This window comes from Anabas testudineus, chromosome 17 (assembly GCF_900324465.2).
Source record: "Anabas testudineus chromosome 17, fAnaTes1.2, whole genome shotgun sequence".
Lineage (NCBI taxonomy): Eukaryota > Metazoa > Chordata > Actinopteri > Anabantiformes > Anabantidae > Anabas > Anabas testudineus.
This window is the reverse complement of record NC_046626.1, coordinates 13,927,609-14,071,787: the sequence shown is the minus strand read 5'-3', so window position 1 is coordinate 14,071,787 and position 144,179 is coordinate 13,927,609. Positions and strand designations below refer to the sequence as shown.

Sequence of the window (144,179 nt, the reverse complement as noted above, 5' to 3'; positions counted from 1 at the left end):
TAAACATAATAATGTCAAATTAATGAAGGCTTGATGTTCACTGAAATACAGTGGTTTTCTGCATTAATTTGTCATAAAATGTGATCTGATCTTCATCTAAGTCAAGAGTATTAACAAATATAATGTGCCTAAAATAATAACACACACACAAATAAAATCTGATCTTTCATGTCTTTATTGAGAACAACCATGAGAACCGCGGTAGCCACAGTCTCCATATGTAGATTGTTTGCCTAACTTTAGACTGGTTGAATTCTAAAGTCTTAAAAATCACTTTGTAACCCCTTTCCAGCTTTATGTAAATCATCAAGGGTTCACATACTTTTTTACACTATGGGTTTTTATGGTTGTTCACAATAAAGACATAAAAGATCAGAATTCTTTTGTGTTATTATTTTAGGCACTTTATATTTGTTAATACTCTTAGATAAAGATCAGATCACATTTTATGACAAACTAATGCAGAAAACCATGAAATTCCAAAAGGTCCACAGACTTTTTCTTGCCACTGTAGATTGCGCAATTCAAGTAAGTTTCCAAAGTCTGTTCAGCAAATTTTAGACCTGCAGAACTGAATGCAGATCATTTCAGCATGTACTTTAAAACTGCAGTTACAACAACAAATTAGCTACCAATGTGCTCTAATTAAATTTCTATTATGACAAAACCTATACTTTTTAATTTAAATTACCTAATTGATTAATTGTTGAGACTAAAATAAAATGTAAATGAGTGATGATAACTGTTCCTATTTGTTCCTTTTAATTAGATATTTTAAAAAATTCTCAGGGATTCAGGATCTAAACAAATGTCATTTTCATTTGATAAATGACTCAGGCACCTACAAGAAAGGGCAATGTGTTGAGGTAATTGTGATATCTCTGTCTATCCCTTCCCAGCTGGTTGGCAGAAGTAAGCTTGTAATTGTTTGATAAAAGGCATCCAATTAGGAAGAAACATGTAGGTCCTGACGTTAACGTTCATGTTCTTCAATGCTTGTGGTCATGGAAGCCTGCTGTATAGCAGATTCTCATGGTATAGGAAGGAGACGAAACCCGTTGAGACATGGCTGTTAATTTCTCTGGTCGTTAATGGCCTGCGCACAAAGTCTTTCGTATATTGTTTTAATAGGGGAACGGAGCTGACGTAAGGAGGGAGCAGTGTTCTGATCGCTCAAAAGGGAGGGGAGACCAAAAGGTTTCCATTGTCTCAAATAAAGTTGGCAGCAGGAGTGGTTTACTTGGATTCTCCCTGCATGCTGTAATTTGTGAGTATTATATTGATAACCTGAATTCAGCTTCACTTGTGTTTGTCTGTGCTTTGCTGTAAGCAGAAATGATGCCATATGTGGCCAAGGCCAAAGGGAATAAGATTTCAGCCAGACGCTTGAGTGAATCACCAACTGCGTTGCATGTGAACTATACATTTTGTGACTTATTGTTTATTGCCAACATTCAGCTTCGTGACTCTTCTTCCAGATCTGTGCCAAGTCTGAGGCCACATTCCTAAATTTCTCCTCTTTGATGAGCGAAGAGAAAGCAGCAAGTTTTCCAAACCTGGATCCTTCTGGGCCGCTGTATGTCCTGGGATGTATGTTAGAGAATAGGAATACAGCACTTACCCTGTACATGACTTAAAGTATAAGAAACACAGAAGATTTGATTTTTTATATTGTTCTCCCTTCAGTAACAATGTAATTTTTTCTTCATTCACGTTAGCATCTTTATAAAAACGACTTAATTAGTCTATTTGTGTGTATGTGTTTGTGAGGCTTACATCTTTGCATCAGATACACAGGAAACATGTTAGAATCACATATATGTTTCATCATAATAGCCTAATGGTAATGGTAATAAACTAATATATATGACTTATGTGTAACAACTGGGTGCAAGGAAATAATAAGGCATCATTGGAAAAACTACTACTAGAATGATAAATAGGCTGACAAAGTGCTTCTGTAACTTCTACAATTTGCTGTCATGGTTTATTAAAACATCCAGGCACCTTTACTGACAGAGAAATGGTTCTACTTGACATATGGTTTCTGAACACATTTCTCAGAAAGAAAATGAATACGATCTTTGCTCTTTCTTTTAAATAAACTGTAAAATAAATGATAAAATAATTGGAAAATTGGAAAAAGAAATAGTTTGGTGTGTTGGCAAATATTTTTCATATTTATCTGTCTGCATCTTGCTAAGAAATGTGCGTAGTGAGTGACTCTGAGCCTATTGCGACACATCAGGTTTGTCAGCCTGGCAGTGCCGTACCGAAGCAGTGTTCTGATTTCTTTTTTTTCAGACAACTGTTAACATCAGAGTTCTTCAGATGACAGTGTCCCTAAGACTGGGAGGAGGTGTTCAGACAGCAACAATTAGAGTCCCATCTGAAGAGTGATCATCATTTGAGTGCCACTTTTATATACTTTCCCACAGCCTGTCCCCTGCCCACTGGGACTGCTGATGCTATCTACTACCAAGTGTTTACCTAAAAGGTTTAAAGAAAATCTTTAGGAAAAGAATAAAGTAATATATACCACATTAAATAAAACGTAGTCCTAAGACTGCTGGATGCTGAAGTTGCCATAAGTCATCCGTAAAGTATCGGGTGACAATTTGGGTAACTCAGAGTCTTCAGATAGAAAAGTTAGATGCCACAGAAGTCCTTATTATCTACAAACTGATACAAGTGGAGCTAATCTAAACACTGACCCACCCTATGATTGAATATAATTACAGATGGCCTTCCCAACATCTCATTCACTAAAGCAGAGTTTGCGTCAGATTTTAGCCAAGTAATATTTAAAAAGTTCAAATGTTCTTTATCGTGGATCCTTTTGATTGCAGCTACTCGACGTGAATGTGTGTGAATTACAGTTCGTCAACTCCAACTGACCAAGATTTTGAGGTAAGGTTGGGTTTAGCTCAGATCAAGAGGTCACATCCTTCAGTATTTGTCAAGTTGATATACTGCTGGCAGCATAATTGAAAGGCAAGAGGTTGTCGGGCCGGCGGTGCAGGCACTTTACAGAGTGTTGTTTTCTTTGGGCGCATGGTGAATCTCGAACTGCATATTTTTCTTTTTCCTGTATGGATTTCACATTTGCATGAAAAAAAATCTTTCTTGTGTGTTTGGATTTCCATTGTGTGGACAACATAAAGGGCTCTGGGATGGGATGTGGGAAAAGGGAGTGTGCAGTTTGCCTAAGTGCATATTTTGATGTCTATTTGACAGCCTTGGTCAGTGGCTGATGTCAGTACATACACAAGTTAACGGCCATCCTCTTTCCTACTCTTAAATTCACTGAGGGAAACCAGTGAAAGGCTACTACTGCAATATAAAAATGTGGAAAATTTCCAGTACACACAAGGTTCAATCATTATACTAAGCCTAGAGCACTTTAAACAACCGAAAAATTAAACATTTGTGGTTGCAATGATATAAAATAACTTGAAAGCTTAACATTGATCAAGAATCTCTGTAATGTGGACTGTACATGTGCTCGCCCTTTAATTTGAAAATAAAGGCTGATTTTCGTATTTCAGCGGTTCCTTAAACACCATTTTGAAAGGAAGTATCTCAGTCATATGATTTGTCCTGACAAATTGTGGTCACAGACCAATTGAGCAAACAATCACTGTGTTACTTTCACAGAAGTATTTTTTAAGAGCTGGAAATGGATGTCTGCTCAACATGTAGCCCATTTTTTCCTCACTGCTAATTATTTGTGTAAAGCTCAGATTTTCCCATGACTGCAGGAGACACTAAACTGAATGTGGGTATTGGCAATTACCTCAAATGAAATCAATAGATATTCCCTTTTTTTTAATACATTTAATCTTCCTTAGTTATTGTCTCGGCTCAGTAGCTATGTCCAGTTAAACAATTTCTGCTGTACGGCTGGTTCTCACTGCTCTAGCTGAGAACGAGTGCCCAAGCGCTTTGTCACCTCATCAAGTCTGCTTCATGACCTTAGGTAGAGCCTTTGACAAACTCTGGGTGTTGTCTCCAGATTAAACTTCCTATTGAACTGGCACACTTACTTTCCCCATTCTTCTCCAGGTTCCCCTCGTTATTGCTTTTTCCGGCTTCTTGTAGTTGTTGTACAACTGTCCTGAGTATGAGGTGTTTAATAAGTGTCCACATTTCCTCTGTTAAAGGAAATAATAAATCCCAAGTCCCAGTTCAATAAACAAAATGTACTACTATCCCTCAACATCTAATGACAGAGAAGTGTGTTTGGCACATGCACATAACAATGATATGCTGTTGCTATTCTGTTACTGACTATTTCTTGGCATAAACCAAGGCAGTCATAATTTTACTTGACACATAGCAAGTGAGCGTGAGAGTTTTTTTTCTGGGTTATAATAGGAACTGACCTTGGGTCATCAGTCTGGAATTATTGACTGAATATTAAGTAAGTAGAGAAATGTCTAGCATGAAGCAAACATCCTCAGTCCAGCTGTTCCTTCTCGTCTCTGTGTACACTATATATCACACATGCCAAGCAACCTCCAGGTCTGGATTGAGGTAAAAGTCAATCCTGATTGTTTGCATGAGGGATGGAAATACCTTTCACATCTCTGTGACTGATGTCAACTCCACAGGCTAAATAAAGCCATCCTGGGTCTTATTACACATGCAAGTTATCTGAGTGATTAAATGTTCTACAGCGCTCAAAAGCGAGACAGACTATAGACCATGTTCAATAAGAATAATGCAACGGAATGGCATTACTTGTCATTACTTTGCAGTGTGATACATAGTAAATGTGCAAAGGTGGAAGACATTTTAAATTATAAAAACTAACAATACCACAGTGTTACAATACTCTATACTTAACTACAGAGGTATTATCAGCAACATGTATTGAATTTATCACAAGTAAAAATACTTTAGATTGTGTATGACTTTAATTTTGATACCTTTATTTTCTTAAGCACAGTACTTGAGTTACCAAGCTCCAAGTAAGTTTAAGTAACACAAACTTGACAATTTAAAACCCACTCTCTTCTGTTTTCTTAGTTTGTACCCCCATTCACATAGAGGTCAATGTGCAGAGTCAGCAACTGAGGATTAAGTGTCATCCTCAAGGACTCTGCAGCAGAGTGGATGTTTGCCAAAACCAGGACTTGAACCTGGCTTCTCCAGTTAAAGGACAGCTGTCTCCCAGCTCACTCTGCAAGCCTCCTAACCGCAGTAACTCTGGCAGCAGAAGTATCACACTCAACATGGGATGGAAAGAGAATCCCTGACCCAAGTGCAAAAGACAATAGAAAATATGACATGGGAACGTCTCAACTGTCTGGTTCTCCAACACTGAACACCACAAGTCAGACCAGTAAGGGGATCCCCAGTTCAAACCTGGGAGTCTTCTCTTGGTTGAAGGAACTGCCTCTCTTCCTGTTTTTCCTTCTGCCCCTCTGGACAGCCACAACCTCTCACACCTCTTAGAAGTGGAAAATGATGGTCTTTTGTCATTTGTCTGGACAATGACTGAACGCTTGTCTGAGAACTCCAAAGCTGTGAAGGAAAAGAAGAAATTTCCATGAGGGTAGGCCGACATGGAAAGCTCTGTTTCAAGTCGGAACTGATGGGGAGAGATGGTCACTTTACTATTTTACAGAAGTTTACTTCTGAGGTACAGACTCCGACAAGGAAGATCTGAATAAATGGTGTCATGAAGCAATCACTCAATCTCTACTGTAAACGTAATGTAAGTGAAGTTAGCATGAACAATCCTACACTAGAGAATTGGTGTATTAATGTAAGGGAAAACACATCATGATAGGGGAACAGACTCAACACCAATTCATTAAGACATTCAACTTGTAAGAAAATGTACATCTCCTGTATTCCTGAGGTGGGCGCAAAGCTTGGCTAGTATGTACGAGAATTATGTAAAAGGGAGGTACACTTTGTTTTAACCATTTGGCGTCGCCTCCTTAGTACATCTGGCAAATAGAAATCCAATGACTTTCTCTGTTCTGACTTACTTGTGTGTTCCCAGGGTTTACTTGTCACCTATGTTACTAATCTCCACCTGAACACTGAGTACAGAATTTAACTTTATTTGGAAAGTCTTCTTTTCCTCAATCTCTTCACTATCTATTTGCATTGGGCTTCACTGCTGTCTGTAGATATTGGGCAAATAAAAACATAGCTTTCATCACACCAGGGGTCAGTTCAATGGTCAGGTCATAGGGGTGGATACACACATCCCACCCCTCAAATCTAATTCTCCTGCCACTTTGTCTGTCAAGACTCATATAAATCCCACAGGCAACAGCCTCCCACAGTCCTAAAACGTGTGCAGCAGAAACACAAATAAGGATAAAGAGGTGCCTGACCAGTGGAGCTCTTTCTTTTGTCTAATCGAGGTTGGCATTCTTTATCCCAACCTGGTCCAGCTCTGTACTGCACGGGTGGAGCTCCAATAGCTTAGGCCACTGGTGGCACCTGTCTCCTCTTCAGCGCCAGGACGGGGGAGACTGCCTTGCCCTGATTCCTGCACTAATTATTTTCAAAGCAGCCGGGATTTATATCACACTCATGCAGGCGCCAGTGGCACTGCAGCTCCCCCAGGACGCAGCTTTTGTGGCTTTTCCCTCTTACTTTTTGGGCAGAGACTGCACTCAGGCACCACAGAATCATCTGGCCAGCTGGTTGGATTTGGGTGGTTTCCAGATTGGAATTGCTTCCAGAAATTTAACAAGAAAATTTGGTAACAAATAATTTCTAAATTTCTCCATTTCAACAATATGGATATGTGCATTCGCCAGACACAATTTCACAACAACTATATCATTAGGCTGTTGTGCAGTAAACCATTTTGAAGAAATGAACACTGAGTGTCACAGTTTGTTTGAATGAAAGACACATCTTCTAATGTAATTATTGTTTCTATCCACAGTAAGTGTTAGAAGACAAATTCTGTATAATTCTGGTAAATAGGTTTGCAAGATGTCATTTAATTATTACCTTAGTAAGCCAATATGAAACCAAAGCTTTTTAAATTTCCTTGGCAGGCACCCAGATTCTCCCCAAGCTGACGCCACATGCAGGATGTAAAGCCTGCCCACTTATAAATAGGTGAAATATTATGGTTGAGCAGAACATTAAATGCACAGTAACCTGAACTGTAACCTTTTTGAAACAGTAGCCTATTCTCTTCTTTCTTTGTTTTGTGCAGAGGTCAATCTGGATCATTAATTTTACAGGCTCCCCGAGGGCTCTGTGCATTCTTTGATGTTGTCTGATACATTGCACTTAACATTCCTCATGTACTTCTCGGCTCTCTCAGACCTGACGTGACCGACAAATAAGTTCTAGCCCATGCAACATGCACTTATCAACACACGTGTGGCGCGCGCTGCTGAGGTAGAGTCTCCATTTGATGATTTAGCTTGAACTATGAAAACATATTGGTTGGTTGAGTGTTCTCTTCAGCCACACCTAAACTAAATAATGGACCATCTGACACAGGATATGCACTGTGGCAAATACTGAAGATACATTTGTTCATTTTGCCTTAGTCATTCCCTTTATAAAAAACCAAAAGAATGAAGAAAAAAAAAACATAATATGCTTAAAAAATTAAATTAAATAAAATTCATGCTGGACACATAGTTTAGCAAACTGCCTCTTAACCTTAAGGCTGTGAGTCAGCAGTTCCCATGGCACATGATGGCTTCTGTAATGGATTAACCATTATTTGGAGCATGACATTGACTCTTTATTACATTCAATACTTGGGAGAGACATTTCACACTGTTGGACATTTCTCTGGTTTTTCTTGCAAATAAGATGTTGATCGCAATGTGTTTTTATAATTAACACTTAACTAACTCTTCCACTCAAAGAAGGAAACTACTGTAGCAACCACACTGACTAACTAGCATTGAAAGTGGAAGCTTGTCAGCCTAGTTTGCCAACATTAGTGATAATCCTGTTTTTCTAGTCAACAAAACTTGTGTCCTGAGTCAAGATGAGGTGATGGTAAAACTCACAGCAACGTGCAACCACCGTGTTTTAGTTTTAACCAAATTGCTACAATGTGCCATTGCTCTTTAATGTCTTTTTAGGCATTGTAATGCATTGTTTATATTTCCCAGTTTTGCAGATCTATAAAAACGTTCATCCCTAATTGACCAGCAGGCAGGGGTGCTGTTGCTCTTTATTGCTTACAGGTAAAACGCCTTAAAGTTATTCACTCTGTATCCCACAGGAATCCTAGAAAAAACAAACCAGCATGTTTGACCTTTGCAGAGAGTCTGGCAATGGGCTCCTCTTACAACTCCTATCAGCTTCCATTGAAGTACAAACAAAGGCTCAGTAATAGCAACCAAATAGACAATCTAAGCAGAGATCTCGCACAGGCGAGAGAACATTATGAAGAAGGAATACAGATCCCCACTGCATTTACACACTTAATATTAAAAATAAATAAAGTGGGTTTCTGGGACCAGTGTTTGTGAACAAGTGGTCTATCAGCACAATGATTTTTATTAATAAAACTCTTTAGATTATATCTGATCAATAAAGGCTCACATTGGGCATCAAAAGTCACAATTTCCCAGCTTATATCCAGTGATACTGGACAGAATGGTACTGCCAGGGGAGTAGCCCGTTACAACTGATTTTATAAATATTTAGGCTTAGCCACATTAAGCTGATTTGGGTACTCTACTCTGCTGGTCTGCCGTGAACACTTGAGTCTAAATCTTCTTAATTTGTGCTGTGCCACTCAGCGCGAGTTTTGCATTCTGGTGCGATAATATAAATGCCTGATTTTGCAGTTACATCATCATGAATTTCTTTATATTTAATGAGCAATGGATGCAATGAGGCAATGGAAGCCATGAGTTTAGTAACTGGCATTTGTGGTGATAACATTTGATCTGGTGTTTTTGGAGACTGTGGAGTACAAAGAAAGCTCCCATCAACAGCTGGGAAAGTCTGAGCAGGTCTGTGATAATTGATTTGGGAAACCCTAGATATCCTGGCACTTGGTGAGTTATGAGTGATTAAGTATTCAATACCAGGTTATTGTGGCGAGACAGCGGAGATGTTGTGGTCATGGGCTGGGCTAAAATCTCTGAGTGAAGGGTAGTGATCCCTGTGTTTGACTGAAGAAACAATTACTGGAAGATTCAAAAGGGCTTCATGACAAACCATGATGAGCATTATAAAAAGCTGAAACAGAGATGTTTGCTTTTCCACTAAATGCTTCACTCCATTTCATATTTTTGCAAAGCTCAATCAAAAAAAAGGGGAAGCAGACGAAGAGACTGCGGTTCATCTTTGATCAGCTTGTCTCAAGGTGCTCCCTTTGACCACACTGCAAATAAGAGAAACAGATATAAAATCTGTCATAAAATTAACCTCATGGGGTGTTAGCGGGCTAGTTTTCATTAAACGTAAAATACAGTTTAGAGAATAAACCTCACTGTAACACTGGAAAGAAAATATTGGATCAGTAAAATAACTATGTTACATCCTCTGATGAATGTCTCAGTGCATCTAGTTAATTTAGAACATTCACTTCAGGTCAGGAGAGATTTGAAGTCATCACATGACTGACGTGTGATACAAATATTACTTTCAAATTAAATCCTGTCCTTTTATGAAAAAGGCACGCAAAATATTCACTGTGATACCCGCTGAAACCCCTCCTTTACTGAGCATGAGCACTGTGATTCAATCTGTAGAAAACCTGTTACCCTCGCTAGCCTCTGCCTCGCTGAATCTACTATCATGGGCAAAATTCTTAACACAGCCACTGAAGAGCCAATGACAAGCTGGTCACACAAGTATTATGTTTTATGTTTTCCCCATTGCTGTCTAATGTTTCACATTGAGGTTGAGACCATCCAGCAAACTACAGCTCACAAAAGAATGGGCCCATTGATTCCCAGAGGAATAATTTTTTTGGAGGGAGTATTTAGCTCAGCCCCAGCTAGAGAGAGCTATTAGCTGCTTCTCCAGCTCTGTGATCCATGACTGGAGAGGCTCAGTGTGAGGAGAGAAAGAGGACCTTTGCCTGGCACCGCATCCACACTCATTACCCTGCAAGCAGCGCTGAAGTAAGGTTTCATGGTCTCATCTCAGCCATAAAAACATGGCCAATATGGTTTCCTCACCATATTTTTACTCTATTGCTTAACACACTGATATCTATTAATGTAATTTTACACCTTTTTTATGTTTATATGAAAAAAAAAAAAACACTGGCAATGGTTTGTTGCATGAATAGCAAAGTGACAAAGAGACATTATATGTTGAATGTTAGTACACAAGAAACCAATGCATTTGCTTCTGTGTATAAACCAGACTCTCTGAGGTTAGGCCTAAATTCCTCATTCTCAGGAGAAACCAAAGTGGTCCATCATTACCTCCTCCAAACTCCCCCTTTCCCATTTCAGCACCACACTGAGCTAAGATATCAGCTAACACATTATCCTCTTAGTCCTGGAGACTGATAGCCAGTGAGGGCCTCGAGCCAGTGGCAGCCATACAGGTCAGGGAATAAAAGAGGCGTCACGGTTAGAGCGACAGCAAACAGTAAATTTAACACAGATCAGATATTGCTCCTTTATTGATCCCTTTCAAGCTGTTATGCATGGAATTGGTACTATACATCTTTTGTTTTATGTTTATAAAAAGACGGGCATAGGTGAATCAAGTGGCAGCAATCAAAATAGATATACGTTGCAATGGAGAATACCGTAACCCTTAGTCAATTACACTACACTAGCAATACAGTACAACCACTGGTATTAGCATCAATGCATTGTTATCTCAGTATAACTTTGTGACATTATCCTGTCTGTGTTGTCCACCATGGCTGCCTTCTTCAAGCACATTTGCCTGTATACCTTGGCTCAGTCCATCTGTCAACAGAGGAAGTCAAACCCACCAGATTTTTATGATTAAGCGGACAATGTCAAGAAGGTTTATTCCAAAAGTCTTGCCAAGTCATTTTATATCACTTCTGTAAGCCAAAACCCAAACTTATGCAATTACATTAATAGATGTCAAAGTAAAAGAAACAAAAATCCACGGCTGAGAGATGTTTTACAAGCAAATCTGGCATTCCTTTGGCACAATGTTTTTCATCAGAGCTCAAAGGCATTTTACGCAATAACTCGAGCCCTAAAAGTGAGATGTCATGCAGCTAAAAACATTACGGCAGCCACACAAGCTGGCAGTAGCCCAAGATGCACCTGCACTTTCAATTACTCAATGGGTGTTTAACTCTCCGCTAGTCTAGACACCCAACACCTGCTGCACATTAATCTGTAATGGTCTACTATTGCTGTAAATGTGACGCTGCCGGATATTCCCAGTTAACAAGACAACATCTGATCGCCACACCTTTCCCTCGTGTGCAGCGGGGCCACGCTCCTCGGTCAGCCCTGCGGATGCTGGCATGCTCAGCTTCACTTATAACTGATACGTGCCACCGAGTGTGTGGTTTGGGGCTCGGGGGGGAAAGTCAGGAAGGTGGCAGATCCGCTCCACATGAATTTGCCTTTTTGGCAGGCTCGCCGTCAGCTAGGGTGAAATTGAACACCTCCATACTGCTTCACTGCAAGGTTACAGTGTTTCTGGATGTGGTCCATGGTTTTGGTCCTCACCAGCCACCACTTCGGTGACGTCACTATTCCCTGTAGTTACAGCTCAGAGCTGGCTATTAAATAAAAGGAATCACAATTTAAACTACCTACTCACATTTTAATGACCTCCAATTTTGAAACACCACTGAACTCACCATGTATTCTGCTTTTGCACACACACAGCATATAAGCCACCCAAATGTTCTATTAAATTAATAGACTAGGACTAAATACTCAGTGTTTAAAAAGTGCTTTAAAGGTCTTTTAAAAACAATGACGTCACATGTTTTTTTAGTAAAAATGCTGTTAAGTTTAATTTTGTAGCCTTTATTTTAAAGGCAATAATGTTCTGCAATGTACGACATTTATTGTATTTAACAACAAACCTGTAACAACAAACTGCTCAAAAAAAGGAAGGTTCAGCAGATCTCAGTTGACAGCTGTGCACAGTCAACACTTTACTGCTAATAATACTTGTATATTACAGATGTAGTCTATAACAAATGTTACAGACCATTTTACAGAAAACACACCTGTTTTTTAGCAAATTAGATTTGTTGGCTGAACCAACAGGTCGTGCAGTCATGACTTGCAGCATCAGCATGTCTTAAAACGTAGTTGTTGTGTTTTACTGGCCAACATCGGACATTATTGTTAGCCGAATATTTAAATGAGGTTTTGATTAGTGTGGTCTGATGTATGACTGATCAGGTACAAAGAATGCATAGTAGAAACAAGAACAAATAAAAACAGACAAATCATCTAGACGTCTGGTGCAAAGAAACCAACACGTCAATCCAACGAGATACGTGTGAATTCGCTGTTGCCGGGGTAGGCTCTTGTGTCATTTGACAGATGTTTTCAGGAGCAGGATGAATGATAACAACTTGAGGTCACTGCGATTTGAGACTGCAAGGTGCACTCATCTACCCTGGCTGGCTGCAGCCAAGGAATGGAGCGCACACTGACAGCTGCAGCACCGTGTTGAGTAAAGTGAATGTAAGGAAACACAGGGAGAAGGAGACAGTTGCTCAACCTGTCGACAGCTTCTCCATAATTCAATAAGTCAAGGTGGAGGATCATTCCTGTGAGGCTACAGCAGCTCCGTAAATAGCTGTCTAGCATGATGAGTGTTTTTTTTCCATGGTAATCTTGCTTGTCTCTCTCAACAAGCCTTCTAACATAATTGAAAACATGACCGTAAAAAAACACAAGTTTCATTGACACAAGGAATGTTTCTTTGTCCTGGACGGTTGCGCTTTCACTGTCCTGTTTTAACATGTTCCAAGAATTTCTGAATCTGTCTACAGGTCAACATGTTTCACAATACACCTCCTGTTCCATTATCTTTAAAATAAAATTATTCATCACTGTTTTCATGCACAATGACAATGTTTCTCATATTTACATTGCCAAAGAAATACTGTCCTGTCAGTAAGCTACAAGGAAAAACATTTGTCTAAGATTTTTGGGCATGATTGTGGTGTTTGTGCAATTTGTCTTTTCAATAAGTCAGCTTAAAAATGTTCATATAGTGCCAAGTGGGGCTTGCTTTTTTTTTTTTGTATGTCAAAATTTCCCCTGTATTTCCTATGTTTTATGGTCTCAAAATTTTAGCAAAAACAAATCACAAAGTGTAATGTAGACAGTAGTTAAGGACTTTTCAGCAAACCTACCGCAGACTGTTGCTCCAATTTCCTCTTCAAATTCCCCTTTTTGTCAAAGAAAAGCAGCATTTCAACTTTCCCACCATCTCCTCTCAATATAGCTGCCCCACTCCAATTGTGACTTAAGTCTCTGTTGGACCCCGGCCAGTGTGTTAACACCAGCTAAATCAATGGATTAACAATTTAGCCCAACCCCACCACACACAGACACACACACTACCACCAACACTAATCTTAAGGAGCTGACCTCGGCCAACAAATGACCAAATTCACACAAAATGGAGACCCGCCCCCACCAACAATGTGGTCTTTCCTTTCTTCTGTCCTTATGAGAGGCTCCTATTGAAGCAGCCAGCCACACTTGTTGAGACTGTGGTGACAGATCCTCAAGTACCACTCTGTTAAACGAAACCCCACTATCCTTTGGGATTCAATTTAGTTGGCAAATGTTTGTCACAAAAACAGCAAGGGTGGGAATCCGGCTAAAGCATATCTTGCATTTATAGATGGGATTACTATCTCCTTAGCTCGTATTCCCACACCAAAATTGGTGTTGTAACTGTAGAACTGGGGAGTGAGTAAATGAGTTGCATTTCCTTATGCTATACAACTTTAGCCTATTTAACTATTTAGTCTTAATTTATGGGAAATAGCAATGCTCTCACTGCCTCCAGTTAGCAGACAGCACTGGTTGTGACCCATGAGGTCAGCGTTACTGTTGAGCCCGTGCCACAGTGTCTGGTACAGTCAACCGGGCAATGTGCAGCTGTGCAGGGTTCTGGGCTGGAGGGCCACTCACACACACCACGTTGTCACACTGTTTGTCATTCCACATGTCAGTCACTCTGCGTTGTCCCAAGCCAACATGAACACATTTAAGTAAGAGGATGCAGGAGGAAAAGGACTGCCTCTTCCTGTGTTAGCATCAATGTTTCCCATATTTTAAAGCCTTCCCATGTTGTTCAGTGGGCAGAGTGTATGCTCCGAGAGCTACTACTGTGTGACTGTGAGTACATGTGCGAGCCTTTATTAACCTTAACCAGCCTTCACCCATACTTTCTCATGGGCTCAACAAACGTGGGTGTCTATTGGGTGCTCCGTGTTTGCGGCCTCCACAGCATCACCCATCCATCCTGTTTCTCCCATCTCATCTCATTCTACATTCTGCGGGTCCCAGGCGCCTGGTCTCGCCGCGGTGCCATGTATCCTAATCACATAAGCGCACAGGCTAATCCTCAGGACAGCTGGGGAATCTTTACTGAACAATTGAAGCATGAGCTGGACAGCAGCTTCATCACCCGTCTCTGTAAACCCCCTTGCTTTCATCAGTGAGCCATTGTAACCCCCTCTTCTCACCAACATACACACAGTCACCACAACTACAACTAATTTCCTCACCATCACCCCACATGCAGACCCCAAATGAATAGTCGTAAGTCAGCACAGCTGCTGATAAAAACATCCAAATCCTCTTCAGTTCACAGTCGTACAACTTTTCCTTATGTGCTTATATAACATCAACATTTTGGTAGAAAACAAAACCCACAATTTGTCCCAGTAGTTAATATTTCATACACCCCTGATGCACAAAACAGGTGGTGACCTGGTTGAACAAATTTCTCCTCTACAACTGTAAATGGCTGGAGTGCTCTGACATTTAATGCTATGTAGTTATGGTATTGAATATCCATTCAGTGATCTCCGAAGTACTTACTGTCCAAGTAAATTGATGGACTGAGGCGTATGTGTCCATTGCATACATCCTACTGGTGATACATCAGAATACTCTCTTGTCTTGGATATCTACCATGATGGAACTGTTTTCCTGAAAAAGGGTCTCTGCTAGAGCAGTTAGAGCATCCATCTCCTCTGAGATTCTGATGAATAATGGAGTAATAGGAGGAATTTCCTCGAGAATAAAATGTTTCTAACCCTGCACCTCTCGTGGTGAGCTCTCTAATTCTCCTGGTACAATTGCAAGCGCAGCAGGCTTGCCAAAAAACCCAGGCGTCTACGCAGATCTATGTTTATCCCATCTGCCTAGAAACCACGCTATGGGGTCTCTGGGGCTTTCCCCCCGCTTTCCAAGTATGTTTGCCAATGAAAGAAACACATGCTACATTATTATTTATAGAATAATTTGTTTGTTTATTATTCTATTTTTCCAGACGGACAATGTCGACTCAGGTCCGCCCAGATTTTTGACAATTTATGGGCTGTAGTGAATTCTTCATTTGAACTTGGAGAGGAGTGCAGCTTTTGAAAAATGAGCTTTGTCATGTGAAGTTGACATTTTTATGATTGTGAGCAAGTGTTGAAAACCTCCCGAGCCAGTCATCATCATTATCCATCGCATTTTGTGTGGAGGCCTTCAGACATGGTCAATGAGCTTTCTTACTTGTCAAGAGGGGAAAAACAGCAGAGACCTCCAGTATGGAAAAATAGTACAAAAAAAGTACTGATAGCTCATGTAGCAGAAGACATATTAAAGATGTACAGTAATACATGCACTTCCTGGTGTTTGTCATCATCCTCAGTCATCTAATTATCAGGTTAACATTTCTGTTAACTCTAATTCACTCCATTCAGCTTTATACATGCGTTTGTGATGAATCAACTCAATTTTCTATATTTGCTCCCGTTTTGAGTGATACTGAGCTCACATGTTGTTCCAGGCGTGAGTGACAAGCAGCAGCTTTGACAGCTACTTAACAACAATCAAAAACAGTTCTAAACAGGGTAAGCCATTGGGCAGGGTGCAGGAAGGAGGCAAGGAAGGCACATACCCTTCCAACCCCTATCACACTTTCCAGAGAGGAACTCACTTTTCCCAACACGCTGAAAAAAATCATAAATCTGTAAGTTCCACAGACCCACTGCATGAGCTAAGCTGTTTTTATAGTGCTCAGCAGATACACTTCTCTCTTTGAGCAACAAGCGTTTAGATTGTCAAATTGTTAAAACCTTTGCCAGTTTTTGTTTGTGTAGTGAGGCTATTAAAAAACAGTTTTTAATGAAATTCTTTAAACTAATAGATTATGCTTCTGTTTTCCTTAGTATACAGTATGTTAGTGCAGTAAATCCTTTACTGGTGTGAGCAGGAGCAGCTTATGATGGCTCATATTTCCATTATTCATAGCTTATATTATACTTTACTCAATACAGCAGCTCTGCCATGAATTCTACTTTTATAGGGTTACTTCTCAGTTTTTGTTGAAACCATCACAAAGGTGATAATTCTACTTTATGTTTATTGTTGAGGTCATAATGAGTGTGCTCTTCTAGTTGGTTTGAGGGAAATGTGTGATGCCATGTATTACTGTGCAACATTTAGTTAGGCAGTGCCAAGATATGTCTTGGCCACACGCTCTCTTCCTGGAGTCTTTTCAACACTGTGTGTGAGAGGTGTCAATATTCCCATCTACTAAAACTCTTTCTTTGCTTTAACTGTGTTTTGTTTCTGCATCTTTGGCTTTTTATACAATCTAATCTGAGTCCAGGTACAGTAGCAGCACAAGATCACAATCAACACTCATCAGCAAATGTCCCACAAGGTGACGCACATCCTGTTCAGTGGGGTAATGCTGGACTAGTAAACACTATCAGCAGTTCAAGAAAGATCTCTATCCACTCTTTCTGCTTAATAGCAGTTGCATGTCCAAGCAGACCATAAGATGGAAATGGACATTAGCCAGGGGGAGGTTGGGGGGGATAGCTAGCTCGATTTTTTTTCTACCTTTTTTCAGCCTGTGCTTTAGTTGCACCCACTTCCTTTATGGTAACAGCTGTCAAAACTTTGTTGGATTACAACACACTCGTACTGCTCATATTAGAGCCTGGTACAGGGCAGGAAGTTAGGAGGAGTCCAACGAGCAGAGTACATTAAAGCCTCTCAGTTTTACAGAGCAAAGCAGCAAGGACCCACGGGAGGAAGAACTAACACCAAGAGGGTGTACTGCACCCTGCACTGCTAATTTAGGTACACGTGTCAGGGATATCATAGGCTTTTGCTCTGATGTTTTAGGTATTAGGACAGATACACTCTGTAATTGTGTTTTGTTTTCGCAACCAGACATGAAGCTCCTATTCACAACCTGGGATCACAAAGTCCCCTTTCTCTGGGATTAGTCAAGCGTCAAGGCTTGTATGATGAGACCACAAGATATTCGCAAGATTGTTGAGAGAGAAAATTCCCTGAAATCTCCACTCGTCTGCTGAGGGAACAGACCTCGTTGAAATAACAGCAGTTCAACGGGGTAATTCTTCAGCACCTACGTATGTCAGAACTCTGACAACCCAAAACAGAAATGTTTTTATTTTTGCATTAATGTGTTTTATAGTAACTTTGTTTGACATTAAAGTAAAAACATAACTGCCATAGTAGTTTGGACTGTAATACGATAGAGACCTCGGTAATCACTTTATACTAAATCAATATTAAATGTCATAGCAAGGTGAGGGTGATCCTGCATGGAACTGTGAAAATCCAACAATGATTGTATCAGATTGCTGTAAACACTCAACTCAGGAGTGACGCATGATTACATAGCAGGTAGGCCTTTTTACTCCTGTCATCATTCTTCTATCAAATGGACAAGGAATTTGAACTGGAGACCTTCTGGTCCCTTCCCATCCTGTCTGCTGCTGTAGCAAAAGGGAAAAGTCCTTCGGTGTCTGTTAATTCATTTGAATGGACTGTTGATCTAAAATGAGCAAATACATAGTCATTGAGGTTTAAAAGGAAATTAAGTCTGTTAATAGAAAGCTTTGGAATAATTCACACTCCCAAAACAATGTTGTCAGGTGCTGCCCTAATGATTAGGAATAATCTAGGTTTAGAGTCTGGTTCAAGGACACTGACATATGAACAGGAGGGGATCAAACTGACGGTGGCTTATCCATTTGGCCTCCTGTAGCTGTGATAATTCAAATATGTTGAATATAAATTGTAAGACTATGTTGACCATCTCTTTGGAAGCCAATATTATATAAAATGTTTTGCACAAATGTATGTGTTATAAGTCTAAAACTCGCAGATACTTGAGATGCAAAGACAAAACAGTAAATTAAACTGCACATATGCACAGTATAATAAATGAAGCATAAATGATTAATGTTTAAAAAAAAACTGTATGCAGCAAAATGTCCATAAATTTTGGTTTTGTAAATAACTAATTCAATTTAACCATTTTCAACATTGTTGAAAAAATGTATGCTATCCTCACATGTTCAACACATCAGATCAACAAATCAAATTTAATGCCATTTGAAAACCACTAAACCATTAAAAGACCACTGTTATAGTAATATCAGAGTTTATTCAGGGCATGATTAAATTAAACCACACATGAAATAATTTAAAAATTCATTTATTATTTCAGATTTTTTCGCCTTTGTTATACAAAGATGTTAAATAACTTAAATACATTCTTACCAGTCATTTGTGATCTGTTTATACCTACAAGCTATACACATGAGGTAGAGGAAAATAATTTAGCGTTCCCATAAGACATGAATAAGTGAACATGGACAAAGCTTTGTTGGTGTGGTATCATCACAACCGGCAATACATGTGTTGTTGTGTTTTATCTTTGTTTTACAAGCACACCACAAATCCTAACAAAATACGTATTTGTACATGTAAAGTGATCCAAAGATGAGAATAAAGCAGTTCACTTTTCACAGAAACCTTTGATTATACAGACAGATCAAATCCTATTGGAATTATATTGACGACTGTGATTTTGATCGAATAACTTTCAGAAGTGTGAATGAGCAGAAGACAGCTACGGGTGAGTCGATTCTAAATTTGTTAGGATTTGTTAGTGCTTAGATAATAGCAAATGTTGACATATGAAATGAGATAGGTTTAAAGAATACACTGCTTCTTGAAGCCTCCACCCCAAAAGGAAAAAAAAAAAAAACACCCAAAAGAAAAACATGGTAAAAAAAAAAAAAATCCAGGATATAAAATCAAATTTGACTTTAACGTTATTTACACTAAACACATGCTCATAATATATTTAAAAATAATTTAGCTTTTTTTCTCTACAAAATAGATTTTTGTACATGATCCACTGACAACTAAACAGTGCAGAGTTTTGGATTTCAGAATATGGACGACTGCGACGTCTAAAAACCCACAGGCTGCTGCATCATGCATCGCTTTCTGGGGAGAAATTTTAGACCTATATACAATCTATAAACAAACAACGTGTTTGTTTGGATCCTTTCAACATAGAGAACCTTGGTGTATTTGGGCCGACGAGCGTGTGTAGAGAGTGAACACACCAGAAGCTGTGGGAAGCAGGCATTTATGCTTCAAGTCTCAGCATAGCTATTATGGTTTCCATGTAGCGTGCAAAGTTCTATGTATATGTTTTGACCAGTCTTTATTTGGCATGCCTCCTCATATCACAATGCTTGGAATTTATCTCCTCAGGACAAGTAAGGCAAGAAAGGCTCTCTTCGGCAAACACGATTTTGCTTTTGAGAATATTGTGATGATCATCTTTAAAGACTACACTACCCATTTTTAATTTAAGTTTTAATGTTTGGCATGGTTCTGTAGTGCTGGTTGCAGCACGTAGCAATCGTTACAGCACCTGTGTGTCCTAGCATTTATTATTGCAGCCCCAAATTCCTGTTTAAGTTGCTTGTGAGAATTGGACATGTGCCTCACTTTTGTCTCAATACCACAGGAGAAGAAACCATTGCTATTTACAGTTTCCAAAAATAAAAAATAAAAAAAATTCTGCACCGCACTGTATCCATAAATACAGATCTTTAAATACTAAAAGGGCTTTTTTGGGCTTCAGTGCGTGAATGGCGCTATAATACAAAGCTGGGTCCCTCACTCAGTAGTTAATTCACACCCATTGAAAACAAGGCATATTAGGTCCTTTATCTTAAGTATGTAACTTTTAACATGTTCCCAGAAGCTATGTGCTGAGAATATACTAAAATATCATTGTCTGCATTATTTGAGGCATTTATCCTAAAAATAAACATTTTTTTGTGATGTTATAGAAGAAAATCGATATCACTCTCATTTCAGTCTGCTTAAAATGAAGCTCCAGCCAGTTGTCAGGTAGCTTAGTGCAGCATAAAGACTGGAAACCATGGGTGTATTACAACAACTGGATGGCAGATGAAGACATGGCATCCATAGCCCAAGTAAAAATTACATGGTTGTTTCTAATGTTTACACACTTTGTGACCGATAGTCTCATCTCTTGGCTCCCTGCACACAGGAGTGTGGATAAAATTGGTTAAAATAGTCCTACATCTCTTAGTCCTACATCTCTTCCAGGCTTTCCAATTGACATTTTTTCAAATTCAAATACAAATTCCAATGTAATTTTTAAAAAATAAGCGCGCTTCTCTATGAAGAAAAGAGAGAAATTCTTTTTGGCAATGCAGAAGTTGCAGTACAGAGGTTTGACCACTACACCAAAATTGCTACACAACCCTGTGCCAATCCTGGGGATACCTTTAAACAGGGGAAATAACTAGCTCTGGCTCTCTCTGAAGGGCTGACTGGCTGCTAGCTAAGATTTACCACAGACACGAGAGTGCTGTCAATCTTCTCACTCTTGGTAAGAGTCTGTATTTGCCAAAATGTCCAAGTATTGCTTTAAGCTGTCTCACTGTCACACTGTGTGTCACTGCATCTGGCATTTACACAGTCTTCTGCAAGACCGCAGCATATCGGCACAACTCCAATTTTTGCATGTAGACAATCAATTTGCCAAACATTACATAAATATTAGTCCTATAAAATATATTTATATTACCTGCCAGGCTTGCGCTTTTATCTTCACTTGAGCAGTTCTGCAGACACGTCAAGCTAGATTTCCGTCTTTTGCCCCATAATGTTTGGATAGACTGACGCAGCTTCTTCTGTGTATCCTGCATGTCTACATGTTGAATATGGCTCATTCAAATTGTTGCAGCTGAAGAGGAAAGAAGGATGTGAAATGGCAGGGGGCTACATTCCTGCAGTACTCCACAGTTTTCTTTACAACTTCAAAGTATTCAAAGTAAAAAAAAAAACAAAAACTAATAAGTACATATGAGCTCCACAGAGCTCCACATTGTTTTATCTGAGACATACATGGACCGTCTGCTGGTCAAGTGATCACCTGTTGCAAAGGTATTGGCTACAATAACATGGACCATGTACCACTGTACACTGGAAACTGAATATTGATTGTATTTGCACAAGTTATCTCTATTTTATCCAAATAGCTAGATAGTGGTTTAAGTTATTCCCTGAACACTGAATCGCTCAAGGCCGAGAATAGCCTAAACTGACTGGTTTAGTTATGTTCTGTTAATGGATTTACTAACAGCTTCAAATTATATTTATATTATATTACAAAAAAGACAAAAAAAAATTAGATTTGTTTTCTCCTTGTGAAGGAGTAGTCCCAAAGGATTTATAAATTATCCACAGCAAGACAACCGACACAAGTGTGCTGCTTTCCAAAGGGCCTTGTCAACATGAATCAAGAAGAAAAACGAGTTAGAGCACACAAACAACATAAATTTGTGTGGTTAGTGGTTTGTTTTAACATAGTTAGATTAAGTGGCTTTTATAAAATCATTACCATATAACTGAATTTATGTACATACATATGCAAACACACAATGTGTGTGAGTGTAAATATGTGCGTGTAGAGTAAATCTTACACCCTGTCTATTATAGCAGTCTCTGTATATGGTTCTCATCACCATAAAAGTTGTCATTTGAACCACCTTCACTATCTATCACATGCTCGCGTACAAACACACACGTGTAAAAACTGACAAACGCACACACACACACACACACACACACACAATTCTTCTTTGGGCAAAGACCCAGAAACCAGTCTGTTGGCGTTACTGTCCGTAAATGGGATCCTCCATAACTGAATGCCATCTGCTGTTTCTTTCGGTTTTCTCGTGTGAAGATGCTCAATGAATGAATTTTGAGGATAGGAAAATAAAAACTACTCTTTTCAACACCATGATGAAAAGCGTGAGATGTTGACCCAGTTGTCTGAGAAGGTCCTAACTCTGCAAAGCCCATACACAGGGGCCGCAGAACATCTGAACCCCAACCCACAGAAATCCCTCAAAGTGCTTATTGCTTTTCCATCGGCTCACTCCTTTTTGTTCGCTGACACTGCTCCGACAGTGGAAGCAAAACTTTGTTTGAGAACGAAACAACCACTCCTCCTCAGCACAAACCATCTCTTCACTTGCTCCACTGGTCGTAGGGACTCACGGGTGGCTGGTTTACCCTTTGCAGGTGTACACCTCTTCTCTCTGCGTGCACTGCTTGCATTCGACGTAGCAGCACCAGCGCACCTGGCACTGGCAGGGCCTGGTCACCTCTCTACTTTGAGTGTTATGGCCTCTGCCGCAGCAGATGGCATCACAGTTCTTATCCTTGTAGCACTTGCGGGCTGCCGTGCCCGACGAGTACTTGCTGGGTCTACAAAAACTGGGTGAGTCCTCAATGTGGAGCAAGTCCATAGTGCGAGGAATCTGATCATTAAGGCCAGGTAAGGGCAGCGGCTGCTGCTGCTGGCTCCGGCCTGTGGAAATCTCGCCCTCCCCTGTCGCCTCGTTGGTGGAACTGCCAACCTTGATGGAGGTCTCGTAACGCTGCTTCAGCTGTTTGCCGATCTCGTGGAAGGGCAGAAGCTGTCTCCAGCAGGTCTGGACGGTGCAGGAGCCAGAGACGCCGTGGCATTTACAAGTGGTCTCCACTCCAGCCTTGATTACCTGGTTCACAGACAGAGCAACGACTGTTAACTGTCATGAAACATTCAAGGAATATAATAAAAGCTATGTAATTTAATGAGCCATTGTTTAGGAAACAGCATTTCAAAGAGCTACATTACCCAAGTATGCTAACAATTAGATGATTAGGGTGGAGTGCAGTGGTTTGGGAGGAATATAGACATAAAGAAGAATTATTAATTTCACTGCTCTTTATGAAATCATCATAAAAGGGGAAAATCTGACATGTTGCTAATTGCTTGTGAACTGAGGGAGAACACAGTAACACTTTGTTTAAAGCTTCATATAAAAGAGCTGAAAAATAGTTGGTGGGAGAATTTGATTTTGTTATGATAACAATGGATGACATTTTGATTAAACTCAATAACCGTTATTATGATAAGTGCAAGGAGGTTATTACTTAGAAGCGCCCACAAATAGACAGTCCATTCAGACAGCCCTGGGAAAGAGGAGACTTTAATACTTAGATAGTGCACGTTATTCTTGTCCTTTGACTGTTCATCTGTTTTCAAAACCTAGAGTTGATCAGCCTGATCTTCTAGTGTAGTAATTATGTCATAACACACAGTTGGAAAGTGAAAAAAGAGTAAAGACAGTCTCCTCTTATACAGCGTCATGCACGATTGCAAGTGGAAAATAGAGATAATCAACTAAATAGACAACTACATGGTATTTTTTGCTACTAGTTTCTTAGCAGTCAGCCAAAGTTCAGGTCTGCATCAACCACAGTATCAAAAGCAGCATGTGCGCAACAACCAATGACAATAACACATTGTCTTACATGGGGTTTGGATAGCATCTACAGGTCTTTTCACAGACTGTGAAAAAGATTGGGGGACAGGAAGTGGATATTCATCACACCAGCAGGTCAAAAAAATTTCATAGGTCAGCTTTTAAATATTGGGAGGGTTGCAGAGGCTAGTACGTTCCAGTTTTGTCCTCGGTGTTGGAGTTCATCCTAAACGAACGCGGCACTCCTCACTAAATGTGCAAATCACAAAAAGGACCAAAAACAATGTTGTAAATCTTTTATCACAAATAAAATCTCCTGAGAGACTGGATTTTTGAGCGCCAAGTTGAAAAGGAAGATCCTGCATTGGTCCTTTGGGAGAGATTTGTGTCTGCTAACATTTGGGAAGCGTGCCTCTGCTATAATTCACTTGGAAAACCAAATTGAAAATGGCTACAATATGAGAAAAGCCGAGTAAAAGCAACAGAGTCCAGACATTTAGTTTGCTTTGGCTTGACAGATTAAAAGTGTTCCCTCATTTTTTATTTTACTATTAAAAACACACAAGATGTAAAAGCCATATTTGCTCCGAACAAACAACCGCTGAACTGCGCCAGAGCACAAATGAGAGTTGTTGCCTATCTAATCTGTGAGAGAAAACCAAATATTGACTAATGAGCAGTTTCAGATTACACCAAATTTACAGTGGCAATTACTTTAATCAGTTTAGGTTTTCTTTTTTTTCCAGCTATAATAGAGCTGATTAAAAACAGAATAGTGTTTCTTCAGTAATTTCACTCTACTGAGATGGTCCACGTAGAACTCTTTTGAAGTCCTCCTCCTGTGGTCATATTAAATTCCACTGTGGTCATTTTCACCATACAGTATGTTTGGATAAGTGTTTTGTCTTGGATAGTAGTTACCAACACTAATGTTTAAACTCCTGCATACAAGAAGCAAAAACAAAGATATGGTGGTAGAGTATATCCAGGATTGGCACTTCATGTCAATGTTTGTCCACATAATAGCACAGAACTCAGACACTATTGTATTATCACAGTTTTCCCACCATTTAACTGATTCATTGGAGCCAATTAGCAACATTTCTGTTTAAATATTGTGTGTGAGTCCAAATAATCTCTGACCCTGGTTAAACCGGTTCCTTTATCAGTGTGTCCTGTTTAAATTAATGGGTGCGTTGTGGCTCAAACTCTGTTGTTTTCACTTGTGGAAATTATTACTTTAATAAAAGGCAAATCAAGATGATAGTTGAAGTACTGCAATAAAATTATTGTAAGACTATAGTAAATTTTCCTTCCTCTAAATGTAACTCATTAAAATCTTTCTAACATCACTGATGTTGTCATGAATAATTGTCTGTCGCAACCTCAGCTAAGACATCGTTTAATGTTTTAGACAAATTATTAGCTAATAAAATACTGTTGCTGTCAAACTCTATGCTACGGTTATTAATTTTGCAGTGAATGGAAAATGATCTTAGACGCTTCAGTACTGCACTTGCATGAAGCCGGGGGACTCAGAGGAGACGGTTTAAAACAAGAATAATCAAAATGAATGCAGCAGAAATGAACATATTCATAACAAACCATACACCTTACCTTCGTGCCCACATTTGTGTTGTGCATGTCCACGCGTGCGCGCAGGTCTTTGTTGGAGCGTTTGCCAAGAAAGTCCTTGACAAACTTGTTGGCGTATTTCAGGTTGTCCCCACATCCTCCCCACTGCCACGCCTTACGGTTCTCCAGGTCTGGGGCCTCGTCACATGTGCATCGCTCCATTCGTCCTGCGCTGCAAGCTTTGGCCATCGCATGGGTAAGGCCCGCCGAGGAGATGGCATACAAGAAGGCTGTCTCCTTAAATCCTGTAGAAGGATAGGAGAGTGTGACAAATGGTATCTACTTTTGGAGTTCAAGAAATTCTCATTTATACGCATCCTCAAACCTTTAAAATGACATTCTCATCTTTACCTACCTCTCTTTAATATGTTGGCCCGGTGGCGCCCCTCTAAAGTGCAGTTCCACCTCTCAAAGCGGAATTGATACTGGCATTCTAAGGCGCTCATGGTGATGGCCTCTCTCAGGGTCTCTGCCACGCCCGGGTCTCGTCTGCACATCCTGCGCTGCTTCTTTTCCAGTTTAAGCCGGTCGCACAGCTTGTAGTGGGCCCTGCCTATGTTTTCCTCTGGTAGAGAGTTCAGTGGCAGGATAGACAATGGTTCATTACCTGTCAACCTAGAGAGGAAGATCATAGACACAGTCAGGTTAGTTTAAAGAACACAAAGAAGGAGTGAATAGTTGCTAAAGTATCCAATAAAGGGCAGGATGCTGACCGTTCTGCATAAAAAACAAGAGCTGCAAAGATGTACTACACACAAACAGCACAGGAAGTACAGCTGGGTCATATAATGCTGAAAAGTTTGGTTAATGTTCAAATGAATTCAGCTGTTCAGTGGTTAATGTTCAGGGGAATTCAACATTTGCTAGAGATTGAGATCAACCTCCAGCACAGGCGTGTTTGTGTATAAAGCAAATTCTCTGCAGAGGTGGGAAAGTTCTGTCTTTTCAAAAAGTTTTTTAGTGCGCAAAGTTCTGTTTTGTCCCATATTTAGACCTCTGTTACACGGACAAGTCACAGCATAGCAGCCCATCAGTTTAGATTGACATTTTAATTTGTATGTTATAACTGAATAAAGCATTCAACTGATAAGAGGACGCTTTTTAAAGAAAGGCATGCAGCGAATGGGGCAGTCATGCCACATGCAGTGAATGATTTGTTTAATATTTACATCATATCCTGAGGTGAGGGTGTCACACACTCAGGAGTGTATAGATTTAAACATCATCACACAGCACACTGACTCTGTAAAACTCGTTATAGAATGAGCAGGTTTGAAGCGACAGTGCTAACCACTGCACCATCATGCCACCCCGATTATAGTATTACCATAAAGGCAACAAATGACCAGTATGCAGCATCTTACAGCTGCAATCCATTTCAAATATAACAAACAGACATCTCAGTTCTAAACAAGGTATGAAGAACATGTGGTGGGCTTGAACTCCGTTCATCCGTTTATTTAAGGGAAGCGTATATAAAAACACACAAAGTGTAGACTGCAGCATAGCAGGCAAAACCGACGGGCAGCGTTTTGAGGCTGTGATGGAGGAAGCAGAGACTTACTTCTTATAAACACACACACACAGGGGACATGTGAGCCTGTGACCATTTTGGTCACACCGACTGACAGGATTGGCACCATAGTGGTTCATTATGTGTAATTTCTGGTCTCCTTTACACCCTTAAAGTGAAACTGAAGAATAAATGGATTTACAGAACTCCAAAAAGTCCACAGGTCAATGTGCCTTTGCAGCTATGCATGGATTGACACCTTACTTCATGTTGCACTCGGAAAATGTGGCGCTCTGACCTTTTGTTTCTCTTTGAGGTTGGCGAGTTCATTTTTTATGCTTGTAAAAAGAGAACTAGGATAAAAACATGCAGCTTTGCATCAAATGTTTCACAGATGGCGCACATGACAGTAAATGGAAGAAAATAACAGAGAAACTGTCAAAACTTGTTGTTAATTCCTTCAAGTGCAACAGCAGCAAATGGAAAACAGATTCCATTCTGCCAGCAGTGCATTAGAAATTATTTTACATGTTTTAAATGTCTATTTTGTATTTTTTAGAGTATAAGTAAAGAGCATTTACTGGATCTCCACACCAAGTGTTGATTGGTGATCTACATTTTTGACTTCATCACAGCTTTTCAGAAAACCTGTCACTGCTCATTTTCACTTGAGCCTCTAGCAGAAGGTCACAGGAGTTCTTCAACAAGAGATTTGTTTTATTAAGTCCTATAACTGATTGAAATGTTTCCCCTCAAGTCCTCAGTGTCATAGCAATGGACCTAATAGTTTACATATGCTAAACGATATTGTTGAGTCAAATTTTAAAGGAGGTATCAGGATTTGCTTTCGGATTGGGTCAAACGGTTTCCTTTTCACAAAGCGTGTTTGCCTTTCTTTAATTTGTCTGACAGCTATGAATTTTCAAGTGGAAACCTGGCAAGCTGAGTCTTGACAGAGATCGCTCTCCCAACACACTTAGAAAGTAAAAAAATGTGTGGTTTGAGGCGTACACAATGCACGGGAACTGTTTCTCTCCGAATAACTGACATTTTCTTCTTAATTGTTTCATGCTTTGTTAAAATGCACCGTGCTAACAATGCCAAGGAAACATATTCAAAGTGCCAAAACAAACAATTCCAGTTGACCTGGTATGTTAATATGACTGACAATTGTTCCACAACATTTGTATGGCAAGCAAGCAGTCAAGGATTGAATGATGGCGCCACGTGGAGTACCTGCCTACATCCATTTCAAACATCAGTCTGGAGGACAAATCAAGACATTTTACAAATACACACTACACCAGGAAGCAGTTTGCTATACTATGTATAGCTTTGGAAAATGGCAAATGTCGGTCTTAATTTACTCAATATCACCAACATGACACATGCATTCTTTAGTGGGACATGCACAGTAACACGTATCAGCGTCATACCACAGGCCAGACCCACATGCCTGCCAAAACAAGAGGCCACCAGAGTGACAGGCCTCAACTGTCTGCATGACGTCTGGCTGTCTGAGACAAAAATGATGATCTGAATGGAGCTGGAGGGCTGCCAAAGATGACATGACACTGATCTAAGCGCTACTGTCTCTGCAGCTTTTTCACACAGAGGTATAATTTTAGATAGTTACAAAGATAGCCTGAGGGCAAAGTGTGAAGAGACGACTTCGGCGCATCTCCAGAGAATAGAACTGCTCTGGTGCACGTTTCCATTTTGTGGCTGATCAGAAAATTGCCAAATAGTATTACAGATGTACACTCACTACATTTCCTCTGTCTTTATAAACAGTGCAAATTTTCTATCTAGTAGTTAACACACTTTACTGATATTACATCACTACTAGTTGATGTCAATAATTCCTTATTAATTTAATTTAGCAGAAAATTAAAGGTAATATTTTCACTGGATGCAGGACAGTGATCCATGCTGTCACACAAAGGGTCATACATTCCAATATGGTGATCTGCAAAAAAATATCACTCTGCTGTTTGCTGAAGAATGAACTCATTCAACTCACTCAGAGGGAAAAAGAATTGGAAAACAGGACAGTGGTTGAATCACAAAAATCATGACAAATCTGAACTTGAAATCTTTGGTCAAACAGAAATCAATATCATGTTTTCCCATAACGATGACAGTTTTTACGAGGGAAAATGGAAAAACACAGCCACATGTTCACTCTGACAACTCAATGAACCTCCGTGTTTCTATAAAATATAGACCCAACTCTCTGATAATTAACCCCTTGCAAACGGTGGATGAGCTGCAAATAAAAGAAAACCGGCTGTGGCTTATTTTTAAAGTAAATAAACGAAACAAATAAATATAATATAAATAAAGTTGACTATGTTTGAAAGGTCATAGTGTTGGCTTGTACAGCTGTATAAGATTTAAAATTATTTAAGAAAATAATACACTCAATTCGAACCATATTTGCTCGAAAGTTAGTTTTAAACTGTTAATTATCTAAACAGCTGCAGATTAATTTTCTGTTTGTCTGAATAAACAACTAATAGTTGGACTGCAAATGAAAGACAACAATTTCTTACTAAACACAATAAATAAATATGAATAGAAAGAGCAGACACTTGCACAGTATTTCTGTCATATTGAAGAGCATGTAACTGTGTGTTTGCACATCATGGGCCATTTTCTATAGGTGTTTTTGTTTGAGGTGTTGGCACAGCAACACCAATTACACTTGGAATATAACACCAGCATATAAAACTCATTATTATCCTATGTGAGGTGGGATTCTTGCTAATGTTTGCTCAGCTTTGCTTTTTCCATTCACACACTTGCCTCTACACACTCTTCGCAGACATCACTGACCTGCTCTCACACTGCGCCTCCTCTACTGTTATTCACTTAGTAACACTGGAGTTTGTTTAGTCCTTTCTCTTTACCTGTCAGCACCTCCCATGGCTCTGACATTTACTTTATATACATTTTCCAATGCAGCAGGCTCAGTGAAAATGGCTCATTTCACACAGTGGAGGCTCAGAGTCGATCCCTTGAGGAAATCATTGACTAGTGCTACACCTCACCATCATCACTCCCTCTCTCGCTTTACATTGCAGTGCTGGAAGTGACCTTCAGTTGTTAATTCTGCTCATTCTTCACTAGTGTGGCATGTAAATAGTTAAACGAGTAATAATGGATAAACTCTTAGATAGTGGAAAACATATGATCCTATGACTTTAACTTTCTTGGCAAGGTTTTTTTAGCTATAGCTTTGTAATTGTAATTGCTGGTGTTATTCATATGCTCACGTGGGCATATATAAACAAAGGAAGCACATTCCATGTGGTATTGTGGTATAGATTAATGTTGGGAGGCTAAAGCAGTCCAACTTTACAAATATTACACATCCAGCTGTGAAGTCATTCAGAAATGTTTGAACATTTCAGAAGTTCTTTTACTTGATTTTGAATTATTTTAGTATCTTAAAGATAAAATGTAAAAGTAAAACATTTGCTGTTTCACATGAGGATTTGTTGCTTTTGTTGCTTAGTGTCTTTGGTTTTGACGCAACATTTTGCTGTCACATTGGGACAACAAACTGCATATATATTGATAGACAAAGGTGACGATGAGTCAGTCAGTTTTAGCATATTGAAGTTCACATTTACATTTAGTAATTTGGCAGACGCTTTTATTCAAAGCAACTTACAAGTGAGAAACATGGTACAAGGCAAAAGCAGGGTAAACATAAGGAGGTCTTGCATAAGGACCCCTACTGGAGTAGGCCAGTAAATTTGTCAAGGAACGTAACTGCAACCAGATTATGTTTACAGTGACCGTGATGAGGAGATGTTAAAATTAACACAAAAGACATGTGATTGATACTGAACATAACTGTTCCCAGATATTGTTCTTTTCTGCCAAACTATACAATCAGTAAAATGTCAAGTTTGTGTGACTACATTGTTAAGGTTTTATATTTATGTTTAGGCATGAACATGACCTGGTTGAGATTGGAGAAAGATTGTGTTTTGGTTAAATATATGAGTGGCTTCACATCTTCACGTCACTTTCCGTGACAAAACAATGTAATTTGTAATTGCATTTTCAGCTTATTTGCATAGGAACATCATTTTTAAAAAGGAAAGATTGGTGCTGTAATATAAACTGAACTGCAGTGACGAAATGTCAAACATATGTCAGCGATCATTTGGAAGTAGTGTCATTATTATGTATGTATTTTATCCAACAGAGAGTTTATCAACTTCATACATATCTTGATCATAAACAGCATAAATACGTCATGTCAGTACAAGTGATACTCATGTTTTAACAGCAATATTAGTCTAACAATACCCGCAAGATCAATACTTCTGTTAAGAAAAATCCTTGTACAAGTTTTGAAAGTACTAGAAGCTGCCAAAGCCAATATAATTCTAACACAGTCCTATTTTTTCTAATATGGAGATAAGAAAAAAAGTGTTTTTGAGCCATCTTGAGTCTGTTTATCAGCTCCGCTCAACTAGACTAACAGGTGCTGGCTATGTTTGTGTATGCACTTTCCATACATACGTGTGTGTGTGTGTGTGTGTGTGTGTGCATACATGTGCACATGCATATGGGCACTTACTGCCTAAAGTCAACACCTACGAGAGTCAGTCATGGCTGAACGCGCCCAGGCAGAAAAAGCAACAAAAGCCGCAGCTTCTCCATCAGCCTGAACTTGCAGGTTGTGTGGTCTGGTGTCTCCTAGATCACAACCAACCCCCCCCCACTACCCTCCTCTACCCGTTCCTTCCCCCGCTTTTTCTTCCCCTATTCCCACTGGTCAATTACTCTAAACGAATGCCAATCATTCCGCCCAGCTGTTGGCTCAAAACAAAGTCTCCTCTAGACAAAACCACCGCTGTCTACAAACGTAACCTACACAAGACAATGACAGACGTGAACATGTGAACAGTTCAGCTGTCCAGAAGACAAACTATCGCTTCACCTGAGATTAATCAGTGTCTTTTAAAATATGTAACACTCAAAACATTGAGCTCTTGTAGCAAATTTAAGTTGCTCGCGCTGATCTGCTTTTCGCTCTCTCACTTTTCCCTCCTCCTTTCAAAGTGTTTAAAATGCTGCCTTAGGGGGGAAAAAAGTGTGTGCTTTTCTCAGAAATGTTGGATGAACTTCAGACCACCCTGCCCAAGTCCCATCTGGTGTATCACAACCCAGGCCATGCCAGAGGTAGTAGGAATGCGAGTGTGTGTGGTGTTTTCCCTCTGGCCCACTCTAACTACGGCTGACAATGTGCTCCACAGCTTAGACTTGAATAATTGAAGAAACCATGAATCAGTGTCAAATAACTGGTACTGAGAGTCTCCAGGTTATTGTCCACCTACAAGATGTTTATAACAGAAGAAATGCCGCGCTGGACTCTGACATTTTCTCCACAGTGACACAGTCCATTCTCCAACTCACTCAACTCATTAAAGCCAGAAACAGGGGTGAGAGTAAACGATTATGTATGAGGCTGAGATAAGATTAGTCACTGGTTGAACACATTGAGTGTTGTGACTACTCCTAACAAGCTGTGACTGACACAGTACAGTAACTTGACAAGACGACTTTGAAACTAAAGTCATATTGGCCTGTGGGACTTAAAAGTCATTATTACTTGAGTAATGAGCCTTTCTGCGCACTGGGAATGTCATGCAACGTTTAAAAGCACTGCTGTTCGCAAGGCGAGGGGGGAAAGTCCGCTATCTTGAATGACTTAACAGGATATGACCCAGTCTTATGTCATCTGCTGTGCCTTCTGGTCATTTCCAACCCACACGTCAGACTGCCCTCACTAAATGACTGATCGGGTCAAGTTCCTGCACATGTGTGGTACCCTCTTGATATTTTCTTTTAAAATAATGCATTCTCACTCTGTTTTTCCACATTAGAAAATTTTTTTTAATTTAGAAAAAGAAGTAAGTTACTGTTCAGTCAAATTTTTTAATCCACAGCCGTGAATGTGAGCACTGGTCGCTGACCAGCAGGGACTATAGGGCCTGAGTTTGGGAATGGGAGTGTGGGGTATTGTAAGAGGTTTAACTGCTATGTGAGAACTCAAGGCTTCTAAGGTCAGCAGCTCAGTTATAGTCACTGTGTGACTGGCACAGATTGGGCATGCAGTAGTGTCCGCATGACTCCCCTGTTCTAGCCTACGCCATGGCACAGAGCAGCCCAGTACCAGCACACCAGTGCACCAAACACGTTCAGGCACACATCCTGAGCTCAGCTCTCGCCAGTTCGCACATGCTGCCACAAGACCCGCACTATGGTTATTCGGTAAAGGAGCTTGACTATTAACGTGGTGCAATTCTACAAAGCAGATACAATATTTAAATGTGTGCAGGGACTGGAAATGTCAAGTTTGTTCGCTTCTGTTTCACTGGGCACAAACACTTGTGTGAATAAACCAAGCGTGTAAAGTCAAACCACAAAATCCAAAACAAAACAGAAGCTGTTTTGAATCACTCATGCCCCACTAACTACTACTGGGTGAGTTCATTGCAATTTCCCCATTGTGGGACAAATAAAGGTTTTCTTATCTTATCCTTAACAGTTATTTAGTCTTACTGAACATACTTTACTAGGGAATGTCCGACATGGTCCAAATGTAAAAAACAGATATGAAGCATTGTTTGTAGCCGTTTCATCTCAAACGTGGGTCACGACAGTTAAAAAGAGAACATGTTGTTAATTTGGCTCCTCTTACAAATATTCCCCAGTAGTTTTTGTGCATGTACACACAGCTCATTTATTGCCTGGAGCGAAAAAGTCTTGACAGTTGACGATTAAAGCAGCAGTACCAGGGCCATTTTCAACATGAAACAAAAACTCCCCTCGGTTTAATCACACAGAACATCTGCCATGTCAAGGCCCATTTATGCCAGTGTACATCTAACCATGTCCATTCTGAAACTAACTCTCAGGCTATAACCTTTGAGGGAAACATAGTCTATACACCCGTTTGGCAAACACGCAACAATGAGTCGGTCATTTAATGCACATGAAGTCAGGCTGTGTTTATGCAAGATGATCATAAAGTGCAGTAACAGTAGCATCATCATTCATGATTTGTAAACAGGTGCATAAGATTAAAAAACAACATTTTATGATGGCTCTAAAAAAAGGGAACTACTGTTTCAACGTTTCCTTGAGGTAGACATGAGAAATGCACAGATATCCTCCAGAAGACCAAAACCTTAAGTGAGGGTTTGTCAATCTGTGAATAATCTTGGCACATGCAAAATGCCATGTTTCTTCTATCCCCACAAACCATGCAGAGAAAACTCGACTGCGGTCAAGGATGGAAAACACAGGACATAGCGGTCACACTAACTAGCATCATCTCATCAATGCCTGACCACTAAAAGTATCTTGAGTCTATATTAGTTTTCCTGTTTTGCAAATTGCCCATGTCTCCAGCTCCGTCTGCAAAGATCATCATGCGTGTGCAGTTTGGCCAACAAGAGTTTCCTTCAATGAGAGTTTCCTTCTCATCTTCTGACTGTCCACCACTGAAGCACAGCAGCTGGCTGCTGGGAAAGAGCTGCCGTCCTTTTAAAATCATATCTGTCTTAGCTGCGGCCTCTTCGACATGCTGATCACCGAACTTGTAAGTTGTTTAGATATGAGCAGGTCGAACACATCAGCTGTATAACAACCCACTCTAGACCTCCATGAACTATAACAAAGCTATGCAGCAGCTTTTTCTGATGATTTAACATGGTACATCACTCAGTTTTGAGAAGGAAACTTGATGCACAGAGGTGAATTTCTGCTCGGTAAGCTAAAGTTGAAAGACACTTTGCACATATCATGCAGGTTGACCACAACTAAGCAGATGTAGAACTATTTTCCCTTCCTAAATTATTTTTACACAGACTTGGCTGCCGTGACATTTGATGTTTTCACATTTCATTTCCCACTCTCCTACTGTTACACAAAAAGGTTACAAAGTGCTGATTGAGGACCATCCTGCACTCTCAGACGACACTGCACCACCCTGTGGAACCCATGGGCATAGCAGGCCTTTCTGATGAGATATCATAGGGGGGGAGCACTCAAAGCAAAGCATGGCTTAGCTCAAATCTGTATGTATCAAACAGAAATATAAAGAAAACAAAGCTTTTTCTTTTCAGAGCTTATGCGGTCTGTTATCTAAGCCTCCAGGTCTGCGTGATCTCACCACGCTAAGTGGTCACAGCGCCAGAGCTGAGAGAATCCTATCTTCTTGGCTCATGGTAAAGTGATACCCTTTGAGGTGTGGCTGTAGCCACAGGATATCCTATGAAGTTGGGAAATCCCTCTATCAACGGTGCTCCCCGCCCTGCTGCACGTCAGGGCTAATCAGTCCTTAAGGCCCTGGTAATGAGACGCCCGCCACCACTGTCTGCAAGGCAACGCCAGCCTGAGCCCACACTGGCTCTGCTGCTCCTAATGAGTGGTAATCACCCAGCAGCTCCCCACAAACCGCTGCTGGGATGCCGACACGCACATGAGGAAGGCAAACCAGAAGACGGGAGGAGAGACAGAAGAGGGAACCGAATGTTTGTTTTGAGCTTCTTAAAAAACAACTTTTAATGTGATTTTTTTTTTTGCTGTGCTAAAGTGATGAGGTTTTGTTGGTTGATACTCACCAGGAACTAATTCAGCACAGCGATAAAAACCTTGTACAGCTGCATTCTGCAAAATCACTCCTCAGTAAATTTACACACATCCTATTTGTTATCCTGTTGTTTTTGGCTCCCTGCCTCACTTAATGGAGCACTAAAAACAATAATACCATCTGAAAGGGCATCGGTTCTGCTGCAGGAACAACGTGATGACAGAGTGTTTAAGGATATTGCAGTGATTAAATAACAAATAATAGTAACCGCTATATTTGCTTCTTCCGGATGCTGTGGTGCCTCAGTGATTGGTGAATCCCAGTTGCATGACTGTGGGCAGCCTTCCTGTATATGTCGCACATGAACTAAATAAAAACAAACTCTTGACTCAGTGTTAGGACTCGAATTCAGCACAGTTTACAAGACCACAGAATGACATGCCTTTTACCAAAACTTCAATTTAAACCAACACAGCACTCAGAGCCCTGACCCGGTCAAAAAAAAAAACTAAAAAAAAAAACAAACATCACTTCCTCCTGCGACAGCTTACCCAATATTTCAACAAGATGCTGTAACCTCTCACGTCAAGTAAGAAAAGGACAGCGATCACCTTCGATTCAAACTCTAATGATAACGGATTTAGCAGAACCAGCACCTGCCACAACAAGGCTGAGGGAAAGAAAATGAGTGCTCACATTCTTGTGGCAAAGGATGACAATTTAAGCGGGTGCTCGACTACGCCAGGAATCCCACCCCACCCTCAGCTGCACAGACTATGGGCAGGAGAGATTGTGTTTATGTTACACTTATGCTCCACCGCACTCTGGAAATTGGGTATGCAACATTGACCCTCTATTTTGAGTAAATCAGTACCCAGGAGGCCCTAGGATGCCTCGTGCTCATGGAATATTTATTTGAACAGGTTTGTGTTAGTATGTCCCACAGTCAAAGCCAAGCAAGACTGTGCTGGACTGTCACCGGTGTCAAGTTTCTGGGAAGTTGGCCACGGGGCAGTCACATTTTGTATCTGTGTCACCTGTGCAGGCTCTTTCAGTATGCCTCATGTTCCTCAGCTGCAGGACTAAATCATTCACTGACAATCATTCATATTCCCTTCTCACTGGGCCGTGGAATAATAAATCTCATGTATCGTAATACCACATGTTTCTGTGCGCTACACAGGCCACAGATAGAGAACAGACTGACAGAGGGAATTGAAAACAAGTGCTAAAAGAATAAGTAAATATGCATTACCATTAGGACCATTAAGGCCAACGTGAGTGCCAATTTGGCCCGTCAGCCTTAATACGCACAGCCTGCCAAGGGCGACACTCCAACAGGGAGGGGGGGGGGGTTACATTAGTCCTTCTAATGCAAATCGAGAGCTGCATTGAAACCAAAGACAGCGTCAGAGACAGAGAAAGTACCTGATACGTGCATGACCATTACAGATGATGACGTTTCACCGAGGAGGGCTGAGATATTTCAAGCATTACAGAGCTATCACAGGTGCCGTGCAGCGTGTTTGCATCGTCAAGTTTCCAAAGATGAGTGCCAACACTTTGGTGCAGCACCCAAGAGAACAACATTTACCCAGAGACATGACAAAGTGGGTGCAAATGACAGCAATCCAATTTATTCAAACTGTTTCACGTCCAGAAAGTGTTTGAGTAATGCTAAAGTTGACATGTGCGTGTTGTTTAACTTGTTTTGAGACTTTTACAGTATACCTGAAAAAAGGCAAAGCACAGGTTGATAGCTCTACCCTGTCTGACAAGCCCAGAGGGGACCTTGCGGATTCTTAGCAGTTCCCAGATCACCTAACACTCCTGGATCCTTCACACAACACCCATACCTACCATAAATTTGACTCCGCTGAAAAGGCCTCAAGTGTCATCACTCCACAGTCTACAGCCATTTGTCTTATGCATCTGCACTGTGTGCACTCATTAACAACACCCATCAGAAGATATATTTGTGGATAGTACAGAAAAGCACCAAGGTCTAGCTTGTATAATACATGAGATGCCACACTGACTGTTTTAACATATATTTTGGTCGTCGATTTCAGTAATTGTCATGGAGTGTGAAACATTTTGGATGTAAAGCCCTAATTTCCAGGGGAAACATGGCTGCGCTGCCACCTGACATGCTGACCCAAATTGAATGACCTTGGCTTCTCCACACTGTGAATGCTGTTCTGTGACTGAGGCAGAGAAGAAAACGGAGAGCACAGTTCATGTGAGTGAGCAGACAAACTGGAGTTCAGTGCATTAGTAGCCACTGTCAAGTGGAGGTCATAGTGGGCTACACCTAAAATCCAAGGCGTTCCCTGAGTATGACTTACAGTACTTTGAAATATACACCCTTATGCTCGCTTTAATTAACCATTATTGTATATATGACATGATTCATGAAGCGCTAAATGTTTAAGATTAATTTCCAGACACCCAGTTCCAAGTGTTTTTTTGATGGAGGCAGCAGAAAAAAAAACCCCTGCCAGAGTTGTGTGATGTTTATGCTGGATGGGGGAATTTTCTGTGCAAGCTGAGCAGACGTTTCGGCCACCAGTTTAGTCAGTCAGATTGCTTTATTGTTACCAGCTGTTCAGTCTGAGGCACTCACCTTTCGCTCCGCGGCTGTTTTCAGAGTCGACTAAGGATATGATTTTACAAGTGTTTCAGCAAAAATAATCACTCGGCCTCTACCTGCCATTCAAACGTAGCAGGGCTTACTTTACAGTGGGCGCTGGCTCAATTCTCAGGGAAAGAACGGGGTGAACTCTCCTCCTGCGTTGCTCTGCATACATCTACCCATTACGCACGATGTCTGCAAGAGTTTCGCTGCCTGCTAAGAAGATATTTGCTGACACTGCATGTCAAAAAAAAAAAATTATAATAATAAAAATGAGCTGTCAGCAGCTTTCAGTGAGGCTAAATCATGTGCAGGCAACCTGCTGCAGCCACCAGCTGTGAGGCGCTGAGCGCTGCGCAACCGCCGCCAAGTGACACCTCGCTGACCCGCAGACACTGATGCAACGCAAACAAGTCGTAAAAGAAATCAAGGTTAGCCTGTTTGTTCCCGTTTCACGTCTACTGAAGAGACTTGCGGAGAGTTTTCAGCGAGGGCAAAGAGACACTGCTGCTACCTGCTTGGTCACTTCGGGGAACCAATCAAATCAATGAAATCAGCATCACGGTCATGATCGACTGTATGGATGTGTCAGTCCTTACCCGAAATACGCCGCGGTGGGTCCAGGCAAGTTGAGAAGATGCACTAGAACTGTGAACGATAACCATCCCAGGAGTAGGTGTCCATCCAGCATTTTGCTGCGGCTCCAGGGCAGATCATTTCGTTTCTCCTGAGTAGCTGTGTAAAATCCCTTGTTGAACGTTCAACACTTCTTATACAGAGACGAGCTGCGGTGCGCTCCTCCCATCAGCAGGGAGAAGGGGAGAGAGAGGGAGGAGAGAGAGGAATACATACAATACGTTCAGGGGGCTGAACTGATTCACAGTTCACTCTGGAGTTTCAGCCTGATCAATCTGCTCCATCACGATTTGCATGACAGTTTCTCCGTGGGCGTTTGTTTTTTTTTTTTTTTTAAAGCGCCATAACACGAGTGTTTGTGCAGACTCGGGTTGTTCCTGCACTGCATGATAACAAGTTTGTTTACCTTCAGTCGGTGACAGTTCATTTCCAGAAAGGCAAATCCTGAATTGGTTTAATGCAGGGGAAACCATCCCAGGGTAGAGGAATGATGGTGCACTGACATTCACACTGGTTCTGCGTCTTAAACTAACCCTGTAGTGGTGTAAAGTGACCACATCAATCTGCTGAAAGTGTTTACTTGAGCACAGTTTTGACAGTTTTAACAATCTCAGTAAGGAAGACAACTCCATCTGCTGAGGAAGATCAGGTGATACCATCAAAAGCTCCTCAAAAAGATTTGAGATAGATAATTCAGAGGCTTCTTTTACCACTTATTAAATGTGCCTAACAGCTTATTATTAATTATTGTTTACAAATCTGAAGTCTCATTTCACTATATATGTCATTTAAACTTTTAAAAGCATATTCCTAATGTATTTTTACTTTAACAAATGATTATAATACTCTTTACATCACCATTGTCTTTGGTAATATTTAGAGAAAACTGGCACAAACAGATGAACTCATCTTACGTTGTCATGTCCGGTGCTGATTTCGGCATGTAATGTAAAGAAACCCCACTCATACTGCAGAAAGGGTTTCCTGTTTGTTAAAGATTGTCTATTGAAGGGATAAACATTGATCAGTTCTGATGAACCGCAGGTGCTGAGGTGAGTTCATCCGCAGTTCACAGTGAAGAAAGCTAATTTGTCCACAAATATTACTGTAGGCGATTTCACAAGACCTGAAAGAGATTCGAGGACTTGCTGAACTGAAGACGAAACCTTTAATCACGTTGCAAAATATCATATTGAGCACCATGAATCAATTGGCAAGCTATCAATCACTCCGGCAAGTAATGTGAATCTTTGGCAGGTCTGCTCTTGAAAAATATTTACTCTTCCTACGCATTTGATTGCATAAGATTTTGAGATTAAAAAGTTTTGTTACTGTCACAGAAAACCTTCTCTGACATGCAAACAGTACTCACTCCCCTTTATTTGCACGTGGACACATAATTTAGCCGTGTTTTATTTGATTCAACAGCAATTGTTTTGCAAAAAAAATGAAAGGAATAAAGGTTAAAGTGGTTATTTTTACAATCTAATGTTTTATTTTAAGATACATATTTAATGGATAGTTACATTTTAGATATTTCCAGGATATTTAATTGGCATGACAGCGTAAAGATCTTTGACCAAGCTGACCTCTTGATTTGTAAATAATATCCACTGACTCTTTGCCAGCTGAGAACGTCTTTAGTCAGGGACAACCTTACTTAACTCCTGTGTAAACACCTTTCAATGGCTCAGCTACCACCTGACATATTCAGTGTCCTCGCACACCTTGATTTCTGGCACATAAAGAGAGAGAAGTACCTGAACTTGGGTAGAGTCCAGGTTTCCTCAGCTACACCTGGGGAGCACTCCTGCCAGGATTTGGGATGAAGTCTATTCATTCCCCAATCTCGAATAATATCCAGCCCATTCAGGGCCGATCACAACCAGCCAGATGGGGCCAAGTGGCTTCACGGAGCCAAGTTTCAACCTGATGTGTGCAAGCAAAATAAAACCTCAAATTACAGATTAAAGTCAGCAAGGTTGATAATTACGGTTGTGCGTTTCACAAGATCTTGGATCTCCGATGATCATTCCAATCAGCAGAGCACAGGTCCTTTAGTTGAGCATGACAAGCTGACTTACAGCTTTGTCGAATTTCATTTTAAAGCATTTTTGGAAAATGCTTATTCACTTTCTGGCGGAGAGTTCGGTGAGAAAGCCGATTCTATTCTCTCATGTGTCTTTTGAATATAAGTCTGCAGCCAGATGCCGGTTAGCTTAGCATAAACAAACAGGTGGAAACTCAAAAGAGCAGATGTTTGTTTAAGCTGTAGAGATGACTATTTGTCATTTGTCAGAGGTTATAGGTGAGCATGTTTCTTTGTCTGAGAACCATCCTGGTGGAGACTCCAGAAAGTAAAGAAATATTCTGGCACGTAACCTCAGTGAAATGACGAATTGATGTTTTTACACTTGTTTTGCACTGATTAAACTAACATGATATAACTTTAGCTCAGGGATGCTGGCAGTTGGATTTTATTATCTTAAACAGAGCCAGATGAGCTGTTTTCTCCTATTTTCCAGTCTTTATGCGAACGTAAGCTAAGCTAAGAATTGGCTTTTTGCACGGCCTCCAACTCGTGCTCAATATCTGACGATTCACACAGGTGAGCACATGAACGCACAGGAATGCGCTTTTTTTCAACATTATAAGCTTGTCAGTCATTCGTAAAGGGCAGTTATTCAAAAGCCTATAGGCCCCCACTGAGGGCCTTGCTTCTTAATAACACCTGGTTTTAAGGAGATCAGCGAGAGGGTTTGTCAGTACATGACAAGAATGGACACTAATCCCAAGCAATACCCACTGGTCCTGCATGTCTCTTGAGTGGGATAATTGATTCCCACACCCTTCTTAAAACACACTCGCCCCCTCTTCTCAGTCCCGGCAACCAAGAAAACAGAGCGTGTTTCATTCTGGTGTCGAAGGAGCACCGCCACACTGCCAAAGTGTGTGGGGTTTTTTTTTTGTTTGTTTGTTCTTTATTGTTTGTTTTTACCAGGGCTACTACAAGGGTTCAACTGGGAGCTGTCAAAGGTGTCGTAGGTGGTTGCAGAAATGTGTTTGGTAATGGACACTAATCTTTTATAGGCTATCAGGAGTATTTTCCTTTCTGCTGCTGGAGATACGTTTCTACATCAGCCACCTGTAGCATTTTCCACCTCTCTGATTCTCTCCCAGAAGCTACCACGCATATATAAATGAACAAAACGCATTTTAGATGTGATTATTATCTGAGAACAGACGTATCTGATATCCATGAGAAAGGCACCCTCAAATAATGATGTAGAAAAGTCAACTTTGTTTCAGTTCCAAGTGTGACTTGAATACTTACTACAGATTAGTGCGATAGCCTGCAGTGTTACATTTCTTTGCAATTACAATGAGGTTCCTCTGGGTATTAAGAGCAGTCTGTGCACTGACAATTCAAATTAGATGGAATGTGCTGTTGGATGTTCATTGAATTTGAGGTATTTTCTTGTAAGGTGCCCAAAATGCAAAAAAATAATAATAATAAATTCAACATACAGCATTAACTTATAAGAAACACTGCGTGCAAGGTATGTTTTGCATGTCCATATAAATTAGGCAAAGATATCTAAAAAGCTGTGGCTGATTAATTTAATGCAAGACAGATTGGAAGTCGTAGAAAGTTACGCAGCATGTGGATTTCACATGAAATATGTTATTCTACATTTAAAAAGGAATTTTGAATAAAGAACAAAGATGAGATTCCACCCTCTTTTCAGAGTTTTATGTATTAGCCTTGGTCTGACCTTGTCTCGATATCACATCCCTGGAGAGGAATGTAAATCGTATCCGTCCAATCCCAACCCAGTTACCACCAAACTCCTCATTCTCACCACCCCTACTCCGCTGCAGGGCCACATGATCTTTTCCATGTACCAGACACAATTTGTGGCTTAGGTTTTGGAGGCTGACGGTGCGTCTGCGCCACTCTGCTGTTTCAGGCATCGGGTGTACCATGTGCAGCAGTTCTCAGGGGCTGGGGAGGCAGCGACTGGTTTTGAAACCTCAGTACAAGCACCGTCGACCTCTCCTGTTGGTTTGATCACATCTGAAGGCGAGAAGAAATCAACTATAGCTCACACATAAAAGGAAAAGGTGGTAAAAGGCGTCCTTAGAGCTCAAAAGATTACAGAACTTTTTCCTCATAGTGTCACCAAAGCAAGTGGCCGCGGTGTGAATAGGAAGCACCTTACTATCAAAAAACACTACAGTGGAACTTAATACCAGTGCTTCATTTGTGGCACATAACCTATAGTCTATACACATTTTCAAGTGAAGTGTTATGACACACTTGAGCCAAATTGTACGTGAGCATGTGGTGGCTTGTCCATTCTTGAAAGTGTTTATGTAGGGACATGTAGGCTGCCTCCACTCTGTAACTGTGGGAGGAAACACAGAATACCTTTAATGCAAGGTGAAACGCTTGGTGGAGTCAAATTCAATCTTGAAAAAAGTGAGAAAGGGAAACTTTCAAATGTTAGGTGAGGTTGTGGAAACATTTTCCTCACGTTCAAGCGTTAATTGCATTTCATGTCTTGCAAACATTACTATCTGACATTAATATCAAACCACAGTCTACTAGGCGTTTTATTGCCAAAAGCGGCAGGATCAGATCCACTCTTTGGTTTCCCAGCAACCTTTGAAACACTCTTGCTGCTTGAATGGTGTTTACAGAATCGCAATTTTCTATTTGCCCTTGAACAAATACAACCATTCATCCAGGTTGACTTCATTTCACTGAAGACAGCATCTACAATGACACAGCGCAGTCTCAACAGTAAAAGTAGTCACATGTGCGCCTCAGCCAGGAAAGCCAGACGACACAGGCGGACGATACGTTAGATGTATAGAGATTTGTTCGTTGCTCTTGACCGACAGGTGGTGTTGATGGAACGGTATGATCTGCTTTACTTAGCATTAATGAAACAAGACAGAGTCCAGCTGTGCAGCTGCAGCTAGTGCAGCCTCCCTCTCAGCTGATTGCGACCTGGGATGACCCAGAGGAATGTGTCATAGTGTGGAAAAGACCCGAGAAGGAGAAGAGACTCAGGAGAAATGAAGAAGTGAAGAATGTCTCTTTCGCAGCAGTCAATAAAAAAAGCCCTGTACCCTGATATGACATTCAGGGCTGCTCCTGTAATTAAAGAGCGTCATCCTGCTGCGACCTCAGCGTTAACACAACTCTCTGAGTCCTTCTGTCACCCGTAATCCCACTACACTTCAGTTGTAGACAAAACCAGACTTACATGTTGCAAGTGGAGACAGGCAGAAGGATTCTAGGGCTGCAGATGAATGTATTCAGAAATTAGTGTAGACTTTAAATTAGACTCACTTTGAATTGTGTCTTAAAGAGCAACTTCACTTTTTTCTCTCTGCGTTAGTAAAATATCTCTGGCTACTTTAAAGTTGTGATGGTGCTCTTTAGGGATTCGGTACTCTCTGTTCAAACAGGGATCTAATCTCAGTCCTTCCTTATCTATGTGCTGTCTTGAAAATTTGGATCATTGATTAATTTGTACCTGGATCATTTTCTCACCCGCACTTTTTTTTGATTCAGCAGATGGCAGTTTATGTTAAGATTGGGAAGTTGTCTCCCCTGTTCTCTCTTATCAGAAGCCTTTTCACACCCTGTATTATCAAAGGGCGAGGAGGCGAGATATGGACGTCAACGCCTGTGGTAATGCCCATCCTGAAGATAAAGTCAAAGCAGAGGCAGACCCTTTGCTTAGTTTCCCATGTCTGGAGACTGGCTGAGAAGTGCAAGGGGAAAGTGATGAGTTGTTTCCAGGTGTGAGCTCGTGGGGTGTGCCACATCTTACTGAGGCACAAACCTCCTTCCTTTCTCCTGGAAAGATCACAGCTCAGACTGTGCTGGTTACACAGAGCGAAGGGTCATTGTTTATTTTTAATGATGATTTAAAGGAAAGAAAATTTGCAATAGTTCAAATAAGGAGGTACAGAAGATGATTAGTGGAGGTTCTCACACAGCTTCCCTCCTTGTTGGTTTGTTTACTTTCACAGTAGCTTGAAGCGGAGGCCTGTTCAAGATAATGTGTCACTGATCAGACTGATGAGAGAGTTCATTTACATCTTCAGTCATAATTGAATTTGAACAAATTGGACGATTTCTTTGATATTTTATTCTCCTTAATTTAATCTTGTTGTATTATGATTATAATATAATAATATCATAGTAATAAATTCAATTCCACTTCCTTTGCCCTTTCTATTACTTTTCTTTTTGTAATTCCATTACAATGCTGACATCTAGTGGTGCTGTCACATTTGTACACAACACAGATCTTGATGCTGTCAAATTCAGGCTCTACCCAGTCAGTTCTTCCTTGTGCATTAGTTGCAACTTATTAGGACACTTGAATGCTCAATTCAAAAGCGTTAACAGCTCCACGGCTCCGCGGAAAAACATTCATGGAAAACTGACTGAAGTAATGAAAGCACGTTTAGTTCAATATTTGCGTATGGCATGATGTTAGTGTGGCTGCGTTATGTCAAACCAGGGAGTTTGACTGAGCCTTGTGATGCAGTGCAATGACAAGACTCACTTGTGAATGACATCACTGACACAGTGAGGTCACCCATGGGCATGCAGAGGTGTTACGATGGCCTTCTGTTTGCTCAGGGGGAAAACCTGAATGCAGAGAAAGGGCTGGAGTGGAGAGGTATGTGTTGATGGAGATGAAATAAACAGTTTATAGTTTGCTGAATAGAGTTCGAGATGTATTCACTGTGTGATCACAAATGTGACTGATTGTATGTAGAAGTTGAACTCCCCTACTGACTTGGCTTCTGTGTCAGTGATGACAGCTACTGGGAGTAAAAAGGGCCCACTTTATAAATGCTCTAATTTAAGTCATGTCCACAAGCGAGTGAGAAACATGTATTAAATATGATCCAAACAAAATAATGGCACCATTTGAGTTTATACTCAGAAAGACACTGTACGCAAGTTAGAGCAACCAGGAAAGTGTGCAGATGTGCACGTCGTTCCTTCAAATGTAGTCAGGACCCTAAATGCATCTGAACTCATCAGTCTATCATCTTTGTTATTGTCTTGTGGTTTACCTATTACAAAACAGAACATATATATAATCATTCTGATAGAATTAGTATTGGTGTTGTTAACAATCGTAGTAGTGATATGTGCTTTTAATATCAGTTGTAGTTTTTGTATAATAGTTTAGTGGAAGGATTACTTCGCTATTGTACTTAAATACAACACACCAATTGAATATTAGATTACTCAGTACAAGGTTTTCATTTAATACATGTGCCAGGTTTGCAGTGCACAGCAGTCTCCACTGGATGGCGTTACCATCATCCTTCTGTCTGCAGAGCACGGACCCAGAAAGTTTCAGGACCCTGTTCTGTGTCCTCCGTCATTGAAGTTTAGTAAACTGGCAAATTACACTACAGAGACAGCAAAGACTGAATAAATGTAGATGTCTGAGAGACGAGTTAATGGACAGGTGGGTAATATTAATTCATCTGGAGAGAAAACGACTGATCACGAATTTATAGTCAAAGTTACAGCATATTTAATCAGAATAACTGTAAAAGACAAAGATAAACTCCCTGTGTTGAGTTAGATGGTGAATCCATGGCTCCTAAACAGATATAGTCCTAGATTCAGAATGAATTCATCCGGACAGGCAGAGGATCCTTCAAAGTTCAGAGTTCGTAAAAGACACAAATAAATAAACATTGAGTGAAAACATGCAATCAAATTAAAACACTGGAATAAAAATGGCTGTAATATTATAGAAGGTTCCAGCAAACACGTAATGCACTTTGAGCTCATGAGGTGCAGCACTGTCTGTTATTAACTATTTGATCACAAATTAAACATGTCCTGCAGCTAAAAGCTTCCGCTTACTGAAAGGCAATAAAAATATTTAAATAAAAAAATAAAAAATAAAAAAGAAATCAGCTTCAATGCGCACATTTCTTCTCCAGGGCTCCGTTTTCTTGTTTTCGGCCAGAAATCCTCTCTTCTCTCATCTTTAAACATCACATTTACATCACATTTCAAGTCCCCTGCAGGTGAAATACAACAATGATACATGAAGTTTTACGGATTGAATTTGTGTATTTATTATTAAATCACTTGCTATAATCATATAGATACGTGGCTATTCTGGTAATAGCAACAGAGTGAACATGATTTCCACTTTTCCACTAAAGAGTCAGATTTGACATTCAATTTCGTGCTTGTCTTGTTCTCTGTAGTTAGTCGCTGATGTTGCACAACTAGGGCTGATTTTTTTTTTTTTTTTAATCTGCAGATAAGCATCAGTGCCTGTAAATGGATAGACCGGTCCACCTCCTATTAGATCAGCTATCAACAGTCACTTGACATTGAGAAAGGGATACACACAGTCTACCTTTTAAACTCAGTGGTGCGGCCAATTATGTCGGATATTTTTGTTGGAATAAACGGGCTGACACCTTCTCATGTAGGCAGCTGTGAAGTGAGGCTCCCGAAGATGTGGACACGTTATAACAGCGTGTTAGATGAAATCATTAGAGGAAATAAATTCGTTCCCTGATTAATGTTTAAATATGTGGCGTTTCAGCAGGATTGTGACAGCACTCCTTTACAATGTGGCAGCAAACATTAAAAACACATGGCAGCAATAAAAGAGCATTTTTGTAGCTTAAAGAACAAATAATAAACCAATGCTCAAAGAATTAGGAATTATTAGGAAAAATCTAAACAAGCAGTTTAGTTTAGTTTTTAGTAAATTCTTTGTGAATCCGTCAGGACAAAATCTCCTAACTTGGCAGCCAGGCAGAAATAAAGGAGTGGAGACCTTAATAATGGTCTCAAGCAATTCACACATATTTATTTCTGCATTTTAGAAGCTTCAAGCCAGGGAGTGAAATCCGGACAGGTTGTTATAGCTACGCAATCCACAGGGGTTCCGATGTCTATTTAAAACCCCTCAGACCCTCCCTCTCTCCTTTAAACAACATTATATATCACACACACTGCATGCTAATGCGACCAATTCTCAATGAGCACTAAAAACACATCTTAAAATTAGCTCGTTCTGGTGTCTTGAGTTCAAAACTGCCTTGACTCGACAACAGAGGAACTTCTCATCAGGATTCCCCCTTTGGCAATACCTGCTGATTGGGTCCCAGAAAGCGAGCTTTTAACTTTTAATATTTGGCTCCGGAGTTGTGCCACGACTAGACGCGCAAGGTAGATCCTCCTTGAGATTTCCTAGAGGATCGAAATAAAAAAAAAAAAGTCATCAGTGCGGATTCGTTTTCTTTCCTTTCCTTTCTTTTTTTTTTTTTTTTTTTTTTTTTTTTTTTTTAATTTGGCTCTTCAGTTAAAATCTCAGCGCGCGTAAGAGCGCGCATGTAGGCATTGTGCTGGAGATGTTTTGCGAAACTTTAAGGATGATATACCTTGGATGTTTCCTGTTGCTCTGTGGGCTTACGCATGTTATGGCAAGTTATCCCATCTGGTGGTAAGTTTTATTTTCACTATATCCCGGACAAATTGCGGCATTTTATTTTTATTTTTTTAATGTGTGTAATGCTGATGGTCTTCTGTCAGTTTCAGTTTTAATTTAGTTTCTTACAGGAGCGAAACATTGAGGATAGTAAAAGTGTTCCAGTGTTCTCAGTTTAAGTCGTTTGGCACGAGTGTTAACTATCCGAAATGAAATGTGAAGACTAACTGCAGGAAACACACTTATAGACACTCCAAGTTGTGCAGGTCTAAACGTCTCCATGTGTATATTTTGCAGCATGAACGGTGCATTTTGACTGAGAGACATTTTCATATTCATGGTGCAGCAGGTGCAAAGTTTGTGCGCTCGTGTGTGTGTGTGTGTGTGTGTGTGTGTGTGTGTGTGTGATGTGTTTGCGCGCTAGGGGTCAAAGTGGCACAGAACAAGGATGACATTTTGCCCAGAGTTTTGCTCCCACCATGGCTGAGGATGCTTGAACAGTAGCCTCCTAAAGCTATGTGCATAAACTGCTCTTTAAAGTGTTCACAGAGTTTATGGTCATGTTAGTAGGAGAATCAGTGCAATAAGTGAAGTGGAATCATTATTTTCAGACTTGGGATTCTTAATTCACCTGTAACCAAATGGAAATAAAGGCTTAATAACAACCTTAATAATAACAGTAATTTTGTGTCTTTCTAGAAAGTCTCTCTTTAATCTTAACGGAGGCAATGACTCACTGCAGGGCTTGTGGTGAGAGGGTAAATCCATGATACAAAAGCTTAATTATACATCGTATTTAATAAATTTACAACATACAACTTATAATTATTATTGTCACTGATTAGCACTATTTCCCTTAAATATGGTGCTTTCACATTTTTCAAATAAGTTATTGAACATTTTAGGTTGCTTAGATATTGAATGTACTCTAATCTGCTTCCCTTAATGGGTCCCCTGGTGATAATACTGATGAGAAACTAATTACACGCTCAGCTGGAAGGAAATCCTCATGTAATGGCGGGCACTCTGGACCCAGAAATGGAAAAAAAAAAGTGACCCCAAAATACATTCCTAAAAGTTAGTGCGTAAATCCACAGTGAAATCTTTTCCCACTTATTCAAGATTCACTGTATCTGATGTGTTTCTTGTTGCAAGTCAATGTTGTTTTCTCTCTCTCGCACTCTCTCTCTTACCCGCACACTCACATATACAGCAAGGAAAGACCTTGAATTTCACCATTTAAAAAAAAAAGCGTTTTCATGTTGTTGTTGTTTTTGCAGACCCAGTTATGAATGACACAACAAAAGACAGGTTTCCATTCTGTCATAACAGAAACTTTGCAGCAAGTCAGGAACAAACTTCTGTGTTGATTGTTTGATTTAGGAAGTGGTTTTAGGCCATTGATTGAAGACTGCATCAAAAGAGTAAACATAAAGGTTTGCTGTATCACTCCTAACATTTCATACAATCTTTGTTGAAGTAGCACGTTAAGTCACCTTTAACTCTGACAACTTGACGTAATATGGAAGGTTTTTTTTTTTTTCTTCCTTGCAAGACTGATGTATTTTTTGTTTCATAGCAACTTTTCACAAGTCAAAAACTGTAGTTCCTTTTGGATTGCTCTCAATGTGCCTGCATTGTCTCTGCATTTGCAAACAGCATGTCAGCTATTTTAGAGCTATCACTGTGAAACGCAACTCAGGATGTTTAGCTGACAAAACCTCGTGACCTTTGTTTCAAGTGGCCATTGGAACGGCATCACTCTCAACCTCTGTGCCACACTACTAGACTGTGGGGATACAGATTTGCACTAAGACAGGTTCATGTCTGTCTCCTCTCTACCTGCCATAACACAGCCTGACTGCACCCACCACCCCCTTCCCTAGTCCACCCCACCTTGGAAGATAAATACCTGGAGGTGAAAGCTTGCCGCACATTCCTTTTCCCAAACATATTCTCTTGATGTCAAAGTCAGCTCCAAGGCCCCAGGGCCCACAAGTAAAGTGGTAATTCTAAGGTACCCTGCTTGGGCTTGCTGAAATATGCATTAAACCTGTGCTGGATACACTTAGATGAGAGGGGGAAGGTCTGTACTTAGAGAAAAATTGAATGTTATATATGTTTTGCTTAAGTACTTATTTGTAACAGTTTTCTGTAGGCAAGTGTTCATTTGACACCATAAGCCTTAACAAAATTAGAACCCGCTGCTTCAAACACTTTTTTACCAATCTCACCGAACAGTTTCTCAGAAGGGCACCAGTTCTGAGAAGATGAATGGATTTTCCTGAAGGACTTAGAGAGAGACTTAAGGCAGTACCACTCAATAGATGCCTAGAATCCTTAAAATGGCAATATACCAGGCGTGTTTAAATATTTGTTGAAGCTGGTATCTAACAACACTGATCTTTATGCAATACCTTCTTAAAAAATCATAAATCTCCCTGGTGCCTCCTATCTTAAGGCCATTTCCTAACACAGGAAGAGGTGGCATGGATTACTCAGCCCCACTCAAACAGAGACACAGACATGAGCATGAGTGGACCGACAGGAGCAAACTGACTCATGACGGTTTTGTGTGTGACATGGTTCAAGATGGTAATCTGAGTGAAATGCACGCAAAAAGACCGCAGTCCTGATGAGTAGGGCGAAAGCTTGATAAAGACCGGGGCCAAGATGAACCTGAACACAGGAAATCACATGACAAGTCATATTTATACCTTGAAAAGAGCTTATGACCTTAATTCGCCATGGCCTATCCGCTTTTCGAATGCATTTTGTCATTCATTAATTTAATGCTTTGAGTGGAGTTAATAAACATGTCATGCAAACGCCTCTCCTGTAGAGGAAAGAGGAAGCAGATCTGATTAAAGACTAGACAGACTTGGAGCCCTGCAGCATTTAATTTCACTACCTCCAGTCCCAGTAAACATCACCCCATTGCTTTCCATTGTGTCTGGCTCTGTTTGTTGAGTGTGTTTGGGACAAACCAAAAGTCTTCTTCCAGGTTTGGATGTGGGCTCAGGTTTCTTTTAGGAATGATGTGCTTTGGGGTATATGGACTGACAAGGGCCAAAGAGAGGTCAATTTGTAACAGGAGCGCCTTGGTTTACTGATGAATGTTGCAGACAAACTGCAGACAAATGTGATTTCCTCTGGAGACATTTTCAACTTGGCATTGCTTGCTCATTGGATGGTGCATTTATGATTAACTAGAGCCGTCTAGTTTGTAGAAATTACAGGAGAAATTCTAATAAAACCACTTTGACGGGTTTGCTTCAGGGTGTAGAAGCATAGTTCACTTAACAGGGCAGCCGATGGCTTCTGCATACCTTGACACCTGATAACATTTGAGTGTGATCTTTAAAATGAAACCAAAATCAGTTATTGCATTTTAATACATTAGTGAAGTGTTCCAGGTCAACATCTATGAAGCCCCCAGAAGCCGTCAGCCAGGGGTCGTTTGGCTGAGCAGATTTTTCTTGCTTTGTTGAGTTTTTCAAGAAAGCTGCCTGAGGCCAGTGTCAGAACTTTTTGTAATCATGTTGTGATCGGTGATTAGTCCTTGAACAACACTGAGCAGGTCATTAGACACCGAGCTAACTGAGCAGCAAAAGACTGCACACCTGCTCTGGCTCTGCCATTGTGCAAAAACTACAGTAACTGTTATCAACCCCATATAACTCAGGGGAGGATCATCAGATTACTGCTGCCAGCTCTTTAACAGACAGTTGAATGTGAAAAGACAACTTGTCTGGATTGCCAACAAGCTTCTTTGTAACTACTTTGCAGGACATTTGCCAAAGATAATAGGAACTCTGCTATTAAGTAATCAAGCAGTCAAAACATTGATTTTGGTGACATTTCAATAAAAATTGAGGAGCCCGGGTCAACAGGTCAGGCATTTATAGAAACGTTATATTAGTTAATTGGCGACTAATAGCAGATTGCATTCATGGTTTTACAACATCTCTATATGTCCTTAAACATGTAACCTACCCAAAAACACATGAATATGTATACATGAAGAGGAGTAATATATATATAATATACAATTAGACCTTCTGTAAAACGTGGCCATGTACAAGCACAATGAAGCAAAATGGTAAAATTGGCCCAGTTACATAGCAAACAATGGTACAATGGCTATCAAATTTCTATAATTACTAAATACTAAAAGTGCTAATTGAGAGACAGGAGAAAAATACATAAAGACATGGAGAAAGGCAATGAGACAGAGAGATGTAATCAGTGAACCAAGTTTGCACTTGTCACATCCCAGAATACCTTCCTCAAAGGAAAATAGGTAGGGGGGGTTGGGTTCAGTGTTACTCTTAATACACTCTCTGAAGTTTCAGTGTAGGGTTTGCATTGCACTCTTATTACCCTAAGCTGAAGGTCTGTTAAGTGTGCGGACAGTTAATAACAAGGTGTAGTTTTCCAAGTTGTCAGCTTAAGGTCTATGAAGACCTCTAGATGCACTGGGGACTTTCATCTTAGACAGAAAGACTGCCTGCTTCTGTGGCAGCAGGGCTGCAATCACTACACACAAAGGCCAGGTGTCTGCAGAAAGGGTAGTTGAAGGGATAAAAGATGGACGCCTAATGGTAGCATCTGATACAGCAAATAAACACGCTCAATCAAATGTGGGCAGACATAAAATTACACTGCTCCATGCGAGGGAAATCAGTCTTTACCGTCAGTAGTGGTTAATCAATAGATCAAGACGCAGACAGATAGCACGATGAGAAGCCATCATGAAAAAGCATTCACGTGTCTTTCCCCTCTTCTTTTAGGTCACTAGCAGTGGGCCACCAATACTCCTCACTGGGTACTCAACCCATTCTCTGTGGCAGCATCCCAGGTCTGGTTCCCAAACAGCTGCGTTTCTGCCGGAACTACGTGGAAATCATGCCCAGTGTGGCAGAGGGGGTGAAGATAGGCATCCAGGAGTGCCAGCACCAGTTCAGAGGCAGACGCTGGAACTGCACCACAATCAATGACAACCTGGCCATTTTTGGGCCAGTGTTAGATAAAGGTAACGTTACACAACAAACACTTGATTCTCCTGTGAATTCTGACACATATGAGAACGACATTGTCCCTGACCCCCCAGAATTCCTAGTGTTGTTTTGCTTAGGTGATATTTGTATTAGTGCCACATGCACATAAACAAACAATAGTCTAAATTAATATTAAGCCTGAAAATCTTTTAAAAATAAAGTAGTAAGAACGTGACTTTATATATTTTTATGCTCATTTGCTCTTCTATTAGCAAGACACGTCTTAAAAGTATTTGCAGTAGAGAACCTGCACTCCCTGCGTGCATCATTCATTATGCTCATTCAAATCCTTGTTTAAATAGACTTTGGACTGAACAAGCTCTGAGCAGCCTGCATGCATGGAATAATGTACACAATTAAGGCGAGTAAGTTCTGTCTTGTTAGAGTTTTCTTTAGGAGGGAATCCCCTGTGATTGTTCTGTCTCCTCTGAAGTACCCGACGCAAGATTTCAAGTTAAGCTTGCAGAGTGCTGGCTGTGGCTTCATAGCACAGACATAAGAGTGGTGTTGGTATTTTCACCTAACCCTCATCAACCCAACATGAATAAGCATATTTACTCCTGTAGAGTTTTCCTCTTCTGTTTTGCTTCTTCCTAATTTTCTAAATTCAATTTTAAAATTGAGAACGAATGCAGAGCATGAGGGTTCAGAGTGGGGATCTAAACCTGTCACCCAGTTTACAGAAGACTGATGCCCTGGGGGGCTGGAGGTTAGTTAGGGCAATTGCTTTTAATAAACTCCTGAGCCAGTTGATAGAAGTGGCTTGAGCTCAAGTAGGTGGCTAACGATAGGGGTTCTCAATCCCAGCCCTTTTGTGGTGCAAAATGCCATCACATCTCTCCTATTGCCTCCCTCCCAGGCCTAAATTGCAGGAATACAGAGTGGAAAGAGGAGGCAGCTACTGGGCTTTAGTAAATCATTTTGATTGGATTAAGGTCACTGAGGCCCTTAATAATGTGAGAGGTCAAAGTGACTGGATTAAGTGCCTTTGTCAGAGGCCAAGGAGAGTGACTCAGGGGCTCACGGGTCTTTGATAGGGCTTAGTAGGAGAGGGCTTCCATTTCATTGGATTTGATTGATGCTGCTGTTTGTCTGTGCAACAGGGCCATTGTCCTCACTGGTGTCTGTTTGTCTGCAATTCAAACTGTTGTGTGTCGGTTTCCTCCTGCCTTTTTAGGGGCAAATCTCAAAGGAAGAGTAAGGCGCCTTTATTGGCTTCAGAAGCTTAGTTCCTATCAGTTAGCCCATCACTACCCATGTCCTTTTCACCAATGACATTAGTTTGTTTTACAGAGGCGGATTAAGAAGCTGAAAAACATGGACCTTAAAGGAGGAAGTGATTTTGTGAATTGAGTTGAGACTACACAGCTAAAAGAATACAATTACAGTATAGGCTGGATGGAAAACATGTTACAGTTTCTGCTTGTGGAAATAATTAAATCACTCACACAACCTCCTTTTAAACACATATACATGCCCGCGTCAGATGTGATCATACACTCACATGGCCACACACAAAGATTCATCTATCTAAATGCACGCTGTCAAACTGAATCTTATATATTATAACATGAAAAAGTTAAGTTACTCCAGCCTTTAAAATGATCATATTCTTTAACCTGCATATTTTCTTTCTCCATCACACAGGGTCAGACCCTCCTTCTATGTTTCTCTCTCACTCCACACCCAACATCACAAGCCCTAGCTTTAGGCTATGTCTGCGTCAGCACTCATTAATTTACATTAACTAAAGTGTCAAAACATGCACTGCTGGAATCTGCCTGTGATGAAAGGTAATAGAAAGCCGCGCAGGTGTTCACAGAGCCGATCCCGGAGCAGTTTCGGCATTCTTGGTATTTACAGAACACTTACACTACTATATGGGTATAATCGGGCTGCAGTTTATGAGTCATATGATAGAATAATTAAGATTACAAAAAGTGGACGATCACAGTTTCACAAGTATTACCAACCACAAAACCACACAGGTATAGACATGCAGTCACTGTTCGGCTTGAAACCATTAAATTAAATAGGGGTCATAGGAAACTCCTGTTACATAATATGTAAAATATGTGAAGGACCTGCAAAGTTTAATTCTGTGGTAGCCGTGACTTATCTAATCTTCATGCCCTGTAGGCACTTTCTTTACCAGGGAATCCAACTCAAACTTAACCTGACTCACTGAGTCCCATCTAAACCATCAGAGCATCTAACCGGGAAACCGTTAGGGGATGTGGGTTACGACCTACGACCTGAGAATAAGAAAGTGTAACTATTTAGGATGAGCAAAAGGGTCTCTGCTTTTCATGAGACGTATGTCTCTCCATGCTGGGGGAGGGAAACTAGCGCACCAGTATATCATTAACTCTGGGCAAGAAAGAAAGAAGGGGTGTGGTAAATGGAGTTGATGGGGGGACCTTAGCCCCACTCCCTGCTGGGCACTGCTCAGAGCACAATATCTTCGCAACCATGAGATTAAGCAGGAGAAAAACTGCTTTTCCCCATTCACACGCCCTTTAGATTGTTTTATTAAACCATTTGAATAGGGATTTCCCCGTCTGCCGACAAGCAGGGTCCAGCCAATGCATAGTTCTCTGTTGCTATGACTTAACTTGGTCCCCACTAATCACTGGCCAGGGCAAATTTCATATAAAATATCTGGGGCCATTGTGAGACTAACACAGCGTGACAGTGGCATCACAATAGGGGATTCAACCCCCCAGCAGGTTGTAGGGACCACTTGGGCTGCCAGGCTCTGGCAAAGTTTGGTGGAGGAGTATTGTTGGAGGAAAAGCATCCTGAAATACCATAAATTGGTCATAAAAATAAGAAAAGCAGTGGAACTAATGTATCAGTTGGTGTTTCCAGGTGAAGTAAGTGCTATTGCAAGGGACTACATTTCTAAATGAAATGAAATATGAGTAGAAGTTAGATAAAGTACACTGTAAGTAAGATAAACCTCTGATTGCTTTTTTATACTGAGATACAAGTTAAAAACTTGCATTAACATCATTAACATTGGCACCAGGGTTACAATATGAACACTCCTCATATTCTCCTCATAAATCCTGTGTGTTTTGAGTAGGATTAATTACCTTTAGTTGTTTTTGTTTATTATTATTGTTATTGTGTAGAAAAAAACATTTGATTTGATACACTTAAAACAAAAAGCATAAAGGGTTAATGGTAATAAACAGTTTAGAACTTTATGGACAGTAGTATTAGTGCTAGACTGAAGTGTTTGTAAATATTAATAAATTAATATTCTCACAAATGTTTGGAAGTCAATACAACTTTATAAACAGAGAAAGACACCAGGGCATATTTAATTTGCCAATATCTCTTGTCCATTCCCATTTTCATCCCTCCACCCACTTATAGTCCGCAGCATCATTTCCACAGGTGTCCCCCTGGGTTCTGTTTTAGGTCCATTTTGTTTATGCTTGTGATTTAGTTTTGTGTTACAGAGAAGAATATAATTAAACACCTGGAAGTTTCAAAGGTGGACAGTCCCACAAAATCTAGACACAAAATATCTTTTTAGCACCACTGTATAAATACCTTGACATTTTAGATTGAGAGGATTAGCACCTCGGAAATGCACTTCAACTCAGTCATAACGCTAAACTTTAAAAAACAAAAAGTTCATACTTGGTCAGTTATAGATGATGCATGATGATATGTAATTAATCACTGTAGACAGTTTCCTCATGCTGTGATTGCATCTCACCATCATAACAAAGAAAATGATATCCAAGTGAAATGGTCTGTGGTGAATGCACTGAGCAGGATTCGACAAAGGAGAGTAGCATTTTATATGTAACGTTTGTGTGACTATTAGTAGTCTTGTGTGTACACAGAAGTAGTATGAGGTGGGTGGTGGAGGATGCCAGTAGACTTTTTCTCTTGCATCATTGTTTCTAATGCCCTTTAGTCCTCAAACTGGTTGGAACCTGCTATAAGGGAGGAGCTCCTAGTCCCTTTAGCTTTATACGCCTCCCTTCTTTCTTTTCTTTCTTTACCTCTGTTGTTAGACAGAAACATGCACATGCACTGCCTTTCTTTCTGCCTCGACACACTCCCAAACTATTGAGATCAATAGTTTTCAAGGGTGTCTCTGTTTATCCCTTGACTTTCTTTCATATTGCCCATTTTATGTTTGCCCCTGGTGTCTCCACTCACGTGACCTCGTCATCTCTCCTTTCTCTCTCTTTTCTTGTAATTGTGCAAGACCATACAAGTACATAAATTCAAGACGATCTCTTGTTGAAGCAGGAAATGCTGAAGCATGCAATGCATGTCTTTCTACGACACCCAGAGTTGCATATCTGGACACTACCATCCCGATTCTGTTTTGTGTCTGTGGCTTGTCCCCTCAGTGTGAGGCCATATCCTAACCTTTCAAAAGCTTAATTGAGTCTCTTAATTATAGGCCTGTCAGGCCCGTCTCTTCCTCTCATCTCTCTGGAAGATCCTGATCCCTCTGAGTCATCAGTTAGCAATGTCAGACAGAGCCACAGAGGTCTTGCTGGTCTTATTCTAAGACAGCACGATTGATGTTTGGGCTAAATGAACACACACTGGTATACCTTGGTAGGTGTGACCTAAAGATATGTAGCCAACAATGGACTCTACATCATAGTATGTATAGTCTGTTTGATGTTGTCTTATTGACGTGGATTAAGAAGTATTTGCTTATGCAATTAGACAAAATCAAACACAAGCAGATATCCATGTAAACTGATGCTGACCTATATTCTCTAGCATTATCTAGTGATTATAACTTAAAAACTCTTTGTTCATGTCTCAACTTAATTTGACAGAAAGGTTTCTGCAAGTTTTTCAACCAAACTATGTCTTATAGATGTGTATAATTCTCTTTTCAGCTACTAGAGAGTCAGCATTTGTTCACGCCATTGCCTCGGCGGGAGTGGCGTTTGCTGTGACCCGTGCCTGTGCTGAAGGTTCAGCCACCATCTGTGGATGTGACACACGCCACAAGGGGACCCCAGGCGAGGGATGGAAGTGGGGTGGCTGCAGTGAGGATGTGGAGTTCGGGAGCATGGTGTCCAGGGAGTTTGCTGATGCGAGGGAGAACCGTCCTGATGCACGTTCAGCCATGAACCGCCACAACAATGAGGCAGGAAGAACGGTTAGTTATCCCCAAACTCTTCCTGGTTACTGTGTTGTAGCAGTTTTTTCATTTTCAGATTTTTAACAAAGACACTGTTTTGCTTTGTGTTCTTTTTTAGTCCCTAAACGACAACATGTTTCTGAAGTGTAAGTGCCATGGTCTTTCCGGGAGCTGCGAGGTCAAGACGTGCTGGTGGTCTCAGCCTGACTTCCGAGCTATTGGTGACTACATGAAGGATAAATATGACAGTGCATCGGAGATGGTGGTGGAGAAACATAAAGAGTCCCGTGGATGGGTGGAGACCCTGAGACCCAAATACAACTACTTCAAACCCCCCACAGACCGCGACTTGGTTTATTACGAGAGCTCACCGAATTTTTGCGACCCTAACCCTCAGACAGGTTCCTTTGGGACTCGTGATCGCATCTGCAACCTGACGTCACATGGCATTGACGGATGTGACCTCCTGTGCTGTGGAAGAGGTCACAACACGCGGACTGAGAAAAGAAAGGAGAAGTGCCACTGTATTTTCCACTGGTGCTGCTACGTCAGCTGTCAGGAGTGTGTGAGAGTCTATGACGTGCACACCTGCAAATAGGGACTTCTGATTCTCCGCTTTTCTCACCTATATTTAAAGACTTTAATAGGCAGAAGAACAAATACCAGAACATTTCTACTAGAAATGAAAGACTGCAACCTTGTCTGACCTGTCCATGGACTCGAGTGGCAGACTTAAAGGTCTATATCAGCATCGCAAAGCATCATCTGTCTGAACTGTGGTGGTGATGATGACAAAAATGTTGATGACAAAGGTGTTTTTGTGCACTGACACAGAAAAGGAGAACTGTTGGCTAATTGACAAACACCATATTGGTAATTTTTCTTGCTGTGTTCCAAGTAGTTGCTGTTTAGGAAAATAGCCTGTGGGACAAATGTCACAGTTCTTCAATGCTTAATCATCCGTTGTTTCTGCCACAAAAATGCTAACCTTTATCAACAATTTACATGATCAAACACACTACACAGCATGCATTCTCTTCCTCAACATTATTTGTATGTATGTTTATACCTTAAAACTAACAGTATAGTTGTGTGAGTGGGTATTTGTTTTAGAGTGTTAATACATTACTGACATTTGGGTAAGAATGCACTTGCACCTGAGTGAATGTAGTTATCATGCTGTAATGTGTTTACATATTCACAAATTCTTAAGCTAACAAATTAATATCTGCTTTAAATGACTAATTTTATCCAGGAGTAGACATGAGCCACATCTACTGAACATTGGCAAAACAAGAACATTCACAGTCTGCACACTTCCTGAAACATATGAAAACACTGGAAGCTTTTTCTTGAGAGTAACAACATACAGTAGAGAGATATGACCAAAGACAAGAAATGAAACCGGTGGTCAGAGAGCTGTAAATGAATCTGAAAGGTCAGCACTTGTCCTGTCGAGAAATATGAAGCATATTCTCCTTGTTCTTATCAGTATTAGCAGTGTCTCATGTGACTGGGTATGGGGGAAACTGTTATTTATAAAAGTGATAATCTCACATTTGTGTTTCATTCATACTTCATTTAAACATAATATTCTTTTATTTCCATGTTTGGTTAAATAGAAGTAAATCATGTGCTCCATTAAAAACAACAAAACAAACAAACATAAAAAAAAACATAAATGTCAAATGAACCGCAAACTAAGCTGTATCATATAAGCTCTGTATAATGCAGCATAATTTGCAGTTTTAGTACAAAAAAATTACCAAAACCTCTGCATGTGATTATTCTCAGTTGTGGCTTATTGTTCCCCAAACTAAACAACAAGCAGCATCACTGAAACTATCAATACTTCCCTTATTTTAATGCTGCTAAGTAAAGATTATATGTGTATGTGTGTGCTTTAGGTTTTTACATATATTGTGTCTTTGTCTGTGTTATATGTACTAGATATTCTTGCATGTATTGATTCTTTCTGTGAAAGAAATATAATATATATAGTTTGGAAAAAAAATGTGAAGTTTTGACTAATTCTTACACACAGTAATTCCCATTTAACCAAAATAGACCAACATAGAAGTTGTTATTTTGTAGTTGTCTATGGATTTTGTAGTCATGCTAAACGTCAGAGCAAAACCGATCGTGTTGCTCGCCCTTAATTTGAGAAGAAATACAACATAGTATTTATTTATTTGAAAATTGAAAAACTACTGAAATATCATCCAAACTGTAACATGTTTATCAATCCTTGTGCACACCATTTCCCCGAAAGCCTCAACTATTGTTTACAGTCAATGTAACGCTATGTCTCAGGCATGTATAGTGCTCCGATTTTACTCGAAATTGCCAACCCATGATTACTCTACATCACAACTGAACATCAACAACAACGACTGAGAACTCATGTTTTAATAAAGTACACAGCAGCCATCTTCTGTCCAACACCTGTTGCGTTTAATGTCGTACACCTTGTATGTGACTGATTGCTTGTATGGACAATTTTCTTATGTTCTAATTTTCTTTGTTAAGTCTTTAAATCCAAAGTTTTGTACAAACTACTTTTTTGCTTTTTCTTATGGATTTCTAAAATGTGTCGTTTTTTTTATAATTATTTATTTCGTGCTCTGTATATATTAGTAAGTAAAAGTATATATTTGCAGAAATACTTCTTGAAACAGTGTTGTGTGACGTGTAACACTGTAGCATTTTTACCTCATCTCTGTTTTTTTTCCACTGACTGCACACAGGAATCATTTGTCCTGCTGCGTGTAGTAGATTTCAAAAGTTAACTCCTTAACACCAAAATAAAACAACATAAACAAGCAGGCTGTTGTTCTCTTAATTGTATATATAATAAAGTAATTTTGTTGCCTTCTGTGAACTGTGAATACCAAGTTATAAGTGACGGTGCACCCCTGAGTGTCCAACATACTGTAAGAGGCCTTCAAACATATATTATATATGTATAAATGTGGTACTTGAAGATGACAGCACATTGTCATGTGAGTAAATAGAGACTTAATATAAGACATAGGCACCACCAGTCTCAAATTTATAGTAAATTCATAAAGTTGTGACTTTTGTGTAATAGCTTTCTCTAGTCTGGAAGGAAAAAATACTTGTGACGCCACGGTGGTGAGTGGTGCCAACTGATGCTCGTCTTTCAGAATTACTGAAATGAAAATGAAAATGAAAATCAGCTTTGAAAGGTCACGAAGCAACAAGTTGAAGTGATGACAGATGCCTATGATGATTTGTCCAGGAGTACCCTAACTAATCTATAACAATAACACATCATGTAGCTCAAACTCAAAACAGGCAATCTACAAATTAAAAAATGTATTTATATGCAAAAACTGTACGCATCACAACATTACCATTTATAATGTATCTCTGTTACCAACTTTAAAACCTTATCAGTGACATTCATGCAAATAAGCTTGTAGTCGGTGGTTATGCGAAATCATGAAGGACACTGATTTAGTCACACTGTCTGTCTGAAGATGGTACCTCACTATAAAGACGCCACTGGAAACCTACCACAGATAATACTGATGCCTTCCATTCACTTCTTAAGCACAAATTAAATCCAATTTCTTTTACCTCTCAGTCACAAACCTAGGATGTGAACAAGCTGTCCATCCATGAACATCATTAGATTAAAGCCATAATGCTCAAACACAGTCTGTGGATTTGTCATAGGAAGAAAGAGGAAAAAATAAGGCTGAACCAATAATTGGATTCTTTTGAGGGACTGCAGGAGCCAACTGTGGTTTTGGAGAAACAATAATAACACAAAGAAATCTCAGTGATGAGAGTTTGGAAATAGATGGAGCTTTGTTGAAGAGAAAGACCTGATCTCAAGATAGATTAGGGGTTGGATGTGAATAGAGCCCACCAGTGCTCCGGCTCAGCCACTGGACCCCTGATAGTCTTTGAGACCTGCAACAATGTCACCACCAGAGGCCAGGTCTCACTGCTATCTAACCCCATTATCACACAGAAAGATTGATACACACCCCCTCCAGAGTGAAAGCACCACAAAAAGCGATACCCTTCCGTTCTCATTCATGTGGATTCATCAGTCTGCCCACCCCCACATCATATACTATATTTTAAACCACCTGTCACTGTTTGTCCTGCGACTAAAACTCATTACTAAGCTGTTTTCCCAGACATTCATAAAATACCACGGCCTTTAAACCCTGCAACGCGATGGGAAATGAAGACAGACTCGTTGAAGACTGCGCTGTGTTTGAAACCCCTGTGAAACGGCTGGATTCAGGTTTGATTTAGTGACTTGGTGGCTGACAGCAGCTCATTCCACACCTTGACACTTTTCACGCCATCTGAAAGGAAGAAAACAAGTACAAAACATGAAACAGATCACAGGATGGACAGAAACTCCGGCCCTGCAGCAACGCTGTGTTGTGGCTGAAGGAAATGGGCCCTTCCCTCCAGCCAGACCCACCTAGAAGCTTTGTCACCCAAGTGAGATGAACATTGTTAGCAGATAGTTGCCAGAGGAGGCTACGGCAGCCCCAGTGAGAGAGATGGCATCCTGACTGTGAGAACTTTGACACGACCAAACTGCAAGTGGCACCACCCAATAACCATATAAATGGGGGACAATGGGCCTAATTGCAATCTGTGTCCTCTTTTTATTTTATGTCCCGTGTTTCACCCTGACTTTCACAAGACACATCTGCATGCATTTCAATAAAGCCGTGTTGTTGTGGGACAGACCAGAGCAACATAAATACAGTGGAGTGGTGCAAGGCCCACACTTGAATGGCATGATGTAAATACTCCCACTGAAATCACACTTTGGTTACAGCCTGCTTCTGTTTCACTCTTCCTGAAGCCTTTTGATGTTCAGTCAACCGTGAAGATCACTGCAAGCTGAATATATGAGATGAATATTAATACCTGACATAGTTATATGATATTTAATTATTGTGCACAAGTATGTTACATATGTGTCACAAGTTAATATCAGAGAAAGTCAACTTTTCTAATGCTCAACAAATCTGTATGAAATGTGTTTAAGAATGTGATTCTCAAAGCTTTTCTTGTTCGTAGGTCACACTCACCAAAGGTGAGGGGCCAAAACTGAACTACTGAGGGGAGTGCAGTATGTGGGCATTTTATTATGTACGTGACTTTGAAGCCAGTCTTTTGATGTCTGTGTGTCCTTCTGTCTGAAATGAGATCACTCTCTTGGATCAAGTACACCTATATAATACAGTACATTTAACACATCAGAGCGTCCAAGTGGGAAAATTATAAATAGTAAAATGAATGTGCCTTGTTTGCTTTATGTTAGTATGGCACTTGAGTGTTATGGTTTCTTGCTTCTGTTTTCTAAATAAATAAATAAATCCTGACGCCACTCACACCTTTATCCAACACTTCAGCCACTAAATTCTTAACTTCAGATTAACCAACGTGTTGTTTATCACACTATTTAAAACACTTTTATAAAGCACTAAACACAGTAGAAAAGCAAAATAATTTGTAGCTCTAGAGCAAACTCTACACCCTTCGACAAAATAATTGTTATCTTGAAATATCATAACATCTGTGGAAATCCTGGAGGTTTATTTTCTCTTTTCACAGCTGGAGAAGGGAGCATGCAAAGTACGTCACCTGCCTTGAATGAGGATGATGGGTTATCTGCAAGATTTCTAAAGAGGAGAGCTATCATCAGAAGAGATGTGACACCTGTAAAGCAGCCTTATTCCCTTTTGAAGTGCCTGTTTGTATTGTTGGAAGCAACAAAGGAATTTTTGCCACCTCTGTACTTACTAGAGAGCATTAGTCAAACTGAGAGATAACAAGGGGGGAGGGCGATATGGGAGATGTAAGCTGCAAATGCACTGCACTGGCTACAGGTGTGCACGTGCAGTTTAGTAGCTTTTCAGGGGAAACTCGTGTGTTCATGTATGCTGCTGTAAGATGTGGTGGTGGTGGTGGAGTGCCAAGACTGGAAGGTGACAAGGGGCTGTCAAGATCAGTGTGGGATGGCTCTGCAGACAGTAGAAGTATGCAGACATAATCACAGATTAGTCACCTTTTCACAGCAGCAGTTTCAGTCAGTTTCTCACAGTTACTCATTCATTCACTTGATTAAAATTTATGTAAGTATTAGACTCAATAGTTCACTGGTTGACGCATTTTTCTGATTACCATTTGTGTTATGTGTTCTGTTATTTTCAGTTTGAAAGCAGGTCAGTTTATGTCCACAATACCAGTATTGTAATAATAACATATGTTGAGTGGTGGGGAAAAAAGAAAACTTGTAACATAACTTGTATGCAAATGTATTGACATGAAGAAATGACATGAAAAACTTTACACTCATGCAAACCCTAATATTTCCTATTTGGTTTCTGTACAGTAAAGCACAACAATGAAAGCGCTAAAGCTAATGGAAATCATGATGTCAAATAATCTACTCAAACAACTTAATTGGAGTGATCATAGAGGTTTGTGGGTGGTTTTATAAGCTGAGTTAGTTTTCTTGGTGGTCAAAAACATCAACTTGGTGAAACTGGGAGACAACAATCAGAAAAAATTATGCTAGTCCAAATTCATCTGGATTATTGTGGGCATGTCCTGAGTGAATGAGATTGAGTATATCAATTACAAGGTGACTAGCAGGGGAGAGAAGTGGGGTTATCATTAGCAGGGACAAGCGCTGGCCTCTGGTAGTTCCAGTAATTACCTCACAAAGGGTGGTGCTTGCCTTCCCACTGCTTTTCCCACACTGCACTGCAGGCTCAGAATTCCAATCGGCCCCAGCCCTGCAATCTCCTCGGTTTTAGACAGCAAATTACTGACAAGTCCCATTCTTCACAGCACTGTAATTGCTTTTTAGTGCTGTTTTTATTGATGCAACCCCAACCCCCTTGCCCTTCCCTCAATAAAGCCAAGTCAGTGAGGGGGCGAAGGGTTAATATAGATAACATTAGTCCCTAATTGGAAGGTCTCCAACTGCAGGAAAGTTTAATATAGTTCCTGTATTGTTTTACATCTCCTAGCAGTTTCTGAATGAAAAACAAACCATTTCTGCACCTCACAGATTGGTTTTGTGTAGTTTTCTTTGAAAGGTGAAGTTAAGGCACATGGAAAAAACTGTGCACATAAAACTTCTGCATGTGTTTGCAGAGACGTGATATCATTAAAGCTCTTCACATCCCAAACAAAGAGAGGCACTGAGCATTTTGGCTACTCTACAACGTAAATCACTTCGTGTTGTCTTTCCCACCCCTGCGCATTACTCTCTCAATCTATTACTTTGTGGAAATCATTAGTCTCCATGTCAATACAAGCTCTGAGCAGAGAAAACATCTCATTATAGGACTTAAAGAGATCCGTAGCATTCTTGGCTCTGTCAAGCTGTTCTTCCTTTCTTCAATATAGTTACTTTCTTTTCACAGAAAGGACAAATTCTCAACGTTCCACTGCCGGACAACCAAACAGTTGCCATTTGAAATGAGAAAAAGAGAAAGAATAGAAAATGGCAGTGGGATTAGAGGATCTAAACAGTATAAAGGGTGAGGAGATTCTTGGTGTGATCCAGTTTAGTTTAAAAGATGGAGGGTCTTAACAAGGATTTGAGACTTTAGAATTCATTGTTCCATTATTTTCATCCAATGCAGTTTCAGCTAAATTGTTTGCCATTTCATGGCTCTAACAAACCCACAGTTCTACACATTTGTTCATTTAAGTGTGTGCATAATTTTTAATACTGTTGTAATGTAGTGCTGTAATTACACATTTATTCCATGTATATTTGTTCCCCATATGTATATTTTCATATTTGCTTCAGAACACATTTGACATAACTGGCATAATATTCATTTTGTTTAGAAATTAGGGCACAAAAATTTGAAGAAAAATATCATAAAGAGCAAAAATACTGAAGAGATCATGTAATGTACTAAAAAATCTAATGAAAACAAGGAATATATCGAAATTGATGCTGTTTTCTTCAAAGCATCATGTGTAATTACATCCAGACTGTATTGGTGGAGCAGCAAAACGCCCCAGGGCTGCAATCTGCAATTGACTCAAGTAGCAGCCTAATTCGCTTGTGTCCTTATGTGTCCATCTCCCTGTCAGCCTGAGCAGGTTGACACCTCTGACCCTGTCAGGTGTGTCAAATAGCTTGTCAGAGGCCTTCAATAAACTACAATGACAAGCCCCCTAATGCATTACCACACGATTGCCAGCCAGAAATGAGAGGCTGTTGCATGTCCAGCCTCAAGGCAGACAGGTGCGCCAACAAACAGCAAGCACACATTCACACAACCATACACACACCCATGAAGAAGACCTTACAATCAAAACAGTGATCCAGAAAATGGTAGACCGATAACACTGCTTACAAGCTGAATGTGCATATTAACATTTTTGCAGAAAGCAATACACCATGATATTATAGGGGATCAATTCAGTCTTTTAGTCAGTGGTTGCCTCTATATAATGTTCAGAAGTCCTCCAAATTCATTATTCAATCAACTGAGGATTGCCTTGGAGTGCCCTACCTGGACCACCCTGAGAGCATGTTAGGCCTGTCACCATGAAGCGTCTCCAAAGGGCTGCTCAAAATTAACCTGTCAATTACAGTTACAGATGCCTAAATATTGGCAGTACAAGAGCAGTCCACGTTACAAATAATTTGGTATCAACAAGTGAAAAAACTAATTTGCCAAATCTGGACATCTACTTGGTTTTGATGCCACAGGTTTTGGTTGGTGCTGGTTGTCCTCAAGGCCTTGCTACGACATGCTGTGCATTCCAACCAATTATCTACCCCAAGGTGCAACAGGTTCACACTTTAATCTTTGATGCCTCCTCCAATGGGATATAGCAGGATTTAAAACAGGGAACGGGGGTGGGACAAACCTTAAAACCTGTATACATATCAAACATGAATCAACTTCAAACCAACCCACGGAGAGAAACAAAAAGGTCTTTCAAAGAAATACCTTTATCCTCGCTATTGTTTCATCTTGCAATGGCTCATCGTAGCCTATGTAGATGGTTGAAGCAAGTATCAAAGAGAGAGCAACAGATGTAGCCGCGGATATTGCACCAGTCAAAATGTCCTTTGAGTTCATGGAAGGTGGCGAAATGTCCCATTAAATGTAGGTCATTTAAAGGGTGCTGGGAATTTGAAGAAATGGACCATGGTAACCTCACGTCCAACCAAGTCATCCTTTACCAGGAAATCCAATTCCCTGGCATGGACGTTGTGTTCTATGTGTACCCTTACACCTTGCCAGTATACCCACATCCTGCAAGCCAGCAGTTCCCATTCTTAATAAACTCCCTCTCCCAGGCCAGAGGCCCCCATGTCCTTTCTGAGGAAGTGCGTCCTCGAAGAGCTTTTCTCAACCATCTGTCACGGATGTCCAAGGACATCTCCCACTGACACCAATGGATTCCACATTCATTGTGATTGGAGGAATGAAAGGGTCACGTGAAATGAAAACAAATGTTAGATTGCGTCATATTTACGTCACAACAATTTAGCACAATTGCTCTCTTCTGGCCCCAAATGTATATTAAACAGTGTTAAGGACCATTTGGGGCACCAAAAGACAGAGAGAATTGTATTGCAAAAATAGGAAACTTATTTTTTTCCATTCTCTTCACTGCCATCCAACCAGGTTACAACATTACCTTTGTTTCCAAGAACCATGCTGTCAAAATACATGTGCATAATCTTCACGTCATAATGACTCAATATGGAATCAAGCATGTCTGTATATACCCAGGGCGGAGTGCAAAATGTTATGTAAATCCCCTTAACGACCTTTTCAGGCCACCAACAATCACCATACAAAGGTGATTGGCAGGCGACACTGGTGCACATTTATCCTTTTGCCCCGACCTGTCTCTCTCTGTAGCGCCCCCTACTGTGAGAGGCGTGGGGTAGGGTGCCCAGTGGCACTTGTTGCCAGTGGATGAAGCCAGCATGGATCCTCTCATGGCAACGATGCAGGTCGTTGTAATAATGTTCAGTTTGTTTCCTGCTTCACACCTCCTTTGGGATTTTGCCCAAACTATAATCCAGTACATGAGACGCAGAGGGAGGCATCCCATGCCTGTCCATCTGAGTTCCAGCATTGCTTAGCCCCAACCAGCTCCTTTGTACAACTTACACTGGAGTCTATTGGTCGCCTGAGGGCCATTTCACAATGTTCGTCTATTTTCATGATTATTCAAATTATTGAAACATATGCACCTTGTACACAAACTCCAAATCCAAAATAAGTCCTTTAACATAATGTGAAGGCTCATGAAACTGCAGATAATACTTCGCTCTCACATACACACTCATGTGCACACACACATTCTCTGTCACTACTTCTCTCACACACACACATCAGATCAGTGTTCCCAAGCCCCTTACTGAGCGTTTTTATTCTTGCTAGGCCTTGTCTCAGAGGGGAGCAAGGCCCCTACTGAGATCCTTACCAACTTCCTACTGCGAAGCCTGTTTGGCTCCTTGGCAGCCCTCCTCCATTCACAAACTGCAGACAAGCTTCACTGTCTGCCTCATCAGCCATAAATTTACTTTGATTTGAGCACGACTGACTCAGCATTTTGGATAACACCTCACAGGTGAAGATGTAGGCTGTATACATTGCCCACAAATTAACCATAAGCATACTTTCTCTGCTGACAGGGGCTATTTCTTTGAAAATCTCCAGGGGCCTACTGCAGATGTCCCATCTGGGGCCACAGCCCCCAGGTGGGGAAAGGTGTTCCTGGGGCCCGTTTGACATGAATAAAGAAGAGATTTGAAAATTTTAAAGAAAAAGAGAGAATGCACACGTGTGTCTGTGCATGTGCATGTGTTTGGAGGAAGTTGTTAAGCGTGTGCACACGTGGGGGCCATCAGAATTTGTTTGTTTGTGTGTATGTGTGTGTGCTTTACGGGGGTATGTGTGTGATATATACACCCCCTACTGTCCTTTTTCCAGTCCTCTGTCCACACATCACAACTGTCAGTATCTAGAGGGTTATGAAGCCGAAAAGGAGGAAAGACGAGAGCCCTCCAAATGGATATTACTGCTGTGTTTGCCTGTGGTGCACGGAAAGCTGGATTTAGCGCTTCCTCAAAGGATCTTTACAGTCCCTTCAACTCACGACATGGTATGTTGTAAATACATATTATAATATCTACACAATAAAATCTAGATAGTTTAGATATAATGCTCGTAAAATTAAAAGACAGGTAATTTAGTATTGGGAGTCGAGATTATCTGCTTCATATATCTTATTTACATTCACAATGTTCATCATATCAACAAAGGTTCACAGACAATGTTGTTTTCATCAGTATTGTCTAATTTCCACCATGTTTGTATGTGTTTTTCTGATCTAGCTCCTTAACCTAGGGGGAAATATATCCCAGTTCAGATATGTAAATTGACTTAAGAGTGTAGCAGAAGATACAGTAGACCTAAAAATCATTGTGCAAGGTTTGATTGCATGAATTTCACTTAATCTTTGTTGTCATACCTCAGCACTTGCACCTGACTTTGCTGTGCATAGAATAGAATATGTGTTTGACTTTGTTTTTTTGTCCAGTTGTACTATGGAAAACCAAATCAAACATTTTGTATTTTACTTATTATCTTGTGAAAAGAATCGTTTTTATTTATTTTGTAATACTTGGCACTGATAAATTACAGCGGAGGTTGAGTTAAGTCAAAAGATGTACTGGAGGAACTAGTGGGAAAAAATTCACTCAAATAAAGTAAAAATCTTTAACAGGTCATGTACTGGCAAAAAGGGAAATAACACATATTTATTTCACAACCATCTTGTAAAGGACATAAAAAGAAGCATCCCGTTATGGCACTGATTATCAGAAATGCTATGTTATGGTAAAGTGACTTTTTAAACATCAATCACACTAACTTTGACAAACCTCTTATTTACTAAACTCTACTAATCACTGATAAAAACTGACTGTACATACTGGTGTCCGTTCTCTAATAGAAAGTGACAAATCCAACACAACAAGCTGTTACAACATATATGATATACTCTTTGTTCATCAAAATTCAGCTTTTTCTATAACTACGAGAAACAGTCTTCACATTTACTGTGACAATATTTTTTATAACATTATTTAGGAGGGATTTTGTAAAGTGTTCGATAAAACTGCTGATTATAGAATCCGAGAAAAAATGTCAAACATGACCCCAATCAAACCTGACATACAGTACAGTCAGGTTTTGTGTTTTTATTCAAAAACACGTGACCCTCTTTGATTACGAACATTGTTTTCTTCTGTCATGTTTTTATTTTCATTTAACCAATATATTGAAACACAACTTTCCTGAATGAATCTAAATTAAATGTGTGACTCCACAGGAACATAATCAGCTTCTGCTCAATAAGCACCTCCAAAAACACAGCAATTGCTGTGAAAATATGCTGAAAGTGATCTCTCAGGCATTTGGCAGGGCAAAACCACAAATTATGGTTGCAGAGTGAGACGCTATTATGAGCCTTCACTGTGTGGCCCATCACCAACTATAGACCCTTCTCCCCTCCTGCTGTTCCCGCCTGCCCTTCTCCCCTCCTGCTGCCCCCTCTGCTGGGGGTAGCAGGCATAGTTGACCCTGGTTAAAATTCAACTGGCCCAACAATGACATGGTAAGACTTTTTCCTATTGACAGTCAATTGACATCCACTTCTAAAGGAAGTGGATGTGCAGAGTTTGAATACAACTACGCATCTATATTCACATTTGAAAATGACAAAAAGTAAAAGAAGATGGGCCACTTATCCGTCAAGTTCATTTCAGTGACAACAGTTATTGCTGTTGACATAATCCTGAAAATTAATGGAAAGTCACAGGGTTTTTAAAAAGTTGTAGTGAGAATCATAAAAATCACGATAGTCAGAAAACATGCATCCCATACAGTAACAAATAAATTTATATTTCCACTGGCATGCTCAAGCACTTCAGAAATAATGTTGGGTAACATGTTTTAGAGTTAAATTTACACCTTAACACTTTAAATGCCTCAATTTAGACTAAAGAAGCGGCATGGTACAATAAGCTGTGGGTGTAATTCTCCTCTAGGCCACAGGGGGCGACATCTCCGGGCCCGGAAGTGTTGCAGGACCGGAAGCTCTGACGTGTCCAATCGTCGCCATTTTCCTTGAGGAAGGAAACGCCTTGAGGAGGGAAGGAAACATCCTGACCGTGTAAGTGCTAAAGAGACACTTTCATCAAGTTAATTCAGTGCTGTTGTCGCAAAATTTGCGTTTGTTGTTGTTGTATTGCGTTGGCATAAAAGCGCACACTTTTACGTTAGCCAGAAAAGTGTTTAGAATAAAGTGTGAAACAGGCTGAACTAGCTAACGTTAGCTGGTCGTACTGTCGACTGACAAGCTAATGTTGTTTATTTATGTTGAGTCGGACAGCGTTGAATGAACCTTGTTAAAATAAATGAGCCACTGACTTACTGGGTTTTAATGTCTAGTGTTCTCTGTGAGGAAATATATTTGTAACAGCTACGCTACTGATACATGGTTACAGCTAGTTGCTGCTGTTTTCATTCATGACCTCAGCTGAGTTACTATCAAATTAAATATAACTCTTAAGTATAGGTGTCTGTGTTTTGTCGGACACATATTAAAAAAGATTCCTCGTGTTAACCCTATTTCGTACCTCTCGGGTAGTAAAAATACAGTCTAGAGTCCAAACATACGAGTTTATAATAGACAGTGTTCATGTGATGAGGGAAAACGAGTTTTTTCTCTAAGTCAGGATATAAAAACAAACAAATCCTTATATGAGTTATATCAGGCTTTCCAAAATTAGCTACTCGATTAGTTTTGTATTTCTGTTTTGGCATTATTTTTGCTAGTTTGTTCTATAAACTGTGTGATCTGTGGCCAAAGAATAATTGTACTATTGTTGTAACGTCGCTTATATCGTTTCTACAATAATGTAGTTTAGTCTCCATCGCCCACGACTATATCAAAACTATTCCATCCATATGGATGAAAAAAAAGTTGTTGGACCATTTAAAACAAAACTCTCCAACCTGGTTTGTCTTATTTAGAATTAACAGGGCTTGTTTTCTAGCCCAGGTAACTAAAATGAATACAACTGTTTTTATTTTCTCTTTTTGTAAAACACAAACAAATGAAACAAATATTGATTTGTATTCAGGAACATACATATTAGAAATGCAATAGACTATATTGCAGTATTGCCTATGTAACAGATATTACACTTGGGTTCAAGCTGTGCAAAATAAGCAAGGAGAAGTTTCATTTATCGTTACCATCTGTGGTTGAATTTAGGAAATGAGGTGCCTCCTAAAAATGTACATAGTCCTGTAGCAAAAGAATACTTTATAATCCAGGTGGTTAGAAAGTCTGTTATGACGTCAAGCTGCTGTATTTGTTCAACACAAATTTAAAAGATAACCTCACAGTTAACAAGTTGCAGTCAGGTTATGTTTTTTTCTTTAAATTATATTAAAATACATTGAAAATACTTATAAATGTTTTGTTTATAAGTTTCTGTTAATTGATTTGTTGCCTCAACTCAGTTTGTAAACTTCTTAATAGCAGGTTTTTAACTCCACATCTAGTCACCAACAACATGCTTCTGCTGTGACACTTTAATCTGAATAGTCTTTCTCTCCACAGATTTTTTTTACCATACTAGATTCCCATCACCAGCCACCATGGGGAATATGTTTGCAGGCCTCTTTAAAATGTTTGGGAAGAAGGAGATGAGAATCCTCATGGTGGGTCTTGATGCTGCTGGAAAGACAACTATTTTGTACAAGCTCAAACTCGGCGAGATTGTGACCACAATTCCTACAATAGGTATGTCAAACATAGTATGAAAATAATGTTTTGTTTTCACACGTTTTTAATGACACAGCAGTACTATTCTTGTTGTTTTTAATGTCTGTTTTCTTTCCCCAGGTTTCAATGTAGAGACAGTAGAGTACAAAAACATCAGTTTCACAGTGTGGGATGTCGGTGGCCAAGACAAAATTCGACCACTGTGGCGACACTACTTCCAGAACACACAGGGTATGTTTATTTAACTTTAAATCAGTCACTTTGTAATGGACTTTTCTAATATTCACATAACATCCATTGCTTTGTCCTGCATTTGCTTTTGTTCCAGGTCTCATCTTTGTTGTGGACAGCAATGATAGAGAGCGATGTACAGAGGCTCGAGAAGAGCTTTTGAGAATGTTGGCAGAGGATGAGCTGCGTGACGCAGTGCTATTAGTGTTTGCTAACAAACAAGTAAGTTATACTTACGAAAGTCTTGGATAAAACCATGAGTGCATTGTTGCCAGTTACGTTTTTGCCAGTATCCTGTTGTATCTATAGACCTCTAATGTTTTCTCACTGTTTGTAGGATCTTCCGAACGCTATGAATGCAGCAGAACTCACAGATAAGATGAACCTTCACTCCTTACGCAACAGACACTGGTACATACAGGCAACCTGTGCCACCACTGGAGATGGTCTCTATGAAGGACTGGATTGGTTGTCTAATCAGCTCAAGAACCATTAATCAACACAGCTTTCCAAAAACCAATTCATCCAATATTTGACCTTGATCTCTACTCTTAAGATGTTGCAAAACTGAGTTTCACTTTCCAAAAAAAAAAGTACTGGAAGCTGCCCTCACCTGAACTGTTTTTACCACAAACAAGCAAGTAATACGGTTGATCTGTTCATGTGAAACTGTTTTTTTTTCTCTTCAGTGGAACTGTAAATATATTTGGTATTGGGGCAGTTTATTGCACTCTTAGGAATACTACTGTGGTAATTATATGTCTTCCTGGCTGTTGGGCAGTCGTGTGTGCATTGAACAAGAAAAGGGAGGCAAGGAATATTAATTTACCAGCATACATTGGCCCAAGAAGCTCAATGCAATCTGATGACTTGTTATTATCTGGTCATATGTTCTGTAGTGAATGATTCGTGAGGGTCTTTTCATTTCCAAAAAACTGAATTATATACTCATGCACTACTCGCAGCTACAATGGTTACTTTAACCAATGACTACACGAGTACCAGTCCCCAAATCACCATTTAGTAAACACTGGCACTGGCTATTGGAGAAAGTCTCTTTGTGTATACCCACCATCTTTGTTACGCAGCGTGTTTATTTCAGCATAGAGATACTGCGATGAAATCACGTCTACCTGCTGTATGGTTGTTTGAAAGGCAGTCTGTTGAATCAGCGTTGGATTTTTGTATTTCTCAGTCTCAGGTTCTGTGCTACTTTTGCAATAGTCAAGAAAACAGTGTGTTGGTCTTTAAGGGCATGCAGATTTACTAGGTGTTTACATCATTAGGCTGCACAAGAACTATTTCCCCACTTAGTATTTATTTCAACAGCCCTGTACTGTATCTCATTGTGTATACTGTGTGAGGTTAATTGTAACTAAAGAGTTGCACACTACAGTGTCCCTACTTTCCTCACTAAAGGCTCTGGCCAGATAGTCACGATGTAGGAGATGGTGTCTTGATGGCAATACAAATTCAGTTTCAGCTATTTATCATTTTTTCTTCGCAGCCCATTGTCCTCTGGGTGTAGAGAAAGTTGTACACAAGGCCTTCCTATCCAGTAGACGTTGCCTCTTATTTTCAAGCTTCTTTTCTAAAAGGTTGTGGGTGTTACTTTACTGCTCTGAAAATTTCTCATAGGTGCATTTAACATTTTTTGATTTCTAATTGCCTAAATGTTTGAAAACTATGTTAATCTCTTAATTTGTCTGTTTTTCTGTAAAGCCTTTGTTTTTGTCAGAGGAAAAAAGTGTTATAATTAAAAGTGACTGGAGAAAAATGTTTTGCAGCTGATTTGCATCGTTTCATTCTATGCAATAAAGTTACCAAATATGAAGGTGCACAGTGTAACTTCTGTCCCTACTTGGCAGCAGTTTGTTCCGTTTGCTACTAAAAATACACAATATTCCCACCTTCAAAATAGATGGCAGTGCTCAAATGATGAGCCTATTAACGGACTTGACATTAATTGTGCAGCTTATGAATCAATTAAGCTACTCTTTAGATCTTACTGCCCAATTAATCAAACGTAACCAACCCGACAGATTAATGAAAGTAATCATCTCCAAAGCAATAATGGTGATACACTTAAGGAAACAATGCTAACTTAACAACAGATCCAGAATCTGGTGTCCTGAGTGACCTGTTGTGGTGACCCTTTGACCCAGAGAGAAATGTGATGCCCCAAGGGGCTGGAAACCAGCCAGTGTTTGGGTTAAAGCAGTAATGTGCAGATCACAACCTGTTCTAGGGTGGCACTCTAAGACAGCATTCTTGCAGGTTGATTAGGCTGCTATGGTTAATGCAGCCAAGCCTATAAAACATGGCAGGAGAGTATGGTGGTGGTGGAAGGGGAGGGAATCCAAGTATTGGGTCCCTCATAGGGTGGCTTTGTCTGGCCTCCTCTCCTGCTGCTCCATCAGCTGGGTTTGTGTGTGGCGGTCTAACGGTACTCGGCCATATAAAAGGACCAGTCTGGTTTTTTGCACTCTGCTTTATGAATGCCTTGCTCTTTTTTAGTGCACCACCAGGTGCCAGCCAGCAGAATACCCTCTTTCAGACCAATTCAAGGGAAATGCAAACACTACACTCTATTATGACCAGTGAAGAGCATTCCAATGGTATCGCACCAGTCAGGGAGCTCAACCTAGAACGGTGAGGGATTAAGGAGCAGTGGCATGATTAAGAAAAAAATATATAAAAGGAACAGAGCTGCTGAGTAGTGCAAGAAACACAGTGGGATGAAGGAGATGTGCAAAACAAAAGATGTCACAGAGCATCTTGGAAGATGCAAAAGGTAGTCATGGAACTCAATATTAGAATATTTTTATTGACATTACTGATAGGAGCTTTACTGTGCTGATGACAAATTGCTGCATGTTTCATGATGTCAGCTCTTTAATGCATACCTTAAAATAGACACATTGACACAATGAATGATAATTAAAACTGTATTCAAGCTGTGAGAAACACAAAGTGTCAGGAAAGTGGCTTTCATTAAAAATCGTACAGAACACCAAGCATGTTCTGTCTTAGACTAAAACTCATTTTCTAAGGTTTCCTGAGCAGTAACAGCCACAAGGGCAAGACATAGAAATAAAAGATAATTCTGCATGCAATGCAAAATATTTCATTTTGACTTGCATTTTATCTAATGAAATAAAAAAAAAATCCTCAAAATCTGATATTTGCTGGTATAATCACACAGCGTGTTGTCGTCGTCAAACTCCCAATACAAAAACACTATTGTGTGAAGAAACTGAATCATGTTAGTCAGATACAGGGACCTGTCTACATCCCCAGTTCATTGGTCTGTCCAGGGTAAATGAGGTTGTAGGCCCAGTCGAGAGGCTGTAGAGCGCTCTGCCCGCTTTACGCATCTTTAAATTGGGGGGGGGGGTGCGGAGGACATTAGTCGTCCGAGTCTGTGTCGTGGCGTCGCCTGTGGCTTTGTGTGGCACCAGCAGGGGCCGTCTTGTGGCTGGCAGGGTTACGGGGGACAGGAGACCCCCCATCAGAGGAGTCTGTGTCATGACGCTGCTGTCGACGATGGGGGTAGCAGGGTTGATGCTCGGCCTTTGCTCCCCCCCTTGAATGGCTGTCGTGGGACCTGGCTCCACTCTGACTGTGGTATGATGGATTATGATGATGGTGGTCCTTTTTGTGCCTGGAGAGTAAAAGGAAACAAACAATCAATGGCGGGGTCATAGAGGGGACCATCCAAGATGTTGAGGTTAGGGAAGAAGAAGTTGGCAGATGAGCTTTATGGTGACAGATACTGAAAATAGAAAGTGGCGATAAGAGATGAACGGAACTGTGGGAAGTGTTCAGGAATTTTAATGCATTTAAAAACTTGCATGATGGATTCTGTACATCGGCATCATATGTTACTTATGAATCCTCTCTTGTGGAATTTTTATTAATTATTGAATGTGTCATGTTTCCAGTTTACACATTACATCTATGCGATACATACATTTTAAAAGCTAATGCTTTGAGTTGCTGTGTATCAGACAGTGCCTCAGTGCCCTCTAGTGTTGACACAGGAAAGCTCTGGTTAAAACCAAGTCTACAAGTTTGCTAATCTGGGATCCAAAAATATATACGAATATGTGACATAAATTAATAAAATACAATCGTGATAAATCTTTAGTTTGGAAACAGAAAGAAATACAGATTTTTTATAAGTCGTACCTTTTCCCTGTAAATTTAATTAAATCCCTGCAACAATGACTGACTAGAAGAAATAAACAAACCTCTTCCTGTCGTCATCCGACTCTGAAGAGGAAGAGTCTCTTCTTTGCCTTTTCTTCTTCTTTTCTTTCTTCTTTTTGTCCTTCTTGCTCTTTTTTTCTTTCTTTTTCTTTTTGCTTTCATGTCTACAGAGGTAAACGTAGTGAAATGGTTATTATTGTAGTAAACATGGAAAACCGGATACAGAGTCACATGTTATGAATTTTGATGTTTTATGCTCTTTGTGTCTGAAACGTCAGGTATTATGAAGTCTCACCGTTGCTCTACCTCGGCTTTTTCTGCACTCTCTTGTGTTCTTGTTGAGGTTTCGGAACATCCTTCAGTCTTGTGGTGCTGTAAAGAACAAACTTTTTTTATTTTTCTACCACCACCAAGTGCAAAGAAACAACTTCATCCATTACACTGCTCACCGCTAACAGCTTATAAACACCGTCCTATTAAAATGATTATGATCTGATTATTCAAAAAGCAGCAAGGAGAAAAAAATAACTTACTGTAAAAACTGGCAAGCCAATCTTGGCAGCCTCCTTTTCTTTTTGAGACAACACCAGTTTTCTTGACCCTGCGCTGTAGATGGAAACGTGCATTAGTAAAAGCAGTTCTTTTACCACCACTTGAATGTCAACATTCATACATTTTAATAAATTACAACAGTACAAAACAGGACAGATAAAAATATTCACCTTGAGCTTCCCAAGCCTGAGACACGGTCTACATTTCTCTCTTCGCCATCAGCCTCTTCCCTTCGGCAAACATCTATGAGATCCTGGTTTTGAAATTAGGGAATTAATTTAACATTTTTTATATAGGTAAAAACTTTGACTTCAATGTTTCCTAGATTTTAAATGAGCTGACAAGCTATACAATACCTCTTTGGTCAGGCCTGTTGGTTGCCTCTTTATATTCTTGTGCCCTCTAGACAAAGAACAGAATGACGAATTAATTCTATTTTATTTATTATGACAATTCAATTCCACCCATTTCTTTTATAGGAACTGATACATACAGAGCAGCCATCAGTGCCTCGTGTTCTGCAGCTTTGACGGCAGCAAGTTCCTCCTCCTTGGACAAAGGTCTGCTGCCTTTTTTGTCTTTTGCATACCACGTCAGATCTTTGCCTTTTTGCCACCGTCCTACTGGAGCCATCAAGGAATTCCCTGTAAAGAATTGAGAAAGGCGATGTTAGGACATGACGTACAGCACGGGGGTGATTTTTGGAAGAGCTTCTTACAGGTTATATTCTAAAATACTGTCAAACTGTTTCCTAGAAGCTGAAGGTATCAAATAATTTATTTTATAAAATTAATAATCATCGTTACACCAATGGACACTCAGTTTTTTGTAAGTTGACTAATAAACTGCAGCCCTGCACATTTCTAATATTGTTGCTGTTTGTAGCTATGAACTATCCAAATCTAGTGGAGTAGCAAATTAAATTAAAAGCAGTTTTGGGGTATTGTTTTCCATTGTATGCACAAATAAATGAGTTAACATTTTCGTTGGTGCTGAGATGAGATTCAGTTTAGCTGCAATAAACTTTTTTTTTATTGCACATCAACACCCATATTAGGAACTGACTGGAGTCTGCGACCCCAAAAACGTTATCTGGTGAACAGGTTGTGTAATCTTATTCTGTTTTATCTTGTTTAGGTCACAGCTGCGGTGCAAACTGCGTAGCTGCTGTCTGACATGCGGACGCGTTGGCTGCAGTCAGCGTGGCCCCAGCAAGCGGAGGGTTTGCTCGGACAGGGAGCAATGAAAGCTCGGACCTGCGGTTTGTAGAGAGCAAAACGGGGAAAAGAAGCCAACTACGACAGCCAAGCACTGTGTAATGAGGGACTGTGCAACAAAAGGTATGGAAGAGCACTACACGGAGCCAGTGTGTTTGGTTTCACGGTGTTTTGAAATGTCTTGCTCTGATAACGGTCTGGTTAGCGCTGATAGCGGACTTACCGAGGTAGTTTTCTCTGTGTTTATCGACTTTTACGTCATCCCAGTTGAACTGGTCCTGTCCTCCTCGAATCCCCCCAGATCTTGAGGAGCCAAACATTTTTTGTTAGTCGCTTTGAACGCGTACAGGAATACAGCGGGTCGTTAGCTCGACTAGCTAGCTAACTTAAGACACATTAGCACCGGAGCAACGCAGTAGCTAAATCAGGCCTTTAGCATCGACTCATCCGTTGAGGTTTGCGGTAAGTTGATTGGAGCGACGTGTTCCGGTGATGGTGTTTGATACGAGAGCTGGAGCTCGGTGATAAATGTGACTAGTTTTGTGATTTATTTCCTACGAAATGATCCGCAGAGCGCTAGCGTTGAACTTAAGCTAAGCTAAGCTAACAGCTAACGTTTCAGAGCAACACGTTACTCTGCGGCCTAAAAACAAAACTACAGTATTAGAGGTGTGTCTGACCGTGCTCATGTGTCTCTCCCATAAAGAAGATGCCGTAGCTACCACTAAATTCAAGTACATGTGTGTGCGTTTTCATCTGTTATCTGTGGCTAATAATAATAATGAAACTCCACGTTTCTGTGTTTTGTCGCGCACATTCTCGACGTTCGTGAACGTGACGTGTTGATGTTTTGGCCCGCAGTGATGACGTAGGCAGTTTCCCTAATGGCTCTGAGAGCAGAGACACAACAGAGCAGCAGAGGAGGAGGAAAATCCTCCGGAGACGGTCCGAAAAACGTGGATTAACGTTATTCCTAATGTACATGAGGTGTTTTTCCAGGCTATTTTCAGGTAGGAAGGAGGATCTTTGTTTCTTCAGTGCGATTCGTCTGCTTTATGACTGTAGCTGGGAGACACTACCATTCATTTCCCTCTGATTGGAGTGACAGTGTGTCTGATGTTGTCTCTTCATGGGCCTGGATCAAGTTTAACCTCAGCTGATTCCCTGTAGTGCAGTCATTCTTATGCCAAGTTCTTCTCTTGCTTTGGTTGGGGGCCTTTTCTTATTGATACTGTGATGTGTAACACTATTGTTATAACATTTAAACAGCAACTAGGGCTGCAGCTTATAATGAATTATATTCTTAATGCATATTATATTCTTGACTAATTGCTTTAGTCTCCAAGGAAGATGAGAAATCTTGGTAATTATAATTTAAAATATGTTTTGTTTTAGCATATTAACACCCAACCAAAAGCCTCATCATATGAGCTACAGTCTACAATATTGAAGTTTACAGCTGCACCAATTATCTGTGGGTATATTTGTGCACATATGCATATTGTGTTTTTGAATGTACTTTGAAGACGCACTGTTTCAAACATGAAGAAGTCGCAGTTCCTCTGCTGTCTGTCTCCTCGTGTAATCTCAAAGTGACTCCATGATGTTGAGATAAGGAGTCTGTAGGAGCCATACCGTCTGCTGCAGGACTCCTTGTCTTCTTATGTCTGAAGATAGTACTTTATTACTCTAGCTGCAGGTTTGGGGTCATTGTCTTTCTGCAGAATTAGTTTGGTACCAATCAGCTGCCTTCCTGATAGGATTACATGATGGATACAAAACTAAACATGGCAAGTGCATAAAAACGTCAGGCCGTACTTCACACCAATTGTATGTAAGTCAATTTGTTCAGCACTGTTTGATCAGTATAATCCACTGAAAAAGCTCTTAGTTAAAGTTATGCACTGAAATAAAGCCCAATCAATACAATTATATTTATACCACCCCACGTGTACAGGAGAAACTCCAGTGGGATTTATCATCCTTAAAACATTCACTAAGCAAGTTTGTGCAAATGACATCATTTTATTACTCCTGTCAATGACTCAAAGTGCACTTAGCAGGACCAACTTAGACGTTTTTATCTGTTATATAATCCTGGCACAAGATTGTAGATGCTTGTGACACCCACTCTAAAGTAGTAAAACACTGAAAATGATAAATTTTTTCACATTCTTATTATTATTATTATTACTTTAACAAAAGGCAAACGTGCTTCAGCTGTAGTACTGAACACACAGCAGGATGTATAGGTCTACTGAGATGTAATGGATATTGCGTGATTTAAATTTAGCCTCAGGCAAATCTCAATCACATGACGTTTAACGCACAGAGTTAAAGTCAAGCACAGTGCAGCTTCCAATAAGTGGCGGCCCCGTGCTCATCGTAAACTCACGGGTCTCTTATTTCCTGTCACGTAGGATCTACATGCAGAAGAATAGTTATTTTGTCAGTCATGATGTCTCAGAGGCAATAAGAAAAGCAAATTAAATCTCATTAAATATTAGTTTTAAAATGTTTCCTCCACTGAGAAAGACACAGACCTCCTGCCAGTTTCAGGACTGATTCTCCATCAGCTATGTGATCAAACTGATTAGTCAGCACGGGGCGCAGGAGAAGACTTTCCATGTGGCCCTCATGGTGTTTCGCACAAATAATGTGTTCATTGTGCGAAGTTAGTTGCTGTTCTACTTGTTTCTAAACGATAACAGAAAGCTGTAGTAACAGTTTTGTGGAAAACTTGACAGTCCTGTGGTGCAGGGTTTGGGGGTCGCAGGGTGATACCCACACACGTTGTCGAGCAACTGCTGCACCTTTAATTAGCCATGTTGCTGTTCATGGGAGGAGTTCAAGAGGCGATGGAGAACGACTCTTGTCATTTGCACCTGTGAACACAACGTTGCTGCATCTGCTTCGCCTGGTGACATTCTGTGATTTTTATTTTTTGAATCTTGGCAGAGAACGGAGTCCAGTTTTTAAAGATGTATTAGGATAATATCTGGTGCATGCCATCATGTCATATGGAAGATCTAATATTTGGATTATTTGCCTCCTTGTTTGATTCCTGACATTGATGTAAGTAACAGTTTAATAACCAGTAAACTAAGGTTGATGTTAGCTGTTCTATGTAGATGTTGTAGTTGGCCGAGAGCAGAGCTGAAGCTGTTTCCTGTTGCTACTGACGCACCGTTGACTTCCTGTTACTGCATTCACTGCTTTCACTTATGAAAAAAATCATGCACCCGCTGTATAATTACAGCACTGAGACAAATTGAGGGCCGTCTCCGCGTTTATAATCACGTCTAATCCCCCCAAAATATTGAATTTCTCCACCAGCTAATTTTTCGGCTGTGTAAACACGTCCCTGCCCTCTTTCTTTCCCTCCTCCTCTTCACTTGTGCTCACACACACACACACACACAGTCACACCCTCCCTGTTTGCCTTCTCTGCATGAGCTCTGTGTGTTGTGTTTTTCACCTACGGTAAGGAGGAACACTGTCACTTTATTCTCCACTCGAGTAGTTTACCTCAGAATTGTTGTAATGTAACAGAAAAGTTGTGTAGCATGTATTCCAGTAAGGCGTGGCGTAGCAAATTTGCCTGCATGTACTTTATACTACAAGTACTCCGTTTACAGGCCTGTTAGTGATTAAATGGCTGCGTGATTTGGTTAAAGTGAGTTTTAATGTGATTGAATTGACTTGATTTTGAGAGCCTGCGTCTTTATTAAAAGCTGCGTGACTCTCGGTCTTTAATTGTCCTGATCTTTCCTGCTATTACAAATAGAGTCGGTCCCTCCAATTACTGGAAGGAGTTCCTCGTCAGCACCATGGTAACCGCAGCTTGTTAACGAGCTGATTGGCTTTGCTCCTTGAGAACTGCTGACATATTATTTTTATCATGTTTATCCCACTTGAGTGTGGCCGGTCTGAACACGTTAACTTGCTGTAACGTTGGAAACTCTGTTTGTACAGAGACAGATTTAGTCCTGTGATGACTCATGACCTAAGATTTCAGTGGGTGTGTGTCATCCCTCCAGCTTCAGCCCATTTTTTCCCCTCCTGTACTCAGTTCTCCTCATTTCTCCATCTCTCTTTCAGCTATGGCTGGACCCAGGCCTGTGGTGTTTAGCGGCCCGTCTGGAGCAGGGAAGAGCACGTTGCTGAAGAAGCTCATGAAGGAATACGACAGCGTCTTTGGCTTCAGTGTCTCTCGTAAGTGACCGGTCCATGATGCCAAATAACAGTAATCAAAACTGTGGGTCAGGGCTTACTTAGAGACGTACAGTATGTGTATAATAATAGCACGAAAGACAACAATAAAGACATTATGTTTAAATCCAGTACAGTAAATGTTTTATTACTCCTCAGATACAACAAGAAATCCTCGACCCGGAGAAGAGAATGGCAAAGGTACTGCATATTCCTCCTCTTTCATGACCACCTGAAGTGCAGCTTTTTTCAATTCGTAGCTTTCTTTATCTGTATTCCATGCATGTCCTCATTTCGGTGTTTCAGATTACCATTATGTTACAAGGGAGGTGATGCAGGCAAGCATCGACAACGGGGATTTCATCGAGAGCGCAGAGTTTTCGGGGAACATGTACGGGACGAGTAAAGCCGCGGTGCAAGATGTGCAGGCCAAGAACGTCATCTGTATACTTGACATTGACATGCAGGGTGTGAGGAACATCAAGAGGACAGACCTAAATCCCATCTACATCTCCATCCAGCCGCCATCCATGGCAGTCCTGGTGAGAACATCACTGAAAAATGTGTTTGTGCTCATGTTGAAAGGATCCCATTGTCGTGCAAGACTATAAGGTTTCTGGGTGTGATCCTTAGTTGGCTTTGTACTACCTGTATCTATGTGGTCACGCAGGTAGGTACAGATTCTTAGATTGCCCTCGTTTGTTTTGTTGTTCCAGGAAAAACGTTTAAGAGACCGGAAAACCGAGTCGGAGGAGAGCCTCCAAAAGCGTTTACATGCAGCTATGGAGGATATGAAGTTCAGTAAGTAATTCTGGTCTGTTCACAAAAGCTACAACTTTAAAATCACACAGTTGTTCAAATCGTGACTTAATTATTTCCCCTCCCAGGTAAAGAACCTGGTGTATTTGATGTGGTGATTGTCAACGATAATTTGGATAATGCTTATGAGCAGTTAAAAAACGCTCTTCTCGAGGTGAGTTACTACAGCAGAAGACACTCTTTCACATGAATCAACATATGTTTTTCATTGTGGAGCAAAAACATTTCAATAACTGTGCACACTGAAGATCTGTGTAAATACACTCTTGCACAAGTGAGAGGTTCACATCAAGAATAGGGGAATTTAAAAATCTGTGAGTTTAGACTTAACAGATGCTTTAAATTGGTCTACTGTGATGTATTGGTTTCTATTTCCGCATTAAGTAAAAACTTTTTTTCTTCTCTAGGAAATAAATAAGGTCAAGAAAATCAGCATGTCTTCGTAGGAGACAGCAGCATCTTGTCCTGTGCAGCCACTCCTCACTAAACCACAGACCTCCATTCCAGTCATGTACATTCCCTCCGGTGGTGGTCTGTGAATCCTCCGTGGAAACACAAAAAGTAGGTTTCACAGTGTTTAGAAGTAGTTCTTACTATATGATAAGATACTGTAAAGGGGAACTTTATTTTTTTTACTGACAGAAAGCGCTTTCCATGTGTTTTTTATTTCTACTCCACTAATGCTTACTTGATATGTGACTTTTCATAGTATGCAGGACGTTCTTTGTTGGATTTACAGAACACAGGTTTACTAGTTGCATCTTTGTCCTCTCACCCACCTGATCTAAGTCAAACAAGCAGTACTCATTCCATCATATGGACAAAGTGGTTTTCCAGGATTAGACAAAAAGACCTGAAGAAGCTGGTTTAGCTATTTTTAGTAGTCTCATTCCAACCAATTAGCCATTTACCCCTGAGCCGTGTGTCGTAGCAGTCCCGGTCATTACTGATCTTAAAATATGGCTGTTTTACTTACAAGGGGTACATGCAAGTCAAATGTAGTGTTGAATTAATAACAATAAGAACTATTCCAGTGCTCACAAAACGTGCTAATGCCATTAAAGTTTGTTTTAAGCTTCAGTAGGATTAAATGACATGACAGAGGCACAAAATGTCATGAAGAATATAGCTTTTCTTTTTATTTTGAGGATTTACGACAGAACAATTTTAATTTTTTAAAATAGTGTGTAACGTGATCAATTCGCAGCTTCACCTCTTCAACCAATATTCAGTGGAGTGTTCAACAAAATAAGAGCTTTTTAACTTTGAGGAAAACTTTAATGTTTTTCTTTTTTTATATCGCTTAGAATGAAGCACACTATAAATCTTTCTACTTCAAAGCTAAAAAAAACCTTTAGATAGAATCCATTTGTAAACTGACATGTATTAAGTCATTTTTTCCAGTTTCCCACATTAATTATCCTGACAGCTACACTCAGGCGCGCTGTAACCCCTATTCCGTTGCTCAGATAATTTGTGTTTGTGACTGTTTTATTATTTAAAGTGTTCATTTTAAATAATTTATTCTGCAAATGTTATCATACTCAATGACATGCATACAGTCCTGTGGTTTGCCGTTTCAACCTAACAAGCATCATCATATTGTGTGTATGGGAAAAATATATAGTTTTTCTTAAGCCCACTAAACGTCCAGCAGTTGCAGCACGTTATCTGTTGAAAGATCAATAAATGTTACAATACTGGAACAAGAATTATTTGTATTTAATTCACTTTAATGTTTCCATTCACTTTAAAGCTACACATGTACAGTACAAGCATTTATGTTCTGTTAGTGCCCTTAAAATTATTACATAACATACTTGCAATACTTTTAAACAACACAAACGTCACACAGTTTGGGGAGGCTGCTATTCTAGTCACTTTTAAAATAAATAATGGTTTATGTTATCAAGTATTTTGCATTTACTCAAAATCAAATACATGACAGTTCAGGTTACTGTGCAAAAACACATCTGCTTTGGAAAAGCAAATACATGCAGTCACTCATCTAATTATCTACCACTTACATTTATCTATATGAATATCCCTGTAATATGATTGCACTGCATTAACAGACAACGTCTAAAATTTTTGAGTAACATTCAATTCACAATAAGTAACAACTGCAACATCAATAATGCAGTCAAATGCAGAGATCAGACTGACCGATCAACTACCAAATGATCTGCTTAGAGAAATGTCATATTTGTGTAAACCGCTCAGCAGGAAATTGTTCACAAACAATTTATTAGAGAACAAATGTTTGATTTTGCCAAAATGACTAGAATTTGACCACAGCAGCCTATGACCAGAGTTGTTGTCAATTTTACATAATCAATGTTTTATATTTAACATTTAGCAAAACTGTGGCCATAAGCTCATTAATAGTCATTAGCACCAGCACTGGTTTGCAGAAAACTGACCAAGACGCTGCAAAGGTGCTGAAGGCAACTTTTGAAAGGTAAAAAAGTCAAACTGGAAAAACTCCAGATATCTAAATCTATTGCATACTTACTTGTTTGTAAATATAACATGAGTCATCACTAAAGATAATCCTGCATCAGTTAATATTAGTGAGTAAAGTTTCATGACTTTCTGAAAGTATGTATTAAGTAAAACATGGTGTTTAAATTCAAGTCAACAACAGATGATGAAATTGTTCATCAGTAAAATGTCATTTCTTGGCTTCTGTCCACCATACAGTATATTTCAAACAACACACGTGACATAATGCAGTCAGAATGGATCAGTACGGGACTGAAACCTGCTTACACTGACATAAATACTCCTCCATTTCCAACTCACCTAGTTTAAATAGACCCTGCTGTCCATTTGACACGAAAGACTCAGATGATGAGTCTGTTTTCTAGTGGGAAGCTTCATAGTGGAATGGTTTGTCAAATGCAGTAAATACTCTTCAGGTTAGCATATGATGTTTTCCATATGTAAGGAGAATAGTTCCTATTTAAGACTAAGAGGGTTTATGGTAACATGTTTATTTCTACTTGTTCTGATAACCTTTATCTCTAATTTGGAGCATGACTGGGTTTCCTACCGATGTGTAGCTGTAGGTCTGCGTTGACACTTTGGTTTTAAAACTCTGCTGGCCGCCCTCCTCTCTCTGCACCTCTGAGCAGTAAGAAGGCTTCACTTCCAACTTTGCATGGCTCACTTGAATGGGAACATGCCTCTCTGTTCTGGACCGTGCTCCACTGGCTTGAGGGGCAGTAGATGTGAAAAGGCTGCTGGACAGATGCTCCCTGAAGCGGGTAAAGAAGCTGCTTCTCTGCCTTGGGACCATGACAGGCCTCCCCACATTCAGGAGCACTGGCTGCCCCACTGTGGACCCTCCGATCTCCCTCTGAAGCACAGAGATCTCGCAGGGCTTTTCAGCAGTGACATTGGTGTCGGTGGCACCATAGGTCTCTCCTTCTTTTGGAACGTAGTCCTCCAGGTCCTCGAGAGTCAAAACATGATCTCCTTGTTTCAAGATTTTAGGTTTTTGATTTCTGGATAGATCATGATCAATATCTTCATCTTCAGATTCAAATATGACAGTCTGTTGATCATCTAGGTCATCACTGTCCTCTCCAGCTGGAGTTAGGACAGATGAGAGCTCACGTGGCTCCCCAAGGGTAGAACCAGAGGGAGCAGTATCCTCCTCTTCTTCCCAGGAGAGCTGCTGGCTGCCAATGTCTCCCTGTCGCTCGGCCTGAGCCTGTTCCACCAGCTTATTGTTGGAATTATTAGCATTTGGGTTTTCTGGTGGAGACCTTTTAGGTCTAGAGGGAGTAGATGCACGTTCAGAGCCTGCAGGTGAGATGCCTCTCCTTCTGGGCAGCCTGGGAGACCTATTGACTTTGTACTCGATGACCTCCTCTACCTCAACCCATCTGGGCTTGATCTCAGCACGGGCTGCAGCACCCTCAGGCTCCGTAACACACAAGGTTGGGATGGTGGTCTTTCTTGGAGTGAACATCCTCCTCGGTCTGGCTGTAGAGGGTTCTGGGGTAGAGGTTTCAGAGCGGTGAGCACCAGCAATAGTCAAGCCAGGGGATTTGTGCCTCCTCATACGAGGGTTCTTCACCACAGTGGTTATAGTCTCCTCACTGGATAAAAGAGAAACAGGACCACGTATTACTATAGCTAAATATAACAACTGTCTGTTCAAAATATCAGGCTGCATGCACTTTTCACACCAATGATTGAAACTGGTGGGCTTAAATAGATACTCATTAGTCAGCCATACAAGTGACACTGAGCTATGTAACTAATGAGGAAAAGATGACTCCCAAAAAACTGGAAAAGAAATTCTAATGTTGGTTAAGAAAAGAACTAAGTTGCACTGCTGCACTGAGTTTGTACTTGGGTAATTTAAATGTAGTCTATTTAACCTGTTTCTATTCATTTAGACATAAGATTAAATACCCCACCTTTCAAGTTAAAAGAATACACTAACTATAAGATGACAACACTGAGTCATTTAACCATTTTGTGGTACAGGGACACAGCGTTATACAGTGTATATAAATGCTGGAATAGTAGAGTTGCCAGTTAAAGAAGACATCACTAAGCTGAAATCAGCACATCCTTTCATCATCCTTGTGACAGAGTCCTTACACTATAAATACTACATAGCAATGCATTCATGGGACCAGAATAGTGCACACGCATGCAAGTGCTGCAGATTTCTTCTCAGTAACAAGTAGTATCTGTACAGCAAAGCCACATTCTGTATCACAGAAGCCAACAACTGTATTAGAAATCTATGCTGAAAGCTAATATGTTAACTAATAACTAATATTTATGTCTTCAGATCAATATGAAACTATATTGCTTTGCCTAGTTAACAGGACATTAAATACATAAAGGAATTGTCCATACTACTTGCATGCCAGTCATTTGTCATATTCAGACTTACATGATGATGGTTTTCTTTGGTATTTTAGTCTCCTGCTCAGTAACTGTGGAAAAACCAAAAAGAAAAAAAAAATAAATAAACCAAGCAAGATGATTAGTCTAAGCTACAGTTGAAATAAAACTGCTAACATCTACTGTATGAGATGCATCAACTTGAATTCGTTTTTTAGTTAATTACTTAAAACCATGTTTTGTTTTTTTAATAATTTAGAACTTTGCATAGAGAGTTAAGAGTTAGTCTTTAGTTTACAGATAAAGTCTAGTATAAGTCTTCTTACCTTCAATAGTGATTGCTTGCTCACCAGTGCGAGCCACTGCAGAGGGTAGGACTAAATCAGCAGCACACTTAGCACTGCCCAGACGGTTGGAAAGCTGGCAACACCAGGGATATATTTTTAGTCCTAAAGATGACTTATTGTTTTTCATTGATATCAACTGACTTAGAGTGAACTTGTAGGTCTACATACAGTCATAAGACCAAATTAATATAATTAAAAGTAAATTCTTAATCTAGACTTTAAAAATATGAAAGGAATTTTGAAAATATATATATAAATAATATATAAATTGAAAAAATATGTAAGAATATTGTTTCTCATTCTTTGCATTAGTCTACAAACATCCTGTAATTCAGTACTGTATTGGGTAGTTGTGACTAACCTCACACTCGTAGTGTCCCAGATCTCTCTCTGTCAGGTTTTTGATTACCAGGACCAGAACCCCACTGCGGAGTTCACTATAAGTCTGATACTTCTCCTGGTCTGTCAGCAGTCTGCCATCTTTGAACCACCTGGAGCAGGTACAAACAGAAGGGCAGCAGAGATTAACACAGAGGGACTGATTTTTTTAAATAATCATTTGTAAAAATGTTTTTTACTAGTTTCAATGTAACAAATCTAAGTAATGCATCCATACCTGATTTTAGGGCTGGGGGCACTCTGTATGACGCAGGTGAAATGAGCATCCTCTCCAGCAACAAAGATAGCATTCCTCATTTTATTCACAAAACGAGGGGGTACTGCAAGAAACGCATTAAGATGTATTACATGTTATACAAGCACAAGGAAAAAGTGTACTATGGTGATGTTGTCTGAAGACCAGAGACCAAAGAAATTTGTTTAGTTTGACTCTCGAAATCAGTAGTTCCAGTTATTAAAGAAAAAGCTGTTATTTTGTGCAGGATGATACCACGTCACTAACCTTGGACTGTGATTTTTCCAAGAGTGCTGGCATTGCCAGCCGAGCTAGTGGCAAAGCACATGTACTGGCCAGAATCATCAGCTGTCATGTTATCGAGGATCAACGTGCAGGAACCATCAGGGTCCTCAATGATGATGTGATGAGGATCTGCCTCCACTGTACGTCCATCTGCATCCAAGAAGTGAACAAGTCTATTTACAAGTGCATTTACAAAACACACTTGGCCTAAGATACTTTACATTAGTTAAGTGTAAGAGTAAAGAACAAGGTTAATAGTATACGTACCCTTGTACCATGTGATTGCTGGTTTGGGTACTCCAGTGACTTTGCAGGCCAGCTTAACAGTCTGCCCCAGTTCTGCTGTGCAGTTTGCCAGAATCTCATCAAAATCAGGTGGGCCTGCAAAAGCAGAAGCCATGAATTATTTAAAAAGTGAGAGATTATGATATTGATTAGTACTAACACACATTTAAATAAGTAAGATAAAAGAAACTAGACATGAGTGGTACAGAAAAAAGACATTTGTGCATGTGTCCCACTCACTCCATGCTGGCATGCTGTATCGCTGCTGCAGCTCTCTGAAGTCCCTTAGCCATGAGTTCTTGATTGTAACAGTTCGGGCCTGTAAGGTGTATTTTCGTACAGAGTCCTCACGTTCATGCCAAATCTCAAAGGCACGGTCATCACCCTCCACTGTCTCATTCACATCAATATTGTTCAACTGTAACAAGAAGAAGAATACAGAAAATAGAATTGAGGCTGAAAATCATAATCGGGAAATGAGACGGTATGAGACGGTAAAGAAAAGTTATTATTTGTGTGATCAAATTAAAGCTCTTACCTTCATCATGTTCTTAAATACATAAGCCTGTGTATCGGTATTGCTATCTCTCTTAGGTTTGCAGATAATACAGTAATTTTTGAAGAGGAATACATGACGGTGGTGACCTCTAGAGGATGTTCTAATTCCAGGTGCCCCCTCCCACACTTGGAAAGGTCCCTAGTACAAAAAAAGAAAGAGATGTAGACAATCAAACACAAAATCAAGATTTGAATGAATGGATTATCAATCTGAGTTATTCACTATATCCTACCTGTCTAATTGGTTCTCCAAGTACTTCTAGAGTGGCAGGATAGTTCTCAATCATGGAAACATGGTGGGTATTCTCAGAGCGTTGAGGCAGCGCAGAAACCATTGCATATGCTTCTTCTAGGAGGCAGCAGTTCTGACCATTTCTCGCCTTGTTTCGGATTAGCTCCTGAAAATAGAGCAGAACTTTCACCACGACTGAGGTGATAATGGCATAGGTCTAGACAAGTGTTTTTATACCTGGACATTTATAGATACACTGTCCTAAGACTGCTGCATGTTCACCTTGAGGAAAGCTTTATACTTCTGAATCCTTTCCAGTGGTTGTTGGAGGTAGGCATTGATGCTGCGTACCGGGGGACCTGCAGGGTCTGCACTTGCCTGTTCTTTATCAGTGTATTCCTACAACACAGTGTTTTTGTTATTATTCAAGTAGTTATACTGATTAAATGTCCTTTTACAATCACTATAATGAGTTGGTATGATGTAGAAATAGGTGAAATAGCCCAGTACAGGAATAATAGGTGTGATTCAAATGAAAAGAGTTGTGTTACCTTGAAGAACTGATGAACACTTTTGTCACTGATGGTAGATTCTGCCTGACTTTGACCAACAAGATACTGGAGGTACATCTCAAAGCCCTCTTTGCTCTTCAGGAAGGACATGGCTACATCATCATCTGTGTCACATTCATTCAGTTTTGGCAGGAATGTCCTAAGACAGATAAATTGTGGAGAGAATTGATTCAGTGACATCAAAGAAAATCCACCTTTAAATAATATTGCACTGATTATATATTCCAAAAAGAAGCATACAAATGGTCTGGGGGCTATCATGCAAATAGACACATTGTTACTTTCTTTGTAAAGTCTGACAACAATGACTGGTAATTATAAGGTGAACTCACTTGCTATGAAAGGACTTGATATCACTGATGTTTCTGAATATGGCTTCCTTCTGGCTGCTGATATCAGGCGGCGCATCAGGGCTCTCGGCATGCTTCAGGTGATGGGATGTAAAGAACTCAACCTCCTTTATAAACTCTGATTCTCCATTTATCAAGTCCTGGATCAGATGGCTGGGGAAATGAAATAATTATTTAGTTATGGTGCTTTTGCTGGCTTCAGTATTTTACAGCAGGAATACTTACAACAATTTCTTCTTGTATTCGCCCTCAGACACCTCCTCTACACTTGTCTCTGGAAGGTCGCCCGTATCAGTAGAGGGCTGAAGAAAAAAAACAAATCATCTCTATTGTTACCTATTTATTATTAAAGTTTACAAGTTGTTGAATTGGAAGCCATACCCTGAGTTTCTTGTCCAAGTAGGCTGGTGAGACCCAGCCTTGACGGGATGGTGTAGTTTTGGTTGGTTTGGTCCGGACTAACCATTTGAGTGGATGGGCTGAGTCCAAAACCTCAACATACTGTCCCTCCTTCAGTGAAATAGATTCTTTGCTTGCCACAGTCGGGTTGTAGTCAGCAGTTGCCACATAAATGTCAAACATCTGCAAACATATTTTTTATATTTTATATTGAAATATTTTTGTTTTAATAAATTACATCACCACCACACATGTAATGTACAATAGAACTCAGTAAGTGAAGATTTGTGTTAAGTATAAACCATGTTTTAGGATGATTTCCCCATATGCAGTATGACCAATTTAAAAATAGTCTCATCTGCTCTATACTTCATAAATGATCTCACCTCTCCCCGTGCGTCCCCCTCATCTGACTCAGAGGATGAGTCAGCAATGAGGGAGGGTGGACGAGAGCGACCGTGATGAGGCGATGGAGAGGGGGTCTTGGTCTCATCGTCACTGTCAACACCAGGTACACGTAAAGAAGCTGGTGCAGCAACCGCAGAGGGAGGTAATCAAAGGAACAATGGTTAATTGCGCAAAGTATTAAAACATGCACTGATGATAAAACCTTTTTATACTTATTTTGATACTGCTGTGTGCCATAAAAACATGATGTTCAACAAAGGAAGGGATGACAATGCTGTAGTATCAAAGTTACATTAGTGTGATCATCCAAAGGCAGAGTCTTACAGGAAATAATCTAATGGTGCTTAATTTAAATGGTCATGTTCTTCCAAAAAGACAAATTGTTGCTTCAGCATTCAGTTCAAAATAAATGTATTGTAAATGTAAGGGCATGCTGAAATTACTACTAAGTACTTCTGACTGTGTTAGTATAGTGACAGCATGCAAATACTGTATAGTACAGACATAGTCTAAGCTCTCCATACAAGGATGGTGGGACGTGATTTGAAAAGACAAGACAAGTATATTCATCATGCACTAGGAAACGTAAAGGTGCACACACAGCATGACATGGAAAACAAGTGAATACATATTAGTCACTGCTAAATACATAATACATGTCCCTGTATGTGTAATACATGTAAATGATAATAGTTATGTCCTTTGTGACACTGTTCTAACATATCTTCCTAAGCCTGGTTCCTTTTAGAGAATGAATAGTTATAATGAAACTGATGCATTTGGGATACATACTGGTAGTTTTGGGCCAAGATTTCATCCACTGGAGCACTTCATGATTCTGTAAACTGTCTGAATAACAAATTAATGATTGGATGAACATTTAATTGGTTGGTTTGGTAAAGTGATGGATGTAAAATTGGTAAAAAAAAATGTCTGCATGAATCAGTGAAATGATTTAAGTCGTACCAAAACATAAATCAAAACATGCTCGTAAGACAAGCACTAAAATGCAAGAAGTTTGTCAAGTTTGGCATTAACTGTAAATGTAATGGAACGTGAATTCTAATTCAAGAATTGAAGTGTTAAAACATTTTCACAATTCTTGAATAATCAGAATGAATTCACAGAAACCTGACAAGCATTTCACAAAACTCTTGAAAAGCACTGTATCCAACATAATACAGTGTGTGAATTATTTGCCTTCAGCATTTTAGCATTAGTAAGGGAAGCTTGCATGTAGTATCAGAAAATTACTACTGAGGATTATGTTAGCAAAGGGATGAGCAGCCTGCAGATGTTTATTCTGACCACAGACAAAACAAGAATAAGAAATAGGCTCGCTCTCTCTCTCTCTGAGTGAATGTGTCCTTAACACTGAAATCACCACACATTATGTCTAACAGGAATAAAAACCTTTAACACTATTTGTTTCATCTCTAACCTCCAGTGGGGCAGGTGGTCTAGCTTGTTGGTAACAATGATGACATGAGAAAAACAATTTCACACTGAATAAAACACCTACTACTGTCCTACAACTAAATTTCAACACCAAGATAAAAACATTTATTCAGTGATACTAAGCCAGCTGCATTTTCATTTAATGAAAACTCCAGCTTTATCTAAGCTTTCCTAATGGAATGTTTTCAGGACATATTTTTAAAGGTAACTTAACAAAAACTAACAAATTATAGTCTTACAATCAAATAGAGAGGTCTATAATGGTCAACAAATTTACCTTGGCTGATCTTTGCTGATACCATTTCAGTGATCTGGGAGGTGAGTTTCATAATGAATTCTTCTGTACCTACTTCACCCAGATACGGTATTTTACCCTCTGAAAATGGGGAACAGAGGAAAGGTGGATGACACAAAGAAAAGAGCATCATAAATGTTGTGGTAATATTACTAGAAATAATTAATTATAAATAACGAACAGTATTGTGATAATTAATATACAGTATAAATGTCAGGATGATAAATCTCACCCTTTTCTTTGCTAGCCTCTTCTTCTGGAGCACTAACTGTAATTCCAAGTAACCTGAGAAAAAATAAATGTAAAGTTTTATTTATTTATTGACACTACAATATGATATTGGTATATATTTGAAACATTCTATATATAAACATGTCCTCTGCATGTGAAATCACATTTTCACTCTCAAAGAGACACTTACTCTGGGGCTTTGGTCTCTTTCTTTGGTTGTGGAGCTAGAGAAAAAGGAGAACACATACATATGATTAAAGGTAAATCCTAGTAACAAACTTTATTGAATGGCTCTCAGATGAATACAATTTTGACAACAAATTGCCAAGATGTCTTCATTTTACTTACTGTCATCCACCTCAAGGTGAGCAGTGCAGATTGACTGTCCTGCTCTATTTGTGGCAATACAAGTGTAGGCACCACTGTACTCTGTTCCAACATCCATCAAGATGAGGCTGTGCTGGCGCCCAGAGCTTGCTATTTTGTATCCCTTGGTATCAGGCTTAATCCACAGGACATCCTCCATTGACTCCTCCTTTAGCCAGGAGACCATAGGAGTGGGAGACCCTGGAAGAGCAAAAGAGAACTTTTAATATCTGTTGCACAGTGGACGGCTTTTTTTCAGTATTAAGTCACTATTTGATTTAACAGTGAGGTGAACAAACCTTCTACTCTGACAGACAGAGTGATGCTGGCTCCTTGTTTCACTTTCCTGTTGCTGAACCTTTCAAGGAAGCGTGGTGGCACAAGAAGCTCCTTAGAGTCTGAGAAAATGTGTTAAATAAATGCACAGTCACATATAATGATGATATAATGATTATATCTAGTAAAATTTCTAATACAAAGTTTGTAGGGGAAATGTGAAATTACCTTTTTTATCTTGTGGCATAATCTCTCCTGGACCTGTTGCAAGAACATGTAAGTATTTTAACAATAATATTTCAATAAAGTAATTTAAAATATAGCACCTCATGCTCTTTTCATGCATTTCTATACATACTCAGTACTATCAGTCGGGCAGAGGAGTAAGCAGAACCAGCTGCGTTGCTGATGTAAGCAGAGTACTCTCCCATATCTTCTTTCTGTACCACCAGAATCTCCAATCCATGAATATCTCTCTCTGCTAGCAAAAGAATCCTTTCTGAGGGCCGCAGAGGGTGTCCATCTTTGAACCAGTAAACTCTAGGTTTAGGGAAGCCTGGAAGACCAGATTTCAGAAACATCATTCTATAGTCACAGACAACTTTGTGTAAGTTGACTTTAGAATATTGTTACAATGGTCTCTTATTTGAACTGACAATTCACAGTGGTTTATGAACATACCCTTTACTTTCAGCTGCATCTTAGCAATAGGTGAACCTGGACTGACATGAACATCATGAAGCTCCTCCACAACCTGCGGCAGCTGGTCATCTTCAGCCACTGATTCAAAGGTCTCTGTTTCCCTACACAAAGAAAGTAGAATAGTACATCTCAAGAATTTAGTATTTATTAATATGAAGGAGTACATTTATAATATATATTTTACAACATTAAAAACTGTTTATAGTATAGTCACCTGGACATGTAGCCCTTGGCACTAACATAAGATGATGTCTCAGTAGCATCAGCAGCGGTGTCATAGTCTGAGCTGCAAGACACTGATAGAAAAGATTGATGACCAGCCTTACACAGTAAAAGCATCAAAGTAACATTTGTCAGATGCAATCCTCAATCAAATACAAAGACTATATCAGCAAATGTATAAAACATTTTGGACTACTAAAGATTTTTATATGAATCCACAATATGGACACAAATTGGTCAATTTAAAATACGACAACACAGCATTCATATTTTCTGTAGGCCTCACAGCTGTCCAGGAAATAAATCAAGATGTAACTCAGTGTCATATTGTGTATATCTGCTGAGAAAAGAATTGCACCACTGACCACTGTGTGATGGTGCATGTAATGTTTGTCCACTTACTGTCAACCCTAAGTTCAGCCTTAGTGGCTGCGATGCCGCTGCTGTTTTCAGCTGTGCAGCGGTAAACACCCATATCAGTTGGGAGCACTGAAGTAATGATCAGTTGGTGGCAGCCCTCCTGGTCTTCATTAATCATGTAGTGGTCATTCTCCTCCAGCAATTTGCCATCTTTAAACCAGCGAACAGTAGGAGGGGGTTTGCCAATCACAACACAGTCAAAGCTGACAGGATAGCCATCTGGAACATCCTGACTCTGTAGCTCTGTCAAGAAGACCGGGGCAGCTGGTAATAGATAGAAATAAATAGTAAAATAAATTTTATGTGAACACATAAAGTGAATTATTCAAAACCTTTTTTTTTTGCTATACTAACAAGCACAAAATTAAGGAGAAAAAAACTTGTAAAAAACAAACAAATATATATGTATATTCATAAAATACAGTATATCCATTTCTTACCTGGTGCTCCAGTCATTAATGCAGGGGGCTGTCTATCTTGTGTGGGGGTCTGGGTGCCATCTTGAATGTAGCCCTTCTTTTTAATTCGCAGCTCCACCTTAAGAGGGCCTGCTTCCATGATAGTGGTCTCTACAGGAACCCCATGAACTGTAAACATTTCCTGGAACCTCTTAGAGGCAACTTCAGCCTCTGTTCGTGAATCAAAGCGTATGTAGATGTAATTATCATCCTCACGATAGGAGTGAGGATCAGGTGGATGCAGGTCTCCTTCATCTGCACTGACAAATGGTTCTTCCTCTACATCTGGTGGAAGACTTGTACGCAACAGGCGCCGGAGACGTCTGCTTGCCTGCCTCAGTGACTCATCCATCTCACTACCTGAGGAGCTCTCAGGTTCGCTGTCGGCACTGTAGCCCACTGTCAGTGGCCGTCGCCCAGATGAGTCTCTAACCGTCCCGACTGTCACCTTACTACTGTGAGAGGTGACTCCAAACTTGTTGCTGACCTCGCAAGTGTAAACCCCAGTATCCTTTGTGGTGATGGCAGTGATAACCAATGAGCATGTACCATCATTGTAAATATCAATATGGTGGTGTTTGCCATCTGTCAGTGGTTCGCCATCCTTCAGCCACCGTACCTTATCAGGTCTACCTTCTGCCACACATTCCAAATGTATGGTGCCATTAGGTTCTTTGGTCTGGTCTTTGAAGACCTCTTTGAATACAGGGCGCATGTCCTTGCGAGCTTTGTAGCCTTTGAAAGCAGCTTGAATCTTAATGGCAGCCTCTCTGAGCTCAGGCTCATCTTCTTTACTAATCTCCACTATGTTAGTCTCCTCTGTAGACAATTGCTTTATATCCGTCTGCTGACTTGTTGTTGTTGTTTTCACTTCAGTCTGCTGCACTGTTCTCTGTTCTGCCATCTGGAAATGTGCAAAAAACCTCTCAGCAGTCAGTATCTCTGGCTCACTGGCTGCTGTGACAGTAGATTTGCTGCTTTTCTTGAGGTAGGACACAAGTGTTGAACCCCCAGAAACAGATTCATCCTCTGAGCCTGAGTATAGTGAGCCTGAGCCTGAGATTAAGTGGGACTCTGTTTGTATACTGGACACAATGACCTGCTCTTTCTCTCCTGATTTTATTTCTACTTTTTCTGAGGTCTTCAGCTCCTTCAGTCCTGACTTGGTTTGACCACCTTTACTGTCGTCTTCAGGTTGTTCAGTAATGGAATCTAAAGTGGGCTCTCGACTCATACGCCGTTTCTTGGCTGAAGCCTCCCACAGCTCATGGACATCACCTTCTTCTGCAGCTTCAGGAGGCAGACTGGGCTGCCCCAGAGCCTCCGTCTCTCCCAGTGTTGCCTCTACACCTATAACCACAATGCAGTTTTCATTTTTACTTTGGTAAATGTTTTTGTCAGTATCCACACTGCTAAAAACCTACCACTGCTAGACCTATTAAAGCTATAGTTATTCCAACTTAGCACAACAGAAATTCAATTCAAATTTTGTCTGAGAGGGATTGGGGTGTTTAACTACAGTAAACCTTTTAGAATTAATACAATGTCTTACCTGGACAAATTAGTGGCTGCACAGGTGCTTCTTACAAAGAGAAAAACAAACATACACATAATATTACCATTAAGCAGACATCTGAATTGTCTACACTGAAATTAATTTAGTAGAATGATGTAAAGGTGTCTGTGCCATCTAAATAATTGTCGAAATCTGAATTTAATCCAATTAACAGCATCGCTACGAACTACAAAAGAAAACAGAAATTGAACTTTAGTGTAAAAAGTGATTTTTTCTAAATCTTGTAGATATTAGAAATGTTATGAATGTTACTATTTAATGAACTCCACTCACCAAGCTGCACGGTCTGGGGTAACTCAACAGGCTCCCCAATCCCAGCTCTGTTGAGGGCTGCTACTCGAAACCTGTAGCCACTTCCAGGGATCAGATTTTCAACCACAAATTCTGTGTTGCACACAGGTTCAGAATGACACGGAAGCCAGAGTGCGCTGTCTACCAGACGCATCTCCACCCTATAGCCCAGAATAGGACTTCCTCCATCGTGTAGTGGAGTGAACCAAGAGAGGGTAATGGCCTGCTCAGTTTTACTGAGGACCTCTGGGTCCTCTGGAGGATCAGGTACAGCTGTTGGGAACAAAGGCAGCGTTTATTAATTCTAATTAAATTGACATGCAATCCTACATCAGACAGGACCCTCTCACTCCAAGATTCTTGTAACCTCTAAACGTAATCCAATAAAATAAATAAATAAATAATAAAAGAAGATTTATTTAGACCATTACTTGAAAAAGATACTAAGAGTTACACTTACTGATGATGGTGAGTTTGGCCAAAGAGAGAGCATCTCTAGCAGCAAATGTAAGTTCCTGCTGAGGCAAAAGTGGGGCCTGTCTTAAGACAAGGCGATAACAACAGCCATCAGCCCTCATAGCCCAGAGCTCACTGGGCTTCAGTTCAACTCCATTAGCATACCAAGCTATTTCAGCCACAGGCACAGGCTCGGTCAGCTCAACGCAAAACTCAACCTTCTCTCCCACTGCAGCTACCCTGTCCTCCAGACCCTTCACAATGTCCAGTTGCCAACCTTGTAAGAGAACATAAACAGAATTAAATGTAAAGGTCGTTATTGTTAAGAATATGTGAGAATTCATTAGTGAAACAGGATGTTGCTGTAAATACAACTTCTGAAGTCTTGTCGTGTTTATTTTGAAGACTCACCCTTAACAGAAAGTTGAGCAGATGTGGATGCAGTCCCAGCTTTAAAGGTCACTGTGCAGCTGTCTTTAACATGCAAGTCTTTCAGCAGGAGAAGATGACGACGACCACTCTCAAATGACACAATCTCAGCATTAGGGGACTCCTTCACTGGTTTGCCATCAAGGAGCCAGCGGAACTCTTTGTTCTCAGGACGAGAGAGGGCACACTCAAACAGCGCTTCGCCTCCATCGAAGGTTTCCGCATTCTCCAAGCCCTGAACAATGTCAATGGGTTTGGCTGTAGAAAACAAATGGAAATTTAAAAAAATTATAATAACAAAAAAACAAAACAGAACATTACTAAAAACAATTTTAAGAAGACTGACATGGTTAAAAAGTCAAACCATTTAGGATTTTGTCAACAAAGGGCATGAACTTCGCAATTATCACCAAAAGCTCATTTTATTTGGCCAAGACTTGTAAGGTATGAGAGAGCAGAGGAGATTCTCTAAAGGCTGGTGCTCTTTCCATGTGGAGGGAAGCTCACCTTCCACATGAAGCGAAGCAACCACACAGGTCCCCTCTGCCTCACAGGAGTATGTGCCCTTGTCCTCAGCAGACACATGGCTAATGTACAAGCGAGCCACATTCCAGTCCTGCTCCACTAACACCCTTCGGCCATCAGACTGCAATGGCTGCCCGTCTTTCTTCCACTGAGCCTTAACTGGCCTTGAGTACTGGCAGATGAACTCAGCCGGTTGGTTTTGGACCACCCGGAGATCCTCCATCTCGCTCACCACTTCAACTGTGGGATCTGAGATTGGGGTCAGGGGTCATAGGGTCAGGCCTTGGCCATGACATATTAAGATATATGCATAACATGCTGAAAGACAGATAGGCTTTATAACCCCCAAAAGCATAACTAAATAATGTTCATTTAAGAACAATTGTCCAGTAGAAACTGTATGTATCATTATGTTGTAACTTAACATACTGTATATTGTCTATTTTAATGTACACTATATTGTCCTATTTTAGCTTAAAGGGGGTCATAAACCCAACTGTCACAGTTTGGGATAATGGTCACAACCAAGGGCCAAGAAATGCTGGCAGGTGATGTGAGGAGAGAGTGATAAGTTGATAGAAATGCCAAACTCAAAAGATAGGTTTAAGGAAGTTAGAGGTTTTAGTGGTTCAAGTATGGGATGGAATGGCAGAGGCAGAACATGTTTATTAGACAGCAGCCGGCCTGCATGGATGGGTGGAGCAGCACTTTAATTCCATGACATCTAGGTTGTCAGTGTTTAGTGGTTTCCAAACTCTGTTCAATAAAAACCTGGATCAAATCTTAACTAAACCAAAACCAAGCCTACTGAATCTAATCACCAAAGAAGAACCACTCATTACTTATAGGAAAACATACAGTTAGGGCTGCACCTAGATAACCATATAATATAACCATATCATGATTTAAGCTTTTGGCACTTTAAGAGTGCCTGTTTTAGAACAGCATAATCGCAAGTTCTAGCACCCATCTACTAAACAGTCTCTAACCACTAAGACAGTTGGCAATGAAGGCAAGAGTATTTTGACTGTGTAATTAAATGGAATGGCTCAAGGTTTTCAATTTCTATATATAGTAACAGTTGTTTAGGTACAGCTGCAATAGCTTGTTTAGAATAATCAGAAACTATAATAATAATAAAGATTTCTATTAATGATTAATAATTATTGCTTAGTTTTTTAACAGTTTGAATTAAAATTGCTACTGTGGTCTAATAAACTTTGCTGTGATGCTGCAGCCAGAATATTTTGGTTGTATCAAAGTACACAGCATGAAACTCTCTACTGTTATTATTAATAGTAATTAAATGATGCTATAATGCTACACATGCATGATAAAACACTGAAATGTGAATTTTAAACTATTATTCTATCCATGAACTTCAAATGTTTATGCAATCCTGCAGAGAACTATCACAAGCCATCAAGCTCAGCAGGCATGCACATTATTGAGCATGAGACAGAGTGCTGTACCCACACCTAAAATAACCGAATAATGCCTGAACATGATTGTAAAAGTAGTAAAAAAAACAATCTACCAGTTGTGCAGAATCATCCTTTCACACTATTATATATGCAATACAATATATTTGTGAAAATTAGGAAAAATCTAAATAAATGAAAACTCAACCATAACAATTCAGGTAATTTTAAGGTTTTGTAGTTGACACTAAATTAAAATAATCTTGACCTCTAAAAATACAGCTAATAAGAGCTTTGCATAATACCAGCCAATGGGAAATGGCCCATTGCCTATGAACACAACGCGCATGCTCATGTACGCGCACAGCCTTTGAGCTTGATGTCTTGCCACAGAAATCAATAAATAGCACACTGCCCGTCCAAAAAGAATAAGTCACAACATTGATTTAACTAAGCAAATAGGTACAAACCTCCCATTGGATAATTACTGCATGGATGATTATTTTTTAGCTGGCAACAAGTTATTTAACCCCAACTGATGCAACAAGTAGCTTCTCATTTCTTAAACAACCATGTCAGAAGATATATACTGTGGTTGTGGAAAAGATGTTAATCTGTTTCAGAAGGTTCAAATTATTGTCATGAATCAAACAAAGAAAACATCTAAGGAGATTGATGAAACTACTAGAACTGGCTTAAAACTGTCCAGTGCAAGCAGAAGGTCATGCGGTCTGATGAGCCAGATTTACACTGTTCCAGAGTGATGGGTGCATCAGGGTAAGAATAGAGGTGGGTGAAGTGATGCACCCATCATGCCTAGTGTCTACCGTTCAAACCTGTGGGGGCAGTGCTATGATCTGGGGTTGCTGCAGTTGGTCAGGTTTAGGTTTAGCACCATTATGTGTCTAAAGTATGAGGTCAGCCGACTACCTGAATATACTGAATGACGCGTTATTCCATCAATGGATTTTTTTTTTCCCTGATGGCACGGGCATATTCCAAGATGACAATGACAGGATTAATCGGGCTCAAATTGTGAAAGATGGTTTCAGGGAGCATGACACATCATTTTTACACATATTTTATTGGCCACCACTGAGTCCAGACCTTAACCACATTGAGAATCTTTGGGATGTGCTGGAGAAGACTTTACCCAGCAGTCTGACTCTCCCATCATCAATTCAAGATCTTGGAAAAAAATGAATGCAACTCTGGACGAGAATAAATGTGACATTGCAGAAGTTTGTCGAAACAATGCCACAGTGAATATGTGCCATAATCAAGGCTAAAGGTAGTCCAACAAAATATTAGAGTGTATGACTTTTTTATTTGGACAGGCAGTGTTTATCCACTTATAATTTTCACGATGACGTGGTTAGTGCTAATTGATAAAATATAATAATAAAGTATGAAACAGAGAAGATTTTGCCTAATGTTTAATTCAAAATAATGAAAATGTTTCCAGTTGCCAATTTGGACATTGTGGTGACAACAAAGTAACCCTTTTTTCCTTAATAAGTTATGATTATTGCTTTCAAATGTATTTCAAATGTAAAGTCTATAAGATGCTGGTTATATCAGACTCTAGTGGCTATTTTTGAAACATGATACCTTTGACTAAGAGCTTGGCGGTTGACGTTAAACTGCCAGCTTTGAAAGTGACAGTGCCAGAGTCATCGGTTGCCAGGTTCTTTAAGGTAAGTGTATGGATGTGGCCTTGGCTCAGCCCTATTTCGCTAAATGGGCTGTTCTCCAGCAAAGTGCCATCTAGCCACCAGTGCACCTTGCCAGGTGCCCTACCAGACAGTTGGCAGGAGAAGGTTGCCCACTCCCCAACAAAGACGTCGGTTGTCTTAAGACCAGAAACAATGACGACTTCTTTCACTGTAGAGTGAAAAGTACACATATATACATGATCTGAGCCTCAGACTTCCTCATTGTCAGCACTATTCCAACTTAAATGAAAAACAAGTTAACATGACACAGACAAAATATGTACACTGAAGAACAAAACCAACAGTACTGTTGGGAAGCTACCTTGCACTGCCAAAGAAGCTGTAGTGAGCTGCTCTCCTGCATCGCAGGTGTAGAAGCCACTGTCTTCAGGCTCCAGGTTCCGTATACAGAGCTCTTGAATGCACCCTTTCTGCCTCATCTCATACTTCTTACTGGGCTGGAGGACCATGCCTCCCTTCCTCCATTCAACACAAACACCTGGCTTAGACAATTCACAGTGCATGGTAATATCATCACCCTCTATGGTATCCTGGTTCTTGAGCTCTTTCTGGAAGAAGACTGGGGCACCTGGTAAGAATTTAAAATGGCAAAGTTTGACATGAAATGTTGAGATGACAAGTCTGGCATAAGATAGATGAGAAGACAGCATAAACAGCTCTGACGGTTAAGTGTTGCCAGACTGTGTGAAGGAAGTAACAATTCAAGAACATTTTAGCTCTTCATTTCAATCCTATTTTAGTCCACAGTCTTGAATGTGATCTTATTTATAAAGGTAGCATTGTTCTTTACCTTTCACAGTCAAGATGACATCACACTGTGAATCTCCAGTGTCACAGGTATAAGTTCCTGAGTCCTCAAGCACCAGGTTGTGAATACAAAGCTGATGGAATGTCCCATTCTTTTTTAGGTCATACTTGAGATCTGCTTGGATGGCCATTTTGTTTTTGATCCAGGTAACAGAGGCCTTGGGATCAGAGACGGTGCAGGCCAAAGTGACAGTTTCACCCTCTACAGCGACAGCATTGTGCGGCTTCTCTACTATTAGCACTGTAAATATGGGAAATCCGAAAAAGTTTTAATGAGGGTAGCTTTTATTGGGAGTCCTCTCCTCTATTTTACTGCCCTGCCATTATTCATATCAATACTACAGTTATAAATGTATGCAATAATTACTATGTCTGTCACATATTTTACAGCATTTATTTAGTTATAGAACTAGTGCCGCCATTTAAAGACATAAAACTAACATTTATCGAACTAACATACTGAAACCTGGCTTTCATAATTTGCGTTAGCGTTCTGATAACATTACAATAAAGGTAATGAAATACATTAAATGTCAGGATAAAGATGATGCTGCCAGTAGATTTCCATTTATCAAGACAAAGATGTTTGGTGGTCCTGTACCTTTGGGTTTTTCCTCCACGAGCAGACAGGCTACACTCTTCTCTTCCCCTACTACAAAGACAACATCTCCAGATTCATCTGTGGTTACCATCTTCAGGACCAAACGGTGCACTCTACCCTGGCTGCTCATTTGATTCAAATCATTATTCTGCAGGAGGTTGTCCCCAAGCCACCATTCCCCATTTGTCACACCTGAGTGTGACAGCTCAACCTCAAAGACAGCATCTTGCCCAGTGGTCACAGTAACATCACAGAGTTCTTGGATGATGCGCACATGTTCTGAGGGCAAATGGGATGGAGGTAAGTGACCGGATCTCAGCAGACCTTACAGAACCATCATTATGAGATAATTGCTCTGGAGAATCCATCACCAAGAATCTAGTAATACCCAATATTTGCTTAAATGCTTACATACACGTGCACTTCTAATGACCATAATAGGATTAGGTTACTGCCATTATTTACTATACATGTAACTTGATGTGATGATTCTCACATTAGCAAACAACAAAAGTTGGCACCACCAACTCAAGTCATCCAGTATTGGGGATGAGATGGATGAATGTAAAATTAACTTCAGGAAGGATGAAGATGAGAGAACAGACAAGATTTAAAAGTGTTCTGTTACCTTTTACAGTCAGGGTAGCAACGCTTTTCTTGTCGCCGGTATCGCAAGTATATTCTCCACTATCCTCCACATTCAGCTTGTGTATAACCAAGGTGTGAGTGGTAGCTCTCTTCTCCAGGGTGTACTTCTCCCCATGGGTGAGTAAAGTTGAACCCTTCCTCCAGGTCACCTTGCAATCAGGGCTGGATGTCTCGCAGGACAGGGTAGCTTTTCCTCCTTCAGTGGTCTCTTGACTTTCCAGCTCCTTCTTGAATATCAAAGGAGCGGCTGCCAGAGAAACCATTATTAATTAGGATGAAGATTGAAGATCCTCAGATTTTTCAAGACTAAACACAGCCACTACAAAACACTCTGTGCTCAAAGGCAACATTATTTACTGAATACTCACTATTTCACTAATTCCATTTAAAGAAGCTTTAAACAGAAGACAAAAAGGACTGGTTAACCTACTCCTCATTCACCTGAAAAACTTAAAATAATCACTGATGTTTTGCATCAAAACAAAAGAATCTGTTTGCTAAAGTGTACCATAATAATATACAGGAATTATTACAATATAAAATATATAACTATAAGAGTGCTAAGCTAGTATAAAAAACATTCAACTGTAGAAAGCTATTGAAATGTGCATTTGGTTTTGACATCTTTTACTATATACAATTACTGTATAAAAAATGGAAGTGACGGCTGACAATACCGATAAACAGCAGTGTAAACAAACAGTGAACAATGAGGTTGTGATACAGTGTTTCAAGTTACTATATTTCATAAAATACTTTATATAGTAAACACAGTACTGCAAGTATGCTAGGTAGAATACAAGAAATATTGATTAATTGATTATTGACCCACAGAAGAAGTGATCATGGATATAGTGTAGACATGTGAAGGGACGTGCGATACAGTCAAGATACTTTACAAAAAAAGTTAGACGAAAGAGAGGAAATCACAAGCATCCAAATTTTTGGACGTGTGTAAGAACTTCTTGAAAAGACAGAAGGCAGTTATCTCACAAGGAAGATGACAGAGAGCAAATACTGTATAGAAGATATGTTTATGTATAGAAGATATATGTTATGTTACTGCAGAAGAAAAAAAACAAAGTAAACATTCCTTTCTAAGACACGAAGATCTAAATATGTCCCCTACCTCTGACTGTAAGAGAAGCAGTGGATGTGTGGTTTCCCACTGTGAAAGTGACCGTTCCTGAATCAGCTGTGGTGACACCTCTGAGTGTGAGGCTGTGTAGTTGACCCTCAGTCTGGATCACATTCATTTCATTATTCTGTAGCGGGATGTCCTGGAGTTTCCATTGAACCATGGGTGCCTCCATGTGAGAAACCAGACACTCAAAGCGAACATCTTCACCCTCGTATACAACACAGCTCTCCAAGAATTTCAGTATGTTAACCTCAACCTCTGTTTGACAAATTTCAAAATTATAGTTACACAAATGTCTGAAGTGAGCATGTGCTTGACAAAGATTTTGCTGAGGATGTGCAGATTCTAATTTAAGTGGGATTAAATTTATCAAGATTTCTGTTCTCTTATTGTTAAACTCTTATTGTGAGTACCAAGTGAAGTGAAAGAGTGTGTTAATATTTGTGAAAAGAGACCATACGCATAAGAACAGTTATCAAGCTCAACAGAAAAGTGATTGTGTGACTGATTACCATTGCTTTAAAAACTGCAAGCCAAGAAGACACTGCAAGCCACGAACATACATGGAATGACTGCTACTTAAACAAAGGCAGTCAAGAATACCCCAAACAGGATATCCAGATGAAAGGTTCATGTACTTCATGCTTAGGTGCAATGTGAGAAGATGTCAACATGATGTAGTGATGTAGTACACGCAGAAAGACATGACTCCAGAGTGTGCAAGAAGAGAAGAGTCATAAACAGATCCTACCCTGCACAGTGAGGACAGCTGAAGTCACCTGGCTGCCTGTATCGCATGAGTATTCCCCTGAGTCAGATCCTTGCAGTTTATAGATAACAAGCTCGACTATTGTCCCTTCTTGCTTCAGGTGATACTTGCCACTGGATACCAGCACCCTATTACCAAACCTCCAGACCACATTGGCTCCTGGTTTTGTGGTCTCACAGCAAAGGCTTGCAATTTCCCCTGTCTGTCTTTCAAGGTTCTGCAGCTGGGTTTTGAAAAGGATAGGCCGGGCTGCAGAAGGAAGTAGGGAAATGAAGAGATAAAAATGAGAAGAACCAAGAGAATTAAGTATGTCAGAGAAGTGGTAGTGATATTTTTGATCAAGTTCTAGTCTCGGAGGGATCTCATCAGTTGATTTCTAGTACTCATACCCTTCACAGCTAGTTGTGCAGTGCTTTGATGGTCACCAGTGTCACACGTGTAACTCCCAGAATCCTCTGGTTCTACATCATGGATTACCAGTGTGGCAATGTGTCCTGTCTGTTTAATTTCATACTTGGCACAAGGACAAAGACCAAGTTCTCCTTTCCTCCACTCCAAAGGAACACCAGGTTTAGAAACCTCACATTGTAGGGTGACATTGTCTCCCTCATCAGCCTTTAGGCTTTCCAGCTCCTTTGTAAATATAACTGGGGCAGCTGAGGGGCGAGAATAAAAAAAAACAGATTTGTATCCACTGAACAAAGTAAGGAATGGCAAAGGAGAAGTGAAGAATGAATAAACAAATCAAATGAAAGACTTCAAGGCAGAAAAGAGAGCATGAGATGATGGCATGGTCTTCATCCTACCCTTTACTGCAAGTGAGGCTGAGCTTATTGGGCCCTCTAAACAGCATGAGTAGCTTCCTGTGTCTCCAGGTGTCAAATAAAAGATCAGTAGCTCATAATTGAATCCTGATTGTTTCATCTGGTACTTTTCTCCAGAACTTAGGACTTGAGTCCCCTTTTTCCATTCGACAGGGAGTCCAGATTTAGAAAGCTCACAGTGCAGAGTAACACTACCGCCCTCCTTAGCCTCCTGGCTCTCCAGATGTCGAATCACAACGACTGGAAGAACTGGAGATCCAATATAAGATAATATAAAATAAAGGCGTTGGTGCATAGCGGTGGAAAAATAAAAATAAACATGAAAAAAATAAATTAAACAAGCAAACTGTTTTACTGCTTATTTGTATATATGTATACAGACATTCGCATTGCTCCCATTCAAAACAAGACAACCTTTCTCTAGTCTGTCAAACATATCTCTTAATTATTTCTATGTGGAGACAGCAACAGCCCAGAATACAGCAAATCTAGCATCCACAAGTGAAAACAAAGGGAGCAGAAACAAGCCAGAATACACAGCTCTGGTCTTAGAATTAATACAGAAATACTAGGTGTAATGATATCAATTAGACCTTAAGTATCAGCTTTGGTAAACACTGAGCAGTGCAAATCCAATAATAATAGTGGAATTCAAGATTAATGCAACAAAAGACGATGTTGGTAAACTGATAAATACCATGAAACACCATGATTTGCTTCAACTAAATGAAATTACCAATATGCAATTTGCAACTGGTCACCCAACAACAATAAAAAAAAAACAAATACGCCACAATGTTGACAAAACCCTGAAGACACAAAGATGCTATGCAGTATCACAACATGAACAGCGTAGATGTGTAGCGCTATGACAGTATGTGCTTAGAGAAAACTCCAGCACACAAGAAACCTGCTGAAAGGAACAGAACGGCATTTACACTCAGTGCAAACAGCGCTCGCAATGTTTCTTTCGAAATCCACCACATACCTTCAGCTCTCCTTTTAGATTCCTGCTTCTCAGTGTCAACTGTCAAAGTCATTGCTGAAGCTGGTAACTTCTGTGCTGTAACTGAAATTATGTGTAGACACGTAAAGTAGGTTTAAATTAATATTTCATAAACCGTAAGTCTTCAATTAGAATGAACGATGCAACAAATCAAAAGCTGCACAAGAGCCACAGAGTCCAAGACATCAAAATGCCATCATGTGTCTGCAACTGCCTGTGACAAAAGTGACTTTGAAGGAACAGACAGACAGCACAGTGACCAAGAGCCAACAAGACCCAATAGTAGCACAGTGACAAATGGAAATGAACAGAACCACATGGATAAGTACATTTCAGATAAAGTTAATGTACTATAATTCATAGTGAGATAACAGAATTGGAATCAATATGTTCCACAACACTGTTGGGCTCTAATGTAACATCACAGATGCTAATAATTAAGCCTGATGATATCTAAAACACAGCATACATAGAACAAACAGCCACAAAACTCATTTTTACAGTCTATTAATTCAGTGAGCATATGCTCTACTTCAGCAAAGTCTTAATGTCTTCTCCTAGTGCTGGAGAGTATCTGAATCTGAATCATACTGCATCATCAGTAAATGCATTCACTGACCTATGATGAAGCCACAAAATACTGTGCAAGTCACAGAATAACATATCTTAAGTGATACAACAACTGATAAATGTTATCTACGGCTGCTTACAAATCTCTTATTTGCTACAGTTTATTAATGATGTCACTCCCCACAAAGAAGCGGAAACATTTAATAGAAGCAACACACAAAGCCAATAAGAGAGAGACATAATCCTTCCATACCTCCTACTTGCTCTTTGGACCCCTGCTTTTGGATATCTTGTTTGGCATATATTCCAGCAGCAGTCTTCTCAGCTGGAGTGAAACATTTACATTAACCTTTGAAGACATTTGAAGACATCCAGCCAAATCCAGTAAAGCACTGTCACCTGTTTACAACTTGTTATCCTAAGAAATGTCAATATGATGAGTACCATATGTAGTGATAGTATAAATCTAAGCAAAATCTGTAAGAACCAAAAGCAAACAAAATCTATAAAGCAGCAAGAAAAACCAATCTCCAATAATCATGAGTCCTGCCATAGATATTCAAGCTCTCAGCATCAAGCCAACACAGTGCCAAAGTGCCGTCAAAATATTCAATATTCAATGCAGACAAATAGAACTGACAGAATAAAAACCTATATGAATTCTAACAAGAAAACAAAAGCCACCTTCTTTATAAATTTTAAACATTTGCAGACAGCATGGCATGCTTCATAAACAGTGAATCTTAAGTCTACTTTCTCTGTATTTGTTAGTTCTTTGGTTCAAGTATATTTTACTACAACCACCTTTACAGTACTGACAGATGCCACTGTAACAAAAAAACAACAACATATAAGCACACCTTCACCTCCCACTTTAAGCTCTTGGGAATCTCTCTCCATCTGCTGCTTGAGGAAATGCTGTTCAGGTGTATGTCCAGTAGATGGCAGTGTCACAGCTATGATGTTGAACACAGTATTAAACCACCACAATTTTGCCTTAGCACAGTTGTAACTATATGTAATAATACTTGAGTCTTATAATCAGTGAGTCCTAAAGGTTAAGAAAAAACTGATACAAACAAAGGCCTGTCTTCATACGACTACACCAGCCTCCATGCAACAAAGTAACCCAAAGACCACAGAAATCCATAGATATTAAGTATAATACTCATTATTCACAATTCACAATAATAGCACAACCGCGAATAAAAACAAATCATGACATTTGACAAAAAGACATTTAAACAGCTCCTGAAGCAACAAGCTACAATAGAAGCCAATTCATAACCTACAAGTTTCAGTGTGATAACGCCATCCAGCAGCCAAGACATGGAGTGACAGTTCATAGCTTCTAGCCATAAAGTGATGGATTGCACACAACAATTATGAACATGGGCTAAATAAACAAGCAAAGCTGACGGTTCTCAGAAAATTACCTTCGACTGTCTCATTTATCTCCTGCCTCTTGTGCTTATCTTTTGCAGCTATTGATGGAGCTTCAGGAATCTTAGCTGAAATGCAAGTACGATATGGAAATAAAAGTGATGTCTAAAACCTAACAGCAACAACCAGTTACATTGGGAGATGTGCAGTATTTAATATGGGCATCTGAAAACAGTCCATACTTTTATAGTTCAGCATTCCTATACAACACAAATGTGAAGGACAATGAATAATGACATTTAAGTAAATGCACATATTCTGCAAACAGTAAGCAACAACATCATTCAATAACATCGGTTCTATCAACAACATGCCAATAGCACAGCTGTCACAAATCCAATACTTATTTCTTTCTTCTATGTTTTACAGAAGCTGGTGTAGCTAAATATACTACATATAAAACACCAAAGAGCTGAGTATAAATTCCAAGTCAATCCCATTATCATACCTCAACAGCTTTTGATACAGCACTCGCACAGGCACACTACAAAATAATGCCACAAAGACATTTATCTTAAAGTGCATAAGCAACAATATACATGCCCAATTTAAGGGCAGGCTGCACTTGGCAACACAAAGGCTGTTAACAGACAAAGCACATAAAGCTGAATGTCAATCTAGGCTAGTGCCATCTTATATCCATACCTTCTACTGCTTCTTTGGTCTCCAGCCTCTTAGAATCCATTTTAGCAGCTGAAGAAGCTGACAGCTTCAGAGCTAAGTGAAAACAATTTAAATTAAATTAACTATGTTACACAAACCTGTATCATACCTGACCCCAAAAAGAAACTCATCATAACAACTAAACACTTAATGTCACCTTTCACAATTCAACATGAATTAATACCAACTGGCTTGTCTAATACAATAGACAGGAACTAATGGACCAGCATACAAACGATGTAACAGGTTGATGCTACTGCAATCAATACCACAATAAGACACATAAAAAGGAGAAGCAAGAAAGGTCTACTACAACCCCGATTCCAAAATGTTGGGACGCAGTGTAAAATCTACTTAAAAAGTGAATGCAAGAAATTGAAAAGCTCATAGTAGAACAGAGGAAACATCAAATGTTTACACTGACACAGTATATGTCCTTCTAAAAAAAATAATTAAATTATAATAAATAAAAATAATAATTTCTGAACTTATGACAGAAACACATTTCAAAAAGTGTTTACCACTGTGTAGCATCCCCACTTCTTGTACCAACAGTCTGTGAACTGACACTTGCTGGAGTTTAGGGAGTTGCTGTTCGTATGTCTCATTAACCCCAGACCATTTAAAATGAGCTTTAGCTTTACTGAGAAGACAGTGAAGTTACTGGATGATATTAATCTCTGAATCTCTTTACATCTGAGAGACTCTGACTGTTGCCAATTAACCTAATTAGTTACAAAATGTTATTCTAGATCTTCCTTGTTGATGATAGAAGTTATGAATATGAGGTCAAGAGCACACTGGAGAAAAACAGCCCAGGTAAAGACATCCAACCTGTTAATCCACCATTAGGTGAAGGAAATATTTTGTGAAGCTGATGTTAAGACTCACAAAGAAAGCTGACATGTTGTGAGTCAACAAAAAAAACAGAGACAACAGAAATACAGTGATAGAAATTTTCTAAAAGTTACAAATAATTTCCCCATTAACATTTTAAGTAAACTGGAATTAAATGTGAGCAATAAATGACATGCAGTGACAAAGATAAAATAAAAATTTAACAAGATAAAATGGAAGAAACAGATTTCAAACTGTTTCAATATTGTAAGGATGCATCTTAATATGCTGTTATGGTTCAAAATCCTCCTACCCTTGATCTTGAGGGTGGCTGTGGTCTTCTGGTCTCCACACACACACATGTAGTCTCCACTGTCTTCAGGAACCACTTTGGTGATCAGGAGTTCATTCACAGAGGCCTTCTGCTTCATATGGTACCTTTCTCCAGACTGAAGTACCCGTGTTCCCTTCTTCCACTCCACTGGGACTCCAGGTTTAGAGAGTTCACAACGAAGAGTTACACTGCCTCCCTCCTCAGCCTCCTGGCTTTCCAGCCTTTGTTTGAAGGTCACTGGTTGGGCTGATGGCACGTTACGAAATATTTTTTAAAAATGTATAATTCAAAAAACGGACAAAACATGACAAAAAGCATGATGTGTCATGCAGACTCAACAATACATGTGTTAACATATGTACATATGAAAACTCTGTTGCACAGAATTCTTCCAAAATGTTCCATGGCAAACTTCTTAGAAATCATGATCCTACCCTTTATGAGGAGACTGGCTGTGGTCTTCTGGTCTTCACACACACACATGTAGTCTCCACTGTCTTCAGGAACCACTTTGGTGATCAGGAGTTCATTCACAGAGGCCTTCTGCTTCATATGGTACCTTTCTCCAGACTGAAGTACCCGTGTTCCCTTCTTCCACTCCACTGGGACTCCAGGTTTAGAGAGCTCACAGGTCAAAGTAATGTCTGCTCCCTCCTCAGCTTCCTGGCTTTGCAACTTCTGTCTGAAGGTCACTGGTTGGGCTGAGCATTTATTAGCTGGTTAGCAGTCAGCAGTATGCCACAACATAAAATAAAAAAGTGGTACCAAAAAAGGACAAACGCTGACAAAATGTAATCAAGTATGACACATAAACTCCGAGACAAAAGCAGACACAGAATAAACAAAAAGCACAGACACACTCTACTAACAGTGTCATGCAGACTCAAATACTCACACAAATACTGTGTGGTAAAAATGTTACTCCAACTATGAAAATCCTTTTCCTACCCTTGATCTTGAGGGTGGCTGTGGTCTTCTGGTCTCCACACACACACATGTAGTCTCCACTGTCTTCAGGAACCACTTTGGTGATCAGGAGTTCATTCACAGAGGCCTTCTGCTTTATGTGGTACTTTTCTCCAGACTGAAGTACCCGTGTTCCCTTCTTCCACTCCACTGGGACTCCAGGTTTAGAGAGCTCACAACGAAGAGTTACACTGCCTCCCTCCTCAGCCTCCTGGCTTTCCAGCCTTTGTTTGAAGGTCACTGGTTGAGCTGATGCCACGTTACAAAATATTTTTTATAAATGTATAATTCAAAAAACGGACAAAACACAATAAATCGGTTTACATATGTACATATGAAAACTCTGTTGCACCGAATTCTTCCAAAATGTTCCATGGCAAACTTCTTAGAAATCATGATCCTACCCTTTATGAGGAGACTGGCTGTGGTCTTCTGGTCTTCACACACACACATGTAGTCTCCACTGTCTTCAGGAACCACTTTGGTGATCAGGAGTTCATTCACAGAGGCCTTCTGCTTCATATGGTACCTTTCTCCAGACTGAAGTACCCGTGTTCCCTTCTTCCACTCCACTGGGACTCCAGGTTTAGAGAGCTCACAGGTCAAAGTAATGTCTGCTCCCTCCTCAGCTTCCTGGCTTTGCAACCTCTGTCTGAAGGTCACTGGTTGGGCTGAGCATTTATTAGCTGGTTAGCAGTCAGCAGTATGCCACAACATAAAATAAAAAAGTGGTACCAAAAAAGGACAAACACTGACAAAATGTAATCAAGTATGACACGTAAACTCCGAGACAAAAGCAGACACAGAATAAACAAAAAGCACAGACACACTCTACTAACATTGTCATGCAGACTCAACTACAGAAAAACTGTGTAGTAAAAATGTTACTCAAACCAACTATGAAAATCCTTTTCCTACCCTTGATCTTGAGGGTGGCTGTGGTCTTCTGGTCTCCACACACACACATGTAGTCTCCACTGTCTTCAGGAACCACTTTGGTGATCAGGAGTTCATTCACAGAGGCCTTCTGCTTCATATGGTACCTTTCTCCAGACTGAAGTACCCGTGTTCCCTTCTTCCACTCCACTGGGACTCCAGGTTTAGAGAGCTCACAGGTCAAAGTAATGTCTGCTCCCTCCTCAGCTTCCTGGCTTTGCAACTTCTGTCTGAAGGTGACTGGTTGGGCTGAGCATTTATTAGCTGGTTAGCAGTCAGCAGTATGCCACAACATAAAATAAAAAAGTGGTACCAAAAAAGGACAAACGCTGACAAAATGTAATCAAGTATGACACGTAAACTCCGAGACAAAAGCAGACACAGAATAAACAAAAAGCACAGACACACTCTACTAACATTGTCATGCAGACTCAACTACAGAAAAACTGTGTAGTAAAAATGTTACTCAAACCAACTATGAAAATCCTTTTCCTACCCTTGATCTTGAGGGTGGCTGTGGTCTTCTGGTCTCCACACACACACATGTAGTCTCCACTGTCTTCAGGAACCACTTTGTTAATCAGGAGTTCATTCACAGAGGCCTTCTGCTTTATGTGGTACTTTTCTCCAGACTGAAGTACCCGTGTTCCCTTCATCCACTCCACTGGGACTCCAGGTTTAGAGAGCTCACAGGTCAAAGTAATGTCTGCTCCCTCCTCAGCCTCCTGGCTCTTTATCTTCTGTATAAAGGTCGGTGGTAATGCTGTACAACAAAATTTTCAATACACGTCAAAACAAGATGAATTAAATAATTTAACAAAAGTTTTACCAAAGTGGAACATTTTTGAGAAACAGATCATAACCACCATTTTGAACTTATTTTTCAAATATTTTCCTAAAGAAGATTTAATGATTCTATACCAGTAACTTTTCACAGTTACAATTGTGGTGTCCACACACACAAGAGTACTTTTCACCCATCTTCAATCTTTGAATCGTTAACCTGTCCCAAAGTTTACTCAGCTATGAACCCAGCAAGCACCCGTGTCAAAGGGGTCATTTCCAGACAATGCAAGAATAAACAATACAGCACTATATGTCCAACAGATTTGTACACCTTTTTAATACCAAACCTTATAAATACTGAAGCACAACATGTGGTTGTGATTTTACTATCCTTCAATATATGTTATATGTTTTACCAAGACAACAATGTACACCAAACTTATATACAAACACAGTTAAGTTCTTACCTTTGACTGTCACTTTTGCCATGCTCTTGGCAGTGCCCACATCACAAGTGTAGATATCAGTGTCTTTCTCCTCCAAGTTTTTGATGGTGAGAGTTAAGACCCTCTCTTTCTTGAACATCTCATATCGACCTCCAGTCTTGAGCTCTGTGTGACCTTTAAGCCATATCACAGTGGATGGAGTTTGTGCCGTCTCACACTGCAAGGTCACAGAGCTCTTCTCCTCTGCTTGGCTGTCCTTTAGTGCTTTAGTGAATGTATGGATTGGCTCTGTAGAAAGAGAGTAAACTTGTTACAATTACAGGCACATTTTGACATTATCAAATTTATATTTGGTTTCATAATATAAGATGAACCCAGAAATGATTCTATATTAAGTAAATATATGTCAGTGGGCAGGAAAAACTACATTAAGTCGTTTCTACATCTTACCCTTGATTTCAAGCTGGGCTTTAGTGGTTGCACCTCCAACAACTTCACAACTGTACTCTCCAGAGTCTTGAGCAGAGACATTATGGATTGTCAGCTTCATGACCTTATCTTCCTGAATGATGTCATATTTCTGGCTTTTTCTGATAGCTTTGCCTTCTTTGGCCCACTTTACAGTGGAACTAGCTTGTGCCACCTCACAGGTAAATACAGCGTCTTCCCCTTGAACAGCAGTAACCTTCTGTAGTCCTTTCGACACAGATGAAGCTTTTCCTGCAACAACAGATAACATGTTGGTTTCATCACAATATTTTTAATACTATAATTTTTTTGTAATTTTCTCAAAGTTTCTCAAAATATATAGAGATATAGAAAATATATAGTTTACCTTCAACTGTTAATGTTGCTTTAGAGCTCAGGCCTTTAATGTTAAAGACCACCTCACCAGCATCAGTACAGGTGACATCCTTGATAGTGAACATGTACTTGCGACCTTTACTGTTGACTTTGAAGCGGCCTCCATTTGAAATGATTTGGCCGTTAAGGGTCCAAGAGCATTCATCTGTGCTCTCATGAGACAAGATGCACTCAAAGCTGCATGTCTCTCCCTCATTCACCTCAGCTGACTTTAGCCATTTGGTAATACCAATGCCAATCTCTAAATTTGGGACATAAATCATAGAGTGGAGAAGATGCCAAACAAAGCTATAAGTATCATGTGGATCTATATGTATTACACTGTAAAACTGTGTATCTCAAAAAAATACCCACCTCTTACAGTAACCTTTGCTTTAGAAACTTCAGTTCCAAGATCACAACTATACTCCCCAGCATCATCTTTGTTTACGTCCTTGATGATAAGTCCCAAAGACTTGCCTGTGTGAAGGAGCTCATACTTTGGTCCAGCCTTCAAGACTTTACCTTCTTTTCTCCATGTGGGAGAAACCCTGGGCTTGGATGCCTCACATGCCAGAGTTATTATGCCTTTCTCCTCTCCAATGACATCATCTAGAGACTTGAGGAACACAGCACGCTTCTCTGCAGGGCAATTAGGCAAGTAAAAATTTAGAAACTTGGTTCCTCATTCTTTATTCAAGGCATCATTGTTTTGGGTGCTTGTAGATAAAGTGAGGAACAATTCTTACCTTTAACTTTAAGAGTGACTGACTCTTTCACTTTGCGCACTTGAAAGGTAATGGTCCCTCCATCCTGAGGTGCCAAGTTCTTCAGTCTGAGCTTGTGCACCTTTCCCTCATGAGTGATGGTGTTAACTTCATTAGTGAAGAGCACCCTGTCATTCAGAAGCCACTTTACCTCTTCATCTGCATAATTAATCTCACATGCGAACAATGCGTCACAGTCTTCATCAACCTCCGTGTCAGTCAAATGCTTGGAGATCTTAATTTCACGCACTAGACAGAAGATTCAAGAAAATTATTTTAGTTTGAAGATTACTTTATTCCAAAATCATTGTAAAACAGATGTGATATTTCAATGGGCCAATGAACAACTGTAATTTTTCCATGATATTTATAGGTGCATGCTGTACCTTCAACAGTAAGAGTCCCTTTGGTCTCAGCAGGTCCAGACTGACAACAGTATTCCCCGTTGTCTTCCTCAGTCAATTTCTGAATGGTAAGTTGAGCCCTTGTAGCATCTTGCTTCATATTATACTTGTCTGATGCTGGCAAAGGTACCTGGCCTTTGAACCAATTTATCTCTTTAGGTGATGCAGAGAACTTGCAAGTGAGTATGGCTGAACTTTTCTCCTTTGCCTTCACATCTTTGATGGGCTCTGCTATCTCAAGTGGACGCTCTAAATATTTATAAAACATTTTACAATTAGAACAACATAACTTCGCTGGACAGATCAGCCTATAGACGTTGTGCAAAATATAAAAAATTATAACCAACTACACTATAAACATTTACCTTTGACTGTGAGTTGGGCAAGAGATTTGCTCTTTCCAGCTGTAAACTGCACAGGTCCTGACATTGAAGCTTTGGTCTTTTTGAAAGTGAGACGGTGCAGAGTGCCCTCTTTTTCCATTTCAACATCTGCACTCTCCTGCACAGCGACTCCATTTAGAGTCCATACAGGAGGTTTCACCAATTCCATACTGATTTCAACTTCAAAAACAGCTGCGAATGGTTCTGTCACTTCTACTGAACTAAGCTCCCGCACAATGCTGATGGACTGCTCTAGAAATGACATGCAAAGAAAAAGGTTTCATTAGAAGACAACTACATGAAGTCATAAAATAAAAGTATTAGCAATTTACAGTTAAGTTCCCCACCAATGCTCTATCCTGGAGGCAGGCACTGTGTCAACAAATGCAAATCAAATTGCAAATCTAATACAAGTAATAAAGCCTCTATAAATTAGTAGGACAATCACATAGGTGTTTTCACCTCTGTGTGTTGTGTGGCCCTTTCTAGTGCAGCAATACAGCACATCTTTAATATATTCAACAATATTTTTGCACAAAAAATTATACTGTTTCTACGTTCCATGTTAATTCATTTACAGTAGTAGATTAATTTACAGTAGTAGCCAAGGAATAAATCATCATTATGTCCCCATGTTTCCCAGTAGTACAATACGTAACCATTTCAGGACAATTATCTCATGGACAAGGAGTGTGATGGCTTGCTTTATGTAGTATCTATATGTATTTATACAACTGCCAAAAACGTTGTCATGTCTCACTGTGTTACCTTCCACAAGCAGTTTACAGGATGTTTTGTCATCAGTGGCATCACAGGTATATGTGTCTTCATCCCCCGAGTCCACATCATTGATGGTGAGTTTCCGGTACACATCCTCACTTTTGATCTCATACTTGTTGTTGGGTTTGAGCTCCTTCTTATTCTTGTACCACTTTACCTTTGCACTGGCACGTGAGACTTGGCATTCAAGATGGCCACGATGCTTATACATCGCAATCTTATCCCTGAGTCTCTTCACAAACTTGACAGGCAATTCTACAGTAACAATAACACTGAATTAATGAAAACTTAAATTCTATAAAAAGACACTGAAGGCCAAAGCCTTGCCAAAGCACACAACATAAAAGGCAATGTTCTTAACTGAATGATGACTGTGATGTAATGGCAGATTCATGTTTTTGATATATCATAGTTCCATTTTTTCAAATGCTGACTAAGATCAGACATGACCACTGATCCTAGGAAACATACAGCATGCAGGTTGGTGTAACTCACAGCAAAAGCTAGTCTACTGAGAGCAAACAATGCCATTATTCGACAGTCTCACAGATTCTTACCTACAAGCGACTGAGAAAGAAAGCTATGACAAAACCTAAGTGTTTTGCAGAATTAATTGCATACTGTGACTATACCACTAAACCACTGAAGTGATAAGATTTCGGTACAAAATGCCATCATTTGTTTACCTTTCACTTTAAGTTCTGCAGCTGATGAGGCCTTTTCAGCTGTAAATTTAATCTCACCCATATCTTCGGGGGAAACAGACTTGAACAGCAGCACATAGGTTCTGCCTGAAATAGGATATACATTATATGTATATATTATATATATTCATTTAAGTCAAGAGTATTAACAAATATAATGTGCCTAAGATAATCACACACAAAAAAATTCTGATCTTTCATGTCTTTCTTGAGAGCAACCATAAAAAGTATGTGAACCCTTGGAATTAATTACTCGTTGACCCCCACCCTTGACAATTAATCTTCCCCCCAATTACCACAAGCTGACCATGCCCTGATGCAGCAAAGCAGGCCTAAATCATGATGTTTATTCCACCATACTTTACAGTTGGGATGTTTTTTTATGATGATATGCTGTGCCAATGTTTTACATACTGTGAACACAGATGTTAGCCAGTTCCAATGATGCCTTCGAATCTTCGAGTATTCTTCTTTCACTCAAAAGGTTTGTGTTTTTTGTCAGTTGAAGTAGCTCTAGTCCACTCCAAACAAATTTTCCTAACTTTTACTATCCCCCGACTCCAATGACCTTTTCTGAGGTCATTATTCAAATGGATCATATACTTTCCACTCGTACTGTGAGGTTTCAATGGTTGTTCTTAATGAAGACATGAAAGATCTGAGTTTCTTTTGTTGAGTTATTACTGTCACATTATATGTGTAAATATTCTTGACTTAGATGATTAGATATAGATAAATTCTATAAAACTGCACTAAGATCTTACCCTCTTGTCTCATCTTGATGTTGTCACTGACTTTGAGTTTGGTACCTCCTTTGAACCACTGGCAGTCCACTTCATTATGTGAGATTTCACAGACAAATGAAGCACTTTCCTTCTCCATCACCTCCACATCCTCCAGCCTCTTAATAATCTTGATATCTCTGGCTGCAGAGAAAATATTTGTAATATTTTTCTATTGTCAGAATTGATTGTAATATACAATATGCATATTTGTTAATTACCATGAACTGTAAGATTGGCAGATGTGTTATCATCAGTAGTGCGACAGATGTAAGTGCCTGCATCTTCAGGGGTGCATTTATGGATGACCAAAGTGCGTTTTCGACCTAAGGAATGGATGCCAAAGCTCTTCCCTGGTTTCAGTTCCATGTCATCCTGCAGATTTTTTTTTCAAAATGTTACATATGTATTTCTTATTTTATGTTGTTATATTACTTGAATTATGGGTAAATACTTTAACAGTAACCCAAACAATAATTTCTCACCTTGAACCATTTAACATCAGCATTTGTTCTGGACACTTCACATTCAAAAGTAACCTTCTCCTTTTCAGGAACACTGACATCCAAAATGGGTTTGGAGATCATAGCAGGGGGCTCTGTAAAATCAACAATCATTTGGGATAAAACATACTATATAGAATCTTAGTTGGCAAAGAGGTTACAGAACAAAAATGCAACTAGAAGCAGCCCTTACCTGTGATAATCAGTTTGCCAGAGGTATGGACTCCCTCTGCTTGGAAAACAATATTTCCTGCATCCTCACTCTTGAGATTGGATAATGTAAGGGCATGTTTCTTTCCCAGAGTTGTAATACGACAGTTTGCCCCGGACTTTAACTTGACCCCATCCCTTGTCCAGGAGCCTTCAACATCTGCCTGACTGAGTTCTACCTCAAGGGTTACGGTCTCTGTCTCATGTGCCTTGGTTTCTTTTAGGCCCGTTATTATTTGGGTCTTCTTCACTGAGGGAAGAGAAAATATTAACATCTTGACATGTAACACAAACTTCATACCCAAACAAGCCTTCAAAGGCCCTCTTTTTAACGTCAAGGCACTTATTGTGCTTTAATACCATAAATTCTCCCTTACAAAATGTGCATATGTATTAGTCTTACTCTCCACGGTGAGTTTGGCCTGAGTCTTGTCATCCAAAGTTTCACAGGAATAGATTCCACGATCAGCATACGTTACATTCTTGAAGACCAGAGCCTGTTTGGCTCCATCTACTCGAATCTCCACATTTCCTGTAGGCTGCAGAACTAAGCTGTTCTTCATCCACCTGACTTCATCCGATGCCTTACTGAGCTCCACCTCCAGCTTCACTTCACTCTGCTCCTCCACTGTTAGGTTTTCTAGCTTTTTCTTAAATGTCACAGGCTCATCTAAATGGAACGCAAGATACTGTTAAATGAATGCAGGAATGAGACACGCTTAAAAAAACAGTTATACTTACGTTGCACTTGTAGGATAGCTTTGCAGCTTTTGCCTTCTGCATCAACAGTAATCTCTCCAGCATCTTTTTGCATAACAGACGTGATGGTGAGAGAGTGACTGCTGCCACCATGCTCAATCTTATACTTAGGCCCAGCAGTGATGGGTATATTGTTATGGAACCACTTAACACTGACGTCCGCTGGAGTGACAGCACACTTGAAAATGGCTTCTTTTCCCTCCATTGCAGCCACATTGTTCAGTTTGTTGGTCAGCCTCACTAATCTGGGTGCTGAAAGCAATGAGTTACATCAAATGAAGCAGCCTGAAATTTTTTCCATGATCTGATTTGGAGTAATCAGTTATTTACCTTTGGAGGAAACTTTAGCAGAGGTCTTGTCGTTTCTACATTCACAGCTGTATTCTCCTTCATCTTCCTTAGTCATGCCAGTCACAGTGAGAACCCTCTTAGCACCATCTGTTCTGACACAGTGTCTGCCACCAGGTTTAATCTCACGGCCATTATGATGCCAGACAACATCTCCAGAGGCTTCATTTAGTTCACACATCAGGCTAAGTATACCCCCCAGCTCCACATCAACAGATTTTAAGGGGACAACAAACTTCAATGCTGAATCTGAAATGAAAACAGGATTTCATCATCAGCTAAATCTGCACTGTACAGGGATTATTAGAATATTAGAAACTTTTCTATGACCTACCTTTAACCTGAACTTTAAACTCTAATTTGTCATCAGCAGTTTGACAGGAGTATAATCCACTGTCTTTGGCTTCAGCAGATTTTACTATCAGCATACGGGAGCGGCCCTGCGTTTTCATTTCACACTTGCTGCCCTCCTTGAGCTCCACACTATCTCTAAACCACTTCACACTACCACTATCTGTGGTCAGTTCGGTGGTCAAAACAATGTTTTCACCTGCTTTGACTATGTAAGAGTCTTTCACAAATGTCTTCTGGAACTTGACAGCTTCATCTACCAGGAGTTAAGAAATACATTTCAGTGTTTTATAAAGTAAAGTATTTACTTTGTAGCAAAATTAACAAAATGTAAAATATATTTCACCTGTCATCTGCAGCTTAAATACCAACTTCTCTGTTCCGGCATTGCATGTGTACTCTCCAGCATCTTTTTTCTCCATATTCTCAATCACCAGCTCACGACTCTTGCCCCTTGACTCCATGTGGACTGCTTTGCTGGAAGTGAGGAGTTTGCCATCCTTGTACCACTTCACCTCTGTTTTCGATTCAGAAACCTCACAGCTCAGAGTGGCTTTCTGGGAAATAATGGCTTTCACTTCCGTCTGGACTGACTGCTTGTTGAAGAAGCTAGCTGGGGCATCTGCAGAAAAAATAAAAGTCAAAATCAGTTAACCCCAAATATATGGTTACAACCAAAACCTTTCAATCATACTAAACAGGCTTAATGGTTAAATGTTAGCTAAATTTATTACTCCTACCTGCCACTTGTAATTTAAACGTCAACTTCTCAGTCCCAGCCTCACAGATGTACTCTCCAGCATCTCCCTTCTCGACACTGTCAATCACCAGTTGGCGACTCCTGCCCTTCACCTCTGTATGGACTGTCTTACTGGAAGTCAGCAGTTTGCTATCCTTGTACCATTTCACCTCAGTCTTGCTATCAGCTACCTCACAGCTTAAAGTGGTCTTCTCTGAAACACTGGCTTTCACATCCTTCTGGTAAGAGTCCTTGTTGGAGAAGGCTGATTTGGACTGGATCTCTGCAAATGTAATAATAGAACATGTTTTTAACATCTTTTTTTAACACAACTCATTAAAACACTGCACAACTCCTATTTCAGCAGAATTGAAACCAAATTACAACAACAACAACAACAACAACAACAACAACAACAACAGATGTTATATAAAGGGGACAAATTTGCATTATAGCTCAGACTAAGTCGCAGTCATAAACATACTACATAAATACACAAACAAACAATTCAACAAGGAAACAAACCTTGTACTGAACAGGCTTAATTGTTAAATGTTAGCAATATTTATTACTCCTACCTGCCACTTGTAATTTAAAAGCCAACTTCTCAGTCCCCGCCTCACAGATGTACTCTCCAGCATCTCTCTTCTCGACACTGTCGATCACCAGTTGGCGACTCCTGCCCTTCACCTCTGTATGGACTGTCTTACTGGAAGTCAGCAGCTTGCCATCCTTGTACCATTTCACCTCAGTCTTGCTATCAGCTACCTCACAGCTTAAAGTGGTCTTCTCTGAAACACTGGCTTTCACATCCTTCTGGTAAGAGTCCTTGTTGGAGAAGGCTGATTTGGACTGGATCTCTGCAAATGTAATAATAGAACATGTTTTTAACATCTTTTTTTAACACAACTCATTAAAACACTGCACAACTCCTATTTCAGCAGAATTGAAACCAAATTACAACAACAACAACAACAACAGATGTTATATAAAGGGGAGAAATTTACATTATAGCTCAGACTAAGTCGCAGTCATAAACATACTACATAAATACACAAACAAACAATTCAACAAGGAAACAAACCTTGTACTGAACAGGCTTAATTGTTAAATGTTAGCAATATTTATTACTCCTACCTGCCACTTGTAATTTAAAAGCCAACTTCTCAGTCCCAGCCTCACAGATGTACTCTCCAGCATCTCTCTTCTCGACACTGTCGATCACCAGTTGGCGACTCCTGCCCTTCACCTCTGTATGGACTGTCTTACTGGAAGTCAGCAGCTTGCCATCCTTGTACCATTTCACCTCAGTCTTGCTATCAGCTACCTCACAGCTTAAAGTGGTCTTCTCTGAAACACTGGCTTTCACATCCTTCTGGTAAGAGTCCTTGTTGGAGAAGGCTGATTTGGGCTGGATCTCTGCAAATGTAATAATAGAAAATTTTTTCAACACCAATTTTTTTAACACAACTCATTAAAACGCTGTGCAACTCCTATTTCAGCAGAATTGAAACCAAATTACAACAACAACAGGCGATACATAAAGGGGACAAATTTGCATTATAACTCAGACTAAGTCGCAGTCATAAACATACTACATAAATACACAAACAAACAATTCAACAAGGAAACAAACCTTATACTGAACAGGCTTAATTGTTAAATGTTAGCAATATTTTATTACTCCTACCTGCCACTTGTAATTTAAAAGCCAACTTCTCAGTCCCAGCCTCACAGATGTACTCTCCAGCATCTCTCTTCTCGACACTGTCGATCACCAGCTGACGACTCCTGCCCTTCACCTCTGTATGGACTGTCTTACTGGAAGTCAGCAGTTTGCTATCCTTGTACCATTTCACCTCAGTCTTGCTATCAGCTACCTCACAGCTTAAAGTGGTCTTCTCTGAAACACTGGCTTTCACATCCTTCTGGTAAGAGTCCTTGTTGGAGAAGGCTGATTTAGGCTGGATCTCTGCAAATGTAATAATAGATAATAATAAAAATACATAAATAAATAATAATAGAACTTTTTTTTTTTTTTTTTAAAACACAACTCATTAAATCAATTACCTCATTAAATCAATTACCATAAATCAACTACCTCACAACTCAAGATAGCTTTCTGTAGTTTTTTAAATTTCTTTTGGACAGGCTCTTTGTTGAGGAGAAATTACTAAGCCTGGAAGAAGTATGTGTTAAATTGTAATGTGGAAATGCTATTACCAATTTAACAAAGGACTTGACACTGCTCTACCTGCACTAAATAAAGGCAACGTAAAAAAGAGAACAAAGGGCCAGTCAGTCTGTTAATGGTTTTGCTTACCTCTATATAAAACAAGCTAGTGTTAGATTTGATATTGAATTATTTTCCATATTTGAAAACTGTATTGTTCTGTAGACTTTAATATCTATTTCTGTATATAGTTTTTCTCGCTTGTCATATTAGTGAAATTGTAACCGTCTAAATTTTTATATTATACATCTTACAGAACCACACACACACACACACACACACACACACACACACACATATATATACATATATATATATATATTTGAATTTGGTAATTACCTTCCACTTGTACTTTGAAGACCAATTTCTCAGTCCCAGCCTCACACACATACTCTCCAGCATTCTTCTTCTCCACTCTGTCAATCACCAGCTGGCGACTTCTGCCCTTTGACTCTGTGTGGACTCCAGTAAGACTACTGGAGGTCAGGAGCTTGCTATCCTTGTACCATTTCACCTCAGTTTTAGTATCAGCTACCTCGCAGCTCAGAGTGGCTTTCTGGGAGAGAGTGGCTTTTACCACCTTCTGGACTGACTCCTTATTAGAAAATGCAGACTGGACTTGTGTGTCTATAAAAGAAAGCAAAAATGTGGATGACAAAAATTTTTTTTTTTGTTCATTGATAACTTGTACATCAATAAAGACCTAATCTATAAGCCACTTCAGGCCTTTCCCCTACCTGCCACCTGGAGTTTAAAGACCAGTTTTTCAGTCCCAGCCTCACACGTGTATTCTCCAGCATCCTTCTGCTCCACACTCTCTATTACCAGCTGGCGACTTTTCCCCACAGACTCTGCATGTATGGTTTTGGTGGAAGTGAGGAGCTTGTCATTCTTGTACCATTTTACCTCGGTCTTTGAATCAGAAACCTCACAGCTTAGAGTGGTCTTCTGGGACAGAGTGGTTTTAACCTCTTTATGGACTGATTCCTTGTTGAAGAAGGTTGACTGGGCCTCTGATAAAGGAGTCACACAAAGAACATATCTTATGCTGTCCATTCAGCATGAGTTGATCACACTTAATAAGTAATATAATCGTTGTGAAAATCCACCCTCCCTCTTACCTGCCACATGGATGTTGAATGCCAACTTTTCATTCCCAGCCTCGCAGGTGTACTCTCCAGCATCCTTCCTCTCCACACTGTCAATCACCAGCTGGCGACTCCTGCCTTTGGATTCTGCATGAATTGTCTTACTGGAGGTCAGCAGCTTGCCATCCTTGTACCATTTTACTTCTGCTTTGGTATCAGTCACCTCACAGCTTAAAGTGGTCTTCTGAGATACAGTGGCTTTTACCACCTTTTGAACTGATTCCTTGTTGAAGAAAGCTGACTGGGCCTCTAAGGATAACATTAATCAGGTATAGTTGTTATGAGCACTGTTTAAAACCACAAATGACTGAAAAATATAAGAGACACTGAATTAACAAATTCTTTATGGCACCTTTTTAAGCATATGATAATTATAAATATTTTATGCATTATTTACTCCCCCTGACAAACATGTTAAATGAAAAATTACAAAATTTGTGCAACAAACTAAAATTATCGGTTAAATTATATATGCAGGTATATTAATAAATCGAACAGCTCTACCTGACACAAATAACTTGAAGACCAGCTTATCCCCTCCTGCTTCACAGGTATACTCTCCAGCATCACTCTTCTCCACCTTTTCAATCACCAGCTGACGAGTACTGCCTTTTGCTTCGGAGTATGTTGTCCTACTGGATACCAACAGCTTTCCGTCTTTATACCATGTCACCTCTGTCTTGCTATCAGAAACACTGCAACTAAGAGTTGCCTTCTGGGAAATAGAGGCTTTCACCTCCTTCTGAACTGACTCCTTGTTGGAGAAGGCAGCTAGGGCTTGAGTTTCTGACATAAAAATAAGGTAAAGGAATTTACATGTCTGATGCAAAATCGAGTATTAAATTGTACCACAAAAGCATAGAACATTCTTACCTTTTATCTTGACGTGGAATGTAACTTTGTCTGCATCTGTCTCGCAGGAGTAATGTCCTTCGTCACTTTTCTTGGCATTCTTTATGATAAGTTTCCTTTGAGTCCCTTTAGAGATGATGGTAGTTCTTTGGTCCTCAGTGATCTCCACCTGATCCCTTCTCCACACAACCAATGCACTGGCAGGAGACACCTCACAGCTGAGCTCAAGATCTCCTTTAAGGGAAGATGACAGTCCCATGGGACCTCTTGCCTTGTTCAGGAACTTAGCAGGTTCATCTTACAGAAAAACAGATTGAAATTTAGTTGTTTTTATTTATTTGAACATTTTGCTTTTAAATGTTGACTAAAGGACCATTTTAAAGATTTTGTTTTAAAAACCTACAAAATGTACTACAAATTGCATAATTAGGGAATAGCATGTAAAATCTTTGAGGCTTAGTCATCTCTTTAAAAGATCACATCCTAATATATAACATGGTAAAAGACAGAGTGTCTGTATGTGAGCTTCAAGAAATATGTGTTACACACTCCAGTTAAGAGTCCAGTTAACTTTTCTAAAATCACTGCACAGAGCAAGATATTTTTAATATTTAGCAAAACACTTGCAAAACAGTCAGACTGCCGATTTTCTTCTATGACAGATTAAAATTTAAAACTTAAGTGTACCTTTGAGTGTGAGTTGCAGGGACATCCTGTCATCATCTAAAGCACACTCATAGATCCCCACATCTTCCTCTGTAACATTGTGTACCATCAGGATCCTCTTGCGGTCAATTGTGACATATTCATACTTCTTACCCATTTTCACTTCTCGTCCATTCTTCATCCAAACTACCTAAATAACAAATCAAAAACATATGTGAGGCTGTTAATACAAGACAAATAAATAATATATTTAAGCTGGACTATTACTATTTTAGCAAAGCTATGTAGGTGACAATGTTGACAAGTATTTAAGTATTTACATAAACACCTGGGTAAAACATTACTATAGAGATGATGTTAATGGGTAACGTAGGATGCTGATTGCCCTTATCACCCGAAGAATACGCCCTAATAATTTCAACCAAATGGGGTCAATTCTTTCCAAAGTAGAAGCTATCGTTAATCAAAGATCATCATCAACTTTAATGTAATATCTTTCTGATGTCCATTTACCTGACCACTAAAAATGCTTAATCAAAAACATAAGTGAAAGCCTCTTAGTTGCACAACTTAGCACTTGTGTTCCTTCAATCCCTGTGTGCATTTGTAAAGTTAATGGTTTATTAATATAATCTGTCAATGCATAAAGTAAGTTAATATTTAATCACAAACCTGTGTATTGTAATCTGACACCTCAGCAGTCAACTGAGCAGTTGCTTGAGCACTGCACGTCACCACCTCCATTTGAGCTGGCTTATTAATGAACCTAACAGCAGGGGCTTAAAAGAAGGAAGAAAGAATAACCAATTTACTCTTCACGTAAAATACATAAGTCTTTAAAACAGAACTATACTGCAATTTAGAGCAGTTTTCCCTATCAATAGTTGCATTTTTCACTATGATCAAGTGCATACCCTTTACAGATAGGATGCAACTGCTTTGTGAACCTCCACCCACAAACTTGACTTCAGCTCCATTCATTTCCATGGTCACAACACGAATGAGCAGAGTGTGCGTGTTCTTGGACCTGGTGATGAGGTAGTCGGCTCCACTGCGCAGGAGGCGGCCATTAAGAGACCAGAAGGCAGAACAAACAGCAGACAGCTCCACAGACACAGAGAACTCCTCACCACAGATGGCAGTGCTATTCATCAGGCCTTTTCTGATTTCTGCAGTGGGTTCTGTAGGCAACCAAGAATAAGAAAAGAACAGTTGAATTTCCACAACCATGCACATTAAGGAATGCCCAAAGGATATCGGTCTTACCAAGGAAGAAGCTTCCAGGCACCTCCAGGTAGGGACTTTGGCCAAAGTCATTCATAGCAGAGATACGGAACTGGTAGCTGGCTTCTTCAGTGAAGTTACAGATGGTGATTTCAGTTGAAACAATGGTTTCTCCAGCGTTGCACCTTTGCCATGTTTGAGTGCCAACCTTCCTCCTCTCCACGATGTAGCCCTTAATGGGTACAGGGCGATCGCTGTCAGGAGGAGACCACTGAATGGTGATAGATGAGTCAGTCTTGTTCTGCACCACAGCATCAACTGGGGGATCAGGAGGATGCTTCCTTGCCGCTGGAGCAGAAAAAGTAATGATAATCCTGTTTATCTTATCAGATAAGTATTGAACGATTATAGTTGAACACAAGGTTGGAAAACCCGAATTCTTGCATATGATTTTGTAAGCAGGTCAAAAATTTATTGCTAAAAAATAGCATTTATACTGAGATATCATCCTCACCAGTGACAGAGAAACGAGTGGACGTCTTGCAGTCTCCAGCCACAAAGGCCACTTCTCCTGTGTCATCTACCTGGCAATCTCTAATTGTGAGCGTGTACTGTCTGAGCATGCAGGCAATGGAAATACGTGAATTTTCCTTTAGCTTTTCCCCATTGCGGGTCCAGTATGCATCTGGACAGGGATGCTCCAGCTCCACACAGAATATAACTGTGTCACTGACAGGAACAACTGTCCTCCGGGGAAGTTTCTTGGTAATATTACCTAGGATATACCAATAAGTACACGTTACAAAATAGTAGAAAATATAAATAAGAGAAGATTTCCAAGGAACAGATACTCTGGATCCAATTGCAGAAATCACAATATTTTTCTTATTTTTAGCAGGATATAAATGTCACATTAAAACACACATAAAATGTTAAACAATAAACAAAAACTACAAAGAAGAAAGATCTCAATTATACCCAAGACAGTGAGCTCAGCTACAGTGCGACTGCCTTCTTTCATCTCACAGATATAAACAGCATCATCATTGGTGGTGACATTGTGTATGGTTAGACGACGTAGGGTGCCATCCTCCTCCATACGATATTTGGTATTTTGCTCCAACTTTGTTTCCTCCATGAACCAGTTGGTCTGGGTAGCAATAAGAGGTACTTCACACATGAGAGTGGCTGACATTTTCTCCTGTACCTCCACATCCTGCAGCTTCCTCCTAAATGGCACCTTTGGCTCTAAAATAGTGAAACACAACAGTATATTCATTTTACTTACTTACTTAACATGTTGAGTATTTAATAATCCACTGGCATACTGAAGCAATCTAAATTTACACAGGACACACTGGCTAAATCTGATTGACAAACATTGACATCGCTTAAGAAAGAAATAGGAAAACCACAGTGTAGATCTAATTAACAGGAGTTATTTTCACATAAGTCCTGCAGAAGCAGCAGTCATGACTGACTGATTAATATGTGATCACTGCCGACAACAGAATCTGACAATAAAAGAACACAGGCTGAGATACAAGTCGGAGGAAAATTAACTGGTTATAACTGCAGCTTACTGTTATTTTCATTTTTAAGTTTAAAGTAGTTAATTATTCAGTGTAAAACGTCAGAGGATAGTATAAAACCAATGTCACAGTTTCCTAAAGTTCAAGTTGACTAAAGTCCAGTGTGTCTAATTGACTAGGTCGCCTTTTCATTATTTAATATCTGTACTTTATTCTATCCTGCAGGGTTTCATACAGATTTATCAATGCAAAATTATTTTTCAGGAATGTATATTTTTATATTTAATTTTTTTTAGCTCCTTAGCTGAAAGTTTTAACTTCAAAACTGAGAAATTATAACCTTTTAAAAGTAGAATTCATGGTAGAGCTGCTGCATTGTAAAGGAGAGCTTAGAGTTTTAGCTCTGGATATGAAAGAAAGATGATCATAGAGTCTATGATAATAATTCATTTATTGTAGTCATCAGGGCATGTCACCTGGTTTACACATAACTTAAATCATTTAGTAGAGCTAATTAAAAATATCTACTAATTTAAAATACTAAAACATAAACAAACTAATATTTTTTTTGCTTTTAATGAAATGTTGATGAAATGTTGATGTTGTAAAACGTCCACATGCTCAGCAATAGGTGCCCAGCCCTGGGTCTCTGCCCACGAACCTTGTAATAAAGGAACGTGGGCAGAGACCTAGGGAAAGGCAAATCAGATAGAGCTCCCCAATCCACAGATGGCTGGGAAGTGAAATCAAGTCTTAACCCCCAAAATAATCTTTCTAAGCTATTTGTGGGTTAAGACCGTTTCTTCTCTATAGTCCTCACAAGAATAGATGTACAGGTGTGAGTGAGTGATGGAGTGTTCATTTCCTATCGCTGAGCAGAGGACGCTGGAGCCGTGCATCAGAAGAACTTTCTGTACCACCTCTTCTTCTTCTTCTTAGCGATCTTCTGCTCGAGTTCTTCTATGCGGGCCCTCATAGAGCTCTCTGCTGTTTCCCACTGCTGCTCCTTGGTCTTCAGAGCGTCGTTGAGGTCATGTGTGGACTGAAGAAGGGATGACCTTTCCTCCTGCCACTCCACACGGTGACTCTCAAACTGCTGCTCCGCCTTCTCCAGAGCAGCCGTGACGTGGCTGTTGGTCTTCTTCTGCTCTTCTATTTGAGCCACGTACACTTGTTTGGTCTTCTCGATCTCCTCCAGGAGGGTGGTTTTCTCCTGCTGCCACTGAAGACTGTCAGTCTTCAGAGTGCTTTCGCTCTCTCTCAGTGCTGCTGTCAGGGTGTTGATCTTCGTTTTTGCAGCAGAGTCAAACATGGTTCTCTCCTGTTTCTCCGTGTCCAGGTCTGCCAGGAGGGAGAGTTTCTCTTCCCGCCACTGGAGACGCTCAGTTGTCACTTGGTCTTTTGCCTCCTTCAGCTCAACAAACAGTTGGTTTTTCTCCTGGTCCAGTTGAGCCACAAAGGAGGCTTTGGATGTTTCAATCTTCTCCTCCAGGGAGGTTTTCTCCTGCTGGAAGTGGAGGCGCTCGTTGTTCAGCTGATCCTGTGCCTCTTTCAGGGCAGCTGTGACTTTCGTGGTCTCGGCTTGTTGTTCTTCTAGCTGAGCTCTGTGAGCAGCCTGGGCCCTTTCTGTGGACCTCTCAGCCTGCTCCTTCTCTTTCAGAAGGGCTTCCTCCATCTTGCTCAGCCTCTCCTGCAGCTCCTTAGTGTGGTCCCGCTCAAGCTGAAGATCTTTCTCCAGTTTCTGTGCCTTGGTACGGGCCTCATACTCTGCATTGCCCTTCTTAGACAGCCGCACATTCAACATAAGAGTTGATGTTTTGAGGTTGTTTTCAGCCGTCAGACGCAGCTGCTTCTCAGCCTCCACTTCCTTTTCCAGTTTCTCCTTTTCTTGCTTCATGAGCTCCAGCTGGAGCTGCAGATCCTTGATGGTTTTCGTCTGCAGCTCAGGATTGTGAGCTGTCTGGGTCCTGGTGTTTGTCTGCTGGTTCTTCAGATGGTTGATATAATTCAGGGAAGACTTCTGTTTCTTGTTAGCTTCCTCCAGCAGGGACTTCAGCTGATGTATCTCCTGCTGCATTGTCTCTTTCTCCAGGCTCCACTTGTCCTCTTTGTTTCCCTGAAGTAGGTCGAGGAAATTGCTGAGTAAGTCCTCTTGGATTTCCAGGAGGACTTTCCCCTCACGTCCACTCTGGGTCAGCTTGGCTTCGCTGTCCTTCAGGTGACACCTCACTTCTTGCTCCAGGGTTCCAAGAAAGAAATTGACGGGCATTTTAGCCTTCATGAAGTTGTTTTCCATCTTGTCCAGCTGTTTCTTCTTTCTCTCTTTGTCTTTTGTCGTTTCAAACGTATTTTGTGTGCTTTTCAATGGTCAGTGAAATGTTTCCAAATCGTGACTTGGCTCTGACAAATAACACTTTGTCTCTGATTTCACCTGCTGTATTTAAGTACTTGTATCTATGACATCACAGCTTATGTTCTTTGATCTTGGTTCTCAGTGATACCATTGGTCGATTCGAAAGCATTTCATACTTTGATGTATTGTTGCTATTGGATACCAGTTTGTTTATGTTTAAAGAAAATATCTCAAATTAAATTTGTAATTTAATTAATTAAATGTAAATAAACTATATATATATATATATAAATGTGTATATATATATATATATATATATATATATATAAATAAAAATGTGTATATATATATATATATATATATATAAATAAAAATGTGTATATATATATATATATATATAAATAAAAATGTGTATATATATATATATATATATATAAATAAAAATGTGTATATATATATATATATATATAAATAAAAATGTGTATATATATATATATATATAAATAAAAATGTGTATATATATATATATATATATATATATAAATATATATATATATAAATGTATATAATTGCTGTTTTCAATGCAGTTTGACATAAATTCTCTTATCTTTCGTTGCCTCTGTTTCCACTTTTTTAAAATGTGTTACTGTTAATAAATTGGTAATGAGCACATTATTGCCAAATCATTTTCAGATTTCTTAGGTTAAACATTTGAAATATCTCTGTGCACTTTTCAAACAAAAATGAGCTTTAAATGAATTGCAAACATTGTTTTTGACATGAAAGTCTGTTTCAGTGTTTATTTTTGTAATTAGCTTGCACATGTATTTAATAATCCATAGGCAAACTGAAGCAATCTAAATTTACACAGGATGCACTGGCTAAATCTGATTGATAAACATTGACATACACTTTAAATATGGTGGAATAAGAAACCACAGTTTAAATTTATATAATCAAAGTTATATTCACATAAGTCCTGCAGAAGCAGCAGCCATGACTGACTGATCAATATACGATTACTGCCAGAAAACGAATGTCACAGTTTCCTAAAGTTCAAGTTGACTAAAGTCCAGTGTTTTCTAATTGATTAGGTCGCCTCTTCATTATTTATTATCTATATTTTATTCTATCCTGCAGTGTTTGATACAGATTTATCAGTGCAAAACACTTTGTATTTATTTTAAAGGAATATTTTTTATTTTAAGTTTATTTTTATACTTAATTGTTTTAGCTCCTTAGCTGAAAGTTTCAACTTCAAAACTGGGAAATTATAACCTTATTAAAGTAGAATTCATTGTAGAGCTGCTGCATTGTAAAGGAGAGCTTAGAGTTTTAGCTCTGGATATGAAAGAAAGATGATCATAGAGTTTATGATAATAATTCATTTATTGTAGTCATCAGTGCATGTCACCTGGTTTACACATCCTTTAAATCATTTAGTAGAGCTAATTAAAAGTATCTACTCATTTAAAACACTAAAACATAGACAAACTAATATTTTTTTTGCTTTTAATGAAATGTTAATGAAATGTTGATGAAATGTTGATGTTGTAAAACGTCCACATGCTCAGCAATAGGTGCCCAGCCCTGGGTCTCTGCCCATGAACCTTCAAATAAAGGAACGTGGGCAGAGACGTAGGGAAAGGCAAATTAGATAGAGCTCCCCAATCCAAGGATGGCTGGGAAGTGAAATCAAGTCTTAACCCCCAAAATAATCTTTCTAAGCTATTTGTGGGTTAAGACCGTTTCTTCTCTATAGTCCTCACAAGAATAGATGTACAGGTGTGAGTGAGTGATGGAGTGTTCATTTCCTATTGCTGAGCAGAGGACGCTGGAGCCGTGCATCAGAAGAACTTTCTGTACCACCTCTTCTTCTTCTTCTTAGCGATCTTCTGCTCGAGTTCTTCTATGCGGGCCCTCATAGAGCTCTCTGCTGTTTCCCACTGCTGCTCCTTGGTCTTCAGAGCGTCGTTGAGGTCATGTGTGGACTGAAGAAGGGATGACCTTTCCTCCTGCCACTCCACACGGTGACTCTCAAACTGCTGCTCCGCCTTCTCCAGAGCAGCCGTGACGTGGCTGTTGGTCTTCTTCTGCTCTTCTATTTGAGCCACGTACACTTGTTTGGTCTTCTCGATCTCCTCCAGGAGGGTGGTTTTCTCCTGCTGCCACTGAAGACTGTCAGTCTTCAGAGTGCTTTCGCTCTCTCTCAGTGCTGCTGTCAGGGTGTTGATCTTCGTTTTTGCAGCAGAGTCAAACATGGTTCTCTCCTGTTTCTCCGTGTCCAGGTCTGCCAGGAGGGAGAGTTTCTCTTCCCGCCACTGGAGACGCTCAGTTGTCACTTGGTCTTTTGCCTCCTTCAGCTCAACAAACAGTTGGTTTTTCTCCTGGTCCAGTTGAGCCACAAAGGAGGCTTTGGATGTTTCAATCTTCTCCTCCAGGGAGGTTTTCTCCTGCTGGAAGTGGAGGCGCTCGTTGTTCAGCTGATCCTGTGCCTCTTTCAGGGCAGCTGTGACTTTCGTGGTCTCGGCTTGTTGTTCTTCTAGCTGAGCTCTGTGAGCAGCCTGGGCCCTTTCTGTGGACCTCTCAGCCTGCTCCTTCTCTTTCAGAAGGGCTTCCTCCATCTTGCTCAGCCTCTCCTGCAGCTCCTTAGTGTGGTCCCGCTCAAGCTGAAGATCTTTCTCCAGTTTCTGTGCCTTGGTACGGGCCTCATACTCTGCATTGCCCTTCTTAGACAGCCGCACATTCAACATAAGAGTTGATGTTTTGAGGTTGTTTTCAGCCGTCAGACGCAGCTGCTTCTCAGCCTCCACTTCCTTTTCCAGTTTCTCCTTTTCTTGCTTCATGAGCTCCAGCTGGAGCTGCAGATCCTTGATGGTTTTCGTCTGCAGCTCAGGATTGTGAGCTGTCTGGGTCCTGGTGTTTGTCTGCTGGTTCTTCAGATGGTTGATATAATTCTGGGAAGACTTCTGTTTCTTGTTAGCTTCCTCCAGCAGGGACTTCAGCTGACATATCTCCTGCCGCATTGTCTCTTTCTCCAGGCTCCACTTGTCCTCTTTGTTTCCCTGAAGTAGGTCGAGGACATTGCTGAGTAAGTCCTCTTGGATTTCCAGGAGGACTTTCCCTTCACGTCCACTCTGGGTCAGCTTGGCTTCGCTGTCCTTCAGGTGACACCTCACTTCTTGCTCCAGGGTTCCAAGAAAGAAATTGACGGGCATTTTAGCCTTCATGAAGTTGTTTTCCATCTTGTCCAGCTGTTTCTTCTTTCTCTCTTTGTCTTTTGTCGTTTCAAACGTATTTTGTGTGCTTTTCAATGGTCAGTGAAATGTTTCCAAATCGTGACTTGGCTCTGACAAATAACACTTTGTCTCTGATTTCACCTGCTGTATTTAAGTACTTGTATCTATGACATCACAGCTTATGTTCTTTGATCTTGGTTCTCAGTGATACCATTGGTCGATTCGAAAGCATTTCATACTTTGATGTATTGTTGCTATTGGATACCAGTTTGTTTATGTTTAAAGAAAATATCTCAAATTAAATTTTTAATTTAATTAATTAAATGTAAATAAACATTAATATAAATGTATATAATTGCTCTTTTCAATGCAGTTTCACTTAACTTCTCCCGTCTTTCATTGTCCCTGTTTCCACTTTTTTGAAACGTGCTGCTGATAATAAATTGATAATGAGCACATTATTTTAAAATAACAATCAGATGTTTTAGGTTCAACATGTGAGCTTTAAATTATTTGCAAACATTGTTTTTTAACTTATATTTTGCCAAGAAATCTGTTTCAGTGTTTATTTTTGTAATACGTTTGCTAGTTGATAAGTTATTTTTAGTAAGTCCACTAAAAAGATATGACAGCATTTATTTTATGCTCAGAGATAATTTATTGCAGTAAGAATTTAATCTGTAAGTTTTTGAAACTGAAGACTTGGCTGTTAAACAATCAAACCCTCTGAACTAAAATATTTTAAATTTCATTACAAATGTGCACATTAATTGGTTTCAATTTTCAATACAACAAGTGAATTCAAACCACTTAAGGAGTCATCTGTGAAAGCTTGACTGCTGAACTTCTGCTGTTAAACAACACTTACAACAACAACACATACACTACAAAGCTTGTTCGTAAAGCTAATGAGTAAACCATAATTCCTGAAGTTACTAAGCTAAGATGCACTGTAAGACCCACTATAAGACACTCTATAAGCTTATTAGTTAAACTGCAATACTGTAAAATGTTACTGAAAATTGCTTAATATACACATGATTTCATGACTAATATATAATTCTAATATAATTCATGTATATGAACAATAATGTAAATATAAAATATGTCCAAAGCTTTCCATGTGTTTACTACAGACACTATTTCTGTTTCAGAATATTGTTCTCATCTTTCTTCCTGCACCTCAAATAGGAGGTTCAATTTCAAACGGTATCCATATCCATAGTTTGGCTTAAAGCCAACAGCTTCACCAGTGTACTTCATTTAACAGTGTTGAAACACAGACATCCCCTTTGAGTGATGATTGAATAAATCATTCAAGGTAGCATGTAAAATTAACGTAATATTTCCTAGTTTCGTACTTTCCAATGGACAAGTGAGCTGTTTTAAAAATTAAAAATACTGTCAAAGAATTTAAGTCAGAAACATTATGGCAGCTTAAACAAACCATATACTAAGATTACAGACCAAACATAAAGAATTTATGGTAAACATGAATTTATATATCATATATATTTCAAGAAAGTGAATAATAGAATTGAATTAACCATTGCAAATATTCCTTTTAAATCCAACAAACTAGCAATTTGTAAAACAAACTGAAGTCTTCATTTCCCGACATTAACATAGAACTCATCGAATGAAGATTGATAACGGACATAAATCTACAACTCTACAGTTTCCTCCCTCAGGCCAATTTCTTCCCAAGGGAAGTCGCATTGGTGGTGCCAATGTGCTCCTGTAAGTGAATGACTATCTTAGCAACTGTGAACTACTCATCACCAGCAGAAAATAGATGCAATGTAACACCCTCCATCAGAGGATGAGCCAGAATTCAATGTTGTTGTGAAAAGCCACACACACATTTTCAGAGGTTTAAATGAAGCTTCAGTGTGGACAACACCTACAACACTGCAGTTGCCAACAATGCCAAATAACATATGCAGTTGCCTATTTTTTATTTATTTAAACCACATGAATGAGAACTATACATTTGTGAAGTGCATTTAAGTAGTTATACTATTTTAAAAAATGCCAGATTCAGCATTAGCCTTTAACCCATGCATGTTATGAAGACACTGTAAATACTCAACAGTGGAGTGGTTTGCTGTCTGAATCTGAATGTACTATTTTTTAGGATTTGATCACTTACCTTTGACTATTACCAACACGGCACTGTAGGTTTGCCCAGCCATATTGGTTGCATTACAGGTGTAGAGACCATTATCACTCTGCTTGCAGTACAGGATCTTGAGGATGAAGTTCTCAGCTTGGTCCTCATAAATGACATGCCTACGGCCCTCGCTGATGTTTGTTCCATCTTTCCTCCAAATGGTGTGAGGTTTAGGGTGACCTGTCACAAAGCAGCTGAGTTTGGCATGTTTGCCCTCAGTCACTGTGCAGGTACGAGTGAACACACCTTTGGGCAGCTTCGCCAGTGCAGATGCCCTCAGCTCATGCTCCAGACTCAGAAGTCTCAAACCATCTGTGATGTTGGTTGTGGAGGAAGAAGCAAGCGAGGAGCTGGTTTCTTCAGTGCGATAGATGGAGATATCCTTCTTCATTTCCTCTTTGCGCTTTTGGAGGTGAGACAGGAGGGATGTGTTCTTATCTGCAGCCAGGTGGTGGGAATCCTGAGCATCCACAACAAGTGCAGCAGCAGCATGTGCACGCCCAACAGTATTCTGAGCCCTGCAGGTGTAGGTGCCGCTGTCCAGGTTACGTACACTCTGGATTTTTAAGTTGCTGCTGTCACCGTCAGAAACGATCTTGATGCGGTTAGACTCCCCCAAGTAGCGCCCATCCTTCTCCCACTCAAAGTTGGCCTCAGGGTAAGCTGCAACCCTGCAGTGGAAAACAACATCACCTCCCAAACCTACACGTGCAGAGGTAGGTTTAACCATGAAAACAGGGGCCCTCTGAGCCATCTCCGTTGGCAGGGCAACCTTAAGGGTAACAGCAGCATAAGCTTCCCCAACGCTGTTTTTTGCCCGACACATGTACTGTCCGCTATCCTCCAGTGTTAAATCGTAGATGGTCAAGCGGTACACATCTCCATCCTCCACAGTCTTGAATCGGCCCCCAGATGTCAGCTTAAGCTTGCCCTTCTCCCAGGTGATCAGTGGAGTTGGACTGCCCACGATAGTACAGCTGAGTGTTGCATCTTTTCCTGCACACACCGAGCATGCCTTTGGGCGAGTGAGGAACCTGGGAACTCCTCCAAACAAGTTCGGATCCATTGTTTGTTTCTATAATCAAGGAGAAGACTAGTATTACAATACAGCACAGAGGAATGATTAAAAGGAAAGATCTCACAGCTGGCCAAAAAATAAAATAAAATGTTGGGCATGGTTTACGCATTTATTTCATATCAGAAACAAAAAAACTAAAATAGTAAAAGTGTGATTTTTCTACAAATCAGTGAGTGAGGTTCTGTCAGTCAGTGGCTATACAAACTATGAAGAAACACTTAAAAGCCAGTACTGGACATGACAGTTTTCTGTCTGTACTCTATAAATAAGTAATGAAAATAGACATAAATCCAGAGTTCAGAGTGGTATATTTATATCTGTAACACCAACTATCAGTCCAGGCTCCCTGCACCAATTCATGGGCCATCATGAAAACTTTACATCGCGCCCATGCAGCCTATTCAACAACAGGAAGATCGCTTAATAACACAACAACAAATTAATTCCCCTATAACAAGGTCATGTAGAGCAGATATATGCCTTTGAGAGGCTGACATTTGCCAGCTTTGTCACCTCGGTCGCTTGAACTGCGCGTCCCAAAAATAGCCTCAGCTGTCGGACCCCGTCTCTGTCCATGGCCATTTGTAGAAGCGAAGGGGAGCTAAGCTGTTTGATAAAGCTGCCTCTTCATATCTCACGGTGTCTATTTTTTTCATTCTCTAAACTAATAAAAGCGAGTGGAAAAACATGCGGTGAATTTAACTGGTAATTTGAGTTTTGCAAAACTGGAAAAGTTGGCACATACGCGCTTATATTTAACTTTTAAGGTGGAAAAGCATTAGCTTAACTGCTAATGGAAGTTGTCGCTAGCTAACAGCGTTTCTAACGGTTAACCGTACAGGTGTGTAGCTACAGTGTGTGAGTTAACCACTTTAAAATCAATTTACTTGTACATAAATGCCGCCCTGACTTACTTTTAATCGCTCCCTACAATTGTTAAAGTGACAATAAGAATTAATGCTGTTTTATTTTTAGGCTATCGCCACTTTTTCACCTTCAATCTTCAGCCGCCGACGCTAAATCATGTGACGCCCGCTGTCCGTCAGGTTCTCCCGGATGATCTCCTACTCCTGTGCCAGCGCTGGAAATCCCATAAAAATGTCGTCTTTGTGCTCAAATATCCTTGAAATGGTTGTAAATCCAGGATGGTGGAACATCCTCCCCCCCAGTCTCCTGCGGTGGGCGGTGGACTACACTTATTTTTTTCTTTCTTCTCTGGTACCTCAGGATGCCAAATAGCTGACGTGCCTATTTTGTCGCAGCCTCCTTTCCAAAATAGACTCTGTCGTTTAGTCCGTGCAGACTGGAGATAGCCTGTGGGTGAGGTCGGGAAGGAGAGCAGCCTGCTGCTGGGGCTGCTGCTCGGGCTGCTGCTCGGGCTGCACGCTCCTGCAGGCAACACACCACAAGTTGAGTCGTAAACAACTCCCAGCACTCAAGATTAACTCTCCACATGTTTTGCACCTGCAGAGTGGAATACTTTTATATGTAACAGGTTATACACAGGTCAAATGTAGGGGGTATAATAATAATAATAATAATAATAATAATAATAATAATAATAAAGTAAACACATTTTCTTCACAGTATAGTATCTGTATTGACCTTTTTTTTTGCCAGACACCACAAAAGACAGTCTGTAAAATGTTGAGATTATTTTACTCGTCACTTTTGTGCCATTTGAAAGCCTTCACACGATAAAACACTTAAATCTGCTGCACAATCTGGTGTTAGAATTGAAAGGTAAACAAGTCACTTGTTATTTGAACGTATCCAGTCTTAAAGGTCTTACAGGAAGCAGCCTGGTAAAGCCCCGTGTGTAATTTCAACTTGAATATGTATGTAGTTGCCTTTTCTTATTGTGGCCTTTACCTCATTAGACTCATTGAGGCCAACTAACAAAAATGCTTTTAGTCCAAGGAAGTGGAAAGAATACATCTTTTATTTTAGACACTAAAAATAATAACAATAATTATGTACATTTGTGAAGTCACTAGTTTGGCGAAACTGTAGTAACTCATATTAAATATTTTTGGTAGCTACATTTTCCACACTTATGACAAAGACTCTTCTTCTTCTGGATAAAATATATTGGGATTGAATTGATCCTCAATGTGGGACTGGGGAAACATCAGAGATTAACTGAACTTGCCACGGTGCTGGTGCCACATTGTATTCCACAGGCACCATTGTGACAGCTGCTTTACCCAGCTGGTCCAACCCATAATTAAGTTATGACTTCATCTTAAAAAAAAAAAAAAAGAAGTGATGCATAAAATGTTTCTCCAATGACATCTTAACAGTGATAAAAACATTCATTCAGCGTGACACTGCAGTTTTAATGCCACTTTCTAACATAATCTACTTAATAACAGACGTAGAAACCTAATTATATTTCTTAAATCTAATGCTTAGCGTCTAGAAACAAGGGGTAACAAGTCTTAGCCCTTTTTCCTCTATTTCTTGGCTTCCATGGTATTTTCTTGCTCTTTCACTGTGGGCTTTTCCCCCCAGCTCCAATGACTGACAGCAGCAGGTCGCCTGGACCCTGATTTAAACTCTCCGAAACTCTAGCAGACAGTAATCCACTGTTGCTGCTTGTCCCTGCTTCATCTTGTTCTGGCTACTGTGTTTTGCTTACATAACCCTTTAAAATATAAGGAAAAGAAGAATCATTACAATACACTGAGAATTAGGTCTATCAACTCTGTTCCACATTTATATAACACCCGTGTTAGTAGGAAAGAAAATTGTTGTTTATATCAATAATTAAAATTCAACCTGGCTCAAACTCTTTTTCTCTCCCTCAGCTTTCTCTGCAGTTCCTGATCAGGTAACAGCATC

At 39.9% G+C, this 144,179-nt stretch overlaps 7 protein-coding genes across 7 annotated transcripts; 3 read left to right on the top strand and 4 right to left on the bottom strand.

Moving 5' to 3' along the window:
- Window positions 1–20,527: 20,527 nt before the first annotated feature.
- wnt9a (wingless-type MMTV integration site family, member 9A) lies at window positions 20,528–38,975 on the bottom strand. The gene is made up of 4 exons (XM_026375487.1): window positions 38,824–38,975; window positions 25,809–26,068; window positions 25,436–25,698; window positions 20,528–23,068 (listed from the first exon to the last, which is right to left on the bottom strand). Exons 1-4 carry the CDS (start codon window positions 38,913–38,915, stop codon window positions 22,577–22,579), a joined length of 1,107 nt encoding a protein of 368 aa, XP_026231272.1. The 5' UTR covers window positions 38,916–38,975; the 3' UTR covers window positions 20,528–22,576.
- A 9,274-nt stretch (window positions 38,976–48,249) lies between these two features.
- wnt3a (wingless-type MMTV integration site family, member 3A) lies at window positions 48,250–61,360 on the top strand. Its single transcript, XM_026373742.1, has 4 exons — window positions 48,250–48,390; window positions 53,169–53,410; window positions 58,325–58,590; window positions 58,691–61,360. Exons 1-4 carry the CDS (start codon window positions 48,299–48,301, stop codon window positions 59,168–59,170), a joined length of 1,080 nt encoding a protein of 359 aa, XP_026229527.1. The 5' UTR covers window positions 48,250–48,298; the 3' UTR covers window positions 59,171–61,360.
- Window positions 61,361–71,692: 10,332 nt separating this feature from the next.
- On the top strand, window positions 71,693–75,505 carry arf1 (ADP-ribosylation factor 1). Its single transcript, XM_026375077.1, has 5 exons — window positions 71,693–71,817; window positions 73,276–73,458; window positions 73,561–73,671; window positions 73,769–73,893; window positions 74,009–75,505. The coding sequence occupies exons 2-5, from the start codon at window positions 73,314–73,316 to the stop codon at window positions 74,165–74,167; spliced, it is 540 nt and encodes a 179-aa protein (XP_026230862.1). The 5' UTR covers window positions 71,693–71,817; window positions 73,276–73,313; the 3' UTR covers window positions 74,168–75,505.
- Window positions 75,506–76,478: 973 nt separating this feature from the next.
- c17h1orf35 (chromosome 17 C1orf35 homolog) lies at window positions 76,479–80,114 on the bottom strand. Its single transcript, XM_026375075.1, has 8 exons — window positions 79,876–80,114; window positions 78,929–79,079; window positions 78,792–78,837; window positions 78,606–78,688; window positions 78,417–78,489; window positions 78,179–78,255; window positions 77,925–78,047; window positions 76,479–77,335 (listed from the first exon to the last, which is right to left on the bottom strand). Exons 1-8 carry the CDS (start codon window positions 79,970–79,972, stop codon window positions 77,080–77,082), a joined length of 906 nt encoding a protein of 301 aa, XP_026230860.1. The 5' UTR covers window positions 79,973–80,114; the 3' UTR covers window positions 76,479–77,079.
- A 399-nt stretch (window positions 80,115–80,513) lies between these two features.
- Window positions 80,514–86,395, top strand: guk1a (guanylate kinase 1a). The gene is made up of 7 exons (XM_026375076.1): window positions 80,514–80,662; window positions 83,754–83,867; window positions 84,024–84,065; window positions 84,171–84,406; window positions 84,581–84,665; window positions 84,752–84,837; window positions 85,091–86,395. Exons 1-7 carry the CDS (start codon window positions 80,629–80,631, stop codon window positions 85,127–85,129), a joined length of 636 nt encoding a protein of 211 aa, XP_026230861.1. The 5' UTR covers window positions 80,514–80,628; the 3' UTR covers window positions 85,130–86,395.
- On the bottom strand, window positions 86,094–142,497 carry obscnb (obscurin, cytoskeletal calmodulin and titin-interacting RhoGEF b). The gene is made up of 85 exons (XM_026375078.1): window positions 142,330–142,497; window positions 140,237–141,332; window positions 131,939–132,208; window positions 131,475–131,735; window positions 131,003–131,308; window positions 130,651–130,917; window positions 130,409–130,515; window positions 129,758–129,926; window positions 129,092–129,367; window positions 128,723–129,004; window positions 128,192–128,467; window positions 127,808–128,083; window positions 127,410–127,697; window positions 126,528–126,809; window positions 125,975–126,256; window positions 125,416–125,697; window positions 124,839–125,120; window positions 124,445–124,720; window positions 124,082–124,354; window positions 123,730–123,996; window positions 123,382–123,651; window positions 123,044–123,310; window positions 122,624–122,890; window positions 122,413–122,525; window positions 122,149–122,302; window positions 121,910–122,071; window positions 121,128–121,232; window positions 120,430–120,696; window positions 119,644–119,913; window positions 119,261–119,527; window positions 118,857–119,123; window positions 118,483–118,749; window positions 118,100–118,369; window positions 117,715–117,984; window positions 117,286–117,552; window positions 116,529–116,795; window positions 116,015–116,281; window positions 115,501–115,767; window positions 115,079–115,345; window positions 114,565–114,831; window positions 114,110–114,376; window positions 112,942–113,013; window positions 111,714–111,809; window positions 109,260–109,526; window positions 108,843–109,109; window positions 108,436–108,702; window positions 107,673–107,942; window positions 106,524–106,790; window positions 105,896–106,174; window positions 105,278–105,535; window positions 104,789–105,055; window positions 104,363–104,635; window positions 101,313–101,579; window positions 100,788–101,063; window positions 100,381–100,653; window positions 99,903–100,193; window positions 99,606–99,635; window positions 98,036–99,403; window positions 97,578–97,859; window positions 97,168–97,249; window positions 96,933–97,054; window positions 96,610–96,807; window positions 96,480–96,512; window positions 96,275–96,373; window positions 95,958–96,176; window positions 95,800–95,833; window positions 95,611–95,663; window positions 95,361–95,459; window positions 94,418–94,474; window positions 93,604–93,743; window positions 93,200–93,400; window positions 93,044–93,120; window positions 92,801–92,971; window positions 92,448–92,607; window positions 92,179–92,295; window positions 91,898–92,062; window positions 91,645–91,803; window positions 91,347–91,524; window positions 91,089–91,202; window positions 90,804–90,971; window positions 90,519–90,621; window positions 90,264–90,393; window positions 89,882–89,975; window positions 89,605–89,647; window positions 86,094–88,792 (listed from the first exon to the last, which is right to left on the bottom strand). The coding sequence occupies exons 2-85, from the start codon at window positions 141,321–141,323 to the stop codon at window positions 87,685–87,687; spliced, it is 20,388 nt and encodes a 6,795-aa protein (XP_026230863.1). The 5' UTR covers window positions 141,324–141,332; window positions 142,330–142,497; the 3' UTR covers window positions 86,094–87,684.
- Window positions 136,346–138,279, bottom strand: LOC117152982 (putative uncharacterized protein MYH16). Its single transcript, XM_033326479.1, has one exon. The coding sequence runs from the start codon at window positions 138,088–138,090 to the stop codon at window positions 136,693–136,695; it is 1,398 nt and encodes a 465-aa protein (XP_033182370.1). The 5' UTR covers window positions 138,091–138,279; the 3' UTR covers window positions 136,346–136,692.
- Window positions 142,498–144,179: the final 1,682 nt, after the last annotated feature.

What these genes read in the sequence shown, in the direction of transcription:
- wnt9a (XM_026375487.1), bottom strand. Translation starts at nt 38,915, where the DNA reads ATGCTGGATGGACACCTACTCCTGGGATGGTTATCGTTCACAGTTCTA. An exon ending in GGCCAACATATTAAAGAGAG is followed by an intron (nt 25,699 to 25,808) that starts GTAGGTAAAGAT and finishes ATCCTTCTACAG; the next exon opens with GATTTAAGGAGACAGCCTTC. An exon ending in ACACAAATGTGGGCACGAAG is followed by an intron (nt 23,069 to 25,435) that starts GTAAGGTGTATG and finishes TCTGTGAACCAG; the next exon opens with GTAATCAAGGCTGGAGTGGA.
- wnt3a (XM_026373742.1), top strand. Translation starts at nt 48,299, where the DNA reads ATGTTTTGCGAAACTTTAAGGATGATATACCTTGGATGTTTCCTGTTG. An exon ending in GCAAGTTATCCCATCTGGTG is followed by an intron (nt 48,391 to 53,168) that starts GTAAGTTTTATT and finishes CTCTTCTTTTAG; the next exon opens with GTCACTAGCAGTGGGCCACC. An exon ending in ACAATGAGGCAGGAAGAACG is followed by an intron (nt 58,591 to 58,690) that starts GTTAGTTATCCC and finishes GTTCTTTTTTAG; the next exon opens with TCCCTAAACGACAACATGTT.
- arf1 (XM_026375077.1), top strand. Translation starts at nt 73,314, where the DNA reads ATGGGGAATATGTTTGCAGGCCTCTTTAAAATGTTTGGGAAGAAGGAG. An exon ending in CTACTTCCAGAACACACAGG is followed by an intron (nt 73,672 to 73,768) that starts GTATGTTTATTT and finishes CTTTTGTTCCAG; the next exon opens with GTCTCATCTTTGTTGTGGAC. An exon ending in TAGTGTTTGCTAACAAACAA is followed by an intron (nt 73,894 to 74,008) that starts GTAAGTTATACT and finishes CACTGTTTGTAG; the next exon opens with GATCTTCCGAACGCTATGAA.
- c17h1orf35 (XM_026375075.1), bottom strand. Translation starts at nt 79,972, where the DNA reads ATGTTTGGCTCCTCAAGATCTGGGGGGATTCGAGGAGGACAGGACCAG. An exon ending in GAGGCACTGATGGCTGCTCT is followed by an intron (nt 78,838 to 78,928) that starts GTATGTATCAGT and finishes TTCTTTGTCTAG; the next exon opens with AGGGCACAAGAATATAAAGA. An exon ending in CAACAGGCCTGACCAAAGAG is followed by an intron (nt 78,689 to 78,791) that starts GTATTGTATAGC and finishes TTTCAAAACCAG; the next exon opens with GATCTCATAGATGTTTGCCG.
- guk1a (XM_026375076.1), top strand. Translation starts at nt 80,629, where the DNA reads ATGTACATGAGGTGTTTTTCCAGGCTATTTTCAG. An exon ending in CTTTGGCTTCAGTGTCTCTC is followed by an intron (nt 83,868 to 84,023) that starts GTAAGTGACCGG and finishes ATTACTCCTCAG; the next exon opens with ATACAACAAGAAATCCTCGA. An exon ending in CGGAGAAGAGAATGGCAAAG is followed by an intron (nt 84,066 to 84,170) that starts GTACTGCATATT and finishes TCGGTGTTTCAG; the next exon opens with ATTACCATTATGTTACAAGG.
- LOC117152982 (XM_033326479.1), bottom strand. Translation starts at nt 138,090, where the DNA reads ATGGAAAACAACTTCATGAAGGCTAAAATGCCCGTCAATTTCTTTCTT.
- obscnb (XM_026375078.1), bottom strand. Translation starts at nt 141,323, where the DNA reads ATGGATCCGAACTTGTTTGGAGGAGTTCCCAGGTTCCTCACTCGCCCA. An exon ending in CTTCAAGTTATTTGTGTCAG is followed by an intron (nt 128,468 to 128,722) that starts GTAGAGCTGTTC and finishes TGTTATCCTTAG; the next exon opens with AGGCCCAGTCAGCTTTCTTC. An exon ending in CTGATGTTAAATGGTTCAAG is followed by an intron (nt 122,303 to 122,412) that starts GTGAGAAATTAT and finishes AAAAATCTGCAG; the next exon opens with GATGACATGGAACTGAAACC.